This window comes from Sminthopsis crassicaudata, chromosome 5 (genome assembly GCF_048593235.1).
Source record: "Sminthopsis crassicaudata isolate SCR6 chromosome 5, ASM4859323v1, whole genome shotgun sequence".
Taxonomy (NCBI): Eukaryota; Metazoa; Chordata; class Mammalia; order Dasyuromorphia; family Dasyuridae; genus Sminthopsis; species Sminthopsis crassicaudata.
The window spans coordinates 18,843,848-18,968,753 of NC_133621.1; the positions used below are offsets into that span (position 1 = coordinate 18,843,848).

Consider the following 124,906-nt stretch of genomic DNA (forward strand, 5'->3'; position numbering starts at 1 on the left):
TTATGAGATTTCCAATAGCCATTGAGGGGGCATAATTCAGCACGAAGGGGCAGAAACCAGCTCAGCTGAATGGAATAAAGTAAAAGGCAGGAAATTCATCTGTATAAATAGAAAGCTGAAGGTGGGGCCTGGGGCTTTTAAGCAGAAAGAAGTAGGGCTCCTAGAAACTGAAGCTGTTAAAGCAGGTTAGAGTTTGAATGTTAATGTTGGAACAAGAGTTGGTGGAAGATATTTCGATGTTCTCTTGAATCTAGAAGTGGGTGGGCATTCTAGGACCTAGACAAATTCTATAGCTGCAAAATAAGAGTTATTCCTATATAAGAGCAGCTAAGGACTCTTAAAGGTATTTTTTTCCTCTCTGTAAAACCAAAGGCTTTTTCTTGAAGATGTTTCCCTTCCAAAGAAATGAGCTTTTTCTTCAGTGGCAGATTAAAACTTAGAACATGCCTGTCAGTCTTGGACTATTTAGGTGAGAGGAAGGTAGCCATTAGCTTAGTTTCTAAGCCGTCCCTCTTTCTTTGATATCTTTCATACTCCTCTCAATTCTCTCTGGCCAGCAAGTATTTTTAATAAAGTACCAAAAATCTACATTAATGGAATTAGTTTCAATTTTGAATGGGAGAGAAGAGAGAATTATCTAAAATGGGGAATGTTTCTTAAAATCCCATTGAGTCAAACCAATGTATGGGATTAATAGATTTTTTCCCCCTGTTTTCCATGTGATAGTTAAGTCCCAGTTGCTGCAATTAGATTGATATCACATGATATGTTTTGCTCTATTCTACTCTGGTCTGCTCACAGTTGGGGTGTCATATTAAGGAAGGAATTGATAAGCTAGGAAATGCCTAGAGAGGGACAAAAAATGGAGAAAGACCTTGCAAATCATGTTTTTGAAGTAGCCTAGAGATGGAAGGGTATTCTTATGTCAAGTATTTGAAAATGCTGTTGTAAGAGAGAAGGATTAGATTATTTTTCTTGCCCCCACCTCTTAGCATCTTGCAATGGTTGAGCAAATTTAGGTGTTATTATAAGGAAAAGCTTCCTCAGAGTCAGTTTCCTGATACTGGGTTCAGCTTCAATAGAAATCCCTTACTAAAGGCTAGATGGCTGCTTATCTGGGATGCTGGGAGTGTACTGAGATGAGGATTTCTGCATAATTCTGACTCAATTTGTTTTAATTTCTTAAGAGAAATGGCACCACAGAGCTATCCCTTCTCTGATCTTAATTATCCTTTCTAAATGTAGGAATCATTATTTACTTGACTGCTTACTTTCAGAGCTTAAAGTGCTAGGTCCTGAACCATAATAATCAGCAGGAAACAAATGTTTTGGATGAAGGAGGAGATAGACCTACTTTTACAATTTTTTTTCTACTGAGGTAGGTGGATCTGAGGCCAGAAACTTCTCTTTGCTAATCTTGTTCCAATGACAAAGTTCAGCTGTGATGAAATTCACTTGATCTCAATCCCCTAAAATTCCTTCCCTTCTTGAAATGTCCCATGCAGACCAGGAATTCTTCACCTTTTTTGGGTCCTGGACCCTTTTGGAAGTCCAGAAAACCCTAGGGATCCCTCTCAAAAATCATAAAGTACAAAAGATTACAAAGGAAGCCAATTTTGCTGAAATACTGATCAAAATGATTTTTTAAATTAATTCATAAATCCCAACTTAAACTCTGATCTAAAGACCAGCAAACTTTCCTTATTCCTTCCTTCTAATTATTATTGTTGTTGTTTTTTTAATGAGTGGGGAGAAAGGAGGAGGTGACTAAAATAATTATTGCAAGCTAGTGTGATCTGCATTTTAGAATATTTTTTCCCAAGCTTCCAGTTTGGAGCTAAAGTTGCCTTGATTTTGAAGGAATGGTCCTATAGGGTCTGCACCTCTTACCCCATAGAACTGGGGTATGAGCTAGGGTACCCAAATGTTTTGTGTTCTGGAGGTGAGAAGGGGAAAGGAGACTTGAGCTTGGGGAGTCAATCTAATTTGTGCCTCCTAGATTTCAACCACTAGCAAACTCCTTAGCCCTGAATTCCCTGTTGGCAATGGTCTTGTGCTGGCCAGCAAGACCAGCGCAAGATGGAGAAGGAACACCATGTCCTTTAAAAGGAACGTCTCTTCTCCCTCCTCCCCTTAAAAAATGAAGGAGGAAAAGATACACAAATGAAGTGGAGAGTCACAATATAAGAGATGGGTTTTGTATAAGGACAAGTGACTTCATGGGGGATTTTTATTACCAGAGTTGCCCGATTTGAGCTTAAATTTTCTATTTTTTCAAATGGTGAAATGGGTGGGACAAAGGCAGAAGAGAAGCAAAAAAAGAGTCTGAGAGTGATTTACAAAGACTTCTGTAATTATCTAGAAGCAAAGAATAGTCTTCCCTCAGAATTGGAGGATTGCTGTAAAAGACCTCAGACCCTACTGAGTTAGAGCTAGATTGTTTTCTACATTTACTGTTGAGGAGATGGGCTAGACTTCAAACGCTGACCCTATGATATTAATGAGACATTAAATGATTTTTAGTAAGTATAAAAAGCAGAGCCTCTGGACAAATGCTGGATGATTCCTTGTCCAGTATTTTACTGAAGAGACTGGGATTCTGTGATTCTGGCTCCACCATGATCAAGGGCTAGTTTGTATTTTGCTTGAAATGCCCCAAGTGGAAGAGGAGACAAGTAGATTTGGCCTGTCTAGTCTATCTCATTTCACACAGTGAAACTAGGACTAAGAAGTGACTGCTCATTCCAGCCTGTACCAAAGGATGGATTCTTTTGTACTTTTTTCTTCCCAAGACATTAGTGAGTAAAAGGAATGGCCTAACTTTTCACAAGCCTCTTAAAACTGAGATCTTGCAAGTAGTTTAAGGCATTCCCTGAATGAGCCAAATTCACAGTTGATCTCTATGAAGCTACCAAGTAATTTGATTTCCAGTAAAATTTTCTTTTGAGAATCTGAAGAAGTAGCCTTCCTGAAAGACATTTTTGGTGAATTCTAACCCCAGTAAAAACTTGGGATTACTAGGTACTGAAAGGAAAGTCAGGGCAGGTGCCAAGAACACTACATTGTCTTTTTTAAAGTCAAGTTTGTCTGTTTTCAGCTATTTAGCATGTTCAGAATACGACTGAAACCTGGGCATCAGCACTATAGCTGTCTGTCAAGTTTGCCTCCATTAGGATAGCTGATTTTCCTTTTCCCCCCTCATAATTCATCTCTCCCTTGCTTGATTACTTATCTTCCTTCTTCCACACCTGGGTAACTGCTTGAGTTGGCTAAATCACCATTTGTTTCCTTCCAGGTACACTTGCAACTTGATTACTACGTTGTACATCATACAATACGCCAAGAATATCAAACTTACATAAGCTACTGGATTTATCAAAACATCTGGGTTGAATCTTCATGATTCTAAGTATACCTTGTTTGGGGTTTTATGGGTGGGTTTTTTAGTGGTTTTGTTCCTCCTTAATTAATGTGACTTTGAGAAAACTCTGCTGAAAGCTGTAAAGGGAAGAGGCGAAAGCTTTACAGAATTAAATTTCAAGTCACCCAACAAAAAAATGTTGCAAAGCCTCAGCTTACTATGTATAGGCTCAGATTGTTAGTTCATGGCTTTCAGAGGTCACACCCAAATGCTTCATCTGACAGATGAAGAGACTTGGCCATGGTCAATAAGTGATAAAAGCAGAATTTGAACCCAGGCACTCTTACTCTAAATTTGGAATATCCACTATACCATACTACTTTCATATTCTGAAACCTGTCCTTTCTTGAATCCCAGTGAATTAGAGATTATTCTTGAATTTAGCTGTCTTCAAAATAATGGAAATTTATTGATGAGAAGTATAATGGAGAAAAATCTGGTTCATCTATTTGTCTTCATCCTAGACAACAGTAAATCTTCTCATCTGTCATACACAGATGCAATAATGAATGAGGTTGAAATGAACCATCTCCAAACATCCTTTAAATGACTAACCAGAAACTTACATTGGTACCATGATGACAATTCATTGAAACGAGATGTGGTCAACTGTCTACCTTCAAAAAGAAATTCAATTTCTCTCTTATGATAGGAAATATAGTCCTTGCCCTTGGGTGATACTGGAATGTTTGGACAAAGTTTTTAGTCCCACAAATTTGCATTCAATCCTAAAAGATTTTCAGCAGGACTAAGAGATGGGGGTGTCAGAAACAGAATATTAATTATGGAGAGCTCTGAAGAGTTAATAAGAAATTCCTTTCTTGAAGTTATAGTCTATTTTATAAAATAGTCCATTTGATTCCATGTCCTGTTCATTTTTAGCCCCTTAAGCACAGTAATGTCTTATTCTTCCTCCCCCCAACATACACATACTCTCAGCTTATGATCTTGAAGCATAGATACATAGTTTGTAAAGGTCTGATTATGGATTTCACTGGATAGAAATCAATACTTTTTTTTTTTTTTTTAAGAACTGACAATCCAGAAGATAAAGTCCAGTAGGACTCTTAATGTACTTATATTAAAATTTTCCCCCATCATCACTAATGGAGAAATAAATCTAATTTTGCATTTCTTGACTATAGTCTTTTGTTTTACTCCAATGACAGCTCAAAATGTTGATTTCCTCAATCCACATCATCACAAAAATCAAGATTATCTTGATTTAGTGAGAGGCTGTAGGTTCAAATCCCAGTTCTTATTCCTTGAATGAGTAAGTCCCTTTATTCCCTGGATTTCAAGTTTTTCCCCCTCTGTAAACCAACAAATCTGGCTGGATGACCTCAAGAGCCTCTGCCAAAGAACTATCATTCTTTTGAAGTGGCACAGATTTCATCCCAGTTCTAACTTAATGGAAGACTTAAGGCTGGGGGGGGGGGCAGAAATTCCTGATTCTTATTCCTTTTACATTTTAAAAGACTTTTCTTACTACCTCTTTGTGAGGTAAGAAGGACAAGTACTAGTATCCCTTTTTCATAGGTTGGAAATTGAGGTTTGGAGGTTGTGATTTGCCCAAAGTTATATTATTCAAATCTAGACTTTCTGACTAGAGGCTACTATGTTTCCCATTACACAAACTGTCTTTCTGACACTTTTTTCTTCCTCTTTTAAATAATGAATGTAATAATACTTGCCTGTCTGGAATGAAGAGATCATGTAAATGAAAGGGCCTTAGAACTGATCTGCTATGTGGATGCAAACTATTATTAAACACAAATCTCCTTTTTCAGTAATATTAAAATATTTTAATGAGTTAAAAAAAAACACAAATCTCCAGTGAGAAAAATGGATAAAAACTCTTTCATTCTCATTTTAGTTCCGCATCTGACTTACTTCTTTAAATGTTTTTTGTTCTTGTTTTTTTTTTTTTTCTGGTTGTACATATATGTTCATTTTTATATGCATTTCTTTAAGAATCTTTAGAGAAAAATCTAAACAAAAGGGACAACCATGAGAGGGGGAAAATAAAAAGAAAATAGTGAATATAACATGCTGATTTACATTGTCTCCAATCTGACTTTTACATTTTTTTACTGTTTTATACGTTTTTCTCATGGATATCTAATTCATTTATTTAATAGATATTTCATGAGGGCTTTCTATGTGTAGTTTGGTTCCATGCTGATATCTACAGGAACAAAGGGACAGAAGCAAACTGACTTGAGGGTCTATTCAGAGAATGAAAAAAAACTTAGTTTGGCTAGATCTTTGGGTTTGGGGAGGAGGAAATAGGAGAAAGATGGGGTAGGGCCTAGCTATGGAGGTTCTTGACCACCAAGTTAAAGAGTTCAAATACTATTCAATGATCAATGAAGAGCTACTAGAGGAATATCTTGAAATGGAAGATTGTTGTGAGAAGCCGTGTAGAACAGTGGAAATAAAGTGAGATTTGGGAGCTAGAGACCTGGGCTCAAATCCCATCTGTCACTTACTGCCTGTGTCATTACAGGAAAGTCTCTTATTTTTTTCTCTCTCTCTCCTGAAAAAATGAAGTTGCAGCCATTCAGCTCTAGAACCTGCTGTTTCATCAGGCTTGTGTTATAAGAAGCTTACTGTGGCTACTTGTCTAGGCTGAATTCAAGACAGAAGAAATTAGAAACGGGGGAGGATCAGATGGGAGACAATTCTATAGTCCCCAGATAGTATGTCTGCTGGGCAGGAGAGGTGAGAGGGAGAAGACATCAGTGGTCTGAGTCTGGGTGGTACTTGGAAATAAGTCAGGAGAGAATTCATCTTGGCTTCGGCTTTTTGTTTGTTTTTCATCAGAGGAGGGATGAGAAGAAAGGAAGAACTGACAGGACAAAAGGATGGCATCATCAAAAACACAACAACCACAAAAAACTAGGGTGTCTATGCAAAGTTCAACAATTTTTTTCATCTATATGGGGAGAGAAATCAAAGAAATAATCCTGATGCTTAAGGAGAATAATATGATGGGCTATAAATAACATTTCTTAAATGTTTCAGGGGATATAGATTGAACAGCCGGGGCTGCATTGGTTAAATTGTTCAATGCTTTTACAAACTTCTCCCTGAAACAAAATCCATTTTGAACATATTAAATTTATTTCAGTTATGCTATGACAGCTAATCCTAGAATGTCACAATCTCAAAAAGATCAATGTTGTGTGTCATCCAAAGATCAGTGGAGAAACTACTCCAGTGGGTGTGGATAGTCTACAGCTTATTACCAACCAATTGCCCAGAAGCCATGTTAAAAAGTTTCAGAAGAAATGCATGATAGAAAAACGAGGTGGATCTGCCTGTTTTGTCTATGGTAAAACTAGGGAGACCAAGGGATAATTGATGGTCACTCTTTGTACCGAGTTGATACCCAAAGAATGTCAAGAGACCTACAGGAAGGCCCTGTTTAGTGCATAGATTACCTGTAAAGCAGGAGCTCTTTACCTTAGGTGCCTAATTTGTTTGTATGTTTTTTTTGTTGTTATTGTTGTTTTGTGGGTTTTTTTTAAATAATTTGATGACAACATAATTGACTTCCTCCATTTCTTTTATTTTTTTATTTCATGCTTTTAAAACAAAATTCTAAGAAAAAACACATAGATTTCACTAGACTGTCAAGGGAATCCAGGACATGTCTTTTGTTAAAAGTTAACTTCTAGATGAGAGAAGTTAGGAAAGCTTCTGGACACCATGAGGAGATGTGGATCCATAGAGGAGATCATAGAAGGAAATGTTATCAAATTGTTCTACTCTTTAATCATTTAAATTTTTGTACTATTAATGACGTTGTTTTCTTTAATGGGGTAATCTTTCCCCTCTAAAATAACCTTATCAACCTGAGAGAATTGCTTTGACCATTATTTTTGAGTGGGTTTAGAATAAGTGCCTGTCTAGCATTTTTTAGCTTAGTGAAATTTTCTTCATTTATTTAATTTTTAAATAATCATTTCTGTGAAATAGTGTGAAATCAAGTGCTTGGAATTCTTCATTTAACTCTAGCATTTGTTGGAGATGGAGCAGAGTGGAGAAAGGAAGAGTTTATGGACTCATTATTTAAAAAATAGATAAATATTTATATGGAAAGGTATGACTGAAACTTCTGAAATTTCATTTGAAATACTGAAATGGATGTATCCTTTCATTAGAACTATCTAGTGAGTAAAGAATGATTGGAGAATGGAGACAGAGTAGAATAGATCATCAGCAAATTCATAATTCAAACCCAGACTTAGTGTACCCTGCTCTTGGCTACAATCTCCCCAGTAGGAAGGGTCACTAGAATGGGGTGGAGAGAGGAGGGAGCAGATGACTAGAATCTTTTCTCTGCAACTCATCTTAATGTACAGTGGCTCCATCATTAAAATTCTGGGCTCTTTGGATCCTTTTTCAGTCTTGACAATTTTTCAATAACAGTATAATAAGCTTTTAATAGCCTGCACCCAGAAGTTTCATCTCCCTAGTACCTCTCAAGACCCAATCTCCCATGAGCAAGAGGTCATAGATAGTTAACATATAGATTTATCCAAAAGTATGTAAAAGATTAGGGTCTAATATCTTAAACTAGTAGTTAGCAAGACAAAGAAAGATTTATTTTAAAAGTTTATTTATCTTCCGGTTAGTAGCTGCGGAAAACAGCAGTTAAGAATTCCATTGATTATTTTTTCTTCTTTATCAGTCAACATAATAATCTTTTGCCCTGTTTTGTTGGTATAGTATGTTTCCCTGAAACTGGCTGCCCTCCCCTTCAGATGCCTTATTCAAGGGCAACTTGTATGGATTTAAGGTTAACAGCATTTCCCTTATTATGTGTATGTGTGGTGGGAACATCCACAATAGGCAAGTCATGAAATCTGGAGGCGTTTTGCAGTCTTCTGGAATTTTCTTTATTGCCCTGTTTCTTCAGTGAAGAAATCTGTATAGTACTTTTCCATCGAATCCCTCGAGAATATGATTAGGGACTGCAGAGAGCACTGGGGACCAGCTAATTTTTAGACATTGTCTTGCTTTTGATACTCAGAGAAAGATAAGGCTGAAGAGGGCTGTGATTACAGGACTGCTTGGAATAGACCATAGCTGCTGATCTCCCCTGCTCCTCCCTTCTTCCTCTCCCCCCAACTCCAATAGCCAAGTCCTTGCTTTGTGTACTGGGACCTCCAACAATGGCCGTCTCTGCTGAATTCTTCACTTCCTTTGCTCTGTTGTCTGCTAACTTCATCCTAGTTCCTGGCAGTCACTACATTGACATCTTTTTTCTGCAGTCTTCCAGCTTTTGGATTCACCCAATGATTTTTGATCCTTTTCCCAACTTTGGACCAGATGTAAAAGAAAAGACTGCCTTTGAGGGGCTTGTGTAGCTCACAAATCACAAAACTCTTTGGCCCTAAGTACAGCAAAGCAGGTTCTCATCCCTGCCCCTTGAAAGTGGAGGCAGAACCTCTGGGTCGCCCTACATGGTACCAAGGTGAGGATGCTGCCCAAATGCCACTTTCCCCTGTCAAAAATATTTCTCCCAGAATTCTCCAACAGTTCTGCAGTTTCCCATTTCTACAATATCACTGTTTGTGGATTCTGGGTAAAGGCTCCTTGGCCACAGTGGTTACACAGTATTTCCATGATGACACCTCCACACAGGTTAATGGAGCACTACCTTCACAATTCCCTTTGGGTTTCAGAGTATGGGAAAGGGAATCTAAGTACTACAAGGACTTCCTAGAGTAATCTTGGCACAGATCACAGATACTTGGAAAGTTCTTAGAACTTTTATTCTTTTTTATTTTCTGTTGCTAGTTGCCATTTTCACTCCACAAGATTCAATGCAAGCATTCTTTTAATTAAGCATCCCCTACTGCATTTAAGCAGCTGCATGGCTCAGTGGACAAAACACCAGGTCTGGAATCAGCAAGGCCTGAGTTCAAATTCAGCTTCACATACTTGTTATATAGGTCACTTAATGTTTGTTTCAATTTCCTCAAATGTAAAATGGAATAACACCACCCACGTCCCAAGGTTGTTGTGAGAATCAAATGTTCTAGGGCTAAGGACACAGTATTCAGATTTTTATATCCCATTTTTGTTTCTGTTAAATTTAGTGAATTTAAATTAATGTATTTTCAAGAAGGCCAACTTAGAAACTGATTACTTCAAACTATCTGCTTAATAGACATGTTTTGAATTTTGTTAATATTTTGTGTCCTAAAGCTTGAGCTCTTTATAAATCATAATTTGTATAAAGTTATTTGATAGTTTTATTGATTTGTAAATATAAGATTTAAAAAAGATTCAGAGAGCACCAAGGGGCAGCTGAGCTGAGCCTTTAAGTCTTTTTGGTACCCAGAGAACTGGTTGCCTTCTAGCTCTTAAATTTCATGATCATTTTTGACTTGCTAAAAATTTAGTTCTTCCTGGGTCTAATGTCATAACTACTAAATACTCTGAGAATTTAAACAGAAATAAATTAATCTTCTCCAGGTCTTCAGGTATTTTCTAGAGTTTGAGAAGGAGGCATGGGAGAAATATGAATCTAGTATTTTTTAGTAGCTATGACTCTGAGGTCCCCTAGTGGAAAAAAAGCTAATCAAGCATTCCAAAGACAAATCTGTATTCCTAAATAATACTGGTAGGTTGCATGACTCTAGAAGCAGAAATTTTTTAAAAGCTTTTTTCCCCCTATAGTTGAACTAGATTTATTGATCTCCAACATTTATTGGAAAATAATACTATCTTTGGGTAAACCTAGAATTGAATGATGTCCCTTTTTAGAAAGAGACCTAATCTAAAATTCAATCATGCCCATCAGTTGGAGAATGGCTGAATAAATTGTGGCATATGAATATTATGGAATATTATTGTTCTGTAAGAAATGACCAGCAGCAAAAAGTTATCGCACTGTGCATACCCTTTGATCCAGCAGTGCTACTACTGGGCTTATATCCCAAAGAGATCTTACAGAAGGGAAAGGGACCTGTATGTGCAAGAATGTTTGTGGCAGCCGTCTTTGTGGTGGCCAGAAACTGGAAAGGACGTGGATGCCTATCAATTGGACAATGGCTGAATAAATTGCGGTATATGAATGTTATGGAATATTATTGTTCTGTAAGAAATGACCAGCAGGAGGATTTCAGAAAGGCCTGGAGAGACTTACATGAACTGATGCTGAGTGAAATGATCAGGATCACCTATCAGGACAGTGGAAAATATATTTCAGGGCATTTTCAGGAATAGGTTGATGTCAAAAATGTTTTTTGCCAATAATATCACAGACGAGTAGAGGGGACTCATGAAAACCTTTTTTTAATCTAGCTCAGAAACAATCCAATGAATGTTTGTTCCTTATTCAAAGGAGGCGATAAAGATTCCAGGTCTAGAGTGGGCCCATACTGGGATTAAAAAAAAAAAAAAAAAAAAAAAAAAAAAAAAGAGTGGGAGAAGGGTCAGTTAGGTTCATGACTAAGTAAGAGAAGTTGTGAAACTTTCCATGGGGATGACAGATCAGATTATGAGGCCATCTGAAGAAGGTGGAAAGGGAGTAATGAGAGAGAGAAGCCTATCATTGCCAAATCTTAAACTATTATATGAAGCAGTAATCATCAAAAATGCTTTGGTTAAAAAGATCAATTCATAAAAAATCATTAGCTACATAGCATATATAGAAACAAATGAACAAAGCATCATGTTTAATATATCCAAACCCCAATTTCTATGGAGAAGATTCACTATTAGGAAAACTAGCTTTTTGACAAAAATTAGCTCAACATCTCACAACATTCCAGAATCAACTTTAAATATATATATTGTAGACATAAAAAGTGATATAAGTAAATTAGATGAGTAATGGAAGAAATCGTCTCAGATCAAAAGGGTAAGAATTTGATGAAACAAAGGACAGAATTGATGATGATGATAGAAAAAAAAAATTTTTTTTGGAGGCTGGGGTCAAGTGACTTGCCCAGGGTCACACAGCTAGGAAGTGTTAAGTGTCTGAGACCAAATTTGAACTCGGGTCCTCTTGAATTCAAGGCTGGTGCTCTACCCACTGCGCCACCTTGCTGCCCCCATAATAGAAAATTTGTATCATATATAAAGCTCTAAAGTTTTTGTACAAATAAAATTAAAGCTAAAATGAAACAAAAACAAATCATTGGGCATAACTGGCATAGCAAGTCTCCTCTAATAAATACCTCTTATCCAAGTTCATAAGGAACAGATTGAAACAAGAGCCATTTCCCAGTTAATTGAAAGGTCAAAAGATAGAAACAGGCAGTTTTCAAAGGAAGAAATGCAAACTAACAACAACAATCTGGGGGGGGGGGGGTGAGGAGGAAGAGATGGAGTTCCAAATCAGCAATTATGGAAATGCAAGTTAAAACAACTCTGAGCTTTCTTACCCAGTAGACTAGCAAGGATAACAAAAAAAGAAAATAACAAGTGTTGGAGGGACTACAGGAAAACAGGCACACTAATGTAGTCTATAAAGCTAGCACAGTCATTCTGGAAAGCAATTTAGAACTATGTCCAAATAGTTATCAAACTGTTTGATCTTTTGACCAGATGGATATGAGAGTTAAAAGTACATAAATTAAAAATATATTCTTAGGAACTCTGACTATATATGGACTTTGGGATCCATGACTATAAATGGAAGTTTTATATAATATTTATAAGCAGTTCCAAAGTGGAAACTACAGGGATGCTCACCTATTAAAGAATGGCTAACCACATTATGATACATGAACATAATAGGCTAAAGTGCCATAGAAATTATGAAATGAATAGTTTCAGAAGACCTCTCTCTATAAACTGATAGAAAGTGAAGAAAGCAGAATTGCAAAAATGTATACAATATCAAAACATCATAAATTTCTAAAAACTTTAGAATTTTAATCAGCATGACAAACCACAATTTCAGAGGAGTGAAGATGAAACATTTTCTATCTATATACTGCAAGAGAAAGGATAGCCTCTTACCAGTATGCAGGATATGATATACATTTTCCAGTTTGGTCAACCTCAAAATTTTTATTGCACTGTGCCTATTTTTCTGGATTTTTTTTAATTGTTCGGTTTGAGAAGGTAGCAGTGGAAGCAAGTCACAAAGGCTGGTAAAATAAATATTGTTTTTAGTGAAAACCAAAAGTATGCAAAATCTTTTCCACTCTCCCTTCCTAATAATAAAAACTTGAAATTCACAATTTGTGATTGGCAAAATCTAGGAATTCTGTGGTCTCAAACTGGCTAAAGAATTAGAGTATTAATTGATTGACACTAGAATATTTTGTCTTTCACATTAAAGATGACCTATGTAGGTCCAAATAAATAGACATAAGCATTAATGAATATTTTTAATATTTAGCAAACATTCATTAAGTACTGACTCTTCAAAGCAGAGTTTGGGGCTGGATATGGGGTTGGAACAGGAAAGAATCTCAGATCAAGACAGTTTCTTTGCCTTAAGCAATTTCTTCCAGAGAATGTAATTAGATATACACAGTTCATAATTTATATTTTGATTAAATGAATGAGAGCTAAGAAATCAAATGAGGGAAGAACTGATTTAGTTTGGAAGATAGGGAAGGGATTCACAGAAGAAATTACATTTGAACTGGGTCTTAAAAATGGTTTGAAATTTCATGCTGGGTGTTGAGAGAGAGAAAGGAGCATAGAAATAATTTGGATACAGCAATTGTTGGATTTGGTTGGGGACCAAAATGAGGGAGAGGAAATGTGACCAGACCAAGATGTCTCAACTTCAGGAGCCAAGGAAGGAAGAGTCATTCAAGAGAGTGAGGGTAACTAGATACTATAAGCAAATTAGGAGAGCAAGGAATAGTTTACTTTATCAGATCTCTGGAGAAGGGAGGAATTTATGGCCAAAGACATAGAGAACATCATGAAGTGCAAAAGGGACAACTCTGATTACATTAAATTAAAGAAGTTTTGCACAAACAAAACCTATGCAGCCAAGATCAGAAGAGAAGCAGAAAACTGGGGGGGGGGGGGAATTTTAGCCAGTATTTCTGATAAAGGTCTCATTTCTAAAACTATAAAGAACTAGGGCAGCCAGGTACTGGTCTCAGACTCTTCACACTTCCTGGCTGTGTGATGCTGGGCAAGTCACTTAACCCCAATTGTCTCAGAAAAATAAATAAATATAAAATATATAAAGAACTGAATCAAATTTATAAGAATACAAGTCATTCCCCAATTGATAAATGGCCAAAGGTTATAAACAATTTTCAGATGAAGAAATTAAAGCCTTAAATTAATTAAAATAAAATTTAAAATTAAAACACTTTAAATTACTATTGATTACAAATGCAAATTAAAACAACTCTGAAGCATTTCACACCTCTCGGATTAGCTACAATGACAAGAAATGATAATGATAAATGTTGGAGGGGATGTGAGATACTAATCCATTTTTGATAGAATTGTGAAATGATCCAACTGCATTCTGGAGAGCAATTTGGAACTTGCCCAAGAAGCCATAAAACGGTGCTAACCTTTGACCCAGGAGTGCCACTACTGGGTCTGTGTCCCAAAAAGATCATAAAGGAAGGGAAAAGACCCGTATGTACAAAAATGTTTGTACTAGCTTTTTGTGGTGGCAAAGATGGAAAATGAGCAGACTCCCATCAGTTGGGGAACGGCTGAATGAGTTATGGCATATGGATGTAATGGGATATTATTGTTCTACCAAAAAAACAAAACAAAACAAAACAAAAAAACAACCCTGATTTTTAGAAAGGTCTGGAAAGATTGCAGGGGAACTGATGCTGAATCAGAAGTGCACATTCTCGCCGTTACCGTATGCAGGGTGATGATTAACTAGGACAGATCAGGTTCTTCTCACCGGTTGTGATCCAAGGCAACCCCAGTAAACCTGGGATCCATTCTCACCCAGGGAGAGAACATGGAGACTGAATCTAAATCGACACTTGCTATGTTCCCTTTTTCGTTTTTCTTGTTTTTTTTTTCCCTTGTGCTTTTCCCTTTTGTTCTGATTTTTCTCTCCTAACATAACTGATAAGAAAACATGTAAATAAAGAAATGTGTATAACTAAAAAAAAAGGGGGGGTTACCTATAATTGGAGAAAATAAAGAGAAAGTGGGACTAGAAGCGGTTTCATTTTGCTGGTTTTCTTGGAATAGGGTTTGGGAGGCTTGTGGATAGAACGGCCCGGCCCCGCCTGCTCCAGCCCAAGCAGAGACGAGAATGGCCACGAAGGCAGGAGCTGGAATGGGGGCGCCCTCTGCCACAGCTCCAGACCTCTTTGCTAGGGGGCCTGGGGGAGGGGGGCTCCGACGTGGGAGTTCGGCGAGGTGCACTGGGTCAGTGACCCCAGGCTTGGGGAGCAGCCCGGAGAGGCTGTCCAGCAGAGGCTGCCCAGCCTCATGGGTGTGGCTTCGTCCAGCGAGGCTCTGCAACCAGAAGCAGGTCAGGGGGGCGGAGGGCGCATCCTGGCTGGAAGGGCGCTCGGGCAGTGCTAAGGCCTGAAAGATGGGAGACGGTTAAGGTGAGAGCGACTCTGGGAAAGTGGGGAACCGAGCCAGGCCCCGGAGGTCAGTCCCTGGACTTCCCTAGGACTAGCTCAAAAGTCCACTCGGCCTAGTCCTCTGTGTAGCTGCTTAGAGGCCCCGATGGCGCACCCCTGGGGAGGGGGGAGGGGCGGGATGCGGTCCAGGGTGACTCTAAAGCAGTGAGCACAGCACTGACGCAAGGGCTGATGGGGGCTCGAGGGTTCCGACTCCTGGCACCCGGCGCTCAACCAGGTGAGGGGTGCGAGTGTGAACTGGGGCTCCCAGGAAGAGCTTAATAAGTGCTCGTTCGTGGATTGCGGGCCTCACTTGTGCCCAAGGAGAAGTTGCTTGTGGGGTAAGGCATACTGTACGTGCTCGGCAGGGGCGCTGGATTCTCTCAGATGCCTCCCCCTCCCACGTGGGCCTCACTTTTGCTCCGGGGGACACCTGACTGACAGACCTTGCTCCCCTTCCCCCACTTCCCATGCGCCGGCCTCGCTTTCGCCACGGAGGCCTCCAGACTGTGGGGAGCCCCTCTTTGTACCTCCCCCTCCCCGCGAACCTCGCTTTCGCATGGAAAGCCGGCTGACGGGCCTCTCTCCCCGTTCCCCACCCCCACCCTTGCTCGAGCCTCGCTTTGGCACAGGAGACTGTCAGACCCGGGCCTCCACCCTCTCGACCGCTCCCCCCCACTCCCCCCGCCCTTCCTGTGCCGGCCTCGCTTTCGCTTGGGGAAGCCACATGACAGACCTGTCTCCGACTCCCCTCCCCATCCGTGCATGAACCTCACTTAAAAGTTGCCGCTCCTGTCGCTGCTGATAGTCAGGGGCACCGCTGTAGGCTGACGGGAGGGGAAGGGTATTAGGGGGGACGCGGAGGTGGTCCCACGCGTCACTTCCGCTTTCCCACTGCCTCGCCCTTAGCGTGTGAGGAGCACGAGTCGCGCGCGCCCGGGAGCTAGGCCGGCTCGAGGCGTGGCGCGAGGCAGTGGCAGCGGGCGGCCGTAGCCGCGGTGCACGTCGAGGCGGCGGCAGCGGAGGCTGCTTGGGGGCGGGGCGGGTCATGCCGCGGTTGCGGTCGCGGGGCTCGGGGCCCGCGCGGCCTGGCGACGGCGACGACGACGGCGGCGGCAGCGACGAGGCGGAACGGGAGTGGGCGTCGGGCCGCCGCCTGTGCACTCGGGCCTCGGCCTTGTCAGCAGGGCCCTGCCCGGAGTCCGCCTCAGCCAGGCGGGACAGGAGGAGGCGGCGCCGGCGCCGGCGCGCCCGGGAGACTGTGGCGGCAGCCGCCGAAGCGGAGGAGGAGGAGGAGGAGGAGGCGCCGCGGCGAAAGCGCGGCCGCAGGCCCGGCGCCGGGGAGGCCCGGCCGGCCAGCGAGCCGCAGCCGCAGCCTCCGGGGCGCGGGCTGAGCCGGGACCGCAGCCGGGGCCTGAGGGGAGCGGGGCCCTGTGCAGCCGGGGACGAGGCCTCGGGCGAGCAGAGCCTCAGCGACGGGTCGGGAGAGGAGCGGAAACAGCGGAGGCGGCGCAGGCGGAGCCGGAGCCTGGGCCCTCCCTGGGCCCCAGAGCAGCCGCCGGTGCCGGGCCAGGAGGAGCCGGAGCCCAAGGACAGAGGTGGGGCGTACTCGGAACGGGGAGCGGGGTGTGGCCGCATCCCCATCTGTAGATGGGGAAACTGAGGTTAAGAGCTCGGGCCCGGGCCGCAGGCGGGAAGAAGGTAGCGTGTGGGCGTGGGGCCTCGGATCCTGCACCTTAGCCTGCTCCCCGGACTGGCCCAACTGTCTGTTGCAGAGGGAAGGCTTTAAAGTGGTTAGAGGTCAACCTCCTTTTAGTTGAGAAGATGTCCTTACTGAACCCTTTATCTCTAAGTTTTATCTGAGAGCCATCTGAAATACTGATTTTTGGTTTTTTGGTTTTTTTATTTAGCAAAGAAAAAAACTAAAGAAGACTTAAGTGGAAAAGATGAGCTTCCGCCAGCAACTGACTTAAATTTGCTTTGTGATTGTAGCATGAAGGAATCATTAATCAGTTCTGAATCTTTTCAAACAATGGAGTCCAGTGCATTTAAAAGCATGGCTTTAATGCAGACTTTGGGCAAGGAAGACTTAGTACAATGTAATAAAAGAAAAATTAGAATCGCAAAGCCTAAAGGGTTAGAAACCTCCTCTCCCAAAGTAGCTGAAAACAGGGATGTACAGAACACTTTAGCAGAGTTCCAAGATGGGCTGTATAGGGAGAGTTCCAATTATTCTCATAACAGCCTGTCACCTACAGTAGAGATGGGGCCAGTGGTTAAAGGTGACAGTAATTGCCAACCCTTTTTAAAGGATTCTAGTGATGAAAGAAGTCCTGCTTATAAAAGTGGTGAGCATGTGCATGTAGCAGAAATGGCCTTGAAGATAAAGAAAGAGAATGTGGAGAAGAGTGATGTGAATGGTACCCCTCATCTTCTGCTAAAGGAAGAAAATGCAGGAGCGAAAAAATCATTGCTTGAAGGAAACAAAGAAGGATTACACCAGAACAGAAATAATGGCACATTTTCTTGCTTTCAAAGTACAAAAAACAAGCACTCCAAAGAAGTTAAAAGAGGTGTTGGGAGAAAACCCAGGAAAAGGATGAGATTATCCGAAAAAATGGATGAAACAGTTCCTGAGATAAGTTTCCAAAATGTGGATAATAAATCAGATGAGTTGTTGTTGCAAGCAAAGCAGATGTTCGCAGAAAACAAAGATACTTTAGATTTTAAAACAAATTCAATTCTTTTAAGAAAGGGTTCCTCTATAATGGATAATTCTCTTAGTTCTCAGGAAATCACCGAAGAGAAGAATTACAAGAAAATGAGCATAAGACACCATGCAAATGATACATTTGAGAAAACATTTGAATCCGGTGGTAGAAAAGAAAGAAATAAGACTGTTCCAGAGCCCTATGACCATAAAAGCACAAAGTCAGATGAACACCTTAAGTTGGTGAAAAACCCCATAGTGAAACTGTCTCGAGATATATTTGACATTGTTGATTATCATTGTGTTGAAAAGAAAGCTTCAGACGATTTAAAAAGTGAAACTGAAGAATTAAAACTAAGCTGTAGAAGAGCAGTTCCAATGACTGGGAAAAGAATTTGGCCTTATTATTCATGTGCTAGGACATCTGTTTGGTGTCATAAAAAGGGTATCTTAATTGAATCAAATGCCTTTCCTTCTGCACCTCAAGAAAGTCTATGTGAAGATAATTCTGATAGGCTGCTTCTAAGTAATGAACTCTTAGTTGATAATGCTCAATTAATGTTACAGGGTTTTGTTACAGAAGCAAAGAAAACACCTTCAAGTAAAGAAAAAGGGGACATAAAAGGTTTTTTGTCTTCTGTTACTGGGCTAACATCTCCTTTAATGGATATAGAGGAACACGTAAACAGCAATAACAAAAAAGGGAAGTCAGAAGATGTGAGTAGAATTGAATCAGAGGTGATTTCTAATGGCAATGAAAATGCTCATTCAACTAATGTGACCCTACATTTGGCGGTAAATCCAAGAAAAGATAAAGGAATTTCAGCAAAACTTAATCAGTCCTCTTCTCAAGATAATCAGGATGTAAACAATGTTGCAGGCAAAATTATGAGTCGCAAAGCAGCTCTTGCCCAACAGACACTTGCAGTGCCAAATTTAGTGAAAATGCTAAATACTGGGCGGCTGACAAACTTTAAAATCCCTTTACTCAAGAATAAAACAGAACCCAAAAAGGAGGTAAATGTTAAGGCAGAGAAGGAAGCCTATAGTCCCCTGGAGCTCCTTGACAATTTCTCTACAACAGAAATTAGGCAGAATAGGATGAAAGAAATTGGCAGTACAGTAAATTCAAGCCAGCAGTCTCTGTGCATCCCAGCTGGTGTCCCCCTAATGCAAGCAAATCCTGATGAGATCTGCAGTAAAAACTCTAGTACTTTTTCTCAGAGCTTTGTGAAACAAGCTAAAACCAATCCACCTGACTTACTTTCTGAGGCTGTCATAGAAACTATAGTTCCTACCTATGAGAAGAGTGATTTTTCTTCTGATTCTGGTTATATAAAGAAAAGCCCTTTATTAAGCTCACCTTCCAGGGGACCTCACTTGTTTGATTCTTTTATTTCATCTGGAGAAGTTGGTGAGGAAGGATCCAGAAAAAGCTTTGCAGAAATTAAAGTTGCATTTCCAGATATACTTCAAGCTTATGAAGATGATGTCCTTGTAATTGATGTAATTCAAGATGATCCAGACCTCTTTGGAATTGAAGGAGAACCTTTATTCACTTCAGATGATGCTTTTAAAAACCAAGAACCTAATAGTGCTGAAGACTTCCAAGAAATTGATTCGAAGCCTATGAAACTGCAAGAGAAAAGAGACCCAAGCAATGACTCTGGGTATGCCTGTCAGCATGTAAAGAGGTACCTTTTTAGATGCAAAATATTGCAGAAGTTCAGTTTTTGTTTTTTATTTTTACTTTTTTGGTTACAATAATTTTTTTTCAGTTACCAATAAGCTGGATAGTAGGTTTGTTTCTTTAATGTAATTTCAGGTCACAGTATTGAGACAAGGAAATAATGATAAAAGCAAAGTGGAAGTAAAGCTTTACCTAGATCTTAGAAATTAGATTAGGTATAAGTATCAGAGGTACATATATGATAGAAACTTTTTTGCCACTACATTTATACATCAATAGCAAATATTAAAATTTCATATGTAGCTAATGGAAAATATTAAGCAGTAATAACAAATAGGGTTTCCCAATATACTTCAAATTCCTGGTTTGTTTTGTTTTTTTTTTTTTTTAAATATCTTCTGGATTAATACATTGCCTTTCCTGAAAAGTGGCTCCTCTCTGGAAACTTAACTTTTGTGGTTGGTATTTCAAATAGTTGATGTCCAAGAGAGTGGCTTTTCACTGGGGGAAAAACCTTATTTGTTAAGGGAGAGATTCTATCTTCCGTTTTTCTTAAAATCTTTAAATGAATTGAGTTTAATGTTCTGTATTTACATAGATAAAAGTAAAAAACAGATGAAACTATGGAGTTATGTTATAGACTTTATAAGTTTATATAGAATTTATGTATTTGAAGCTTGCACTTATTGTGATGAAATATTTCTCTTTAGTCACTGCACTTACACAAGATTTCCTAGGAGGACAAAATATAACAAATACTCCACTTTAAGTAAATATAATCATGGTCAAATTCTCATTTTCCAGACAGGAGATGTTAAGCCTAACATATGATAGTAAGTAAAAACATAGGAATCTTGTTGGGTATAAATATATCTCATATTATTAACCAAGTACTGACATTGAGGTGGTATAGTGGCTAGAGTTTAGTTTAGAAAACAACCCCTAGATGGCCACCACCATTTTTTACCAAGGATGCATATTTAATTTATATTTGAATTTCATTGAAAACTATAGGTACAGTACAATCCTAAAAGTTTAAGGTTTAAACAACTTTTTTAGCCATTACTTCATTCTAAAATAATGTCCTGAGAATATAGAATTAGAAGGTGACCTTACAAATGACCTAGTGCAAACTCCTGATTTATTCAAAGTCAAATCTTAAGAAGTAGGAAAGTCAAGATTTGAAGGCAGTTCTTTCCTAACTCTGGAGCTTTTTTTTTTACACAATTTTGCCTCAATTCTCAAGGAGCTGTGAGCATGGTGAATTTTAAGATAGTTTTGAGTGAACTGTTTGAAATGCCACAAAATATGGAAATAATCACAAATTGGCTACCTTGCATTTTACTTCATATCTTACCTACACTTCATGTCTTTGAAGATTTCTAAGTTGGACTTCTCCCCCCTTAAAAAAACACCTGATCAACCTGCACTCTTTTCTGTATGTCAAGAGATTAAATTATTTCCATGGTATTTTTAATGGTAATCACAAAACATAATTCCATACATTCAAATGCATTTCCATCACTTATGTAGTTTTCAAACTGGGTAATAAATAAATCTCCTATTTTTTTTGTGAGTGAGGCAAACTGGGATTTAGTGATTTTGTATTGGAAAGGCATTACCTTCTGTCTCTGCACAGAACAGCATATTGTACATTATTTATATTTAGATAATTATATTATAGATGTAAAACTAAGTGTGTGAGCATTATGTTAACCTACCATGAAAAGTTACTTAGAATTCAAGAAGTAGTTTGTTTTTAGTATTCAGAAACTTGATTTCTTAATGCTTTGGAAGTACATTGTTTTATTTCTAATTGCTTTTACATCACTTGGTGCTTCATTTGTTTCCTTCCCAAGCTCTGAAATTTGTATTAGTCTAAAGATAACATTAGTTATGTGAAAATTTTAGCTGGAATACCTTTTATTCTCTTAGAAGGGAAGCTTAAAGTAGATTTTATAAGATAAAGATGATCAGTTTCCATGCTAATTTAGTTCCTTCCAACATGTACAGCTTATTATATTCTTTTTATTGTACAGATTTATATGAATCTTTTTTGTTTTTATTGGGATTTTTAAAATTGTCTAAATTCTTAGATTTAGAACTAAAGGAGAGATGATGTTAATAGTTTTTAAACATCTTTTATTTCAGTTTTTCCCCAACTTTATTTTAGTTTTTCTTCTCAAAAAATGTTTGTATTTTGTAATAATTATGTTATTACTATTGTGTTTGAGGATAAAAAAAAACTGATTTAAGGTATCAAATGTTATGGGTATTGTAGTCATTGCTTAAACATACTTGATTAGTTTTGTAGATTGCTCTTTCCGTCTAGCTTTATGTGCTGTCACTTCAATTGGTTGTAAGATAGTAGCTGGCAGAGTGGATAGAATGCTAGGCCTTGCTAAGTTCAAATTTGACCTCGGACATTTGTTAACTGGGGCAAATCACTTTACCTCAGTTTTCTCATCTGTAAAATGAGCTGGAGAAGAAAATGCAAACTCTCCAGTTTCTCTCACAAAATTTTCCCATATGGTCACAACTGATAATAGTTGGTTGTACTGTCCTAATAGTTGCTTGTTGAGTCCTAACATTTCATCAGAAGTTTGTCCATTTGTTTAAGAGATTTGAAAATATTTGTTTAATGAGAATATCAAATACTTAATTCATCTAACTATCACCCTGTTGGATTCTCATTGTAATTTGCATATTTCTTAATTTAAAGACTGCCTCAATTTTTATTGTTAATATCTGCTCTTTAAAATTACCATCATAACCAAGTCTCACATTTTTATATTATAAGTAGATATTCTTCCTCATTACTGTAATTTATAGTTTTGTTTTGTTTTGTTTTTTTGCCAAGTCTCATGAGAAAGTTAAAGGAGGAAATGCAAGACTGTGCTCTATAAAGAGAGTGGCAGATGTCATCAGGAAGAGCAAACCTTCCTCTGGCTCAAATGAGCATCTTAGTCCTTGCTACTTTATAGACACAGGCAAAGGAGCCTTATTTTTCTGGTAACATATAAAGGCCCTAGATTCAAACTTGAGGTCTGTTTAGAAAGAAACAGAATCGAAATCTGAGATTTGTAAGAGACTCTATAGTCATGTAATCCAACCCTGTGATAAATTATAGGAGTTATCATCTAGTCTTTGCTTGAAGAGCTTCCAGGGTTTGGAACTACCACTTCTCAAGGCAGTCCATTCCATTTTTGAGAAGCTGTAATTGTTACAACTTTTACCCTTTGCTTCTGGTTTTGCTTCCTGGGGCCAAACAGAACAATTCCAATCCCTCTACATAGTAGCCCTTCAGCTACTTAGATAGCTACCATGTCACCCGTGTCTGGGGTCAGTGTACAAGATGGCTTGAAGAAGGGAGACTGAAGGCAACTAAGTTTAAAAGAGTGTTGCTGTGATGTATAGTAAGAGATCAGGGGTCTTTGTGAAATGGAAAAGGAGACAAGAACAGGCAAAGGTTTAAAAAAAAAAAAAAAAAAAAAAGTTTGGAGATTAGGTGACCTAGGTATTTAGTGTCCTTTAACAAAGACAATTAAGAGGAGGGGCAATCATGTAGGCATGATGGCTTTCCTGCCTGAAACAAGAAGTTTCAGTCAAAAAGCATTTTTGCTTAACCATTATGTGCTAGAATAATTAATATGCCACATGCTACAGTTACAAAGGAAAACAAATAGTTTTTGTCCTTGAAGTTCACATTCTAATAGAAGCGGACATGTACGTATAACACAGGACATATCCAGAATAGATTGTTAAAATGAAAATTCTTTGTTCAGGAAAAGAAAGTGTAAAAGGTTAAAGACAAGGCAGAAAGGCATCAGTGGGTTGGCCACTCTGGCTAGCCCGAGATTCAAATGAGAATTGCTTTTATAGATAATCTGCCCAAATAAGAGCAAGATTATTCTGATGGGTACAACTTTCTAAAAAAGGATGGGCCATTGCTACATCATAGGAAATTAAATTAGAGAGAGAAGGACGCACATTCAATAAAATAAGGTCTAGGGAAAGGAGCAGAAGACTTGCTACACACTGTCTGCCGACTCTCTCAACAAAAAAGACCAGCAACACTGGAAACAAAATGGTCACTAGGACTGAGTCTGCAATAGACTTAGATACTAAGTCTTGAAGGAAGCCAGAGCAACTAAGAAGATGGAGGTCGAGGCAGGGCATCGAATGGAAACAGCCAGTGCAAAGGTACACATATGGGAGGTGGAGTAGTGAATGTAGAGACAGCAAATAGGCTAGAACATTCATGGAAGGGAATAAAGTACGAGACTGAAATGGTAAGAAGGGGGAAAGTACTGAATGATTGTGATGAATGAGACACGATCATGACCTTCAGGAAAATTCTATTGACAGCAGAGCAGAGGATGACTTGGAATCAAGAAGACCCATTAGGCTCTTTCAAGAATCCTCAGGAGAGATAATAGGCCTCTCAGAGTGATAGATGGGAATAGAAATAAGGGGTCCTTTGGGAGTGATGTTTTAACAGATTATATATGTAGAATGACTGAAAACAAGGAGTTGAGGATGACGCCCTCAAAAGAGATAAAAAACCAATCCCACAACAGTAATGAGGAAGCACACTTCCTTGGCATTATCATTAGAAATGTAAGCTGAGACCTAGATTCTGCTATCCAGAAGCTTATGATCTAGTAGTAGAGAAAGACAAATCCAAAAGAACTCAGATGAGAATTGTAATTTGCCAACAAGAAATCTTAAACCATGTTGTTTGAGGTGTGGAGGACCAATTGGAGGTAGCACCTAAGCTGGGACTTAAAGGAAAGCAGGCTGAGGATGTTTAGGAGAGATGGCGGTGTTCCAGGTATGCAAAAGTCCAGAGAGGAAAAAAATTAAGACATTTGCAAGTAGCTGTTTTTGTCTGAAACAAAATGATAAGGTGGTTTTGTAATCAGGAACCCCAGAATTCTCCAGCAAGTAGTTTAAAATGAAGTTATCAATTTAGTTTAATCTACAGAGATGGCAACAGTTGAGAATGACTGCAAAGGACTTGGACTCATAAGGAAGATAACTGGGGGGTATGAAGAATGTGGGGAAGATGTCAGGTGAGATTCAAGTGGATTTGCAGAAAGGTAGGAAGGAGGCAGTGGACAGAAAGAGTAGACTTGTTTTGGACTTTGTCTTTTCTTAATCCGTATATATTAAAAAACCTTCTTTCCCCCCATGGAAAACTTTGGGGATAACCTGGATCAGAACAAGGCATTGCAGGCATTGCCTGGGCTGTAGTCTTCATCATCAGAGACGTCCTAGAGCTGTTGGAGTGACTCCCGAATCCTTGTTCCAAAGCCAAGTTCGCTGCCAAGGGCTGGCTTCAAAAAACACTTTGCTGATGTCAAAATGGGAGAAAAGCCACTGTTGTTTTAAACTGTAAAGATAGCTGTGTGTTCACAGCTGCCAACTGTTAGACTCAGTTTAACTCCCTCGCTGGGTTTGTTGCAATGTTCAAATGGGTCACGAGGGCCTATTTGTAAGAGTTCACCTACTTTGCTTATACTTTATGGGATGTAGATCCAGATTGCTTCTATTTTTTATTACTTATAAAGATGCAAGTCATGTTTCTTCTAGTTTACCAAATGTTAATTGGAAAACCACATTCTATCTGTTTCCTACCTGATGATAATTATAGCACATGCTAAAGTTATATGAAAAACATGCTCTTTGCAGTACATGACCAGGGAGTATTTAGTACTAGTCTTGGCATTGGGGGAAAAATTGATTGTTTTGTTGTTGAATGATTTCATAGGAAAAATATTTATGAATTTTACTCAGCCAGCTGTATGTTAGCTCAAACTGAACTTCCCCCAAGTCATTCCTCTTTGCTCACATAGACTCAAACCTTAAGGCCCTCCTTCGAGCATTTATTGTTTTTCAGTTCTCTCCATTTAGGGTTTCCTTGGCAGAGATACTGGAGTAGCTGGCAATTTTCTTCTCCAGCTCATTTTACAGATGAGAAAACTGAGGCAATAAAGAGTGAAGAGACTTAAGCCCAGAGTCACACAGCTAGTTAGTGTCTGAGGTCATGTTTGAACTCACAAAGATGAGTCTTCCTGACTTCAGGCCCATCACTAACCACTGCACCACCTGTGCCAGTTGCAGGGCTAAACCCTAGCATTGTGAAGTTTAATGAGAAAAAAATGGTTTCAAATGCTTGCTTCTCTTTTTGCTGTCTGTAGGACCCCTGATTTGTCTCCACCTCCCCAGGAGGACCTATTTCCTCATTGTCTTCATGTTCTGTAATATCCTTTCTAGCTACAGTGCGATCTTCATTCCCACCTATGGAGATTGAATCCTATCCAATTATCAGCTTCATCGCAATTTTTTTTCCCTCGGTGTAGTTTCTACACTGTATTTTTGCCACTTAGTCTTAGCACCTCATGTTCAGATTAGTCTAATAGTCTTCTAAATGGTCTCTGTGATTCCTTTAATTCATCTAGCATATGAAACATTTTCTATGTGTTGTTTCTCTCATAGTCCTTTAGGAACTTCCCATAGAAAATCTTTGTTGGAAAATGTGTGTGCTTTGTCTTTGCTGCCTTGGATTCTTCTGGGGTTTTGTCCCAAGATCCCTGGGCCTTCTTGTTGTCTAAAGTTGGGAGAGTTAGTCTGTGCCTGGTGCAGGCCTGGGGGTGTAGGCCTGTCATTTTGATGGCTAGTTTGGGGCCTGAGTTTTAGGAAGCCTTTTCAAAGCCCTTTCAGCCAAAACATAGTACAAGCATTTTGTAGTTGCTCTGGAGCTTTGCTAGCTCAGGCCAAGTATGATTCTTCCCTTAATAAAAAAGGGAAATCCAGTATCTTATGAAACCTATTTGGGTTCCATCAGCATCTTATGGTGGCCTTCTCTTCAGCAGAACTCAAGCTCTGCTGTTTTGACTGCTAAAACTGCTTATTTAGCTTTGTTCATTTGTAGAGCAGAAATCACTGCCTTGTTCTGATTTTAACGAATGGGGAAGGTTTTCCAGGAGAATAGCTCTATCTGACATCTTCTTTCTCCTGCTCCTCCTTCACTCTGTTGCTCTGCTCAGGCTTCTTTGTTTCTCTTGCTGTGACTTTGCTCATATTTTCTTGATCTGGAATGCCCCCCCCCATTCTTTTTACCTTCTCAATTCTATTCCAGTTCTAGTTTTCCATAGAAAACCTTTGGATTATTCTAGCTCTGAACTCCTACTAAAGTACTTGTGTTTTACTTCATTTTAAAATTTAAAACAGGCTTACATTTGTAACTAAATGCATTAGTCATAGCCTTCCAATTGGAATCATTAATTCCTTCAGGGCTGGTTGCTTCGTGCTTTTCTATTCCATATCATCCATACAGTGATATGCATGTTGCCTGGAACAAAGTAAAATAATTAAATTTATTTGACATATAAAACTTCTTACTTTTTTCCATTAAAGACTTTTTATATGCAATAAATCCTTTTGCTAAAATAATTTGTTTTATTTGATTTGGCATTGATTTCATAAGATTTTGACACATTCTTTAATCATTTATCATGAAACCACATTTTTATCTCATTAGATGATGTGTATCTTTGATGATCCAAATTTTCAAATCTGGTCTTCCTTATAGCGCATGGGATTTGCAGTGGTGTTTAAATTTGGTGAGTTTAGTTAAATTTAGGTGAATTCAAGTATGCATCTCCCTGTCTTAGATAAATTTCTTAATCTTTCGTTAACATGGGACACGATATAAAGTGATACTGCTGTATTCCATCTCCATTTGAGAATTTCTCTAATTCTCAAACAGTTCTGCCTTTCAAGATAATATTTATCAGAATTCATTACCCCCTCAAAAGGGATAAGACTTTCAGGCTCATTGGAAGTTAGGGAAAAAAATCTCCAAAACATTGGGAATGGTAGTGAATGTTTTATCGGTCTGATGAAGGCATTTTGATCTTAAAGGCTGACCAACCTAGATTTCTAACACATTTTGGTATAACCTTAAGTGAAAATGTTAACTTTGTCAGTTAAAAATTGCATTTGTATTGCTTTGCCCTTGACAAAAGTTCTTTCCAAAATAGCATTTAGTAGCTGTTTGGTCACACACACACACACACACACACACACACACACACACACACACACACACACACACACGTTTGCCTACTATTCTTCTAACCCTGAAAAACCCATACTGTACTACAGATCCATACTGAACTCCTCTAGCTAGCAAATTCCTCTGAACATAACTGAGCAATTTCACTTAATTATTGGTCAGTTCTTGGTTTTTTGTTTTTAGCCATCCTCTGCACTTAAATGTGATTTGATTTAATTTAATTGTGGACTTGAATAAACCTTTAAACACTTGGCTTCCCCATGCCAACAGCTGCCTGAGGATCTCTGAAAGTCCTTGACTTTGACTCTTTAAAGGATACAACTGTGTAACACTTCCTTGGAGTGATTGTCATTGTTAAACAGCATTAAAAAAACAAAAGAACAATGAAACTTCATGGTTTCCTGCACTCAGCAGACATAGATTAGATTTAATGAACGATAGGGAAGTAAGCTCCTCCTATTTGATCTTGTGGAGGTCCAAAATTCTGAGTTAGCCTAGCATGCGTGACCATTGCTTTCTTAAAATGAAATCGTGAGAATCTTTCCTCCCCTCTCCAAGTAATTTGTATTCTGCCATAGCTCAGTGCTAAGAAATTACTGATTTATATAGTACTTTATAATTTTGTAAACTGTTTTACATCCATTATCTCACTTGCACTTTGCAACACTCCAAGAGTGAGGTTGGTTACAATAAGAATTAACTCCATTTTACAGGAGAAGAAACTGAGGTAAAGTATTTCCTTTAAATAACTTTAAATGATGGCTTGCCACTTAATTAAGCTGAGAGGTCATTCTTCTAAGATTGTTTTGTTTTTAAGTGCTTATCACCTAAGATTATTATGGAGTTGAGAGGGACAGTTTTGATAGTTAACAAATGGAAAAAAGTATGATTTCATCTACACTCAGTATTCACCAATTCTTTCTGGAGGTTTGTTTGTTTTTTTTTTTTTCCCTAGTTCTTTCACTTCTCTATAGCTTTTTATAGCCCCTCTTTCTGAGAATACTTACTTCCTTGGCTTTCCAATCCCTGTCCTCAATGTCTTTGGCTTGATCAGAAATTATCATTCATTTCTTCTCTTCCCCCTCCTATATGTAGTTAGTATCCCAAGTCCATCATCTCTTTTCTGTGTACTCTCTCAATGATCTCATTGGCTTCCAGGGATTTCTTTATGCAAATGATTACTTAGATCTCTGTATCCAGCCAGTCTCACTGGCTCTCCTCAGTTTTGAACACCACCTGTCTGTCAAACAATGCCCTGTTGGTATCCCACACGTATCAAACTCACATACTACCATCCTCGAATTGTCCAGCTTCATAATCTTGGAGTCCCTGACTGCCAAATAGAGTGGGAGAGGGTTTGTGTCCACAGAGTTTGTCCATTGTCCTGAAGTTCATCCTCTGGAATTTTATGATTACTAAGTGCTAGTTGTCCTTTATTTTCCCCTCATAGTACATGACAGATCCTTTATATTGAGCAAACATTAGAAACATTCCACAGTACCCTCTGGGCATTCATGATTGATTCTTCAGAAGTGGGGTAGGGGCATTCTAAGGGTTATAACAAGGTACCTAAGAGAATGTTATATTCTTCATTTGATGTTAGTAATCAGAGAGTGTGTGAACAAAGTTGTCTCTCTGATTATTATACCAGGAAATCTCTCTTGAATCTTCAGGCTCTTCCTGTTAGCATTTATATCCAGGCAGGCCCCCAGCCTTGGATCATTCCCATCATTTATTGTGACCTTTGTGTCTACACGGGTGCGTAAATGAAATTGACTGCAAATTGGTGTTGTATATATAGCCTCACCTGGGCCCTCACTTCTTCTAGGCAGTCCCACTATTATTCCTTTATCTTCCTATTCTACTCTCCACAGAGCCTCTACCAAATTTTTCATCCTCCTTCAAATGTCCTGAGGTTTGTGACCATCTCCCCTCTCCCTTTCAGGTGAGAACCTTGTGTTATATTTTACTGGGAAGAAAATAAGGCCATTCACCATAGTCTCTGTATCTTTTCTCCTCCCCTGTCACTTCAGATGTTTTCTTGCCACTTTCTCCTCTTTCAGCCCTGTCTCACATGATGAAATGGCCAGCTATCTGCATTTTCTCTGGATATTTCCCATGCCCAGAAGGATCTTCCTCCTCTGTGCAAACTACTAATCTCCCTGACTTCTTTAAATTTCCACCTAAATTCCACTCTCTGCAAGAATTCTCAGCCTCTCAACTCCAGTGCCTTTCCTATTTTTCCAATGTATTTTGCTTTATATACATTTGTTTGTATTTTCCACATTAGAACATAAAGTCCAGGAGGTTAAGGACTGTCTTTTCCCCTTGTTTGTAAATTTAGGACTTGGCACAATCCCAGGTATAATTGATTAATTCTTAACAACCTTTTCTTCTCCACTTCAAATTTAAATAAAATTAAGCTGTTTTTACTAATTTGGCCCCATTTGTTTTTACTTCTAGGCAAGTTAGGTAAGATTTTTTAAATCTCAGTTTTGAAATAAGCTATAAAGCAGTATTATGAAATATTGAGTTAACGCTGGAGTTGAATAGAAAACATCCTTGATCTTTATGAATTAAAGCTTTGCCATATGCAATCAATATTTTGTAATTTTTTTTCAGAGCACTTTGGGGCATTTATTCCAAGTGTTCTACTTACTCTTGTTAATGCTTTCCTAGGAAAGCCAATGAGTTTAATAGCTCTAAATGGAGGAAATTATTCCTAGAACTTTAAAATCTATTTTAAAATATACATGTTAAAATGCCTTCCCTCTGTCTTTTCCCCTTAGACCTGATTTTAAGGCAAGTATGAAGATCTATTTTTCCCTTTCCTTTCTCTTTAGTAGGCTGCCAAGTATTGAAGTCCTGAACTTATGAAAGGGAGTGGTCAATAAGAGGTAGTTCAAAAGCTATGAGTTGTTTCTCTTCATTCATTGTATAGGTGGCCAAGTCTACAGGTATAATTTCTATCTATGTTGTCAGAAGCAAATGATGTTTTTTGCAAAACTGATTTTTTTTTCTCTCTTTTTTTTTTTTTTAAATCTCTGTTATCTAAGATTAATAATTGGCTCCTGGGTCTGTCAATTTGGGTAACTACATTCTCTTCTTCTCTGTAAAGGGTCTGGAACCAGACCAGGTTAAATCCTGGGGAATGCTGACCTCTAAGGAGAAGCCATTCTAGGCATCATTTCCCCACAATCCTTTGTTCCTTAAACACTAATCATCATTTCTTGGTTATGGTTTACTTATAGCTTAGGTTTTATACTTACATCTAAGATGTCTGCTAAGGGACAGTGGAAGGAGAAAGATACTCAGTATATAAAATGTTTCATATCTAGAACCAGTATTTTATGTTTACACATAAAAGAAGTGTTAAACATAGAAGATTCACAGTACACATTTACAGAATGGCTTAACTAGATTCAGTTAATTTAACTTAAAATTACTGTCACAATCTGTGGGAGTTTTTTTTTTTTTTTTTTTTTTTTTTTTTTTTTTTTTTTCAGACCAAGAATAACCAGGCCAGTCTCTTGGTAGTTTAGCAAAGAGATTAGAATAAAATGAGACAAAACAATACACATTTTAAAATTAAAAAAAAAGAATTAAATGAAACATTTGTTTTTCTAACAGTTAACAAAAGAATTTCTTAGCTATTTGGGGGGAAGGATAGTCCACAAAGCTATTCAATGAAGACAAAACATTGACTCATCTTGAGTTTCTCTGTTGCCCAAGATGGATGGTTGAATCAGGAAGGAGCTAGAACTCTCCTTGTGACTTTTTGGTACTTGGGCAACCAGAAAGCACCAGTAAACCCCCAGGCCTTTAGTCCCCTGAGTCACTTGAGTCCTAGATATGTTTAGTATTTTTTAAGGGAAAAAACTAGCCCAGCTAGTTGCTATTTCAAACTTCAAAAAAAATATTTTCAAAGACATTCCTCCACTGAAATGGAGATTTGAAAAGCCTTGCAGAGAGATAGCTCTGAAGGAGGAAAACCAAACCAGAAACGTAGCAAAACCAGGATACAACAAGCAATGTTGCCCATGAGAGAGTGAATGAATAATGGGGGGAGAGAGCCAGAAATCCCAGGCTCTACTGTCCCCTTTTGGAAAGAGCATGTCTCATATCTAAACTGTGTGCCCTAGGGGGGGTGGGGACTGCCAAATCTTTGTAGATCACCATGGATCCTCAGGTGTCAAGAGGTGGCCAGAAGGAGCTTCTGAAACGACCTGGTTACAGCAAAGATGACATCTGCCTTACAAGGTGTTGGTTACAAGAATCCGCCTTTAAGCAAAGAATTCCTAATCTTTTGTGTATCATGGACCACTGAGTATCTGATGAAGCCTATCGAGCCCTTTTCAGAATAACATTTTAATTGCATTAAATAAAATAAACAGGATTACAAAGAAAGCAAATTCTATTGAAATACACTTGCTGATAGAAGGTTCACAGCCCCTCCTCTCAGCCTTTCCTAAGATCGCTGTCCAATGTCCTCTGACTACTGACTAGTATATTGCTGGCATGGAGGGACCCTGTGACTTGCAGATAGTATTTCAAAATGACTGTACCAAGCTTGCCTTTTGTCACTCCATACTCATGCCCACTTGGTGCTACAGGGCCTGCTTCCCCATAGGCTAGAAGGGAACAAGCAATTATTAAGCACCTACTGTGAGCCAGGCACTGTGCTAAGTCCATTAGGACTCTCTCCAGTGATCCTCACTCTGGAATCAGTGCTGCTGTTTCTTTGCAGTTGAAGAACCTAAGACAGTTTAAATGGTTTGCCCAACTTTTCCGAGCTGTTAACTGTTGGATTTGAACTTCGACTCCTTGATTCCAGGCCCACCTCTAGATTCATATCTCGATGGATACCTTGGCCTACTGCCAGAAAATGAGGCTTTTTTTTTTTTTTTTTTTTTTTTCCTGAGTCTTCCCTGGGAAGAGCTGACAGGGGACTTATGGGATACTGTAGAGGGCTATATACTATATCAGTGCAGAGGAATTTGTGGATTGCATTAAGCAGAGGGATACACTGGGCCAGCCTCTCATTATAGACCCCTTGGGCCTGTGTTGCTGTATTTTGTGATTGGGACTAAGCACTGCTTCTTTTTGCCAGACCTGGCAGTGTCTCAGTGCTGGGGGCTGAGGGCTCTTATTAACATTCTCTTTTTCCCTCCCCCATACTAAGAAGGAAAGAAGGAAGGAAGGGATCTTTTAAGTGCCTGTTATATGCCAGATGCTGTGCTAAGTACTTTATAAAATGATTATTTCTCACAGTACTTCTGGAAGTTAGGTGTGATTACTATTCCCATTTTACAGCGAGAAAAAATTGAGTCACCCAGATCCCTGGGTACTCTTTTGGGACTTGAGTTCCCATCCCCTTTTTACCTGGCCTTCTGGTGACACAGATCATGGTATTAATGCTCAAATGATTCACCATATTAATGAAATAAGGATGCTCCTACATAAAATGTCATAAGTGACTCGAAGGGGTTTGACCAGCCAGGCCAGAGTTGGGTTTCTGGTCCTATTGGTGCTTATCATTGCCAATGAAAAACATTAATCCTACTAATTGCTCCCATTGAAGGACCCTCATTTTGAACTCCAGAGGCTTTTGCTAAGGCTTGGAATGCCCGATCCTTCTCCTGTTCTCAGAGAAAGAGACCCCAAGCGAAAGCAAACCTCAGCCAGAGATCCTCCTAGGCCAGGATATGGCTTCTCTTTAGCTGCCGTGTGCAAGCAAGTTGGGGAGGAAGGCATCTGGGACCCGAACTCCAGAGAGGCCCTCATCTTCCCTTCCATGGAAGTGAAAATGAAGGTGACCATTAGAAAAAAAGAAGTCATCTCTATTTTTCAGCTAAAGTCCACCTGACATAGCATCTTTTTGTCCCCAGAAAGATTTAGGACTCAGGCCGGATAATCAACATTAGCAGTTCAGGTGCCTCCTTGGTACCTTGAGTTCTAATAAAATCCATGTGTTAACAGTTCCCAGGGGCTTCCCAAATGTCACATAAAAAGCCCCAATATTTCCTTCAGCACAGTTTTTCCAAATAGTTCTTACTTCTTTCACACACATCTCATGTCCTAAAAAAGTCTTTCCTTTTAATATAACTTCATAAGGGGGTGTCATCACAGAGATAAATCCCCTAATAGTTGGACAAGTATCAAGTTTTATTTTTTTTCTGCTGGAAGAAAACACTTTACATTCCTCAAATATCCTTTCCTTGCTGTTTCAATTGAGTTATAAGAAATCTTCTAGAACTAGCTTGTTATAAGAAAAAGAGAGGAAACAATCAGCCAAATCAATCAACACATCAGAAGAATCAGAAATTCAGATAAATGGGGGGGGGTCTTATCAAATCAATTTTTTGAGGACCTTGTTCTCTAATTTTGAACATTCACTTTATGTGCTTGTTATTTCCCACTTACACAGAGCATAGGTTCTTTTCTTGGATCTACTTCATTCTTACCAGTTCATGTCTTGCTTCTCAGTATTCAATATTCATTGCTTATTTTCATACAATAATGCTCCATAGTTTGCCATTCTTTAGCCCATGGACATCTAGTTTGTTTGCATCTCTGCCAATGAATGGGCTAAGGTTTTCTTAGAACTTTTCTCTGATGCCATACTTTTTAGTAACAGTATTCACTTGTGATTGTTTTATGGCTCTTTCCACTTACATTTTTTTCAGCTCTTTACTTCATTTTGCATTAATGTGTATGTCTTTTTTTTTTATTATATATATATATATTTTTTATAATATTATCCCTTGTATTCATTTTTCCAAATTACCCCCCCTCCCTCTATTCCCTCCCCCCGACGACAGGCAATCCCATACATTTTACATGTGTTACAATATAGTCTAGGTACAATACATGTGTGTGAATATCATTTTCTTGTTGCACAATAAACATTAGTATCTGAAGGTACATGTAACCTGGGCAGACAGATATTAGTGCTAACAATTTACATTCACTTCCCAGTGTTTCTTCTCTGGGTGTAGCTACCTCTGTCCATCATTGATCAACTGGAAGTGAGTTGGTTTTTCTTTATGTTGAAGATTTCCACTTCCATCAGAATACATCCTCATACAGTATTGTTGTTGAAGTGTACAGTGATCTTCTGGTTCTGCTCATTTCACTCAGCATCAGTTGATTTAAGTCTCTCCAGGCCTCTCTATATTCCTCCTGCTGGTCATTTCTTATCGAGCAATAATATTCCATAACCTTCATATACCACAATTTACCCAACCATTCTCCAACTGATGGACATCCATTCATCTTCCAGTTTCTAGCTAATGTGTATGTCTTAACATGCTTCTCTATATTTATCATATTTGTCATTTGTTATAGCTTGGTCATATTATGTCAGTCTTCTACCGTGGACCTAGCCATTACTCAGTGGACCTCTTCTTTATTTCTTGTTCTTTGCTGCCACAAACTGTGGTGTGATAGACATCGTGGTGTATAGGGGGACTTTCTGTTAAATCTATAAATAGACTTATGAATTTTTTTTGATATTTCCAATTATTACATCTCTCTGGCATATTTGCTTAGTAGGGGATGTGGACATTTTGATCACTTTATTTGCATTCTTCCAAATTATTTTCCGAGGTGGTTTTATTAATTCATAGCTGTCAGCAATGCACTAGTGCGCCTATCTTCCCACAATTTTCTTGACATTGATAAACAAAAGGAAAAGAGCCAGACTGCAAGGCCAGAGATTGTTAGCCATTCTTCCCACCACATTTAAATCTCATTAGAGCATACAGTGGTCTGTAGATCTACTGTTTAGGTTTCTTACATTTCATCTTTGTTCTTTACTGTCCAAACAATTTTTGGTACCTGTCTGCTGTTAAAACTGCCAGGTTTAGGCCAGTGCACAGCTAGTGACTCTGTGTAAAAGCTTCCTTTGCCACCAGTTAGCTTCATTGATTGGACCCAGGAATTGTGGACCTCTTCAATTCACAAAATCTCCTCTGTGTCTCAGTTCATTCATCCTAGGATCAATACTCATTCATCAAAAATCAGGAAAGACTAAACACAAAAAATGGAAAACTTGCCAGAAACCCAAATACAAGTACTCTTAATTGAGTCTCCCTTCACTAGCTGTCACATAGATTAAAATTGCCCTGTTGCTGGACTTGGTTGAAAAGAAGGCAGTCTTTCCACCTGTACTGGAAATCCAGAGTTATGTGATGCCACGTGAGAGATAGAAGGGAGAGGAAGGTCTCTCTTAGGCTTGATAAGTAAGGGGAAAGGAAGAGATATATTCAGAAATGAATAAGACATAAAGGTATCAGGATATGCTGTATGCACAGGAAAACAGATTTGCTAGTCAAGGGCTCTGCATCTGAAGAATTTAGAGACTCCTGCATAAGATCACAGATGGAAAACTGGAAGGATGACTTAGAAGTTGTCTATTTCCGTCTGCTCATTTTACAGATGAAAAAACTAAGATGGGGGAATGGGGCCAATGCTATCTGTCCAGACTCAAATAGATAATGAGAAAATAAATAGCAGGATTTGGATTTGTACCCAGATCACTAACTTGAATTTGTATAAGTTTTATAGTCTTTATAGGCGTTCATATACTTCCATGCATTTTTATTTTAAAAGATCTGTGATTAAGTACAAATAATGGTATATAGAAAAATGTAATTGAAAGGATGTAGAGATATTTCTGTGGACTAAAGTAGTAAGGCTTTATAGAAGATTAGGATTTGAGCTAGGCATACAGCATTATTGTAGTTATTGATAGGTTGTTAATGTTTAATTATAAATTTTGAATTTTCAAATTTAATTTGCTTTATAATAGAGAATTTCCTGCACAGGACCATGGATCGTTGACATCAGAAATCTGTTCCAGCACTTCATTAATAACTGGTAATTTAAATTTCCAAAATTATAATACAAAAAAGGGAATTTTTTTAATCATTTTCAGGCTTGATCAAAAATAAATTCATTTAACTTGGACAAATTCATTTTTAGAATATATTAAGTAGTTGTGATTAGAAGAAGGCTTTTTCAGAGTTTAATTTTCAAGGAAACATTTTCTAGATGTTTGTTAAATTATTTGGGAAGGGGGTTTTGAGTCTTAAAATATCTTGCCATCTTTATTTTTTAATCTAACATTTGCTTTGAAAGACATGGCTTAGTTTTTATTGCTTTGACTATGAGATTTTAAAATTTTGGAAAACTACTTGGATTATAGTAAAATCATATGATCCATTGTTATTGGTGTACCATTGAAATGACTTCTGAATTATATCACTTTACTTGAATGAGTCTGTGCTATCATCAAATATTCTCCCAGATGCTACTAAAATCCAACTATACCTGCCCATCCTTTTCAACTTTTGACTTTGTAATCCTATAACATTTCATAACTGATGTCCTTGAAAAGAGCCTTCTTCCAGTTCTCTTGACATTGCAGAGAGATCAGTGGAACACATTGGTCATGACTCATTTTGTAATTGGTCTTTTTTTTCTTATTAATTTGTCTTCCTATTAATATCCTTTATGCCACTCATCTTGCCCAATTCTTGTTCAGTTTTGCAAGCTGCTCACACTTCTCATGGGCCTCTCCAATATCCTGGGAGCTCTCAAATTTAAATCTTTGCCTACATATAGTATTCCATGATTTATAATCATAGCATCCTTGAGTATTGTTTTTTTAAATGAGCCTTTGTTTCAGGGAGAAACTTGAAGTCATTCAAAGCTCCAGACAACTCTCCAAAGGCTATCCAACCTCCTCTATCTTGTGCTCAATTCTAAACCTATCTCTGGTCCATTTGCTGTGTTTGTCTCAGATACATATGCTGATAAAAGAGTATTGTGGAGATGTTGATCAAGCAACTATAGATTTATCATAGCAAAAATCAATAGCAAATTAGAAGAATAAAAATGAGATAGGAATAGTATACAATAAGCAAAATTGGGGCTGAGTGACATGCCCAGGGTCACAGCTAGGAACTGTTAAGTGTGTGAGGTTCACATTTGAACCCTGGTCCTCCTGATTTCAGGGCTAGTACTCTATACACCTCCTAGCTGCCCCTTGTTCTTGTATAGATAGGCCAAACTCTTGAGCAATTACAGATCTTATCTACGTTTCTGTGGTGTTCTAGGCCTCAGAAGCAGTTAGCACAATAATATCTCAAAAAAGACTTATCCACTGCTCTTTCTTATCAGACTCTCCACTGAACTTCCCCTCAGTAGTGAACATTTCTGGCCAACACATTTCCCTGCTTTACTCTTCTTGATATCACTGGACAGAAGTCCATTAAAAAAAAAAGTTGTAACTTCTGTCTTGCCAAGGGGTCTTGTGATTTTGACACAGACTCAGAAGATACATCGTGAGACTTTAAGGTTCCATTTTACTTTGTTGGATCGAATTCATTTTTTTAGATGGCTGGATGGTGCAAATTTATGACTTTTTTGGTGAAGGGTGTTTCCATGTAATGAGGAAACCCCTTCTACCAGCCCAGTTTAGCATTTTTCTTCAGCATTTTACTAGCTGAAAATGTTGCCCTGGGTACTGAGAGGGCAAGTAGTTTAATCAGAATTATTTAGGGGGTGCTGTTTCAAGGAGGTATATAAAGCATATCTTCTTGGCAATCTTTTTTAAATTATCAAATACCCAATAGCCCAGTTGATCCTATATTTGTTTTCTTCTTTTCCCTCTCCTTTACGTACCCACTTTTAAATTTATTATATTTAACAAGCAGTTATTTTCTCTACATTTCAATTACCACCCTATTGTGAAAAACAAAATCTATAGTGAAGCAAACACATTTTTATACGGCCACTGTCAGAATTTGCTTTATTTTGCCCTTGAGTCCCATTACCTCTTTGTCAGAAGATAAGTAACAGTTTGGAACCACAGTTGGTCATTGCATTGATTAGACTTCTTAAATCTTTCAAAATTGTTAATATTTGTTATTATAGAAATTGTTCTAATTCTGCTCACTACACTTTGTGTTGGTTCTTTCTTTGAAGCCATACTTTTCATCATTTCTTTTTATCACAGTAGTATTCCGTGAGATTCCAAATATTGTTTGCCAATTAATGGGCACCTCCTTAGTTTCCATTTCTTTGCCACTTCAAAAAGAATTGCTGTAAATGTTTTTGGATATGTAGGTTCTTCTTTCTAGCTGTTTGCTCAGATTTATTCCTCTGTGAAGAGTGCTTGTTCATTTCTTTTATCTATGCATGAGTGATTTAACTCTTCAGAGGCATATGCACATCTCTAAATTTTGTAATTTATTTAAAAAAAAAAAAAAGTTACTCATTTGTATTGATGGAAAGAGTTTCCATACCAGGAATTCCTTACCCTGGTAAAATCATAGGTCCAAACCAAGAAGAAACCTATTTTGTTCATTTTCTTTTTTATTCAACTACTGCCAAAGAGAGAACATGTTTGCTGGCTGAGGAAATTCCAGTCCCTTTTGATCTCCTTGTTGTAATGATTGAACTTTTTTAGAAGATAGTGGTAGCTTTTCTATAATCTGTTCTTTTATGTTTCCTCTTAGTTTTTCAATTGATAGTCTGTTTAAATAGGTCAGATTGGATTTTCCTCAAAATTACATTCCCATCTCATTTTTATTCTTCCAATTTGGTATTGACTTTTGCTATGATAAATCTGTAGTTTGGACACAAACATGTATTTGTTTCCTATATGTTAAAATGTAATCAGCTTAATATTTTATAGTTCTATACTGTTTTCAGTTTTATTACCTTTCTGACTTTTTTTTAATTAAAGAAAATATCCATGTTATATAAGCATGAAGTTTTTTTGTAGTGTCTACTTTTACCTCTCTTACTTTAGAACAGTTATAGCACACGATTAATTAACTATATTGATTAATATAGCACACAATTAATTAATGGATTTCTCCAAAAGAATTTTTGTGTAAAAGGAATTTTTTGTTGAATTTGGATATTGTAATATATTTTAAATTATTGATCCCTCAAGTTTTAAACAGTGAGTTTCTTGATTTGTTTGAATAACATTCTTTGTGCCTATAAGTAATTGGGTCTCTGTACCATTGAAGCTTTTACAGTCAAACATTTCATCTTTCCAGTAAATGAGAGCAAGCATGATTCTCCAGTTCTGAATAATTCTTTGGGAAGGATCACTAATGAGGAGGAAAAACCAGAAGAGTTAAATGAGCATAAAAAGGGGCTGGACATGGAGGAAAAGGTATTTGGGGAAAGTTTGGCCTTTCTTCTCTCTAGTTAGGTATAATGCTATGTAAGGAATCTTCTGCATAGATATTACCTCTGTTGACAGGGTTCTGTTTTATTGAGGTATAAAGCTTCACTTTGATGTAAAGCATCACTTTGACACATGAGGCTAGAGCTTTGCCCACAATCTAGGGAAGATTTTGTTGTACTTATACCATGGCAGCTTCAAAAACATGGCTTTGGGAAGACTCGAGTTCAGATCCACCTTTGGACACTGATCTGTGTGACCTTAAACAAGTCACGTTTTGTTTGTCCCAGTTTTCTCAAAGGTAAAATGAAGCTAATCTGGGGGGGTGGGGAGAGATCCAATTAAACAGTAATAGTAAAGTGCTCAGCACAGAGCCTGATGGCAGATCCTATTTTTCTGAATACGAGGTAATTAAGATGTCTTTATGCTATTGTGGCACTGTTTCCTTAAAAAAAAAAAAAAAAAAAAAAAAAAAAAAAAGAGGTTGTAAGTTTATGATGTCATGCACATATATCAAAACTGTTTTGAACCTTACAAACAATTCTTAGTGAAATTTTCTTTAGCTTAAAGTCACTGGCTTTTGACTCAGGTTACATACGCTTTCCATGCATTTTCTTTTTTGATTCTCACAAGTTTCTAAAGATAGCTACCATTATTATTTCAATTTTTTACATAAGGAAACTGAGGTTTAAAGAAGTTAAGAGTCACATTGCTAGTAAATGTCTGAATTGGGGGTTGAACTGGGATCTTCCTGATGCCAAGTCTCACACTTTGGGATATTGTACCATGCTGTACCATGTGTTCAAGGGTGTCTGAATCTGTAGCTGGGCGATATTCTTTGTTTCCTCATTCCATTACCTCTAACTATGACTGGATATTTAACAAAGCTAAGGTCCTTTTAAAAATACTTTCTGCATCCTTGATTCTTTGCTTCTTAGAGACTGTATGGCTTAGAAGTGCTGATTTTTTATGCTGCCTCCATAGAGTAAAATCTGTATTTGACAAAGAAATTGGAACTAAAGAATTTGATATATTTAAGCCAATAGTACCCAGGGTGGTCCGAACTGCCATTGTTTCTCTTGCTGTGTCTAGATGGTTTTTATTAGGAGGGAAGTAAAAAATGACTTTGCTAGAGCTTTCCTTTTTTATTCTTTTATGTCTTGTGGATGGAAAGTGACATCTAAGAGCTATAGTCTCATTCTATTAGGCATATTATATTAGACAGAGTCTTAGGTACCTGGTTTAATCAATCAGTCAAAATGTCTAAATTGTTGACAGTTATTTGAATCAAAATAATCTTACAAATTAAATAATTGTCATAGTATTTTGTTGGGTTTTTTTCCCCCAACTTAAATGTTTTCCATGCTACCTAAGAAATAAGTATTTCTAAGAAATTATAAATTTCACAAGTTTTTGAAGAATGAAAAGTAACAATCTGACTTAGCATTTTGTTTTAAATGTTAGAAATCAAACAACCTGGTTTATCAGAACTTAATAAATTTTGGCATATGTGATCTAGGTTTAAAGTGAAGTTGAGAAATGTATTGCTTCATCTGTGATTATTTACACAATTAGCTGAAGGAAAGGGATAATGTAAAGATGTAGTGAATCTAACTTTTCAGAACTACATATAAATTTGTTTCTTAACTTTGACCAAATTAATTAATTAATAATTGCTTTGAATTAATTTACTGTTAAACATAGTCTTTAGAAATGACATTGGTCATTTAGATATGACATATAGAAATGACATAACAGTGCTTTTCAGCTAAATGTGTTCAACTTTGTTCTCTTCACAGTGTAAATTTTCAGGTAACGTGACAATAAAAGAAGAAAAAGAAAACATTTTTGAACTTGAAAAAAGGTTTGTCAGATTATTTTAAAAGCATCGTAATTTTACATAATATTTTAAAAGGTATTAATACAATTTGTAAGTTAAATAGTGGGCCAAATATGGGACATGAATTGTTTAATGTGTCAGAAAATGAGTGTAATTTTCCACTGTGGTAATTGTTGCTATTTACCAAAAGAGAATTAGAAGGGTTCTTGAGGCCGAGTCAGAAAAGATTGCCATAGAAAGAGGGACTGGGAGAGATGCTAGCTAACATACACTGCAGGGGAAAATGTATGGTTTTCTGAAAGTCATAGAAGCAAGATAAGGATAAAATTGGATGACTTTCTCTGTTGGGCCAGTGTGTTTCCCCAACAGATCTCAAAGAACATGTTTAGAAGAAATAATACAGTTTGAAGCTAATATAAACTTTCCATTTTTTTAGCTCAGTTCACTTATTTTATGAAAAATAAATGCAAAACAGCTAAAAATGAAAGAGACTATTTATTGAATGAAGCTAGGCAAGACTTCAACTGGTACACAATAGTTAAAACTATATAAATTACAGTGTAGGATTATAAAATTTGAACACAAGATGGTATATTAGAGGTCAGTCTGGCCTAACCCTTCCCCCTTTTTTATAGGTGAGAAAAAAGAGGCCCAGAAATGAATGACTTGGCCAAGGTCACATGGTTAATGTGCCATTTCTTTTGCCTACAAATGCAGTATTTTGTCCCCCATACCATGTTTCTCATGACTTATCCAATTGGAAAATCTTAAAAAGGAGAAAAATGACAATATTTTGGGAAAACTGAGCTTAAACCAAAAGTTGTCTTATTTCTTCTATAAAATGTTAAGTCAAGGGGCAGCTAGGTGGCACAGTGGATATAGAGCACCAGCCCTGAAGTCAGGAGGACTTTTTTTAAGGAGTTCAGATCTGGTCTCAGACACTTAACACTTCTTAGCTGTGTGACCCCTGGCAAGTCACTTAACCCCAATTGCCTCAGCAACAACAACAACAAATGTAAGTCAACATGGCTCACTTTTTAATTCTTCCCTAAGAATTATTCATCCTTTTTAAAAAGTCATTTATTTTAGTTAATATTACCATAATTTTATAGTATTGTTTTTATTTGGTAACAGTGAAACAGTTTGCTTCTTATCAGATAATTACTTCAATATTTTAATAGTCTGCAATTTTTCATTTTGTGTGGTTACCCCCTCAAACTCATGAAGTGGTCTTTAGATGCATGCTATGGTGCTCCTGACTGAGTTAGTCCTTGCAACAACCCATTTTGTGACCTTGCCCTTATTTCAAACCTGTGTCACTCAGCAGGACCAGCCAGAGCTTCAGATCTCCTGACACATTGAGAATCTAGAGTTACTTTTGACCATGGTGGGGCATGAGGATAGGTTAAGGTTAAGAAAGGTGGTTAAGTAAGTGTAGAAAATACTCTTTTTAAAGTTCTGAAGACATTTTGCAAAGTGTAGGATATTACAAGTAATCTGATATTTCACTGATTTAACAAGTTTTTGGTTGCAATTTTTCTTTTAATACAGCAAGGATTCTAAATATGCGGAGATTCTTGTGGGTGAACGTCAGTTAACATCCCTGTGTCCTACAACCCCATGTCTGCCAATACCTTCTTTGAATCTCAAAGCTCATCAGGATGGCACGATCCTGAAACCCTGGATGAATGGTATTATTTTATGAACAACAAAAAAAATTTCTATTGTCTTTGTGGCTTGATGCAAAAAAAGTCTATGCTCACAGCTTAGCAAATTACTTCTTTAAGATGCATTTTAAAATCTGAAAGCCTCCATATGGTGACTTGGTACTATTGAAATAGTGAAATCTTGATTAAGTGTAGCAGGATAAAGTCACAAGAATGCACAGGAAGGCAAGTAAAGACCAGACTTGTCTGTATAGTCTATTTTAAAAATAAGTGTGATGTTCTGTTTCTCTAGATTGTCATCGTTCTCTGGGAGCAAGATTTCTTGGGGAGCTTCTGGAGGCAACCTTCCTTTCAGTTCAGTTCAATAATCCCAAAATGCAGCCAGGAGTTAGTCCTTTACTGTCTCTTCCCAAATCTTATCTCCAGATTCTTTATTTTCTCCTTCAAGTCTTGTCTCCTTCACTTGGGGCTAGGCTAGCTTTCTTAGAGGCCTTTCTCTCTCTTTGGTTCCCGAGAGCTCTTATCTGAGTGTCTCCAGCCAGCATGAACATCAAAGTTGGAATGAAATCTTGACTCCTCCTCCCAGAGTGTGGGCTTTTATATGCTCTCTAAAGGTGTGAGTTTAATGTGTGGACCAATGAGCAGAACTCCTTTAAAGGTGTGAACTAAGTGCATAAGTACCTTGTAAGAATCCTAACATCTCCCCTTTTCTTTTGATTTAGAACATAGGATGGTCATGACCTTGAAACAGATATACATAAACCCATCAATATGGGAGGTATTACACATAATTATATAAATTACATAAGCACATAGTAACATAATATATGAGGAACATATCCATAAGTCCTAGAAATAGTCCAAAAAGAATCCATTGTTCATTAGTTCATGTGCCAGCAATCTAATAATTCCTGCAAGTTTTGAAGTCTTGCAATAGTCTCATCTTGTGTTAGGGAATCCCAATGATTCCTGATGGTTTTCAAGGCCTGCAGTAGTCTTTATCATCAGCCATGCTCTTTCAGTGTCAGATGTTTCTTTAGATCTTCTCCTTTGTTTTGAGGTTTTTCTCCTTTTCTCTTCTCCTTTGTTTCCAGATTTTTCTCTTTTTCTGTCTCTCTCCAGGTGCTTGTTGCCACCCATCTGTTTCCTTTTCTGTCTGTAAAAATACAAGCAAACCCTCTCTCCCAGGCAGTTAACCTATCTAATTTCCTTCTGTTTACCACTTTCTAAATCTCTTATCATCTGGCAATTACATTGGAGTTGTTTGCACTGGACACTGCCCTGTTGGTTTAAAAAACCTGTATTCTCCCTAATTGCAATCCATTTCTGCTATCTGATTGCTTTTTGACTGAGTGATCAGATAATCCCCTTCTACCATGTGATTGCTTTTCTGCCAGTTGATCAAATCAGAATCCTGACCTTTTAAAGGTTCCCTGGGTGTAACCTCAGCTGCCATCATGCCCCACCTATCTTTTGATTGATATCTTGCCTCTCATTTCTCTTGGTCAATCTATATTCTGAGGTCCAGTGGAAGCCCTTGTGGCATTTTGGACATGGAGTTTTAGGTCTTCTCTCAGCCTGTCTTCTCACTCTATCTCCATATCTACACTGAGCTCTAATATGTCCAACTTTTCCACATTGAAAGCATCAATGAGTTTCTCTAGAAGTCCCTTGCCAAGAGGGACCCTGTCTTTCCATGTTCAGCATGGTTTGAGTATAATAAGCATTTGTGCCCACTGTAGCATGATGTCTTATGATCTCTAAAGTTTGGAGCATCTTTGTGTAGTCCCCATATAATTCTTTTGCAAACCTCATTAGCATTTCCATAGCCAAATGTCTGGTCATTATTTCTGTAGCTGCATTCTCTCCAATAGTTCTTGTGACAGCAGTTTGCAAACGTCCCACAAAATCTGCAAAAGGTTCATTGGGACCTCGCTCTATTTTTGTGAAAGCTTCCCGTCCATCTTTCCATCTGGAGAGGGAACCCCAAGCTTTTACTGCAGCCTTAGAAATTTGCTCATACACTGTTATGGGATAATAAATCTGTTCTGAATTCTCTCCATACTGACGTTCACCTGCTAGTTGCTTAAAAGTGAATTGTGTGTTAACTCCTGTTTCCCTATTGCATCTGACTTAAATCCTACATAATTCATGATACTCTGAAAGCCACAACAAGTTTTGTCCAGGTTCTAAACATGTCCTTGCTGTGGATTTCCAATCATTCGGGGTTAGGATTTCATAAGACAAATTATCTAGTAACATTTTAACATAAGATGATGTGGCCCCATAAAGAGTGCAACCTTTTTTCAAATCCTTAATTTTATCCAAATCAAAAGGAGTGTATCTTCTCCTTTTTTAACCTGAAGAGTCAACCTCTTCAATCACAGGGTATGCATCATAAAATCACTTACATCCTGTCCCTCTTTCTTAGCTTTAACCAATGCTTTTTCTAATCTTGTCATAGGCTGCTTCACAGGAGATTCTGTTTGTGTCACTGCCTCTCCCCCTCCTACTTCTCCTTCCACCCATGAAGGGTTAATTGAGGGAGGTAAGTCGGGGGATATGGAATGACCTAATTTCTCCTGCTGTGAATTCTTATCTGATTCTGCATCCTTTTCACCTAATTTAGTTGGATCCTCCCCCTCCTATTCTTTCTTCCTTTTCTTTAGTCTAACACTTTTTAAAGCCACTTGAATTAAATTGTACGTATGAAGTTTATCTTTGGAAATTGAGTTTGGATTGGAATTGTAGTGTTCATTAGTTGCTCTCCTACTAATTCCCACTCATCTTCCAGAGAAAAACAAGGACATACGATCTGCACAGTTTTTAAAAGTTCAGTGATGTCCAAAATTATAATCAATCCTTGGTTTTTCATAACCTTGACAATGCTCTCTAAACATTTTCCTTGAACAGAAACAGAAGGCTGTTTTCTAAAAATTTGCCCCATTTCGCCAGATGCGGCCCGCTGAGGACGTTTATTCGGCCTTCTGGGTTATGGCAAATGGGCTGAGTGGCAGAGAGAGAGTGTGAGCTTTTGTTACTATAGTCCGGCCCTCCAACAGTCTGAGGGACAGTGAACTGGCCTCCTATTTAAAAAGTTTGAGGACCACTGCTCTAGATTGTGATCATTCTCCTTCTGTTTTCTCCTTTAAGTCTTGTCTCCTTCACTTGGGGCTAGACTTAGCTTTCTTAGAGGTCTCTCTCTCTTTGGTTCCCGAGAGCTCTTGTCTGAGTGTCTCCAGCCAGCATGAACTTCAAAGTTGGAATGAAATCTTGACTCCTCCTCCCAGATTGTGGGCTTTTATATGCTCTCCAAAGGTGTGAGTCTCATGTGTGGACCAATGAGCGAACTCCTTTAAAGGTGTAAACTCCTTTAAAGGTGTGAACTAAGTGCATAAGTACCCTATAAGAATCTTAACAATAAAGTTGCACAATTTAATTGAAAGGGGGCTATACTAAGTCAAAAGCCTCCAATTCAGACCCTGTCCCCGATTCTTACCAAGCCCATGACCATGGGCAGTCACTGAAGCTCTTTAAACCTCCATTTTATTATTTGTGTTGGTGCTAATGACATTTGCATAAACTGCTTTACAAATCTGATCAAAAGATTAAATGAAAGCATTAACTGCTTCACAAAGCTTCAAGTATTCTACAACTGTGAGCTGGTTGGTATTTTCATCTGGCTTCTTAAATTTCATAATGTTTCAAATAAAGCACACTAACTTAACTCAGGAAGCACCTAGAGCCTGCCTTACTCTTTTCATTCAACCCAATTGTTTCACACTTCTTTCTTTTGAACTCCATAGATTTTATTTGTTATCTTTGGGGGAGAAAAGAGATAATTGTTGGATGAAAAGACCTTTTCAATATTAATGGTTTTTATATCATTGTTTTTTTTCTGCTTAATTCCTTGAAATTGCTAAAATTTTCTGCTGTTCGTTACAGATGCTTATTATGTATGTATACATATATATCAATGTATGTATGCATATTTATATATGTATGCACACAAATATTTATTGCTTGCAAGTTTTGCCACCACCTACCTCACTTGCCTGTTTTCTCTCTCTCTCACACTCACACTCACACACACACACACACACCCCCTCATTCATTCTCAGGTCAGTTTCTTGACAATTCTGAAGGAAAGCGCAGTAGTCAACTTTTAATACATTCCTGCAGGAAGCAAGTGTGAAGCTCAAAATGAACACACATGCATTTTACAGAAACAAGAGTCCCTCCTTCATCTCCCATTGGCTGGCATGATGAAGTTAACATACTTTCGCAATCCTCCTGCAGCATACACTCCTTAATGTATTTTCCCTCCCGCTACATACATTGTATGACCATTAAAATGAGCCTTAGCTGCTCCTGGGGAGGAGAAGTTAATGTTTATGAAGCAATTAAGCATGGGGACTACAGCCAAGCTATGACTTTGTCCTACTTTTTTAGCTACCCAACCAATTCTATCCAATTTTACCCAGTTTCAGCTGGTTTCAGGAGCTCCCCTCCTCTGAACTATTTCCATTTTCAGACATCCGGATTTTCTCACTATGGAAATATAACTGTCATTTCTCATTCATGGACAAGTGGCATCCTCCTGTGACCTTAGCTCTTCACTTCCCTTTAGGCGAGTTTAACATTTATTATCCCAATGCTGTATTAACAAATTCATTATGGATGCCTAAAAAGAGTCTTTATCTTACTAGGTCAATAACACTTTGACTTTCTAGAAAATTTGTACTGTAATGGAATAGATTTAAGTATCCCTGGCTCCTACATATATATATATATATATATATATATATATATATATATATATATATATAAATAGAGAGAGAGAGAGAGAGACTCTCTAAAGTTCCAAATCTTCAGCATATGTAAAAGAAGTTTTGTGAATCTGAAAGAAAAATGATATTAATTAGATTTATGTCTCTTTTTTTCCCAGATTTCAGATTTTCAGGAAAATATCCTCTCCTTATGTTACAGAATCCTGAAAATTGTGAGATATTTAAAAGGGAAAAAAATGCAGGGGTAAGTATCTCAACATGCATAGAAGTACACATACTTAATTGCTTCATATTCTCAGGTGGAGGGAATTCAAGTTGGTTATGAAAAGTTGCTTCTTAGAAATACTGAAAGTAAATTTCCTTCATTTTCACTAATTTTCTGATGATTCTATATCAAATTGTGTCATTCATTTCCTTCCAGTTTTGTGGAGTTTTTTCAATTAAGCAATTATCTAAAATACATGGTAAATAATATGTAACAATCTTAATTAGAAATTGTATTGGGGAAAGTAGAGAAAATTGGTAGGAGTAAATTTCTCTTTTACAAATATAAAATAGAAATTAATTTTCTTATTAAATTAGCCCTGACTAATATTGTTTATTTTTATATATAACATTCCCACCTATTCTTACTGTCTCTTTCCTTCCCTTCCGTTGCCCATACCAATAGTTCCTATATTTTACTAGCTGAAAGCATTTACCCTGCTTTTTTTTTTTTTTCTCCCTTCCTTTAAAAACAATCCTTAGATGTTCCAGAAGCCCCTGGGGTTGATGATGTTACCCCATGGATACTGCAAATTTCACTTTAATACATTACGTGGCTGTGAGCGATCACTGTGTAAATTTACGCACGTTCCTGAACAAGCAGATGAAAAGGTACAGTTTCTAAAGAGTTTGAAGGAGAGATTATTTAGAATAAACAACTAAGAAAAATTAAAGGTTGATTTTTTTTTTTAGCCCATATTTCATTAAAAATGCATAGTTCTAAAATGATGTATTTAAATGTTTTCTCTTGAAAGTTAGTCATTTTTATTAGGCTACAACATATTGTAAAATAGAAGTTGTATAAACAAATGGCCACGTGTAGTAATTACTTTGGCTGCCAGTGAGGTGAATTCTCTAGTTTTTCATTTTGTTTTATTGATTAGCCATTTCTTTATGCTTTTTTCTTATCCTTAGATCAGATAATCTATTCTTTTTCCTTATTTCCTAAAGTATATCCTGATGAGTTCTCAATTTGAAAAAATTTTTATATCTGTAATCATACCTCCTTTCATTTCGACTTACAAGTAATGTGACAAATGAGAATCTCATGCTAACCAGCATAGGATTGAGGAACTGGTCTGAGTCATGCACCAAAATCAGTCCAGATCCAGACGACATTTTTACATTTTCATTCTGATGGCCTCTGTGTAGTAGCCCAGACTTGGTAGGAAAGTCTCAGTACGCTGAACAAATAGGTTTGGAGAAGTTGGTGGGAGCATGGCAGTGGTGGTCTAGGCTCTCCTCATTCATCTTGCCTAGTGTGCAGGCCCCTTGCCACTGTGTCGGACGAGTCCAGAGCTAGTTGTATGTCTTTTTCTACAGTCATGTGTGGTTCATGGTCAGATTCTGTACTGCTGGGGAGCCAGGACAGAAGCACTTCTCAGAGAGCTCTCCTGCAGCGGCAACATGGCTGCAACCTTGAGCTTCAAAACCACATAACTGATTGAATTTCAAGGCAGGATTCGGATGACCATCACTGTGGCCCAGTGATGAGCATCTTTGGATCAGAATATGACAGTGAAGGAAATATTTGTTCTTCTGCAGTTCCTTTCTGATCAAAAGGGAAGTTTTGACCTACTTTTATTCAATTAAGATTATAACAACTGCCCCCATAGTGTCTTAGACACCAGAAAGACAAAAGCATTTTCTTCTACCCTTTTCTAAGGGAAATGATACTTGGTTCACAGTGGAAGGAAAACTCCAGGGATTAATTACATTGAGGAAAACCTAGGTGGCTATATGTCTGTGGAGACGGTGCTGTCTTAAGGGGAGCATAGCCAGCTGTCAGGCTGGGCATTTACAGCCTCACTCTTCCCCAATCCCAGGGAGGTATCTGTCAGAATCTCCTGAGCCAGTCAGAGTGTATGCCCCATTGCTTCAAATGAAACACCTGCAATAGGATCCCAATGGGTTTTGACCCCTTCACATACATAAGTAGCTACATTACACAAAATCCTGGCTCCCCCTGCCACCTTTTAATCTCACATAGTTTTGGGGTGGCTAGATGGCACAGTGGATAGAGCACCAGCCCTGGAGTCAGGAGGACCTGGATTCAAATTCAGCTTCAGACACTTAACATTTGCTAGCTGGGTGACCCTGAACAAGTCACTTAACCCCAATTGCCCCACCCAAAAAATCATATACCTTGCATAGTTCTGTATAGAAAGTTATATTCTATTTGAAAATGTTACCTTCTAAGGCATTGAATTATAAGTAGCAGCTGACTTGAGTTTGGTTTGCAACATTTTTTTGTTTTTGTCTTTGTCTCAGCAGCTGTTACCTCTACTCTGGATTTGTCTGTATGAAAATTATTTTATATGGAAAAAAAAAACTAGAGTCAACCTTTGTGTAATATTGTTTATGCCCCATGATGTGTGAGGATTGCACACTCTCAAGGAAGGAAAAATACTTTTAAAATCTTCAGACTTTCTCTTTGAAATTGATATTAATTTTCCCCCTGATCCTCACAAATTGGTATTTCAACTTCAGTTAAATAACTTTTGATTCTGAGCCTGTTATCATCTAGTCTGCCTATTTCAGTTGCAGTAACCATTCTGAGAAATATCAGAAATCTCACAACATTGAAATGGCTTTCTAACCTTATTTCAATCAAAATGCTGGCAGCTAAATGTTAAAGTGAATAAAATACCAGACTTTTTAAGTCATGAAGATCTGAATTCAAATCCTGCCTCACATACTTATTAGCTGCATGAGTCTCAACTTTTCTCAGTTTGTTTCCTCATTTATAAAATGGAAATAATAATTGTATCTATTTAACAAGGCTACTATGAGGATCAATTGAAATTGTATCTATAAAGTACTTTGCACTACACAAATAGTTTTTGTTTGTTTTGTTTTTTCTGAGGCTGGGGTTAAGTGACTTGCCCAGGGTCACACAGCTAGGAAGTGTTAAGTGTCTGAGACCAGATTTGAACTCGGGTCCTCTTGAATTCAAGGCTGGTGTTCTATCCACTGCGCCACCTAGCTGCCCCCCACTATACAAATAGTTAAAGCATTATGTAAATGCTAGCCACTATTATTAATGTATTTTGTTCTTTGTGTTAAGGGTGGCTTGACTTAGAAAAATAAATGACATGATTTAGCTTACTTTATAGAAGAAAAGACCTAGGAATGTGGAACAGCTAACAAAGAATGTTACCTGTTACTATTAAAAAATGCTTTTTAAAGCAGCTTTTGAGTTTTCATACTCGGATCCATCAGCTTAACAAAGATAATAAAAGATAGAAATATTGTTGGAAGGACTATGGGAAGGGATTACTGGTAGAATTGAATTATATGGCTGGTCTAGAAAAATAACTTGGAATTATTTAAGAAAAGTCAGTATGTAGATATGCTCCAAGGAGGTCAAAGACAGCATGCTTCTTTATAATGCGATATTAATAAATGCACTTTGGTGGTAGCAGAAAGCTAGAAATTAAAGGGGTTCTATTGAAGCATGGTTGGACAAGTCATGGTATATGAACTTGGTGGCGTATTACATTATACTGTAAGCAGTGGCTAATATGAGTAATTCAGATTGGGAAGGTTCATATGAAGAAAACAAAACCAGGAAAGTGTACATGGTGACTACAGTTAAAGAAGTAAAAGGCAGTGAACTTGAATTAAATGCTATGATGGTATCGGAGTATATGTGATAAAACATACTTTGCTTTTTTCTTTAGTTTGGGGATCTGGTGGACTTTAGTTTGGGGATCAGCACAGGCCTCCAGAAAACTGTATCCATCCTCTCTGGATGAGTTGCTGTGTTGACTGGTTTGGCTTAGTTGTAGGGATTGTCTCATTTTATTTGTACCCACATGATCTGGCACAGAGTTGACACTCATATTTGTTATGTAAACAAGTTCTCCTTCCCAAATAGAAGATTTGGGGAGATTTTTTTTTTAAGCTTTTTCTACCCAAGACTATCACAGTGCCTAGCATGTGGAGAACACCCAGTAAATGCTTTTGTTAGGTTGATTCTGCTGGGCCCCAGAATTGGTTGCAGTAAGTAGAAGTTGCAAAAAGTAAATGAAGGATTGAGATAAGAGAAAACATCCTAACAATTAGAGCTGGTCAAAAGCAGGCTGCCTTCTCAAGAGGTGGTGGATTATTTCTTTTTGAAGATGTGCAGAGAAAAGTTAAATTTTATGATCACATTTAAATCAGTCATCAGACATTTATTGAGCACCTCCTTTGGGCACTGTGGTAGGCTCTTGAAATACAAAGATAAAAACAAAAGAGCTCCTTGCCCTCAAAGAGTTTGTTCTGTTTGGAGAGACATAAACATCTGTGATTATACAAAGTCAATACAAGGTTATTTCAAGGAGCAAGAACCTGGAGTTGAGATCAAGAAAAGCTTAATTTGAAGTACAATATTAACATTTTTGAAGAAAAAGAAAAACGGAAGTGAATGCTTTCAAGGTATATAGTGAGATGGTAGTAGTGGTAAATTAAGACAGATTGCAAAATCCCCTCTCCCTCCTCGTCCACCCCAATACAGTAAATGATCAGAGGAAGAAAAAAAAATAAATATGAGAGACATAATGGAGGTAGATTGAACAAGACTTGGTAGCTAGTTGGAAATGGAGAGGGGAGAGTACATAAGAAATCAAGGATAATTGCAAGATTATGAAACTAGATGATTGGAAGAATTTCTAAAGAAATAGAGATATTGGGAGCAGCTAGGTGGTGCAGTGGATGGAGCACTAGCCCTGAAGTCAGGAGGATCTGAGCTCAGATCTGGCCTCAGACAACTTACCACTTCCTAATTGTGTGACTCTGGGCAAGTCACTTAACCCCAATTGCCTCAGCAAAAAAAAATTAGATATATTGAAAAGAAGGGCAAGTGGGAGAAGGGAGGAAGATGAGTTCTTCTGATATATTGAGTTGGAGATACCAGCAGGCATGTCAAAGGAAGGATTCTTTAGTATGTGTGGCACTAGAAAGCCTTTTGAGATACCTTCTAACTCCCTTTCTGTGATTGACCTTAGTATGATTGACAGATCTCCAATAGAGACTAACACTTATCTCTTATGGAAAAACATAGTGGCTTGCTAAAAGATAATCATGACCCTGTAAAGGATTACACCATCAGTGGTATAATACAGTTTTTCTCTACTCAAATTTGTAATGAAAATCCAAAAATGCTGGCCAAGTAGTACAATCTATAATAGTTCTTATTGAAAATTGAAACTGAGAAAAGTCTTATTAGTTTTAGGAATGAAAAGCCAAAGAGAATTATATTTTTCATTTCAATATAAGATTGTCTACTCTACATCTCAAACTTGGTAACTGAATTTCACAAACAAAGAATCTCCCTTTGAAAAAGTCGGTCTCTTTTTAGAAAAGTCAGAAATATCATTATACAGCATAAGAGAGTTCTCTTTGGAAAGCTCTCTAGAGATAGAAAATTCAGTTTAACCGTAGCCTTAACTCTTTTGGCATTGTTAGTGTAAAGCTTTAACATAAATTCCCTTTTTACCTTCTCTAAATTTAAATATTTAAAAGTTTTAGGCACATGTCCATTGAATTAATTCCTGAAGTGATCAGTACATTTTTTTTTAAGAATCATAACTATATACTTTTTAAATGGAGTCCTACATTGCGATGTTTCTTTAAAATTGGCCTTTTTTCTCTCTTGTGTCCCTTTGAATCAAGACCATCTTTTTTATCCCAAATAATTTAAATTTAAGCAAAATGTGGAGCAATCAACAAGATAAAACTACTATTTGTGTAAATTTTGTTTTTATAATCTGTTCAAGAATGAGTCATAACAATTTTTCATGGCTTCTGCAGGTTTGCATGGAAATACTTAAGAAATACATAAATCTTGGTGAGGTGTGTCTGCTTCAACGTGCAGGTATGAGACAAACTGCTGAAATGTTATTCAGTAATGTGTATATTTCAAATGTAAACTTCAGTTGCATATGTTAAACAAATACTGTGTTCTGAGCATTAAAATGGCATGACTTTCTGGAGAAGGTTCTGCTGACCCAAGAAAGTATTGAAATGTAATAGTTTGCTTATTTAAAATGTATCTATAACTGTCTAATCTTGTGTCATTTTTAAGCACCATTTTTTCATTATTTAAGAATTTTCCATACTCAAATTATTGAAAGAGATTTTTCTAAATAATTTGATTTATTTACATATAAAATATTTATGTCCTATGTTATTAAAATTACATATTGATTCTTTTAGATAAACATGCATAAATTGCATTGTGTCTCCCAGTAGTTTATGCAAATTTATTATTTAACTCTTTTGCCTTGGAGAATTTGACACATTTTGGGTTTTTATTTTATGAAAAGGGGACACAGGTGAGATAAAGTAGCCTTCTCAAATCCATGTAAAATACCAAAGAGTACATAACTCATGTTAGGAGACTCAGTTCAAAAGTTGCTCCCACTTTTCACCTGGATTTTTTATTTCTTATATGGCATTCAAAAATTACTGGGTAAAAAAGTGTGTGGGGGGGAAAGATGTCAGTTTTTGATAGTATTCTTTTCTGAAATTTACCATTTGGCTAAATATTGTGATCTTTGAGCAGTGTTCCCCAAGAGATGAATATCCCCACAATTCCCACTCTTCCACCAAAATACTGAGTGTAGCCCAGAGAAAGTGGAGATTAGGGAATGATTGTGGGGACTCCTGCAGATGTCCTGATGCCACAGGTAGTACCTGCGCTCTGACACCAACTCATCTAGACTCTGCTGAACTCCCAGCAATAGTCATGACTTCTAGAATCAGCTTCACTTAAGTTGTTGAGAACTCAGCTGTCCTGAGTACACAAATTGAAGCAGGTTTTAATCCTATTCTGCTGCTATCTTAATATCCTATTGTGTAAGGCTAGAGACCCACAACTTGACAGTACCAATATGTAGACATCTTAAATGTCTCTTTTTTCTGACAGCTAGAAATAAGAGTAACAATTTAAATTGTATCCAGATACTTTCATACTCCCTAGAATGTGTGATTCACATGCCAGTGTTCTATATTAAGAAATGATGCTTGGGGGCAGCTAAGTGGCGCAGTGGATAGAGCACCAGCCCTGAATTCAGGATGACCTGAGTTCAAATGTGATCTCAGACACTTAACACTTCCTAGCTGTGTGACCCTGGGCAAGTCACTTAACCCCAGCCTGGGGGGGGGAAGGAATCATTCTTTCTTCTACAAACTATATAGAATTGATGACCAAAACTGTGTCAATCTTAACAACTAACACAAAACAGATTATCTATTCTTAAACTGCCTGAACATCACCAAATAATATGTCAAGTCATTCTTTATTGTTGTCTTCTGTCATCACTGGCCACAGGTACGTAGTCACAAAATTGAATAGCCAATTATGTACAAAAGCTCACTGTGTATCGAACAAAAAGAAGGCACTTTCATTTGTATATACTTGTGTTATTTATTCCCTGGTAAAGGATTTTAATGTTTTCTACAAATCTATCATATGTAGGCACTGCCATATTATCACAAACATGGGAGGAAGGTAGAGGCCTGAAGTTTGCCTCCTGCAGACCCTCCCAGGATCAGTTATTCTGAATGAAGGAGCAAGTCGCCATCTCTGAAGTTGAAAAATCACATTTTCTTCTTGATAAATGCTTAGTAAATTTAATAATACCTATAAAAAGTCAATAGTATATTCTCTTTTCTGTAATCCTTTTTACATGTGCTAATATTCTTAGGAAATTCTTTAAAGATAAATGAAACTCACTTAATTTGATCGCTCAGAATAATTGGATAGTATGTGACCAAAGAGTTCTCAAAAACTTGACTGTTGATGAAAATAGAAAAGCATAGGCTAAATTGCTAATGAGAAACACACACCAAAACAGCCTTTTGAGGTTCCTTTCATCTCACATCCAGCAAATTGGCAAAAGTGACAAAAGATAATCCTTATTAGAGGTGTTGTAGGAACATTCAGTGTATTGTTGTTAGAGCTGTGAATCTGTAACAGTTGTGGAAAGTAGTTTTAAGACATACAAATACATTAATTTAAATGTTATGGCCTTTGACCCAAAGATTCCACTACTAGGCATATTCCTCAAGGAGGCAAACTGACAAGAAAACCCACCTAGATATCAAATGTTGATAGCAGCACTTTTTGTAGTTGAAAAGAACTGGAAACATAATTACATGCCCATCAATTGAAATGACACTAAACAAATTAGTGTACATGAATAGGAAGGAATGTTACTATGCTGTAAGAAATGATAGCTATGATGAGAAGAGATGCAATGTCTATGTGAATTGCCACAGAGGGAAATCAGCAGAACTGGTAAAACAATATACACAGCCACTATATAATAACATAAATGGAAAAAAACAATCACAAAACAATTGGAAGTGACTTGCAAAATTATAAAAACCAAGCATGGCCTCAAAAAAGAGTTATGAAAAAATACCCTCCATCTCACTCCTTTGCAGAGCTGTAAGCTTCATGATGAGAGTAGAACTTTATATTTTTCTTCTTCCACTTTTTTTTTTCTTTAAGGAAATTATTTGTTATGTGGAGTACCCCTCAGGGAGAGGGAATGCCAGGAGAAATTTTGGCAATGTAAAAACAGTAGTCTCAATTATTTATTAAATAAGATACTACAATAGTCGTCTATCTATAGCGATACAAAATTGTTCACATTTTTAATTTTCCCACTGATGTTAGCCACAAAAAAATTGTCTTATTGATTCTAATCCCTGATGTTTAGTTCAAAACCAATTAACTTTCACATTTGCTATTTAAGATACAAAGCAAAGAGTAAAGCCATTAATGATAGTCATTTCAGAAACCAAAGACCTGAGTTTTGAGAGCAACCAGAGGAAAAATATATGGAGACTCTGGTATTAATGTTCTTGCTGTGTAAAAATAAGCTACATTAAAACTAAAAGGAAGAAAAAGTGGACCACCTAAAGGAAATAGCATTCTCTGTTTTATAAAGCACTACTCTTTAGCAATCTTTGAAACTCTCCTACTATCGATTAAGAGATAGTAGATAGGTTAAGGTCAATTAAATTTTAAAGTAAACAGGAAAGCAAATAGTCTGTTCAGATTTTCTGATGGCTAGTTATATAAATAAAAGAGGTTTGTTTTTCTAATCCTCATATTTCATAAAGCCTGATTTTTACCAAAAATTGGATAAAGACCCGCCTTGACATAAGACAATGATGAATTATGAACCAGGAATTGTTTCCTTTACCTGAGTTCAAAGAAATAAAATGATTGAAAACATCTTCCATTGATATAGTTATCCCTTCCCCAACAACCCACATCTTCAGTAAGAGTTCTTGTCTGTGCTATCCCATGATTTTTCCAAAGAGAATCTTGCTATATGCTTGGTGGCTATGTGGGTTCAGGAAGTTTATTTTTATTTTTTTTTTACATCCTATGTGCAAAGATGATCTGTTAAAAAAATAATTATAAAATGATCCACAAGTGCCCTACCTATACCTTTCTATTTTCACCAAACAATTCTCTTGGTACATGCATAGAGCATTCTCAAAAGGATTTTATAGTTAGGAGATAGTAAGCTTTGGGTCAGTAGTTACTGATGTCTTCTTACACTGTCTTTTTTTTTTTTTTTTTTTTTTTTTTTTTTTTTGGTATTTTCTGTGACGTTTTCCTCCATATTGATATTCTCCTTTTCAGATGACTAGTGAATGAATGAAAAATATCTGTTAAGCAACTATGTGCCCAACGTTAGTAATAAAAATACTGTCCTTGCTCTCAAGTAGTTTACACTCTGCTAGTGAGAGACAACATATGTAGAGGATTGGTCTCCAAGGAGGGATATTTTGGTTTGGGAATTGATTGGGATAATAAATGGAGCAATAGGGGAAGTGATTGACATGGTCTTTCCAGTAGCAGTGGCAACACTGATCTGATTACAATTTTATCTAGAAAACAAAAGTCAGTGGGATATCTATCTGATGGTGGATAAATGGCCAAATCCCAGAGGTCTGGAAGAGTCAGTAGTTGTCAGGATAGATGTGCCATTCCCTACCTCCAAAGCCCCCTTTAAAAACGTGGCTGAGATAGAATGTGAAACATAACTAGGACCAGCTAGATAGAGTGGGCCACTTGACATGTAGGCCTCAGGATAGGAATCCTTAGCAAGGGGTCTCTTCCAGCACAGAGTTCTGTGTGCACTTGTTCCATTCTAGCTGCTTTTTCCCAGTTTCATCTTCTGTACCATTACTTATATGAGTATATTAGGTACTGAGGTGTTAGAATCAAAAAATGATAGTTCCATTGTCATTCAAGCTAAGAATAGAGAGCACTCTATAAAAATCTTTTTTCCAGTGTCCTTTTACAATTCTGAGTTGTAGTTGAGTTTTATCCCAAGCTTTCTATAGATCAGTTTTCACTTTTACTGACTTTTGCTGTTTTCTGAAATGATTAGTGCTCAATCATTTTACATGATCTTGGGGGGGGGGGGAAAGAGTTAGCTCCTCCAGGACAATAGGAAGGCATTAGTGAACTGACCTCGGGTCAACAGTCTATGGTCATGGAGGTTGAGACTTAGGGAAAGTTACTAGGTTTTGTTCTGTTATGATCACTAAAGGATCAGATTAATAAAAAGGAAAATTTCATTATATTGTAATAGTGGAAAGGGATAACCAAAGACAGTTTAAAGTTAGAAGTGTTTGTCAAGTGAAGTTGAGACTATTAGAGGAATTGACTCAAAATTCTGCTTGTGACCCCAAGGGAAATAATATCTCAGAGCAGCACACTGCATCCTTTAGAAGCAGGTTTTTTATTCTTACAGAATTTAGAACCCCTAATAGTGACGAATACCTCTTGGAGAAGTAGGAAATCTCTTCTGCAAAAGATTGTCTATGAGAAGTGGAGCTAACAGACTGCATAGTGGAGAGTATTTCTGGACATCCCCTAAAGATGATCTTCATATCTTTAAACAAGGATGTTCCTATAACATTAAAATTGTGCAAAGAAAGAGAAAGTATATGTAGGGTTTTCCATTGTATTGCCACTTTCTAATGCCCTACGATGAATTATCAGTCTTTCAACTCAAGAAAGAAATTCTTAGCTGAAACTCACACTTTGTTCTCCAGAATATAGTTGCCTAGATGAGGATGGCTCTTCATCATTTTTGACAATTTTTGAGATCTATCTTCATGATGACTTCTTTTAATCCATAGCATGCCATTTTCAATTGTGTTGAGAACATTGAATTGAGAATTATATTTAGATTGTACAACTCAATTGTAGAATTCAGTTTAATTCAAAAAATTTTTCTGATACATTTTAAAATGTTATCTTGAAAGTAGTATTTAAAAAACTATAAAGATAAAAGCAAGAAAATTTTAAGACTATCAGATCAATAGCCAGAAATCCTCCCATTAATATTGGACTTGATACCTGGCAATATAACAGATATTTCAATGATGTCACTAGTGAAGAGAAAGGAAAAAAAAAAAAAAAAAACATTACAAGATGTTTGCATTTAGTAAGTGCCTACTATGTACCAGGCATTGTGCTGGGCGCTGGGGATACAAAGGCAAAAATGAAATAGCCCCTGCCCTCAAGGAGCTTACATTTTATCAGAGAATACAACATATACACATATAAGCATAGACAAAATAAGGTCATTTGGGGGTAGGGTAGGGGATAGATATTGGAGGCTTAGGCAAGGCCTCATACAGGAAATGCCAGTTGGACAGATTTGGGAGGGAAACAAGGAATTCTGAGGTGAGAATTCCAGGCATGGAGAATTCAACAAAGGAGAGAAAACTGTGTTCTGTGTGATGAACAGTAAGGGGAGTTTGAACCATAAAATTCAGGAAGGGGAGCAGTACTTTAAAATACCCATTGATAGTACAATGAGGCTGAAAGAAAGGTTGAAGCTAGTTTGTGAAAGACTAGATGTCAGAGAAGAATTTTTTTGTGGTCCTAGAGATAATAAGAAGTCGCTCACGTGGGAGCAGGTGAGCAACCTGATAAGGCCCTTACTTAAGGATCCACACTTTGACAGCTCTGTAGAGGTGGAGTGCAGAGAAGAGGTCACTCATGGATCCTGGCTAGAGCATTGTGGCTCTGAAGATAGAATAGTTAAGGACAATAAAAATTACTTTTTGTTTCACCCCTTGTTGAAAATCTTTTCCATGTGTATTAGGATATAATTTTCCACTTATCATTCTTCAATATTTAGATTTTCTTGGTATCACAACAGAGATTCAAATTGCAGCCCCTCTGATGTCTTTTCATCAGTGCTTCAACATAAATCTTCCATACAAGACCAAACTGACACGCCTGAGGTCTTTTGTTTTATATATCAAACATAGTAATCTATTGTTCTGTTAACTTGCACCAACTCTGAGCTTTCATTCCCCTCCTTTTGTAGTCCTTCACATCTTAGGGGATGTTTTATGTTCCACTTTTTATATATGTTTTTATCATAACATTTTATTCTCTGCTTATGTCCACCGTGCATCATTCATAGATTTTTTTTAATTTATTTTGTGATTCATGACTAAAAATAGAATCACTAGGAAAATATTGCTAGATATAAAGATGAGTGGTTTTTGAAGAATAAAAGTTTATAGTTATAATTAAAATTAGTATACAGTTTCACAAATATAATTCAGTCTGATCTCTTACAGCTGAAAATTGATCCCATCTTGTCAACATTTGTACATAAGCTTTGCCTGAGATGCATGTAGATGAATTAGTTTGAACACCCCTCTATTCCAGGCTATGTGGGGGTAAAGTTAATTTTTTCATTCCCAGTATAATACTTTCCATTTATCCATATTATGTGTCATTTTTTTTTTTTTTTTAGTATGACTCAGTATCCTGCCGAGGTCTATTTGAATACTAACTCTTTTAGCCAATGTGAGAGTTAAGTTTTCCAGCTTGTCATATGCAAATTTGATAAATCTCTGTCTTTATCCAAGTCAGTCACAGTCACTGGTAAAAATGTTGGAGATTCCAGGGCCAAGCACAGATTCCTTTTCTTCTCTCCTCGAGCCCTCCTGTACTACTTCATTCTCTGAGCAGAGAATTTCAGCTCCTACTTTGCCAAAAGTAGAGGTCAGCTATCCACCATTCTTCTCACATCCCGCTCAGAATCTTCCATCAGTTCCCTGTCTCTTCCTGTGTTCCAGTCTCTCATTGGAAGGGCTGCTTTTCTTTATCAAGACCAACACTACTTATGTCCTCTAGTTGCCTGCAGCAGCTTGGTGCTTCATGCATCCTTCTCTGACCTGAAATCATTCCCTCTCCTGTCTGGTCATTCTCCCCCATTCATTAGGACAGTGGCTCAGCAGTCAAAGCTGCTGATAGAATCACTCACTACTTTATTTGTAGTGGATCTAGGCCAGATTACTTGAAGTCATCAGATTTCTGACTCTTATCACCATTTCTTTGCATGAATGAAGGTCATCAATCTGTCTAGTTCATTCTTCATCTTAGATCCCAGCCCTTAGCACATGGCCAGTGCTCAATAAATGCGGTGGATGGGTTTCATTGTGATGGAGAATATTTGGTGTGGAAGCTCCCTCCAGTTCAAGTCGACAGTCCCACAGTCTTGAGAGATTAAGCAGCATGCCCCAGCCAGCACTCTGTCCTCCAGTCTTCCCACTGTTCCTCAGGCCTTGGCTGGCTCTTGGGAGGTTTCTCTCTGCTGCTGCAAGCCAAACGAGACCTGAGCAGGAGCAGCCCTGTCCTGTTCTGTCCCTGCTATCCTTGATTCCCTTGGCTTCTGGCTCCAGCTCTCTTTTCCTCCAAGGCTGCTTTTTAAAAACAGTTTGCAGTTGTGCTGTATTTGTTCATGCTTCCAGGACTTTTATGTCTTTGGTGCTCAGAGTGCCCGAGTGGAGAGTCAGGAATAACTAAATTCCAGTTTTCTCCAACACCGACTAGCTCTGTAATTTAACCTCTCTGGGACTTGTTTTCCTCATTTATAAATGATATGTACAATATATACCTACAGTGGTGGTAAGACTTAAGCGAAATAATGTATTAAGACGCTTTGCCTTGTAAACACTATAATTATCAGGTGCTATTATTATTAATCATATTGAAATTATTTGATAAGCAATATTATTTGTCATCTCATTCTAAGACATAACATCCGTAATGTAATACAAAGAACATAGACTGTAGAGTTCATTGGCTAAGCTCTTCTACTTGTTATGTGTGTGATTTTGTGGGACCATGAAGTCAGTGTTTGGGGCCTCAATTTCCTTATTATAAATCGAAGAGGATAGACTAGATCATTAAGGTCTCTCCTGGCTATAGCAAGACTTGTTAAACTTTTTCACTCACAACCCCATTTCACCCAAGAAATTTTTACGTGACCCCAGGTACATAGGTATATAAAATAGGTATACAAATCAAACATTTCCTGATAAATCATAATTTTGCATCACCAAATTCAGTTATGAGACCCCGTAATGGGATGGCAAACAGCGATTTAATAAGCTCGGGGCACTAGGCCTCTCATTTTTTTTAAATAAAGCTTAATGAATTGTGTTTAATTTCCAAATGGTAATATCTTAAAATCATATCATCTGAATCTTACATTTTCAGTAAACCTGTTTATGGAGTACTACAGAAAGTTTCCTCCTGGGGTACATTTTGAATCACAAGTGCTAAATGATCTTCTGATTTCTTTACTCAAGCACTGTTTATTGAAAGAAGTGTTTCAGGTAGTGAACATCAGCATAATGGTCAAAATGCTGGTAAGTAATCTAGAAATACCTTTGAAAGTTTTTTCACTAAGTGAATGTTGTTTCATTATGCATTTGTTTGTGTAATTTAGTGGCTTGATGTTTATGTTTATTAAATACCTCCTAGAGAACAAGTGCATTTTCAGCCTGAATTAATTTGAGAAAGCAAAAGTATCCTGAAAGAAGAAATTGTGAAAATGAGTGTGCATCTTTTTTTTGTTTTATCCAGCCTGCTCTAAAAGTATTAATAAAAGTATTTGAGCATGTGGCATCTATGAACTTAAGGAATGCTGTACCAACTCTAATTGATATCTTTTGCAAGGTATGATTTTCCTCTTATACTTTTTTTTAAAATTTAAAACATTTATTAAGCAGCTATTGGTGCTAGTGATAAACACAAAAACATGAAATAGTCCCTGTCTTTATCAGGTTTATCCTTTCTTGTAAGGACACAAAATATATATGGATAAATAAATAAATGTAAGACAGATTATGATGGGAAAGAAGGGCAGAAATGAACATTTATTAAGCACCTACTCCAGGCTAACAAGCATTTCATTGGTCCTCACAGCAACCTTTGAAAAATGTACTGTTAATATCCTCATTTTACAGTTGAGGGATCTCAGGCAAACACATATTATGTGCCTTGCTCCTCAGAGTCACAGAACTAGTGAGTGTCTGAGGATGGATTTGAACTCGGGTCTTTTGGACTCTAGTACCAGTGCTCTGTCCCCTGCTGCCACCTAGTTGCTTAATTCTAGGATAGTGAACTGTACATAGCAGAGCCCTCATGGCTTTCTGTAGGAGGTAGAACCTGAGGACTTCTAAGGTTAGAGGAAGGATTCCAAGCTCTCAAGACAAGAGCTGCGGAAATAAAGCTAGAATGTCAAGTTTAGAGATTGGCTGGAACATTTGGCAGATAATATGAAATGAATCTGGAAAGATGGTTGTGGAGGAGAGCTTCAGTGGTAGGCTGGGAAATTTGAATTTTGCCCTAGAGACATTAGAATAGCCACTGAAAACTTGAATAGAGGAGTGACATATTCATAGCTCCATTTTAGAATTGTTAATTGGACATTTGTATAGAGGAAAGCTGGATGACTTGAGTCTGATTGCAAGCAAACCAATATGATAGCATCTTCAGTAGACCAGGTAAAAGGCAAAGGGTGCTGTAGCTACAAAGTAAAGGATATGGAGAAAGAAGGGAGAAGATATAGAAGATATAATGAGGTAAAATTGAAAAAATGTGACTGACTTATTGAGAACAGCAGGAAGAAAACATAAGAATTCTTCAGGTTGTGGCTCTGAATACCTGGCAGGACAATGGAAACAACAAAAATAGGGAAGTTTAGAAGTGGGATGAGATCAGAAAGAAAATTCATAGAGACAGCTTGGTTGGGGTTTAGGTAGGTTCAGTTCATAGCCAATCATTATCCAGGCCTGGAGTCAAGAGAATAATAATGACTAGTGATAGAAGTTAGTGAGATGTGGGTGGATTTGGAAGTTCAAAATATGAAAGAAAAATCATGAGAGACCATCTAGTTGCCTTTGATGAAATTAGGTCATCTGAACCAAATGAACTGTTTCCTCTTTTTTCTGGAGGGAAACTTGCATCTGATTTTTACAATTGCTCAGTTATTGTCAGTGATTTTTGAAAGATTATTGCAAGAGGGGAGAGAAGACCACGAAAACCTGAAGAATTTTCTACCACAGAAGTGGAGAAGGGAAATAGTGCTAATTTTTTTTAAAAAGGAAAGAGAACTGGAGTGCAAATTATAGGACAGTGAGCTTGACTTTTACTTCCGGAGGGAAATCCTAGATGTGATCGTTTTAAAAAAAAAAAAAAAAAAAAAAAAAAAAAAAATTAGAGCTAGAAAGAAGTGGTGATTACAGAAAAGGTAGCACATCTTAGTGAAAAACATCATGCTAGACTAATTTTATTTCCTTTTTTTAAAAAAAAATAGGGTTACTCATGTACTTTAACATATTTAACATGTATTGGTCTACCTTGGGGAGAGGGGAAAGGAGGGGAAAAGTTGGAATAGAAGGTTTTGCAAGGTTCAGTGCTGAAAAATCACCCATGCATATATCTTGTAAATAAAAAACTATAATAAATAAATAAATACTCAACCATTCTCAAAGGCCTAAAAAAAATATCAAATTACCCAATTGAAGTTATCTATAAGCATATAAAAATGCTCTAAATCATTATTGAATCTTTATTTTTCTTGGGTTTTTTAATCACACCATGACTATATTGAATTGTCTTTTCAAGAATACACACCAAAAAAAAAGAGGGAGAAAATTTGAACTTCGCTTTTCAAAATGATAAAAATTGTGTTTACATGTAATTCAGGAAAAAATATTAAATGAATAAGAATATTTAATAGAGTTACAAAAAAAACACAGGGTTATTACTAAACTAGTACATCAGTCAGCTAAACTCTAGGTAAAACATTTGACACAATATTTCATGCTATTATGCAAAAGATGGAGAAACAGGATTAAACAATAATATAATTAGATAATATGATTAGAGTCAGAATTAATTGAAAAGTTTGATTCAAAGAATCGTGATTATAGATTATTGAAAGAATGAAAGTAAGGAGACAATTTCCTAGAACAGATAGGAAAGAATAGCTTCAAGAATACATGTAGAGGGGCTTGCCTCATCACCTAGAGGTGACCCTTCTTCTTATCAAGGGTGAAGGAAGAGATCTGAGTAGTGTGAGATGAAAGAAGGAGAAGAAAGAACTTTTGGTTAATGTTCTCAGTTTTTTTTAGCTCGTATCCTGAGGGGTCAATAGAGAATAGCTCCTAGGATCTTAAGTGACAAATATGGATAGAATGAACTTCAGAGAAGGAGAATTCATTGAGTTGCTAATAGTAAAGGAAAAGTCTGGAAATGGCAATAAGGAACAAAGAGCATTCTGAGTTAAAGACATACTTGAAAGTATAACTAGGGAGGTTGCGTCATCAGGGGGAAGTCAGGTCTCAGTGAAGGTGAGAAGATAAAACGGAGAGGGGAAGATTATGGAGAGAGCTCTACAGTAGAATCTGGTGATCAGGGTAAGGGGAGAGAGAAGAATGGATGGAAGTCAGCATGAAAAGAAGCTTTGCATCCAGAAATAAGGATACAACACAGTACCCCAGCATCCTCTGCTGCTCTGGAGTGTTCTGAGTTTAAGAAGGACCTTAGTTTGGGTGAAAGCCTCCATGCCAGCTGAGGATCCATTGTTGAAGGAATCGGATCCCAGACAAAACATGATCACTAGGTTTGTGTATTTCAAGGACTGTAGTATGGAAGAGGCATGATTGTTTCTGTTTGAATCTGAAAAGTCGTGGAATCATAATTAACCAGAAGTTAGAAAGGCATCAGATTAGGGTAGAAAAGTATGTGCTCCCTCTGGCAGTCAGGAGTCTCCCATCACCAGGAGTCTTCCAACAGGCCAAATGGCCACTTATTGGATATTTAGTATGAGGAATTCTTGATTCAAAATGGGTTGGACTAAATGGACCCCAAGGTCCCTTCCTGTGCTGAGATCCTGGGAGGAAATGGGAAAGGGAACAAGAGGGATTTGATTGTGACAGGGAAAAGAGAATGCGGAGGCTTGAAGGGAATTGTTTGGTTTTTTTGGGGGGGTTGTTTTGTTTTTTTAATAATGGGAGAGACCTGGACACGTGATGGGGAGCAGGGAAGAAGTGTCTGGAAAAATGCAGCATTGAGGATTAGAAATAGGCAGCAAAGTGTAGGGCTAGCCTTAGATTCAGGAAGATGTGGCTTCAAATCCTACCTTACACTTATGTGTGGCTGTGGACAAGGCACTTCAGCGTCCTCACCTGTGAAAGTAGTGATGCTAGTTCTAGGATCTGCTTCATAAATCTGCTTTTTGTTTTATATTTTTGGCCTGGGCCAACTCCACAGAAGAGAAACTCCTTCCTTGATACAGAACAGCAACTTGTCTAAAGCCCATCATCTTAGAATTGCCTGAAGCACTGAGAGATGGGACAGCCTGCCCAAAGTTAGGTAGCTAGGGTGTGAGTTAAAGGCAGAAGGTGAGCTGAGAGGCTGACCTTCCACGTAGCCCTGCACCAGGCTGCTTTTCCAGAGTGGGAGACTCAGATGAGCGACTGTGGGCAATGCTTTGCAAACGAACTTGAGCATTCTATATGAAGGTACCACCTAGGATGGCTTGGAAGCTTGAGAGTGGGTGGGATGGAGGGAACTGATGTGGGGCTAGGGGTGAAGGTTGACTTTGTCAGAAGAGGGGCCACTTTTTCCGCAGCTCCCAGAGCAAAGGAGAGTTTTACTCCCCAATATAAAATAATTATTTTTTGGAATCAAATGCATCCAATTAATATACTATATGTATTAGTGTATGTGGATAGACACTCTGCTTATACCACTAGGGTCTATGTGGTATACAAGCATACACACACGCATACACACTTAGAATACTTATCATCACATTTTGTTTTCAGAGTGGCTTTGCTCTCTTCAGAAACTTTCTGAGCAGATTTTTTAAACTAGCAACTATTCCCCACTGCCTAAAATAGCACTTTCCTAGTTAAGTATTTTAATTCTTTAGCTAATTCCTTTGTGGTATGGTAGGTTCCATCCTCATTCCTTTTGGCAATAATTAACAGTCTAAGGAAAGCAGAAGAATGGCTGAATGCTTTGTTTTGTTAAATGTTTGCAGTAGAAAGTATTGTCAATATTTTTTCCCTTGCTATTTTGCAGCTCGTAGAAGCTGGGATGATTCTTGACTCTGAACATTTTAACTATCTTATTAAGCTCTTATACCAAGTACAGGCTTCCAAACAAGAAATAAATGCTGTTTTAGAAATGAAATCAAGGTAAGAAAGCTTTAAAAAAAAAAAAAAAAAAAGCTTTATTAAAATACCAAAAATGTTTTTGTTTTTTGTTTTTTTTTTTTCCTTTCCGGCTCCGGAATAAGTTCAGAAATTAAGACACCAACACAGAATTTTACTTGGTTGCAAGTTATTCATGCTGTCATCTAAGACAGTCTTATACTCAAGGTTTGCCCAAATGGCAAATGTCTAAGTTAAAAAATGTCACTCGCACACTGCCTCCCATTTGTCCACCTACCCTACCAGCTGTTTCAGGTGTCAGTCTGCATGTCCTGGGTTGATGATCCTTGATGGTAGCCATCTTGGCCATCCTCTGATCCTCAAGGGTCTTTCATTCCCACCTCCTTTCTTTCCTCTTAGTAGGATTTCACATATGTTTGCCCTTATCTTTTTCTTCTATTTCCCACTGGTTCACAGTGTAGATACTTGTTACTTTTGATCTTCACTCTTTACTTGATGATTATTCTTAAGTCTATGTGAGTACCCTCCAGAATCACTATAATGTTTCTTCTGTTTCCTCATCTATCTCTAATTACGCTAATGTTAGATAATTTTAAAAATGACTATATGTACCAATCAAATAAAACCTTTAATAAGCTTTATAACTCTGCTATTAAGGTGTACCTGTTTTCTGAATAAAATAAAACCTCATGAATTCAGGAGTAGAATTAATGATAATTTAGTTATCCATTTAAGTGTTCAATGTTTTCTGAACATAGTGATGGTGCCTCCATGCTGAATAGCAAAATAGAATGGGTTTCCCAGAACTAGATTTTCAGTAAACTATTGACATTTTACTAGTTTGATAGTTATATTTTCTCAACTTGGATTTTATGAATTTAAAGAAGTGGTTTCTGCCCATCATTTCAGACAATGATTGTATTGATAATGCACACCATTGAAAAAATATCAGTTGCAAAACATATTTCTCCTAAATTGTATTTTCCCACTGGTTTCTATTATATTACTAAAAGAAGAAAATAAAACATAACCCGTTACAAACAACTTTAATTTTTCTAGCAGAATTCTTTCTGAGTTCTCAACAGCTGACTGAAAAAATGAACTTTTAAATTGTAGCCCACTTGTAAGTCAGGAGAGTTCTGAATATTATCCTCATCACCATATACTAGTGATGCAAATATCACCACCACTAGACAGTTCGCACAGTCTGCCTCATCTGAGCCAGTATCACATTTTACACCTTGAAGACAGACTGTCCCAACCCACAGAATCAACAGAATGTTGTCAGCCAGATGTGAAAAATTTTTCCCTTGGAAAATACAAACCATCTAGGTAGCACCAATTATAAAGAGAGATGCTGATTGATGGACAGAAGAGCAACCCCATACTTAGTCAGAGATCTCTTAAAAATATTTGCCATTACAAGCATTTATTCTCTCCCCCTCCTGTTTTCCTTTGAGGGGAAAAAAAAGCAACAGGAAAATAAAACCCATGTGACATTCACAGTCAAGCACAACAAATCCCCTCATTGGCCATGTCCAAAATTAAACATCTTGCTCTGCGTCTTTCTGTCAGGTGGCTTCCCCCAAACTTTCTATTCTGCTATAGTCCTTAATAGCTGCAGACACTTCTTCCTCCCCCATAATAACTGAAAACATTGCTAATTGTTAAAGAAGGATTTGGTTGTACATCGTAAGACTCTAGTTACTAATCACCTTAAAATGATGACTTCCACCTCTTTTTTCCCCTGCAACTTTTTTCCGAACCATTCTATATTAACAAGTGCTATGGTAAATGCTACAATGAATTTTATTTTGAAATTTCCTGATAACTTTTTAGCGGTCGGAAATTTTTATACCATCCTGAAATTTATCTAAGGTGAAAAGCATTTGAACTTCTAAAAATATCCAGCCTTGTAGTCTGGTAAACATAAGAGTAATTAACCTTTTTCCATTGTTAAAGGTTGCGGGTGAGACAGTTTAAAAAGAATTGGCTCTCTGACTTAAATTCAGCAATAACTGAAATAGAGGTAAGTGACCTATCGACTTGGAACTTTTGCTTTTAGACAGATTGCTTATTTTCTATTCATACAATAAAAATCCAAAGAAAATATTTAATTATATCTCCAACATAAAATTTTCAAAGAGGGAAGAATACTCAAATTTTTAGCAAACCAAGATTAAATAACTGATTTAAAACACATTTCCTCATGACACTCTTAACACTAATTTCTTTATCTTGTAAGTTTATTAAACTTGAGAAAACAATTTATTTTAACTAGAAAACATTCCATTAAAGGGAATAGTTAGTGGTCAATTTTAAGCTTCAGGATCTACTTTTTTTTTCATTCTGATGACCTAGTCATGGATTTAGTAGTAGAGTAAGCAAGCCAAATTGATGTTACTTACACAGTTGTAGTTTGATCATAGTCATAAACCATCTAGTATGATTTCTACAAAAATGGTATATTAAATGAAACATCACAGTTATTCCATGGAAATGGTATTGTAAACAATTTTAAGTGAATGATCAAATGAATGGTGTTAAAGTAGGGGGTTTGTAATTGTTCAGTTATTTTAAGTCATAACCAACTGGTTTTGACCCTGTTTGGGGGTTTTCTTGGCAAAGGTATCAAATTAGTTTGTCCATTTCTTTTCTGACTTAAGAAACTAAGGCAAACGAGGTTGTGACTTGCCCCAGGTCACCGAGCTAGCAAGTGTCAGAGACTGGATTAGAATTCAAGTGTTCTTGACTCCTAGACTGGAATCTGTCCAGTCTAAACACTATTCGCTATACCATCTAGCTGCTCTAACATAGGATTATGTGGGCACACCTATATCATTAAGTATGTCAACTCAGATCTTTAAAGTATATAACACAGGAATTGTGACCTTCAATGCAGTTTTTGGTACAGAATGTATAGCAAACTAATATTTTATCATTAAGCATTCATCCATTCACTTTTCAGTCATGTCCAACTTTTTGTGACCCCATTTGGGGTTTTCTTGGCAAAGATACTGGAATGGTTTACCATTCCCTTCACAAGCTCATTTTATAGGTAAGAAAACTAAGACAAACAGGGGAGTGGCACAACTAATAAGTGTGTGATACCTAAAAAAAATTTTTTTAAAAAGTGTGAGATATCCAATTTGAACTCAGGAAGAGGAGAATCCCTAATTCTAGGCCTGGTACTCTAGCTACTAAGCTATATAATTGCCCCATCATTAAATATACTCCTCTCTTTAAAAAAAAATTACCTTTAAAGATGAAATAAATACCATAGGTATTTTTAGTGAAGAGTATATCACTAAGCATAAGCTCCTCTTAAAATACTTAATTGTACTTAACATATGTTTTAGCAACCAATCTTACAAAGGTATATCATCAATACAGTCTTTTTCTTTTTGAATTAGTGAGCAGAAAAGTTTTTTTCATTCATAAAATCCAAGTTATAGGAAAACAATTATTTGAAACTAGTAAAATTTCAACAGTTTACAGATCTGAAAACCTAATTTTGTGAAACCCATTGCATCTTGCCATTCAGTTTGCAAGATACTTCATGGAATTAAATGGAAATTGAAGACAAATTGTGAAATCTTATATAATTCCTGAATTCATAAGATTTTATAGTCAGAAAAGAGAGGTGTACCTCAGCATAGAATTGTAATGTCTGTTTAAAGGTTTTTATTTGATTTAGCATAAGTAATCTTTTTTCTATCATCTTCAATAGCATTGTAAAGAAAAAGGTGACTGGACCAGTTTGGGAAATTTGTACATTAATGTAAAAATGGGCTGTGAAAAATTTGCAGATCTTCAGAGATTTTCAGCTTTTATTGCTGAAGCATTAACCAAAGATTACAAAGAAGAAAGACAAGGAATTCCTTTTTGTGAATTTGCTGATGCAGGTAAAAGTTAATGTTATTGTCACAAAGTGACAACAGAAGTTGACTCCTAGCTTGCTCTTGACCCTAGAAAAGCTGGGGGGTGAGGGTGGGGAAGGGACTCTTTTTATGATATAAAATTAAAAGGAAGCGGGCATGAAACAACCTACTCCTACATGCTTATTATGCTTCTTTCAATGATGCATTAACTACAAAAGAATTTTTATAAACTAAATTACATGTGGATTACATGAATAGTAGCATTCAAATCCAGGATTCTGGAGTTCTAATCTCCATTGTTTCATAAGCTTTATTTTTTTTTTTCAATTGAAGTAGCAATAAGGGTGCTAGCAAATTAGAAAGAACATTCCAAGTTTTTTAGTTCTTACCACTGAGAGCAAATCTCATAATTTCTTCCTAATTTAATTCCTCAATAAGTGGAGTAAAATTTGAGGTCTTGCCTGATTTGAAATTATTTGAGATAATATATTTATTACTATAAAGTATAAAAATGTTGGTTTTAAATTTTTACTTTAATCTATCATTTAAAATAATCTATACAGGTTAAAGTTGCTATTTCACACTCTGTTACATTGTAACTATTTACTTTTCAGTCTGCAAAGATCCCCAAAACGGTGAAATTGATAAAACTTTATTGGGAAGAATTGGGATCAGTGCAATCTACTTTTATCATAAACTTCTACAGTGGTCAAAGGTATTTCATGGTGGGGGGAGAAGGATTATTTTGTTTGGGGAATGAAATGTGCCAAGTTTAAATATTGAGATAATTAATCACTTCCATGATCAAGCTCTATACCAGTGGTCTTCAAACTTTTTAAATAGGGACCCAGTTCACTGTCCCTCAGACTGTTGGAGGCCAGACTATAGTAAAAGCAAAAACTCACACTCTGTCTTCGCCCCCTGGCCCATTTGTCATAACCCGGTGGGCACATAAACGTCCTCAGTGGGCAGCATCTGGCCTATGGGCCGTAGTTTGAGAACCCCTGCTCTAGATACTTTTTATGGGAGACAAAAATGATGTGCATGCAGATGGCTGATGAGTTGGAGAGGACATAGGATGTAGGAAAGCCTGAAGAAACAGTGCCTGACTCACAGCTGTTTTAAATTCCCCTCTGTTCAGCATTAGAATATTAACCCCAAGTATGGGGACATATACATTTTATTTTATTTTATTTTATTTTATTTTATTTTATTTTATTTTTTTGAGGCTGGGGTTAAGTGACTTGCCCACGGTCACACAGCTAGGAAGTGTTAAGTGTCTGAGACCAGATTTGAACTTGGGTCCTCCTGAATTCAAGGCTGGTCTCTATCCACTGCGCCACCTAGCTGCCCCCAACATATACATTTTATAAAGTCATTTTTTATATATTATCTTTCTTGTGAGGTAATGCCAGAGATAGTTGGGCTTAATCCAGGGGACTAAAGGACAGTTGTATATTCCCTTAAAACCCACTCAACATGTATTTTGGTGTTAAGAGATGGACTTCTGCCATCAAAACCTGAGGCCACTTTTCAGTGCTAGGCTTATACTTTGGTCACCAGTCTCCCTAAATCCTTGAGAAGGACAAGTCCACCCACTGGGATAAAAAGATCCTCAATAGTCTTTGCATAGAGGGGTCCATGGAACACAGAAGGGAGGGGGAACCAAGGCCTATGGAGTAAGGTGCCACCAGTGTCTTAAATCCTTGCCCTCCCTCATAAGGCTATTCTATGCAGTGTAATTAGAGTCACCAGACACAGTGGTGAGCCTGAACTCAGACTACCATAATTTAGCAGTTATGGGATTGCTTAAACTCTCCCTGTTTCTGTTATTATCTATAAAATGAGAAGAAGAAGAAAGGGTACTAACACCTTCTTTGAAAGGTTATTGTGAGGACCAAAAAAAAAAAAAAAAAAAAAAAGAATACACATAAAGCACTTTACAGACCTTACAATACAGAAATGCTGGTTATTAAACATACTCATAGTCACACTTCTTTCATAGGAAATAAAGCCAAACTTAGCATATTCCTGATGTTACTCAAGGATTGCTTCAATTCCCACTGATTTCCTTTTAGAACTAAAATTCTGACTACTTCAAATCTAGGAACATTTTAATAGTTTAAAAATTTCTGTTAAGAATATTTTAATGTAACTTTACATAGGCTCCTTAAAATGGTTAAATCCCTTGTTTATTTATCTTGAAACTTGATTGTTGATTAAGATATATCCCTGTTTCCTGACTTTCTTCAAGTCTTAGCTAAAAATCTTATCATCTATAGAAAGATTTTTCCAATTTCCCTTGATTCTATTCCCCTGCCTGGTGATTGTTCCAGTTCATTCTGTAGTTTGTTTGCTCTCTTCCCCATTAGACTCTGGACCTTCAAGGGCAGGAACCTTCATGCATGCTCTGATGCATGTCACCTTCAGTGATTGGTCTTGCAGTTACCCAATGGAGTACAATTCTGTGGGTCAGTCCTCTGGTGATCCCAAAGATCATTGTGTGTCACAATACTATCTGGCTTTCCATAGATAACTTGTTCTACTTTGTGGCTTTTAGGGATTTCTGCATAGCCAAAAGTGTTCCATGTCCTTCATGTTAATCCCCAACCATCTTTGAGATTTCTTTGTTTAAGAGCTAGTAATATATTAAATGACTCTTTAGAATTTATGTGCCTCCATACTAGAAAGAAAGACATTTTTAAAATAGCTTAATTCAGCAATATTCCTAATTCTCTGGTGAGGGAAATGCAGATTTTTTTGTTGTTGTTGTTATTATCCATACTAAAAAGAGTGATGAAGAATAAATTAGAACCATAGATAATCTCAAAGTCTGGTTCACTTCTGATAAGACCTGTATCTCTGTATCTGAATTAATAAGAAAAAGCAAATTTTGGTAAAACTCGGTTATTTTGGCTTTTTTTGTTATTTGAGTAGCTAAATTTACCCCTAGATTAATTATTGAAATGCCTTAAAGGTTGTCCATAGTTAAAGATAGTAAGGTCCTAGATAATTCAAAAAATTGAATAATTGTACCAATAATAAGTGAATAACTCTTTATTACTCTAAATATCTGAAGTAATATAATCAAGTTAGTTGGTTTTCTTTGTTTTTGCTACAGGGAAGGAAGGTACTTGACAAACTGCATGAACTGCAAATCCATTTCACAAGTTTAAAAGGACTTAATGGCCCTGAGAAGTTAGCATCACGGTGCCAGATTGTTAATGTGGCAGCAGAAATTTTTCTTAAAAGTGGGAGTATGGATGGTGCCATTTGGGTATTGAGGGGTAAGTTATATTTATATACTTCAGATATAAAGGATTTGAGATCGTATTTTGTTCTGTATTTAAACTGATCTTTTCCTTGTAATGACTAGTAGTAATGTTGAGCGGATTATTGTTCCTGAGTACAGTAGAAATGAGTAGATTGGGGATTTGCACTTGGTGGCAGGGCAGATGTCAAGATGTTGAGCAGCCCAGGCCCTAGTGGCTGGTAGTAGGTTGAATGAAATGGTTAGGGCAGTCGGGTTTAGAAGGCCAAGGCAAAAGTTCAACCAAAGTTGAATAAATTCAATTTTATCTAAGATTGGAAATCAGATTGTCTCCTGAATGAGACAAACAAATCACACCTAATCTAAACTGGACTAATTTCAGTATAATTTTCTCCTGAAGTCCATACTTGTTGAAAATGTCATCCACTTGTAGAACAGTCTGGTTTGGCCCAGGGAGCCTTCCAAGGTCCCGTCCTTTGGCATTGTGAGCCTTTTACACAGGAGTAGTTTCCTTTCTGGGGTTAAAATCAGATAAAGCTTTGTGGCCTGTGGTGAGCACCTGTGAAATCCAGATCAGATGGCACCAATTAGGAGTGCCAAAGCAGAGAGAACACAAGCTGAAGATTAGCAAGATCCGAGGAAGACAGCGGACCACTAGAGGGAGACCTACATGTTTGTGGTGTTGATTCAGATGAAGAAGCAGGGACAAGGACAGACTCTCACTGTTAGCTAGGTGCTCTAGTAGCCAGATGCTCCAGGAGAGAGCTAGTAACAGAATTTTAACCCAATATTTGCCACATTCAGCATCTGCTTTGCTGGAAAGCCTCTTACAGAGCTTGCATGTTGATCACAGAAGCATACACTTAAAAGATGGAAGACTCTTAAAAGATAGAATGATGCTACTTTTTGAGAGCTACCTACCTATTTCTCAGAGTAGGAAAGCTGTAAGGGACCTCAGTGGACATCTAGTTTGACATGGACATCTGGTCTTATATGTACATGAAAAGCCTCCTCTCTATAACAACCTGAGTGATTGTTCAGCTTCTTTTTTCCTGACAGAGACCACCAGGACTTACACTTTGAAAATTATTTTCAGTTCTTTTCACTCTCACATAACTAGAGTTCTGCTGATTCTCCATAATATTTCAGGAATAGATACTTTTCTTTTGTTTCTGAATTGCCATATGTCACTACCTGCTTGCTGTGTGACAACATCCTCCTGATCAATTTATCTGCCTCCAATCTTTATCTCTTCCTGTAATCATCTACTGTAGACTTATTAAGCACCAATTGTGTACTAAATAGTATGCACCCGAGCACTAGAGATACAAAGAAAGATATTAAACAATACAGAGAGTTTGCCTTTGAGGAGCTTACAACTTTATGTTGAAGATAACATGGCCATATAAGCTACAGACAGGATAACCGGAAGTCATCAGCAAAAGGAAGGTGCTAGAATGAACGGAATTGAGAAAGACTTTCCATAGAAGGAGGGATTTTAGCTGAGACTTGAAGGAAGCCAGGAGATGTAGATGAGGAAGAAGAGTATTACAGGCGTGGGGGACAGCCACAGAGAATGGCCTGAGTAGGAAAATGGAGTGTCTTGTTCAAGGAACAAGTAAGCCAATGTCAGTGCATTACAAAGAACTCGGTGAGGGAAAAATTGGAAAGAAAGAGAGGGGAGGTTATGAAGGGCTTTAAATGCCAGAGGAATTTATATTTGATCATAGAAGTGACAGAATATCAACTGGAATTTATTTGGGGGACAGTAAGGGACGTGGTCATATTTGCACTTGAGGAAGATCTCTACCAGTCGAGTAGAAAATGGAGTAGAGTTGGAAGAAACTTGAGGCAAGCAGAGCCTCTAGTAGTCTAGTGCAGTGATCCATGCTTGAGGATATCAGGGCCTATACTAGAGAGGTAACAGTGTCAGAGCAGAAAAGGTTATGAAGACAAATTTTATGGAGGTAAAATCAACAGATTAGACAAGGGGGTGGTGCCTTTGACAATAGTAGGGAAGTCTGGAGGGGAATAGAAGATGGGAGGAAAAAAAAACAAGTTCCATTTTAGATCTGTTGAGTTTAAGATATCTACAGGATGATTCTGGGGAGAATATTTGAGCAAACCAACTTGAGATTGACCAGATTTCCAGGACACCAGCGTTTTTCCTGATATAATCCAACCTTTGAAAGTAATCCAACCATGTACTTAGACTATAATGTCTTAGACTATATCATCACACTCATTGTCCCTACTCTCTCCAGAAAGGATACTCAGAATAGAAGAGGTCTACTAGTATGAAACTCAGAACATCCTTCAACAGATGTTGGGGGATATATATATATATATATATATTTTTTTGCTGAGGCAATTGGAGTTAAGTGACTTGCCCAGAGTCACACAGCTAGGAAGTATTAAGTATCTGAGGTCAGATTTGAACTCAGGTCCTCCTGACTTCAGGGCTGGGGCTCTATCCACTGTGCCACCCAGCTCCTCTCATAGACTACTTTTAAAGAAAAAGATTATATATTTAGAATAGTGGCCACTACATATAGTACTACAATATAAATTGTTTCTTAGTAATTTTAAGCCTCTTTCAATTAACCACCAATTAAAATTTTGCTATTTTCTCCAAGAAGAAATTCATAAAATATTTGCAAAAATTGTCAAGACTATGGATAATTGAATTTTAATAGCCTTAATTTACATAGATGAAATATTCATAATAAAATACTTTTTTTCTTCACTTAAGAGTCAGAATGGATAATAAATACACCACTATGGCCCTGTGATAGGATGGATGTTCTCAACAGACATAACTTGCTCTGTACAATTGCACATGAGATCTTGGCCAAGAGCCTTTACCGACAAACATTTGAAGTTCTCCAGAATTTACCCGGTTTCCAAAATTCTCAAGGTATGTTTGGAAAAATTGGTATCCATTTTCTTCCCTTTAGATCTGTTCTTATATTCTTGACTAACAGCATGGTTATATCTGTCTCACCTTACAAGTATCCCTTCACTTTATTTAATAACTGATTGATTTTTCACTTTCTTGTATAAATTAAATGTCCTTAGTCATTCATCTTCAGGATGTCCTTTGGGCTTCCAGGGCCAGACAAAGACCACACCTTAGGAAAGAAGTAAACTTATTAAGGAAATTTTACATTTTGTTAAGGATTTGGGGGGGATAGAAGGAAGAGGCATAGGAATTTGGCAACAGTGCTCAATACCAAGGGCTTATCAATGGGGTAACAAGGCACCACTATTTAATAGGTACATAGAAGATAGTTATGGCACAGTGGATAAGTGAATGCTGAGATGGTACAATCGGTAAGTGCTGTGGAAATTAAGGTGACATCACTATGGCCTGAAGGAGCAAAAGTGTGCTTGGAAAGTGGGAATGTGGGTAGGATTTGAAGGCTGATTTTGGTTACCCAAGGGAGAAAAGTTTGAGAACATCTAAATCAGATCAGTTTAGTAAATTTAATATCCTTTCTTTGTTTCAGAAACTGTGGAGGTCTCGCAGTATAGTCTTCTTTTTAACAAGCTTCTAGATGCTTGTATAGAGAGCAATAGTCTGGGTGTGTCATCCTCCGTTGCAGAATTCATGTTTTCAAAGAACATCCCTATTGATTTTTCTTTTCTCAGAAGGTTGATTACTGCTTTAGGGAGAAGTTGTTTATGGCCAAAAGCCAGAGCTCATTACAAAAGTAAGTTACAGTTGAAATCCATATGAATCTTAAAATCTTAGATATATTATTTATATGTTTAATGGTTTTTTTAAACTACTATATTTTAAGATACATTTGTGAATTTTGAAAATAAATTTTTATTTATCATGAAAGATATCATTTAAATGCAGTTTTAAATTATATAAACCATACCAGCCTGGAAGAGTTCTATGAATTTATAAAAGACAATTAAGCTTTAGGGCATCAGTAGCCTTTTTACAGAGAAATGTTTGCTGCTTTGTTTTACATTTAAAAATGTATAGTTTGTCTTTTAAGGAAGAATCACTTAAAATAGGCTTTCATAAAATACTTTTGGAGAGAATGACATTTTATAATGCAAATAACTTATCCCAATATATTTTAGAAGTTTGGATTTTTATATTCTTATGCATATATATGTGTATGCATATTCATATATTTTTGTGATATTTGTCCTATAATTAATGTATTATTTAACTTTTAGGTGCTCTGTCACTGGGCTGTTATCCACCATTGGAGGGAAATTTGTACCGAAAACTTCTGCTAATTCCTTCCTACCTGTCTGAGATTGAAATGCTTTTAGCTATTGAAATTTTTCTAGTATCTAATGCTAGTAGTATTCAGAGTCCTGGTGCTTCTTCACAGACACTACAAATAGTACTGAAAAGGTTTGTAGATCTTATTTTATATTACATTGTAAACAGACAGTGAAGAGACTTGACTGAATGGAGACCATAGAAGCATAGATAAGATGGTGACTGAAAGCCACTGGTCAAATGAAAACCCTCCATACCTCCCTTACTGTTTTGTGTGACCTTGCACAAATCATTGCGTCTCTGGCTCAGTGCATAAATATTTAAAGGGAAGCATATAAGCTGCAATAATTATCATCTGTTATTTTCAAATCAGTACACAATTAGCAAGTACCTATCATGTACAGACTAATAAAAGGGCTATTTTAAAGATGCCAAATTTAGAGGGCCCTTGTATTCCTTTAGAAACAAACAATAGAATTTAGTGTCTGGTTGGCAAGAATAATTAATCAAAATTGAACACTCTGCGATAATTTTGCATATATTCCTCTTTTTCCTTGATAGATTTCTGCAGGTCTCTGTCTCCTTCCCTACCTCTCCTCTGCCTTGTCTTAACTGGGGACATTTTTTTTTTGGCATCTTGACCTTAATGCAAAAATACCTAATTATAGCTATGAGACCATGGATATACAAAAATAAAAATATAACAATCCATGGAAGAGGGCAGATAAAATATTTGCTATTAAATAACATTTTAGTCAAAGTTTCTAAACTTTGAACTATCTTTCCCAGAATCCATAAGATTCAAATATCATTCCTGTAGCTCTCATATTCTAGTATATTATAATGGGAAATTCCCCAAAGATTTTTGCTTATGATCCTCTTTGAATAAAACAAAAGAGACTGTGCCCTTAGTGTTCATATTTCAGTTTTCTTTTATCTAATTTGAATAAATTTTCATCTCTATACAGCTTACAAATTTCTCTAGAATTGCTGATTTAAGTATTTCATACTTTACATATTAAGGTAGCCCTAGTGGAGTCAAGAAACATAATACAAAGAAGTCACCAAATTTTCCATCAGGAAACAAAATAATTACTTTTCTTCCCTCTCATATTAGATGTTATAACTTTAGGAAACTATTTCTCATGAATATGTGAAAATTATAGGCTATTCCTTAAAAGATAACAAAAAATAACTGTCAACAACTCTGATTATTATCAAGCAAGATTAAAAATAAGAGCATGCATATTCTCCCAAAGTATTTGCTACTGTCATGATATATCTCTAGCAACAAACACATGGAAAAGGGAATCCCTGTGGATGGTGAGACTCTCCAGATACTCATATTTGCAGGTAACAATTTGATTGCTTTATGCCTTGGAATATTGAAGTGTCTTTATGAGATCCATAATAACTCAAGAATTAAGCCTAATTAGTTATACAGGGAAAACCAAGTGATTGAAGAAGGCTTCATCCAACTATGCAGTTCCTTCAGTAGAGCTGTTCCAGTAGAATGTATATCTTGGGCAAATATTGGTCAGTGAGCTGGGTCCAGAATACTTCAGTTTTCTTTTATCTAATTTGAATAAATTTTCATCACTATACAGCTTACAAATTTCTATAGAATTGTTGATTTAAGCAATTTTTAACCATTCCAAGTTTTCCCTGAAATAGGTCCATTTTCTCAACAACAGCATTCTTAAGGTGAAGCTTTATGGCCTTGAGTCTTGGAACACCACAGGGCCACCCACAAGGCAGTGGAGGGGTTAAACCGTTCACACAAGGCAGTCTGTTCCTAGCAAAGAAGTGCACAAGAGAAGTGTACTGTTTTGACAGACAGACAGAAAGAGGAGAATAAGGGAAAACAGGAATGATGTGCTGCTCCATCCTCTCAAGCCAGCCAGAAAAAGCCCATTTGGTAGAAGCCCTGTGAAGGATTTCTTGCAGGACATAACTCTCCACCAGTGGATAGAACCCCTGATGTCAGGAAAGTGATCTAAGGAACTTAGGAAAAGCATTGTTCTGTTTCATGGGATGCGATAACTCCCCATTTTCTTTTCATGACATGCTCTCTAATTACAAGCATCTCTTTCCTGCTTCCTATCCTGTACTCTAACCAAGAGGCTTCCTATGCCTCACTTGTGCTTAGCCCAGCCTTGTGATTGTATTCGTTATTATATCAGGGTTTCTGCCAAGGTAACCCTACTCTTCTTTGGCCTCTGAATCTGCCCCTTCTCGATTGTCCTCAGCCGTGTCATCATCCGTCTGCCTCTTCTATTTGTTGATCATGTTTCCTTTTTCCATTTGTTTTGTGCCTTGGACTTCTGTGGCTATCTCTGAGCCTTAGAAAATTGGACCAGGACTACTTTGTATATAGCTCTTGGGTATATGCTGACTATGCATGTACTTTGAAGACTTTTCTTACTTTACCCTCCCAAATCAACCATTTTTGACAGCATCATAGACTAATATGTTCCCATCATTTTACAGTTTAAGAAACTGAAATCCATAAGACATAAGATCTTGCCTGATTTAGTAACAGTAATATTTAACTCCTTGTCCTTTGTTCTTTCCTATCATTGTACCCATTACTTCCCATTTTTAATAGGAATCTGATGCTCAAATAATCTCTTGGGTCTCCTGGAAAAATTGTCTGCTTCTCTCCTAACCATTCATGCTTTGAGGATTGTCTGGTTTCTCTCCAGGCAATAAGATTGACTTCTCTCAGAAGAAAAGTAATTTCTTTCATTTTCTTGCCTCTGCTTGGAATTTTCTATTATCCTAGGAAAGATAGAACTCAAATTTGTCCAAGCTGCCCTACTGGGCCAAAGGAAAACCAGTCAAGAGACCAACAGTTGTCAAGAAAACAAAGTACTAAACTCTATCTCACAGTCATTACTTTGTAGGAGGAAGGAAACCCACTATCAAGTATCCAAATAAGTGATGTAGTCACACTTTATAGCTTTGGTGTCTGTTCCCTTTTGTTCAGTAGGTCCAAACAAACTAGAAACTTAATGTTTCACTTGTCTAGCCAACAGTTCTATGACTTTTTAATTTAAACATTCCTTTAAAACTGAAAGTAGTGAAAGCATAAGCTGGAGAAAGAAGAGACTAGAAGTAGAGTGACAAGTTAAAAGCTCTGTAGCAGTCACTGATTATCTCAGAGTGGGAAGGGACTTGAGAGACTACCCTCTCCATACTGCCCAGCAAGGCTTCAAGCAGACACTGTGAGAAGACTTCTCTTCAGGGGGAACCATCAAGTTCCTCAGGGAATTAATTCCTCTTTGCAATAACTCTAATTCTTAGGAAGTCTTTCCATTCTTTCATCACAAAGTTGTCTCTTTATAATGTCTGCTCATTGTTTGCTGTTCTTCTTTCTTCAACTACTTGACATACAATCTCATTCTCCTCTGAGCTTTTTAAATCCCTGGTTCTGTCCATTGATCCTGCGGTTTTTCTCTGGCTGTTTTCAATGGCCTCCTGGTCAGGCATTCTCACTTCCCTTGTCCTGGACCTTCTGCCTCTCTAAATGTAGTCCAATTGGTTAGCAGTCATTGAGAATTTAAGAAGCATTTGTTCACTATCTGCCAGGTACTGTTTGTCTAAGATCATCACCGGTGTTTTGGCCTCCACATAAATCAATCTTACACGAGTTTGTCTTTAAAAGATCTGAGGGCTTTAGTGGATTTCTAAAGTACAATGAATTACAATGAAATCCACTAAAGCCCTCAGCTCTTTTAAAGACAAACTCCTGTAAGATTGATTTTTTTTAAGCCCAAGTGTAAGATTTACCTTTCTCCCTATTAAATTTCATCGTATTCTATCCAGTGTTTTAGCCTGTAAGGATCTGTTGAATCCCGACTTTCATCCAAAGTGTTAGCTAGCTCTTTTTCCTCCACCTTTATATTCATCTGCAAATTTGAAAAACATGTTATCTAAGGTATTAATGAAAATGTTAAACAGCACATATCCTTGGGAAATTCACTGGAAGTTTTATTTCATGTTTAGTTGCAAAATGTTCATCAATACATAAATGACTACTTGTTGAGAAATGTTAAGGGCTAGAACTAGTGAGTGAAACAATGGAAGAGATCCAAGAGACATGGTGAGGTAGAATTTTATCTACAAGCACCTAGAAAAGTATTATATTTCTTACTTTTGCAATGCAGCAAGTATTAATATGCACTTACCAAATGTGAAACAGTCCTAGATTTTTAATAGTGACTAATAACATTCATTTTTCACATTATAGTGTACAAAACACTTTCACATTCATTATCTCAAATGAGCATCACCTCCAGACTATCAAATAGGGAAGATAGCACCCTCCCCTTCGTTGAATAGATAGAATGCTGGGTTTGATAAAGCCCAGCTCTTCCATGTCTAGGTGTGTGTGTGTGGCTCTGCCTTCACTTTACAGATGAGGAAGCAGCTGCCGTGAGATGGAGTAACTTGTCCTGGTCCAGGGCTTTTTCCTGCTTGAAAGTTGTGTGATCTTAACTCTAGGTTGGTTGTGGCACCATATGAAGGAAACAAACTTTATATTGCTTCCCTCAATTTTTTGTGCTTGATGCAATGGTCCTTTTACAGGTGTGAAGAAGACAAAGGCCGGAGTAAAGATGACTATCGAACAGCAGTGGAAAGATTGATCATGGCTGCTCGCATATCGGACCCAAAGCTTTTCATTAAGCATATGACAGTAAATATTACTATGGAGCAAGTTTATAGTTTGGAACATTGTTCTGCCCTGAAATGGTTGAAAGAGAATATGAAATGGGCTGGGAAAGTTTGGCTTTTTCAGTAAGTATTAGGTTATAAAGACTTTTTTTTTTTTTTCAAGTTCCAGCAATCATTGTTGAAAATGAATGGTAATAAAGGCAGTTCTCACTGTGTCTGGACTCAGTGTTTTATATGTATAGTACTTTTAGCTACAGTATCTTACACAATTTTGAATGCTACCATACCTTTGAGTATGTGATTTCACTAATGTGAGGACCTCCTGGGCATGGAAACCATAATCCTATAGAAGAACAAATAAACATTGCTATTGTCCTATGAAATTAAATTGGTTCACTTATGAACCAATCTCTTACCGCAATGCCCACTTTCTGCTTTTTTAAAATTTTTATTATTATTATAGCTTTTTATTTACAAAACATATGCATGGGTAATTTTTCAACATTGACTTTTGCAAAACCTTCTGTTCCAACTTTTACCCTCCTTTCCCCCATCTCTCTCCTAGATGGCAGGTAGTCTAATACATGTTAAATATGTTAAAGTGTATGTTAAATACTATATATATATATATATATATATATACTCATACATATTTATACAGTTATTTTGCTGCTCAAGAAAGATCAGATCTAGAAAGAAGGTAAAAAAAAAAACCTGAGAAGGAAAACAAAAATGCAAGCAAACAATAACAGAAAAGAGTGAAAATGCTATGTTGTGGTCCCCACTCATTTCCCACAGTTCTCTCTCTGGGTGTAGCTGACGCTCTTCATTACTGAATAATTGGAACTGGTTTGAATCACCTCATTGTTGAAGAGATCCACATCCATCAGAGTTGATCATCGTATAATCTTGTTGTATAATGATCTCCTGGTTCTGCTCATTTCACTTAGCATTAGTTCATCACATGAACTATTAATGAGCCACTGCTTCCCTATCCTGTGGTTTGTATGGCTTTTCTTTTTTTTTAAACTTCAGGACTTTGAATTTTTTCTAATTTCTTTACTGTTATCTTTGGATCATCTCTTAAGTTTGTTGAGATCTTTTGGATGCAGGGTTTTTTTGGGGGTTTTTTGGATGCAGTTTTTAAATCCATAATGTTGCTTTCAGATTTAGGTTAGCCACAAATTTGATAAGTATGCCATCTGTGACTTCATGTCAAATATTGCAGAAACTTCTAGAAAGAAAAACTATGATACTTTCAAAAATAATTTATAAACACCAAAAGAACACAACTGCCAGATGATTAGAATACACACAAATGCACGAACACATTATGCCTGATTTAAAATACAGTAACTTAACATGAGAGTTCAGAGGGTGAATACTCTTCCCCCACTGTGGAGGTCACACCTTCCATCCTTTCTTGTGCTGTGTGATTCTTGTTCATGTTCTCCATAAAGTCCTCTACAAAGTCTATCCCTGATATTCTAGAAATCTGCTTTCCTTATAGCATTCCTGATGGTCTTTTGTTATCTCTCCCCACACAAGTAAACAGCTTCCAATTCCAAACTTCATCTCCTGTGAAGTACCTTATATCTTACATAAACTTGTCACATTGGTGTTTTGTTTTAAATTCTTGTGCAGCTAAGCAGTGGTTATATTGAGTATACAGATAGTTGATATATAACAGTGGTTATATTGATTATACAGATAGTTATAATTTCTGCCTTATGAATTCTGCAAAGGCTGTATGTATCCTTGTCATCAGAGGCCAGGTGTCTTACAAATGAAGTCTTCTGTTTCCATTCAAGCACCTTGTGCTAAATGGTATTGGGAGCACAGCATGGCTGACCATACAAGACTTCACTCCAGTGTGAACTATTCCAAGCTTAATTTAGTTTGAGCTGCAAGAATCTTTAATATGATCTTCAGGCATTTAATCACTCATCTTAAGTCATTCTGTTATGTTACTTCTTTACCTGACTCTCATTTTCCATATCATGTTTTAAATTGGAGAAGTGAAAAGCGTGCCTTCTGCATCTTTCCACCATTTCCTAGAGATTTTTCTTAAGAGTGTTCCCCTTTGGATTAGGAAGCTGCCTCAGCAGCTTGAGCCCTAATACTCTGGATGAACCAAGTTTTTAAAAAACAGCCAAGGCTACATGGCAGAAACTGGTAGATATTGCTACTACGGAATCATGACTCTGTGCCTAAATGCCCTATTTCTTCTTTCTGACCAGGTAGCTTGTGTTATATAATGACAATATTTTTTTCTCATTATTAAATGTTATCACCCATACTTCTCCCACTTTCTCCTGAATTTCCTCACATGATCATATTACACAATGTTTTTCACCTTCCACTTCCTTTGACTCATCCTGTTTCTCCTTAATAAAACAAATCCTTTTAGAACCACATTACTGGCATAAATATCATCCCAGCTATGAAGTTGAATTTGTCCTCTTCTTTTAGGAGTGCCCAACTTTTCTTGTCTAAACTTTGAATTTGAAACCAAGAGTGGTTTGCCTTGGATTTTTGTCCTGTAAACTATGTCAGAGTACTCCCAAGTACTATTCTAACTTCATAGTAACTGCTTTATAGATGAGGGGATGTGCATAAGCAGTTTTCTCCATGCCCCATACTTTTTCTGTGACTGGATCTGAAAAAAGACCGGAGTCAACTAAAGATATGAGAAATGTTTGGAGAAAAACAAGCGTGAGAGGCCAAGACGGAGAGGTTGTGGTCAGTAGTGTCAGGTGATAGAGACACCAAGGAAGAGGAGGGTGTAAAGGAGCACTGGGTTTGCTGATTAGGGAGTCAAGAAATGAACACTGTGGCCTTTCCCATGTTGGTGTCAGCAGAGGGGCCAGTGGAGAAGAAGGGAGGCAGTAGCAAGGCAGTGGAAACATTTGTCAGGGCACAAAGTCTTTGCTATGGTGGCAGTGATACCCATCAAAATCACCAGTTCATCTCCATACCAACCCAACCCACCCCAAGGACCTTTGTCTTCTTGAGTTGCATCTAAGCTTCCATGTGGTGTGCATTGTGGGGCAGAGGGAAAGTCAGGAGGCAAAAGGGGAGTGGGTACCAAGCTTCAGTAAGAGAGTATGAGATGTGAGGCTCTTTTCCAACAATACCATGCACATCTGCCTTAGCCCCTTGAACACCAGCTGATAGTGTTAGGTAGGTGGAAAATAGGACTAAGAGTCTCCAACCCAAAGTCTCAGATCCCAGGCAGTCCAAGCCTAAGAGAGGAATCACCCTTTTCCAGAAGCAGCGGCAGCTTAGAAGGCTGAGCCAACCGCACTGGACAAGTGGTTTCTGAGGCGAGCAACAGTTGTGGGAGGCTGGAGTGCAAACAATGACTTAGATGAAGACAGAGCTTCATGGAGAGGTATTCCAGCCACAGCTCCGGCTGGGAGGAATGAGTTTCTGTAGTAGCATGATGTAATTACCCATTGTAAATGGGGGAGTTTGTGAGAGCTTGCTTTCGTTGTTTATAGAGCCTAATAATCTTGCTGCTTGCTCTCCCCTTCTAGATGTTGCTATTTTTACTAAGTCAGGAGTTCTTAACTTTTGTATTATGGACTCTGGTGATCTGGTGACATCTAAGGACCCCTTCTCAGAGTAATGTTTTTAAGTGCATAAAATAAAACATAAAGGATTGCAAAGGAAATTAGTCACATTAAAATAAATGCAGTCTTTTTTTTTCCTTTTTTTTAAGGTTACAAACCTGTAGCGTTGAAACTGTATTAAATGCTTTGCTATTTGTAGCTCCTGCCTGGTATGTGAATAGAGGCTTGAGCCGGCTCTGTTTTAAATAAAGACCATGAATGTGATTACAGCTGAGTGGAAAATTTGTAGCCAGAACATTTTTTACAAATCTGGTCCTTTAAAGGTAAGAGATGGAAATTGAACAAAAATAAGCAAAGAAAGCAAAGCTATTTTTGTACTTGAGATGATGGCATAGTTCGAGAACTCTGGAAAATAAAGTAAAACTCACTTCAGAAATAAATCCACTTAAGTCACCAACCAATATATAACCAACAAAGTCCAGCAGGAGAATCAAGATTAAGAAGCGGTGGAATATCTTGGAGTGTACCCAGGATTTATTTAGGGATTACATGAATCTACGTGTGAAGCACTTTTCACAACTAAAGAGCAGTAAATAATTGGAGAAACGTTGTTTAATGGGCAAGGCGGGTGAATGTTTAAAGATAAATTTATGTGTTCAGCATTGTACAACAATGCACAGTCTAGGAAAGAATCATCTCGGAAACTCATGGGGAGGAACAAAAGGCTCTCGTGGGTCTCGGTACTGCACGTACACAGCAGCAGCATTCCAATGGTCGACAGCGGCACGGGTTGGCTGGCGATGGCGCGGTGCCGGGCAGACCCATGACGGGAAGGGGGAGTGGGGACCACAGCCGGAGTAGGGCCGTGGCCCGAGGAGACTCGGATCTAACCCCCGTTTTGTAGAGAGGGAAGCCGAGGCACGCCACGCAGCCGAGACTGGCCCAGTGTCACTGCTCCGGAGCATCAATCAAGTTACAGCACGCGCTCAGTGGGGAGGGTCGCCACTGCGCAGGCGCCAAAACAGCTGGCTCTCGAAGCTTCCGCAGGCTTGAGGTCAATCAACCAATCGGAAGAAAAGAACCTAGGTCGGCTTGAGAGCGCATGCGCAAGAGCTACGCTGTTGTTGCTGCTGCTGCTGCTGCTCCTCCTCCTCCTCCTACCCCCAAACTCTTACCACCTGCAGCTCAAGCCCCGCCCCCCGCCCCCGCGCGCGGGACTGTGCGGCGTGTCCCTGTCTCCCTTCCCTGCCCGCGGGCTCACTCTCCCTTAAACCAGACGGCGGGAGTGGGCGAAGCTCTCCCGGGACAGGCTGGTAAGGGAACCGGGCAGGGGCAGGCCGAGGGCTTGGGGCAGCACCAGGGCCTCCTCTAGGGAGAAGGGTTGGGGGAAAAGCACATTGAGCTTCCACCAGAATTGGTGGCTGGGGAAAGACTAGTTGAGGAGGAAGGGCTAATGGAAGCAGCTTTAACGGGTCTCAGGCTGCGCGCGCCGCGGAGCGAGGCCTGGCGCAGCTCAGCCAATCGGCGCACGGCTCTCGCAACCGCGCCCTCCCCGAGCCTTACGTAGCCAAGCCAATGAGCGCGCAGAGGGGCGGATTCCCACGCTAACCAACTTGTCCTGCTAAACCCAGGAGCGATCCGAGGCGGGGCCTCGAGGAGCTTAGCCAATGGAAGGGCAGAGGAAGTCCCTTTTCCCCTGCCCTCCCCAGCCGCTTTGACCTCACGGACTCTAGTCTGGCACTAGTCAGCCAATAGGCGTGTGCCTTGGGGCCGCTCCCCTTCCCTAAAGCTGCACTCCCGTATCTTGGCACCTTTTCTTCCTCTCCAGACCCAGAGACACTGCAGAATGGGGAGGGGCCAGGAAGCGGGGCGTGGCGGGGAGCAGCCAATGGCCGTGCGGCCCAGCGGCTCCTCCCCGACGTCCTCGCGGCCTCGCGGGACCCTGGAGCTGGGCTGGGGGCGAAGGCCAAATGGACTGGCCGGAACCGTGGCCCTGCGTGGGCGGCCCTCCGCGCGTGAATTGGGCCCCAGCCGTGCCTCCTCGGGGGAGGGAAGGTGTAATCGTGCGAGCCGCGCCGGCCGCGGGTCCGGGCGTCCGGCCCAGGTGAGCCCCAGCCGGCGGGGCTGTGGGAGGAAGGGTCACTACCCTGACCTTGATTTTGACCCCGCCCCCCTCTGCGCGGCCGGGCCCTGTGGACTTCTACTCCAGACAGCGGAGGAAACAGGGCCCGCCTCCCCCGGGTCCCCAGGTGTTCGTGGGGGGCGTGCGAGCTCGGGGTCACCCTTGGTCCTCGGAATCCCGAAACCCACGGGCAGTGCCCGGACACCGTCTTTAAGCCGCTTTCTCCTGCCCACGGCCCCGCTTGTGGCTGCCCCCCAGTCCCCGCTGTGTGCTTCCCCGAGTCACTTGTGTTTGCGGCCCCGGTGGTCATTCAGGAGTTGCCCGCTCGGTGCAGGCCCGGGTTGAGCCCGGAGTGCCGTGCCCGCCCTCCTCGACTGACGTTGGGAGACCCCGAGGAAAATGAGGGGGGCCGGCCTTCAGGCAGAGGGAGGCCTGGGGAAGTGAACCAGCGCAGGGCCGGCCACAAGGGGGAGGGGGCTTTTGCCGGGCCCTGGGCCGAGACCGTAGAGAAACTTCCTGCCCACAGAGGGGAAGGGTAGCAGGACACTGAGAACCCCCTTCTCCCCCCCCATTCAGATCCTGTCTCCCTCACTGGCCAGGCCCTTGTCCTAATGTGCATCTAGAAAGCGCCAAAGGCCCCACCCCCGAGTGTTTTCATGGTTTGCTGTGATTTCTTAGGAAATTTTAATTACTCCCCTTTTTTTATTCTTTCCTTTTCCTTTTCCTTCTATATGTTCCATTCTTTTACTGACACTCAGCACCTACTATGCGCTAATGCGGATCTAGGATATGGAAGATGACGGAGCATTTTAGATGCCTCCAGATCTCAAGGACTATTAATCACATTATTAGGTAAATGAAAAGTATATGAATTATTCGTAATACCGCACATTTCCTTAGCATTTACTGTGAGGTGAATACTTTGAAGATTAGACCCATTTTACAGATGAGTAAACTATAAAGTTCAGATAAATTAGACAAGTGACAAAGCTGGGACTTAAGTCTTCTGACCCTTGTTCTTTCTCTTGTGTCTGAAATTAGGTAGTTTAGTTTATATCTCCCTGAAATTACTGTGCTGATTTTAAATGATACTTATAAACTAAGGCATGTTCTAGAAGCTTTATTTGACAACATTTGATTAGTGATTTTTTTTTTTTTTTAATCGAATTGAACATCACAGGGCCCAAAAATATTGACTAGCTTTCAGGGCGATGAAAGAACTAACAAGTGGGACTGGAAAAAGCAATTGTGAATGGAAACCTCTGGAGAATAAGGCCAGAGAAAGGCAGATGTATTGATTTGTACAAGGAAGGAATTTGGTGAAGATTACTGGCAAAAATTTCATAAGATTATTAAAGGGATGGATTGTGAAAATTTCGTAAACTAATCACAAAGTTAATGGGCCTTCATCAAGATCCCTTGTGGGTTCATGACCCACAGTTTAAGAACCCAGGGGCTGGATGGTAGTACAGTTAAGTAGATCCAGAACTGGATGAGAGTTAGCTTTTCAGGAGCTTTCTACTGGAGGGCTGCAAGGAACTCTACTTTTAACATTTTTATCAGCATCTGGGAGGTGGGTATGGACATGCTTATCAAATTTGCAGTAATATAGAGTTGGAAAAGCAAGCGCTGAATAATAGAGCCAGGATTTGGAAATAGTTGATAGCTTAAAATTGGGAGTAAATCTTGATTCGATTCCATCTAGGGTCATTTTAAAGTCTTAGACTTGGGTTCAGTTAACAAGTAGAGGACTGGGAGTAGAAGTACAAAAAGTGAAACAATCCCAACTTACAAAGAGGGAGACAATAGGTACAAACTAACTCTACACACCACCAAGGGAAATAATATACAAAGTAGTCAAATGCAAGATTGTTTGATAGGGAGGGCAAGATAAAGGCTTCATAAGGAAAGCAGTACCTGGGGTGAGGAGGAAAGGACTCTCAGAGGATGTCCAGTCCATTTTTCTGGATCAACAAGTAGGAAAAAAAAAAAGTCACTCTCTCAAGGCAGGAAGGGTAAGTAAGTGCAAAAGGGAGCCACCTGAGTTGGTTGAGGAGGGGGTCAGATAGCCAGAACCAATATGTCTTTGGCTGCCTGGTAGAGGATTCAGAGGACCAGTGGAAAATGAGGCAGGGAGACCAGTTAGGAGGCTGTCTCAGTAATCCAGTGAGAGGTAATGAGAGTCTGAATCAAGAAAGGGTTGTGGAGAAAGATGTGAGAATCTGCAGTGTAGATACAGCAAGATTTGGCAACTGATAAGACGTGGGATAAAGGAGAATAAGGAGGCCAGAACAATTGAGTATCACAACTCTTACCTGCCATCTAGGGAAGGGGGTGGTGGGAAGGAGGGAAAAATTTGGAATTAAGTTTTGCAGGGGTCAATGGTGAAAATTATCCATGCATATGTTTTGTAAATAAAAAGCTTTAATAATAAAAAAAGACAAAAAAAATCACAAATCTGAGGCACTGCCTTCAACATAAACAGGAAAATTTGGGGGATAGAAAAGACATTAAGGAGGAAAGGTAAAAAGTTCAGTGTGAGACATGTCAAGTTTAAGGTTTCTCTGGGACATCCAGTTTGAAATGTCCTCTAGACAGTTAGCTTTGCAGGAGTAAGGAATGTTCAGAGAAGAGATTGGGGCAGGAATCATCTACACAGAATTGGTGGCCACTGGGGGAGAAGACAAAGGATCCTGGACAAGTTGGAGGAATATGAGCCCCGACATGGTCAGATGGAAGGAAGAGAAAGTATCCAGGAGAATGTAAACAGTGTCAGGACTGAGGAATGACCTTCAGATTTGGGGATGAAAACTCTGGTCAGTGGAGAGAGCCAGATTAGAAAGAACTAAATGAATAAAAGGAGAGAAAATGAAGGCAGCTTTTTCAAGGAGTTTGGCAAAGAAAGGGAGGATAGATAGAGGATAGATTACTCAAGATGTATAGTGAAATAAAGGTGTATTTTTTGTTTGTTTTGTTTTTTTAAACAGAATGGAGGAAACTTGAGCATATATGAAGTCAGAAGGGAAGGAACCAATTCACAAGGATAGATTTTTTTCACAGCTCCTAAGTTAGGGAAGATAAGACTAGAAAGTTTATCTGAAAAAAATCTGGAGGGTCTTAGTGGTCTATAAGATAAATAGGAGTTAAAAAATGCATTGGATGGAGTTGTGAGTATTCTCTCCAGAGATGCAGTTCAGAGCCTTCTGCAGTGACCTTTGTCCAGGCTGTCCTATAAATAAATAAATAGCCATTGAGGAGCTCACCCACTGTTTGTCCTGGCTTTTTTCAGCAAAGCCCAGGATGGGTCCGGTCCATTCCTCCCTCTGGCCATATGACCAGCTCTCTTTCTCTGCTGGCCTCCCATCTCTCTCATGATCATCTCTTAGGCCACTTCTCTCACACAGTCCTTGAAAGTAATGTATCGATTATGTTTCTGCCACCTCGTGCCAGCCCTTCAGATGACCCCACAATTTTAAATCTTCAGAGATGGTTGTGTTGCGTGATTCATAGCCCTGCAGCTTCAGAGGGAAATTTTGGCTGCTGGAAAATGGGCCTTTGTTTCTTGGTAGACTGTGAAACAGTGTGGGAACATCCGTGACAGTTCACTGAATGTGAACCTGCATTAAAAGAGGAAATGTCTGGGGACCAGCGAGGTGAATGGGCTTTCATTAGTCTTCTTATTTGAAAACATTCTCATGGTTTGGTTCATCCAACTATAAATCAGTTCCACTTGAGGCCAAAGTGTTTGGGCAGAAATCTTTTGTTCTTCTTTTCAAATGAATACCCTCACTTAGAGGGATGCCCAGGGAGAGCAGAGCTGAGAATTTGTCTCAACTTTGAACTAGTCTGGAAGCTTCCTGAGGGCAAGGACTATGGCTTATTGTTCTTTGTGTCTTCTGACTTGGTTTCTTGTTCTATGAATATCTATGAATAAATTAGTTATACTTACTTGTTGGAATTGATATTTGGAAGTTATGGGGTTATCAGAATTTAGTGTGATTCCAGAATTTTAATAAAGAACTGGCATTAAGGTTATTCAGATAATGTAAAAAAAACTACAGCCATTTGCTGTACAAAAGAAGTTGATTGCCTGAAATAAAGTCAGTGCCAGTAGTAGTTCTATATTAAGTATGATGGTTTTCACTTTACTTAATAATCTTGTCTGGAGGATAAAATATAAACTCCCTTTATTTGGCTCTTGACAACCTTCTCAGAGTTGCCATGCTCTAACTGTCCTCCCTTTGTGTCCCTACAGGCTCTGTGGATTGGTGAGCCCATCCTGGAACATCATTTCACCAACCTTAATCCCCACCTTAATCCCCACTCCCCACTAGCTTCTCCCTGTCCTTTTCATTGGTTTTTGCTTCTGTGTGTATTCCTGGCCCTGAGCCTAAGGTCTTTCACATAGGAAACCTATGTCTGTGTACTCCCTGGGCTCCATCTATCCCTCAGGCTGCATGATTCAGCCATACTCATCTCTCTGCTTCTCCCTGTGAGACTCCCGTTCCTGGCTTGAGTTGGCTCTTCCACCATGTTGCAAAGGCACTTCTTGACCTTCTAGAGGCTGTCTTCTTCCAGACTGAGCCTAAGTGCACCCTTTTGTGCCATCTGCTCCAGCTGCTAGATTTGTTCTCTAGCTGTTGTCTCCCCCTTCAAATGGAGCTGCCTCAGGAGCAGAGACGAATTAATCCTCTGTGTCCTCAGGGCTAGCACAGTGCCTGGCTCAGGCCTGTCTTAAGGCTGTGGATTGATTGGTTAGTAGAATAAGAACTGCTCTGATCTGTACCAGTCACCTTAACGTTCTGCAGAGAACTTTGTGCATGCCCTCATTCACATAAGCCTCTCGGCCACCCTATAACTTGAGTATGGCAAACCTTGGTCCCCATATTACAGATAGGGCAGCCAGGATTCAGAAAGATAAAGGGAGTCCACAGGGAGAAAGTGCCAGGGGCTCTTAGACATCGGCTGCCAATGCAGACCACCCTCCTTCTCTGCAGCTACAGGTCTAGCTCTGCTGCAGGTACCAAGAGATTAAGGGACATCTGCAAAGTCACATTGCCACTCAACCCAAAGCTTCCTGTCTCTCTGCTCTACCACACAAAACCTGGTGTAACAGAAAACACATGGAGGAGGGGATTACTTGCTAGAGAAGCTTGATACCTTCTCTCAGAGAAAAGACAGGCTGTGATGGACGGCTCCTCTTCCCTTCCTCTCATTCACTTCTAAACTCTTCCTAGTCTGGCTTCCGGTTTTATCACTTAGTTCAACCAAACCTGCCCTCTCTGAGCTCAGTCCGATAACTTTTTCTCAGGGCTCACCCTCTTTGAGCTCCCCGCACCTTTGAACATTCAGTCATACACTTCCCCTCGATGCCATCTTCTCTGTAAGGTTTGATGATGATGCTCTTGCTTGGTTCTCCTCCTACCTCTCTGACCGCTTCTTTGGTCTCCTTTGCAGAATCTGCATCAAGGTCATGTCCGTTAGCCATCAGTGCACCTCAGGATTCCGTCCTGAAGCCTTCTCTCTTCTCCCTCTCTACAATTTTACTTGGTAATCTCACTAGAGAATTACTGTCTGTGCAAATGATTCTCAAATCTGCCTGTTGGATATTTGGAACTGCATGCCTCATGACAGTTAAACTCGGTGTGAGTTTATGGAACTCGGAGTCAGAATCTGTAAACATTTAAGTACCTACTATGTGCCAAGTACTGTGCTAAGTACTTGGAATACCAAAAAAGGCCTAAGTTGATCCCCGCCCTCAAGGAGCTCACAGCCTCACTAGGTAGACAGCACATACAAGGGAGCTGAAAAGGATGGGGATGGAGGAGGGTGGCGTTGAGGGATGATAAAGTCATTTATGGAGCTGGGCTGGGAAATGAGGGGAGGAAGGGAGAGTTTTAGAAGCAATTCATCTTTGGCAATCATGAAGAGCAGCAAAGGAGCCAGATGGGAAAGGATTGCCTTATCTTTCCTCACTGTACTCTCCCTCTTCCTAACTCCCTGTCATTGTCAGGGCACCAGCATCCTCCCAATCATCCAGGCCTTTACCTCGATGGTGCCCTCAGTGCTTCATTCTCTGGTTCTTCCACTATCCAGTCAGTTGCTAATTTTGTAGTTTCTTCCTTTTATGCTCCCTTCTCTCCTCTGACACTGCTGTTTCCTCCCTCATCACCTCCCTCCTGAACTGTTGCAGAGTACACCACAGGCCATCATCCACTTGGGCGTTAATAGATCTCCTTAAGCCCAGGGCTAACCTTGTCTCACTCATTCTATCAACTCCAGGGGCTCCCTATCACCTCTAGACCAAATGTAAACTCTTGTGTTTGGTTTTTAAAGCCTCTCACAAACCATTCCCTTCCTCCTTTTCCAATCTGCTTCCGTCTCATTCCCTTCCACATATTCCCAGTCCCATAATGTTGGCCACCTGGCCCTCCCGTCTCCCAGCTCTTAGTGTTTGCTTGGGCTTTCCCCATGCTTCCTACTCTCTGCTTCCTGGCTTATCTGGCTCTCTGAAGTCTTCCTTTTACGAGACACTCTTCCTAGGCCTGCTACATCCCAGTGCCTTCCATTGGAAATTATCTGTTTTGTCTTGTATCTCTCTTATTTGTACAAAGCATGTTGTTTCCTTGTAGACTTTGAACTCCTTGAGAAAGGACTGGTTTTTGCCCTTTTTTGTATCCCAGGTCTTATTCCAATGAGTAGGATATAGTAGTAACTGAATTAATGCCTGTTGATTTGATTTTTTTAAAATCACCTAAAGATGCCTTTAAAAATTGTCAGTTTTCCTGTTACCCTTAAATGTTGTTCTGCGTACCAGCCCCAAAGTCAGGAGGACCTGAATTCAAATCCAGCCTTAGACACTTAGCACTTATTATTTGTATATCCCTGGGCAAGTCACTTAACCCCAATTTCCTCATCAAAAATAAAAAAATTATTCATCCTTCATTTTCAAAGAAATAATAAATGACATCATGGGTAATGTTTTAACTTGCACTTGAGCAAAGCAGAGTTACATAAAATCAGCCTCACTCTCTCTGCCTAAGTCATCAGTTGTGAAGACCCTTAATTGGGATTTCATGAGCATGAACATAAATGTCGCATAAGGAAGTCTGCAGTGTGACATTAATTTTGAATGATAAGATAATTATGAATTCAAATCTGAATGAACAAACAGGCTCCAGGAACATATTACATGAATTTTTAAAATCACAATATCTTTTTTTTTTTTTTAAGTCACTGTGGTGAAATGTTTCAGTGAACTGGAATATTTAAAAGGTTATCCTAATAATGAATCAAAGTTCTGAGGGGATTTTCTTTAGAGCAATTTAATATTGTTGTCATTAGATATTATAGTATTACTCTTAGGCAATATTATTTTAAGAAAATTTCCACTTCCTTTGTAAAAGATGAAAAAGTTCGTGTACTCTGTTTTTAATGTTGTTCTCTTCCTATTATGTTTCATTCTTGTAGTGATTAATGGATTCCAGGAAGTTGCTTTGCAGCAGCATATAGAGATGTTTTTCCACTTGAGACCTATAAGGAGGTAAGATTGGCTGTCAAATTTGTCTTAATATTTAAAATAAATTTCATTATGTTAGCTAACTTACAATTGTTTTTCAAATTTCAAATCATTGAGGGGAAAGCAAGCCAAAGCAAAAAGGCATCTAAGACTGGCCAAGTCTTTGGAAATCCCTCCAGAGACTTAGAAGGAAAAAACATACTGACACTTAAAACGCTTGGTTATGAAAAGCATACAGGGAAAAAGTACTTTGTGAAACAAACATCACTTATAATCATCTAGACTGATGACAGATGATGCGTTTGTTAAGCATCGGGGTGCGGTAGTGGACAGAGAACTGAACACTAACCCTGTTAATCAAACCTGGCTTCAGACCCCTACTCCCTGTGTAACCTGAGCAAGTCATTTAAACCTGTCTGCCTCAGTTTGCTCATCTGTCAAATGGAATTTCCTCCTAAATAACAAATCACTCCACTGTCTTTGTCAAGAAAACCTCAGATGGGGTCACAAAGAGTCAGACATGACAAAGACCCTGCCTTCTAATGGAGGAGACAACGAGTAAAGGGAACCAGAAACCAGGAAGGAATCAGACATATGGGTTCCTCAGACCTGGGGCCTTGGTGAAATGGGAGCCAAGAGAGAAGCTAGAGGTGGAGTGGCTGGTGAGGAGATGGAGTCACCCCAAGGGGAGTCAAGCTTGCAGTAGGGTCGAGGGAGGAGGGGCCACGGCCCTCATGAAGGTTGTGTGCCCCAGACTTGCCATTCAGAAAAACGGGCCTTGCCACCATCATATTTTAATAGATGAGCTTGAAATGGAAGCCAATGTTGCCTTTAGTGTTCCATTTGAGAAGTGAGATTTTTTTTAATGGAATGAATCAATCACGAAGCATTAATTAAGCACCAGCTATGTACTAAGCACTGCTTTGGCAAGTATTGTATCAGGGGGTACAAAGATAAAAATGATTTAGTCCCTGCCATCAAGGAAATTCCTCCTGTTCCTACTTAGTGACAAGGTTGCCCATTTGTGGTTGAAGCAGTTTTTGGGCTCTTTTGGACATCTTGTAGCAACATTTGGACACCTTATATCCATTTTGCTCATCTAAGAAATGGTGATAATCCAAATCAGCATCTGTAGCTTTATTTTCCTTTTTTGTTTGTTTGTTTTTTTTCTGTCATCTGTTTACACCTTATAATAACTCACATTGTAGTAGTTGTAATTATTTGTAGTGGTTTCTCATTTTTTAAAACTCTTTCCATTTGATTCTAATTTTGACCTTCAGTATGATGACAACGTGACCATATAAACAGCTGATTCCAAAATAATTTTTGTGCTGTTACAATATAGTCTTTTTCAGTGATGTTGTTCAGTACTTGCTACGTCCAATGCCTTTCACCTTTCTTTTTTGAAGAAAGGGATGGTAGACTGGTTTGAGTCTTCTGGGTAATGTACCAGGCTTTGGTCTCTCATTTCTTAGTCCCACACCATATTTTCCAATCTTATTTTATGCTTTCCTCCTCATACCATTGATGTCTTTGGGCCTCAAGGGGAACGTCAACTCAGTTTGGAGGATCTTGTCAAGCTTACCATAGATTTCAGAAAAGAATATTCTTTACTTGGACTTCTCTTAGAAGTTATATTACCCAGAAATAGTGTTCTATTTTAATCATATCTATTTGAATCATTTTGTACCTTTACTTTTATTCTTCTTTATGCCTTAATGGATAACAAAACCTTTTTTATATACCTATAAGGTTATGTCTAGAGAAAATATTACCCCTCTGGCTTCTTCACTCGAGAACTCTCTCAGGAGCTGAGGCCGTAAATGCTCTGAGACCTTTCTATTTTGCAGTGCACCCAGATTTCTTTGGACAGCATCCCAGAGAGAGGGTGAGCATTTGTCCTTGTACTTTGGTCCCCTTGGTGTTTGTTGGGTGTGACCAGGCCTAGTGAAATGTGCTGTGGAAGGGGGGTCGGTTTGGGTTTGTCCATTGGGCTGGGATAATTCTTTTGTACCTAATTGAAAGCGTATGATGATGAAATTTTAAATTGTAATAAACTAATTCGAATTTTACTTACAATTACATTTTGTGTATTGATTTTTAGAAGAAAAATGGAGAATTTTGAAAATCTCTCAGATTGGTGTTCCTGAGTGCAGGTGTCCCAAAAGTCTCAGTGCAGCTGGAAGTTTTTATCCGCCTCAAGCAGCACTAAGACTTTTGGGACACTCTGTCAAGTCCATTCTTGATGATGCCTGTGGGGGCCGTCGTTTTGTGTGTCGTCAGTGCACGGTTTTTAACAAATATCTCAAGATGTCTTCCCCTTTGTCATAGAACCCGCATACCCGTGGCAAGGTAGCATGTCATAGTGCAGAGAATTAGAGAGATCTGGATTCCAATCCCACCCTGGACCCTGGGGTGGGCCTCCTACCTCCTCTAAGCCTTCTTTCTTATATGTGAAGATGGCCTAAGGTGGGTGAGGACCAGAGGAGAGAAGGTCTAGAAGTGCTTTAAGACATTCTTCTGGGACTCCTTTACCCTTCTTAACTGGTCTCTCCTGAGGGCCCCATCCCCATCCCAGAGGCACCAAGGTATTTGTAGACTCCACGTGCTGGAAGCATCTCCATCTCCACGTGGCCCAGCAGAACCGATTCTCTTTTCCCAGACCCTTGCTGATTTCCCACTTGCTGCTGTCACATCATCCTCCTTAAACTCACCTGTTCTCAGCCTTGATGGTCCCTCTCAACTCCATGCTCCTCCATCTCACACATGGTCACCAGATCCCATCCTATCCATCTTCAGAACTCAGACACACACAGCCCATCAGCCACCCTCACCACCTCTCCTGGCAGTGACCCTTTTGTCTCCTTGCCTCCAGTCTTTCCACACCAGGCCATGCTCCACGGGCCACCAGAAATTGTCCTGGACCTCCCCTGTCTAATATAAAAAGCTCTAAGTCTCCTCTGCAGAGATCCCGCCTGTGACTTCCCTCCATTTACACTGCAGTCTGGCCCTGTGGACTTTTGGATGTTCTGTACACAAGAGATTTCATCTCCCTCTTTGTAGTTTGGTCCCTGGAGGGCTCTCCTTCTTCCCCTCTGCCTTTCTGATCTCTGAACTTGCTTTTGATCTCCACAGCTGCTACTGCCAGTCCTCCCCAAATTACATTGTATTCATTTTGTGTGTACTCTGCAAATAATGAAATGTGTACATGTTGTCTCCCCCAGTCGAATGGAGTTCTTTGAGGATTAAGGACTATTCCACTTTTGTCTCTGTACCCCCAGCTCGCCTGGCACATAGGAGTTGCATAATACACGCTTGCCGATTGACTGAGGATCACTGAGAGTGACTGACTGTGAAAGAGCAAATTTGCTTCTTTTAAAACTCTGTTGAAAATCTAAACTGTCATTAGCTAAAGAGAAAAAATACAATTCCCAGTTAAAAATAAATCAGTGCCAATGCTTTGAGTGTGGTTTTTGACACTGTTATTTTAAAACAAATCACGGTTAATTGATTGACAAATTTATTACCCATAGCTCATCTCTCAGATGTGACAATAAATAATTTGTTCTCTTGGAAATGTTTTACTATTTTTTTATTAGATCATAAAAACAGCGAGAAACTTGGAACCCATAAGTGAGTGACTGCCCCACCAGCCTCATGCCCTAGCCCATGCTTGCTTTTTTAAATGGACTTGAGATCTTGATGACATCTTCTCTAAAGAGATTTTCCACCCTTCCAGGATCTTACATGTTCACTCTTAGACTGAGCCAAGGGAAGCAGCAGATGCATCAAGCTCCCCAGTTGAAATCTTCTTCCCCATCCTCCCAAGGAAAGGAATACAGCGAGCCAGACCCAGACCGCCTGCCTTGTTTGTCTTTAAGAGAATAAAGCATCCCAGATTGCCGCCAGTCTCTTTAGAACTCAGAATCTAGAGCTTGCCCTTGGTGCATATATGACTTACATGCATATTATTAGAAGTGCTAGCCTGGGTTTGATTTCATCCTTTACGTACTCTGGGCTGGCCTCACTGACTGCATAAGATGTAGGAGGAAAGGTCCATCCAGTCCAGCACCTTGGACAGCAGATGTTGGACTGCCCAGTAAAAGAGAACCAGGTACACACAGTGTACTTCCAGGTCTGTGCCTTTGCCACTGGCTGTGCTGCCAGCCCCAGAAGTCAGAGAATTACACTGAAATGCAAAGAAACACATGAAAAGAGGAAAAGTCAGTTTTAATAAGCCCCTCAATTCGTTTTCAGATTTTAGTACCCTATTACATAGATAGTAAATTTTTAAAATTATTTACAGCCTCACCTAATGTTTACAAATAGCAGTGTCTTATTGTTTCACATCATTGTATATGTGACTACTTTTTTTTGTCCGCCAGGAAATCAACGAAAATTCTCTTAAGAAATTAAGTGCCTACTTGGAAAACCTCCAGAAACCGGGCTTCAAATCTTTGAAACCAACTCAGCTTACTTTTTATGTGAGAGAAACTGAGCAGACATCCTCGGATGGCCACGAATCATTGAATGTTCTAGGTGCCTTGTCTGTTTGTATGATGCTTCCGACACGGTTCACCCTCCTTGTATAGAGTAGTCATAAATGTGTGGGGAGGAATCTTTGAAAAGAGCCTCTGTCCTAGGAAAGTAAGGTGGCTCACCGAGCCCAGTGGCCACTAGCTTTGGAATCCCCAGAGCAGGATTCTCTGCCGACTTTAGAGGTGGCCACCTGTCTAGAATATGGAAGATTAGACCACATGCTTCAGGGGTTTTGAAGATTTTCTGTTTGCTAGAATGCAGGACAGTTTTCCTTTTATATCTTAGATGCATGATGTCAGTCATTCTGATGTTTAAGAAAGGATTGGAGAATATGAACAGAGAATTTGAATTGTGCTTTACTACTATGACTAGGCTAGAAAAAAAAGAGGGATGTGGTCAGACTTGTGGCTGCCCTTGCCCTGGCACTGGCCCAGCCTAGCTAGGTCAGGGTCACCACAGAGAAAATGTAATCATCTTTAAAAGAACCCTGATTTTTGCCCATCACCAACTGTTATATATGCAGGTTTCTCTTAAGAAAAGTGCTGTGTAAGTTGATGGAGAGTGACATTTATTTTTAATTTTAATAGTTTTGTTATTTCCAAAGCCCAATTCTTCTCTTTTAGGCAGAATTCACATAACTATGCATATGGAGGCATGGGAAGAGGATAACACAGGTTTCTAAGAGATTGTAGGCAGATTTCTCTAGTTCCTTCACATTCTCCATTCCAGGGCCATTGTCTGTCCCCACGACCTCTCTCCCCTCCTTAAAATCTTCAAGATAAAAACCATCAAAGTCACAGAAAGGGAACGTCATGCCTTTGATTGGACAAGACTTAACCCATCTTCTCTTGAATATTTCTTTTTGTTTTTCAAGGCAATTGGGATTAAGTGACTTGCCTAGGGTCTAAGGCTGGATTTGAACTCCAGTCTTCCTGACTTCAGGGTCGGTGCTCTGTCCACTGCACTATCCAGCTGCCCTATTCTCCTGGATGTTTCAAGGAATCTTTAAGACCTTCCACCAAGATCCAGAGAAATAAAAATTGGATTTAGATAATGAGGAATCGAAAGCCTCAGGATATTAGTAATGCCAAATATAATTTTCAGATGTTAATGGAATAAAGCAGCTCTAAAGTAGAGGGAAAAATAACATTTTATGTGCCTTAATTGTGTCCCTTGGAGTCCCAAGCTATATCCTGCATTTGTTTTACCACTGAGGATTTGAGGGATCCATGTATTTTTCTATAGACATACTCTAGAAAATAAGCTTCTTATTAATCATTTAATAACTGCAGACTTAAAATCAATGACTGGCTCAAGAAGATGATGACTAATCATGTCTTCAGATTCAAAAATCATGATAATCAATCAGACATAGATACAGCAGACCCTGGCCCTGTGGGAAAGCAAGTATGAGGTCAGAGGGAATGTTGTCCCACTACACAAAGAAAACTTAGTTTCCCATGCTAAGTGTGCCCCCACATAATTTCTCTGAAATTCTTTCTAAAAGAGAGAGGCTGGCTTTTGTTCTTCAGACTGCCAGGATTCATGGCCCCTGAGAAGGTCTTCCGTGAAATTCTAATTCATAGGACAATTTTCCTGTGACTGGGGCTATGGAGACTGACCCTAAACTTGATCCACTGACTGGGGTTGGTAACCCTTAATTTCTAAGGTGTCATGTTCTTCTACTGCCCTTTACTATAAAGGATGTACCAACCCTCAATTTTGCATAGTAGCGACGAAACTAAAAGAGAGGTTGAAGGGAGTACACAGACAGGCATATTGAGAGTGGAGGGGTGAAAGGTTTTGTTTTTTCACTAATATTTTGCCATTATAAAAATTTAATTTTAAAGTAATTAAGGATAATTTTTCATTACACACTTAGATCTTCTGAACTGTATAGAACATATATATTCGTTTTAATATGTTTTGAATGGGAAAGATTACCTTGGTGATATTAAACTGAACCCAAAATTAATTGTCATGGGATTCCATTTTTTAGGGTTCCGAGCTGTCACTTTGACTTTGCATAGTAGAGATCTCCTGAGCACCGTCTTAAATATCCTCAACTCCTGTAGCTTATCGACTAAGCACATCCGAAGCTTGAGTGCTAATGTGGCTTCCGAAGCCCCCAAGGGGGCAAAAAGGACATTTGACAGACCTATTAAATGGGACAAGACTTACTACTCCTTTACTGGATTCAAGGACCCTGAAGAAGAACTGGAAAAAGTCCAAAGAATGGAAACTTCTCTCATGTATGTAAATGCTTTTACTTAATTAAGCTGCCATTGTAGCACATATCTCAAAATCTTTTTTTTATAGAAAACTACTAAAAATAGGCTCAAACTAATTTCTTCATCCAGTAACACTATTTTTGAAATGATATATAATTCAAAGCCTCATCAGTCTCCATCTTTCATAACTTATTCTTCTTCAAATTGCAAGAATCATTTAGGGAATATTTCCTGAACATTAATTATTTTTGGAAATTGACTTCGCTTGGCTCTTTTGAAAAGCTTATGTTTATAAGACACATGACACATCTACCAGAAGGATAGCAGTTAAATAACAACAAAAAAGTTTAGTATTATAACCTTTTTTATTATTATTTGACAACTTTGATAAGTCAAATTAAAGTGGGTTTTTTTTTAATAGTTCTGATAATGTCAAATACACAAAAAGGTAAGAATTTCTTTTCCAAGAGAGTTTCTTAAAAGTTTCTAGGAAAGGATTCTGCCAACTTTTTGAAATCTGCCTCTTTAATGAAAGAAAAAAATAATACCAGTTTTCACCTTGGCAGTCTTTAAGTTGACTATTGCTGGAGCAAATTATTTTTGGAACTGATCAGTGGCACACAATCAAAAGTATCACTCTTGGTATCCGGTATAAAGAGATTCCCTGTAATATTCTTTGGCATCCACGTTCTAACAGAAATACTGAAGGCAATGCTTTACAACCCGCCAACAGATCAGCTGTTTTTCAAATTCTTTTTGCTCATCTGCTCCTCACAGATCCCAGCTTACCAAGAGTAAGACTGAATTAAGAAGGGGACTATTAAGAGGAGGGAAGGAGAGAGGAAGGGAGGACTCGTGAGCATTTATTAAGCACTTACTATTTGCTAAGAGCTGTAGTAAGCACTTTAAAAATATTCTCTCACTTTATTCATCCAACAAAACTGGAAGGTGTATATTATCTCCATCTCATAGTTGAGGAAACTGAGGCTGGCAAAGATTAAGAGGCTTGGCCAAAGTCACGTAGTTAGGAAGTCTCAGAGACTGGATTGGAATCCAGATGTTCCTAATTCTGTCTTCTGTATTTCCCAGACTTCCAACCATTCTGCCTCTTGGATTAGATTCATAAAAATGTAAATGCACAGGTGTGGCTGCCATGAAATTCCCTGGTTCCTCATGATGTTGGGCATAATTGCATGATTTTCTGCCACAAACAAAATCATTCTAAGATTTTTGGGGAAGATGTGGGTACTGAAATGTGAATTTAATGATGGTCAAGGAGTTAACTGGCAGTCAGCAGAGCTACAGAGAAGAAGGGTAGAAAAAAGGCATGGCTGGAGATATAGGACCAGGGGTCATGAGATAGGGATGGGAAGCAGAGCTACTTACATGAGGGAATGCAAAACCTCCCATGGGTATCCATGAGACTCTCTGATGTTGAGCTCAAAGGCCCATAGGTCAGGAGGAATGAGTCAGGCTAAAATGTAGAACAGATTTTCTGATGGAAACTGACCCAAGGTGAGCTGCCCAAGAAGAGCGTTGTTGGATAACATCAGGAGTCTGCCATTTTGATCCAGAGTTTGAACTGGAGACCAGTAAGAAAGAACTCAGTGACCCCACGCACAAAGGCTGAGGAAGAAACATCAGCATTGTTTAATCTGGCATGTCATGTATTCGGCTGCCTTCTTGATGCCCTTCTGAAGTTTATTTTCCCTTAAGATTTCTTACCTCGTACTAGAATTTGTACACAGAATGGCTAACCAAGCGGGCAGCAGTCTCTTGAAGGTGATGATCTTCCCAAGGTGGAGGTCTGCAGAGGCTGGCAGCGACCACGGCACAGGATAGCAACAAGCTTCCTCAGGAACAGTTTCTTTATAAAGTTTTTAATTTGCTATAAAAAAAAATGACCCTCAGGAAATGTGGGGTATCCCAAAAGTCCTTGGGAGATTTTAAAAGCTCAGGCTGCTCTGAGACTTTGAGGACACCCCGTGACTTGACACCAGAACGTTTTGCATGTTTCTACTTGTCTACCCAGATGTCTCATTTCTGCAAAGGTTCCTTTCCTGTTTCAAACACAAGTTAATTCTTGAGGGCGATCATGTCATTTAGAAGGTTAAATATGTCATCCCCCTTCCCCAACACGTCCTGGAAGGTGACCCTGCACTTCATCTCTGCCCGCCACAGGAATGCCAGGTCTTGTTAAAGAGAGTTTCCTCTGGGAGAGATGCCTGTACAGACAGCATCCAACTCCAGGAAGCCATCTGCTAATTCAATCGATCATGAGCTTGACATCCGAACCTTTGCTAATTATTACACATTAACCAATTTCCGGGCAGCTCCTAGCAGACACTTGGATTGTGAAGAAGGATTGGTCGTTTCATTCCTTATCTTGGGACAGGTAGTCGTACTCCCTAAGGTGGGACAGCAGTGAGCCAGTTCCTCCCATCAAGGGGAAAGGAGAGGCCATCTGGACACATCTCAGTGGGGTGACAAGGCCATGAGGAGGTTGTTTTCAGGCGGGAGTGGGGGGGGAGAAAGAGGGAACCCCCAGACAAATCTGATGGGGAAGACTTCAGCCTTGAAGAGACAAGAGAAGCAGGAGTTCGGCCTCGAGGAGGCTAGCTGGGCAAAGATCCTGAAATGGAACACAAAGCTCCATGTGGGAGGAAGGCTGGTTTCCTGTTCTACATGAGCCCAGGTAGTCTCTGCTTCATTCCTTTGTACAAAGGACTGTTAGAGCCCGTTGGTCCGCCATTTGATGCAAGACCAGAAAGGTTTCCTGGTCCAAAGTGTGGACAATTTGAGGCTTTTTGAGGTGAAAATGCCTCCTTTTCCACTCTGAGACCACCTTTGTGATCACTCGTTCCTTTTAGTTTGGCCTGAATTATGGTTGAGACTTTGAAGTTAATGCACCATTTATTTTATCTGTGGCTGGGAGGGGCCAGAGGGATCTGATGGCAGCTCTGAAGGGTCTCTGTGTTTGATAAAATGCATCATTTTAAACTGCCTACTGTGGGTGAGATGGACAGATTAGAAAGTGGAAGTGTCTGAAGAGCCTGATCTCTCTGGAGAGTGAGAAAAGGCATAAATACAAATAACTGTTCAAGAGAGGCTCAGAGGAAAAGGACAAAGGTCAGGTTTAGAATAAGGTTGGAGGGTAACCCCAAACAGACAGAAGATAAGGATGAATGAGTGCTGAGCCGAGACAGTGTATTGTACATCTCTTTGGGAAGTTTTACAACTTCATTTAGGCCGGCTAGGCCCTTTTTACAGTGCAGGCCCCTTTGAGGGGGGTTAATTAATTCTGTTGGTCACGTAGTAGGACCTTAGTCACATAGTAGGACATAGCACTTTAATTGGGCAATCAGTTCTCAGGGAATTTGGGTTGAGGTAGGAAGAAAATGGCCAAGTAAGGTACCGGAGACAAGCAGAGGACCACATTGGGCCGGGGACACTGAGAGCCAGCCAGGGCAAAGGAGAAGAGTCAGAGGAAGTGAGTGGTCGCTGGCTATGGTTGTCGGCTTGTGTGCTGCTGTAACACTTTCTTGACGTTGCTGGTGCCCAATTGAGCGATCGGGTTGAGCTTAGAAGGGTGTAAAGTCCAGCATCTCGGTCCCAGGCCAGTAGCTCTCTGCAGACCTCACCCTTCTGTGCCAATAGGAAGGAGAGAAAAAAGGGAAGAGAGGAGGAGAGAGAAGTATCTAGGAGGGTTACCTGTCCTTCCATGTCTTTTCTCTATGAAGCCCACAGTATGGATGGGCTTTCTTCTCTGAAGGTCTAAGACTTTTCTTCCCTCTCTCTCCCAGAAAGCTGAAAAATTAGTGTAGAGTGAATGGGATCGATGTACATTTGGTGCAGTTCAGCTCCTTGGCTGGTAATCCAGTGCTGTGCACTGGGCAGGCACCATGTGCCACTGGAGCCCCATGCCAATGGTACCCATTCAGGGCAATACTTGGAAACAAAACCCTGAAACTCCCAAGGAAGGTCTGTCCTTTTTCTCAGGGTGGGGCCACTATTTCCAGGAGGGCACATTCTGTTCTCTTCTTAGATGTGTAGTGAGAACCACAGTTCCATTTTTCATTTAGAGTTTGATCAACTACTCAGATAATTTAATCATGCTGCTTAGGATAAAATGCTGGCCCACTGCCACAGTAACAGCTTCTTCCAAAGAGTATTTGGCTATAACACATAACACATTTTCTTGTGCCCAGACACTTATTAGCAGTGTGACTCTGGACAAGTCACCTCACCCTATTTTCTCATTGTCAAATGAGCTGGAAAAGGAAATGGCCACCCACCTCAGCATCTTTGCCAAGAAAACTCTCATGGAAAGTGATGGAAGAATAACTAATCGGCTACCACCATGCCATAAGTGACCATGGTAGAGTGGGTGGTGAGGAATGACTGGCATCAGTGATTCTGGAGCCCTGTCACCTTGTGCATGGTCTGAGTCTTAACATTTCTATCATTTCAGTTTCATGTAGCTTGGTTCTGACCACCTATCTTCTCATATTGGAGTGTAACGGGATTCCTGCTGATGTTTTATTAGCTAAGAGCTAATGAAAATCTTCAGCTTGGTTGGATGTTGCCATTCTTCCATTTCCCAGACTTTTAGCATCTAAGCACCCAGCCTTACTCAGTCAGATAAATTAAGGGAGGAGTCAGTTCACTCTCCAAGCAGGCATTGGGCCATGATGGGCATTTTCATTTTTTAAAGTCCTACAGTAGTAGGAACAAGAGGATACTGTTTATTTAGTTTATGCTCAGAAAGTAAATTGTTTTATCTAGACCAAAAAAAAATGCTTCCTATTTATTTAACATAACATAGACAATAAAAGTTAATGTTTCTGTTTAGATTTTTTTCTCAATTTAAATGCCACTGTGCTTTGCACATAATAGTGTTCAAAATGAATTTGAATTTGTTGTTCTTTAGAAGCCTTTCTTCTAAGGAAGGCCTTCTTCCAGCAATTTGAGGGTAGGTTTTGGGAATCCTCAGGCTGTTCTGGTATAGGAATCATGGATCATCATGGCCTAAGGGCTATTTGACATCCTGAGGGGTTTTAGAGGAGCATGGACTGGAGAAGGACAGTGGGGTTAATGAGGAGCTTCTAGGTCTCCAGAGCTGTGATTAGACCAGAACCCTTGCTGTGCATTTGTGACAGCTCAAGACAAATTAAGTAAGGCATTCCTTCTAGCTGGCTGCATCATTCAGCCTTCAGCTTATATGCTTCTAATATGTGTATTTTGTGCCCAGCACAAAAGAATCAAAATTGAAAATAAGTTAAACAGCACACAGCCAGATAAGGTGAAGAGCCGGACCAAGAGAAAGCAGCCCGGATACCCGAGTGAAGGTTCACTTCTCTCTGGAAGTCACATGGCTTATCAGCATTGTGGCATGGACATATTTTCAGAAAAAAAGTTTCTTAACAAAGGCTTTTTTTTCCCCAAACTTCTTAAGCTGTGACAGCCATTCTTTTATAAAAGTGATTATTTTACCTAGGGAGGTCGAGCTGCAATAGTCTGCATTGATCAGGGAGAAGAATGCAAACCCATGGGAGTATCTGAAGCACAGGAGGAAAGACTTGGCAGGAAATTTGAAAAGTGCTGAAAACTCAAATGATAATGTGGAAAGATAGGAGTTTGGTGATTTTTTTTTAATAACATGATCTTAATAGAAATTTGAATATATTCACCAAAGTTTGATTTAACTGAGACTGCTTTTAACTCTACAATCCCAAATTTTTTTTTTAAACAATTAGGAGTTTTACAACTCTGAGGTACCACCTCACTCCTATCAGATTGACTAATATGACAAGAAAGTAAATTGGTAAATGTTGGTTGGAGTTGTGAGAAAACTAGGATATTAATGTATTGGTGGAGTTGTAAACTAATTAACCATTCTGGGAAGCAATTTGGAACCATGGCTAGAGACTGTAAAACTATACATGCCCTTTGATACAGAAATACCACTGTTGGGACAAAATAGTCAATAATTATAGCAATCTAGTGTTTGACAAACCCAAAGACCGTAGCTTTTGGGATAAAAATTCACTATTTGATAAAAAACTGCTGGGAGACAAGGAACACTGGGAATTGAATGTAAAATATTAGTATTACTGTCTATCTACCCAGGTCACTTATACCTTTGGAATCCAATACTTAACGTGCAATAAGAAAATTGGATTTATACACATATATTATATCTAGGTTATACTGTAACACATGTAAAATGTATGAGATTGCCTGTCATCTAGAGGAGGGAGTAGAAGGAGGAAGGGGAAAATCTGGAAAAATGAATACAAGGGATAATGTTGTAAAAAAATTGCTCATGCATATATACTATCAAAAAATGTATAATTATAAAATTAATTTTAAAAAACTGCTGGGAAAATTGGAAACCAGTATGGCAGAAACTAGGCATTGACCCACACTTAACATTGTATACTAAGATAAGGTCAAAAATGGATTCATGATGTAGGCATAAAGAACGAGATCATAAATAAATTAGAAGAACATAGGATAGTTTACCTCTCAAACCTGTGGAAGAAGAAGGAATTTATGACCAAAGAAGAACTAGAGATCATTATTGATCACAAAATAGATTATTTTGATTATATTAAATTAAAAAGGTTTTGTACAAACAAAACTAATGCAGATAAGATTAGAAGAGAAGCAATAAACTGGGAAAACATTTTTACACTCAAAGGTTCTGATAAATGCCTCATTTCCAAAATAAAGAGAGAATTGACTCTAATTTATAAGAAATTCAGCCATTCTCTAATTGATAAATGGTCAAAGGATATGAACAGACAATTCTCAGATGAAGAAATTGAAACTATTTCTAGCCATATGAAAAGATGCTCCAAGTCATTATTAATCAGAGAAATGCATATTAAGACAACTCTGAGATTGGCTAAAATGACAGGGAAAGATAATGCGGAATGTTGAAGGGGATGTGAGAAAACTGGGACGCTGATGCATTGTTGGTGGAATTGTGAATACATCCAGCCATTCTGGAGAGCGATTTGGAACTATGCTCAAAAAGTTACCAGACTGTGCATACCCTTTGATCCAGCAGTGTTACTACTGGACTTATATCCCAAAAAGATCTTAAAGAAGGGAAAGGGACCTGTATGTGCAAGAATGTTTTTGGCAGCCCTCTTTATAGTGGCTAGAAACTGGAAACTGAGTGGATGCCCATCAACTGGAGAATGGCTGAATAAGTTATAATATATGAATATTTTGGAATATTATTGTTCTGTAAGAAATGACCAGCAGGATGATTTCAGAGAGGCCTAGAGAGACTTACATGAACTGATGCTGAGTGAAATGAGCAGGACCAGGAGATCGTTGTACACTTCAGCAACAATACTATACAATGATCAATTCTGATGGATGTGGCTCTGTTCAACAATGAGATGAACCAAATCAGTTCCATTTATTCAATAATGAAGAGAATCAGCTACACCCAGAGAGAGAACTGTGGGAAATAAGTGTGGACCATAACAGTATTTCCATCATTCTGTTATTGTTTGCTTGCATTTTTGTTTTCCTTCTCAGGTTTTTTTACCTTCTTTCTAGATCTGATCTTTCTTGAGCAGCAAGATAACTGTATAAATATGTGTGTATGTATATATATATAGTATTTAACATACACTTTAACATATTTAACATGTATTGGACTACCTGCCATCTAGGGGAGAGGTGGGGGGAAGGAGGGGAAAAGTTGGAACAGAAGGTTTTGCAAGGGTCAGTGTTGAAAAACTACCCATCCGTATGTTTTGTAAATAAAAAACTATAATAAAAAATAAAATAAATAAATTCAGCGGGGGAAAAGGAAATACCACTGTTGAAAACGGGGGAATGGGAGGAAAGGAGAAAGAGAGAGGAGGAAGGGAGTGATCAAAAAAAGTGAAATGGACCTATTTGTACAAAAACATGACATCTTCTTGTGGTAGTTAAAAATTAGAAATTAAGGGGATGAAACTGAACAAGTTTTGGTATATGATTATGATGGAACATTATTGTGCTATAAGAAGTGACAAGGCAGGGTGATTTCAGAACAAATCTGGAAAGACATGAACTGATGCATAGTGAAGCGAGCAGAACCAGGAGAACGTTGTGTACAACAGCAATCTTGTTCTGTGAAGAACTGTGAATGAGTGCTATTGTTAGCAGTACAATGATCCAAGCAACCCCAAAAGACTCATGGTGAAACAGCATGTCTGCCTCCAGAGAAAGCACTGCTGTTGTCTAATTACAGACTGAAGCCTGCCATTCATTTTTTTCTCCCATTCTTTTGTTCTAGACTTCTTGTAGAAAATGACTCATGGAAATGTTTTACGTGATTGCATGTGAATGGTCTATACCAGATTATAAGTAAGCCATATCAGATGGCTTACTATGTGGAAGAGGGATAGTTTAAACTCAAAACTTTAGGAAAAAAAGTTAGAAATCATTTTAATATGCAATTGGGTGGGGGGGAATAAAATAATTTTTCAAATAATAGGAGTTTTAGTTTTGCATTCTGTGGGAGTAAATGGGCAATTCCAATGGTTACTTCCCTCTTTTTCTTTCTAGGTCCTGGTTAAATACTAATGAAAAAAGTGCCATTAAAAAGCTGGCCAATAGTTTGCCACTGAGAGAGGAACTAAACCGTTTAAAAGAAGAACTATCTCGTCAACTCCTGCTCGCAGATATCAGGTAATGCTGCAAAAACCAAACTGAGCATGTGCTGCCCCCTCACCTGGCTTTCTTCCATTGAAGTGTTTTCGTCATTTTAGAGCTGAAGGAGGGACAGAAAGAAGGACTGTCTCTCTTAGCTCCCTTTTGTATATGCAGAAGTAGGGGTCCCAGGACCACCCAGGTACTAAAGTCTGGGTTCAAACTCAGCCCCTCTGACGCCAAGGTTAGGCTGTAACCATTGGGCCATAAAGCCTCTCCATGGAGGGCAAATTATTTTATTCAGCATTCCTATGTAACCAGGACCAGGAGTATTATTGTCTCCATTTTATGTATTGGAAAAGGGGGGCTTAAAGACTTTCCCGGGTCCTCAGCAGGATTTGAACCCAAATCTCTTTCAACTCTTCCATGTTGTCTTCTGTAAAACTTGTGACCTGTCCCATAAGACTAAAGTTCTAGGCTTCCATAGCGGATTCCATCTTGGAGGCTACTCAAATAACTGAGCTCTTTAGCTCATTCCTGCATACATGGTTTGCCTGGAAGCATCACTGTTTGACTCTACAACCAGAAGACAAAGGCCCTCAGCTTCCTAGCAAGCACCCAGCTGGCAATGCACTGAATATAGGGAGAACATTAGGTTGTCCAGTGCAGATGCCATAGATAGCCAGGATAGTTCTCTTCCCTTCTCCACTATTGTTCCACTTCTCTGAGGACTTAGAAAGTCATAGGGGAAGGGGTCTCAGTGGCATTTTAACCCCTTCCTTACATACTGAAAAGGTTTTCTAGCCTTGTTACTGCCCTAGGATTGGAAGAAAGGATGTTATTCTTCCTTCCAAAGAGCTCCCCCAATCCTCCAGATTTGTTGCTCTCTCCTAGTTTGGTTCTGCCTCCTTGCAAAGTAGAAATATCCTATCGTCACTGCCAACATGTCCAGTGCACAGAACTCACATGGTCTTGGAAAGACAGGGCCCAGGTTTACTGCTCAACCGTTCAACTCACATGCCCACTTGGACTAAAAACTCGGTGTGCTCCAGGACCCCCTTTACTGCTCTCCCGCTGCTTCTCCATTTCAGCCATCTCTAGGACCAATAGGTTCCCTGGGAAGCACCAAGAATATTAATCTCTGTCCCACAACCATTCAGGGCCCAGACCATGATCTGAGTGTAGCACCAGGAGGAAGAAAGGGAAGAAGAACATATGAAGCACGTTTGTGGTGTTAGTGAAGTTGTTCAGTCATCTCCAGCTCTTCATTACAGCCTGGGCCCATAGCATACTTCCCAAGTGTATGCTCTTGTTCATTCCTTCCATGACACGCTTTATCCACTTCATTCTCTGCCGTCCCCTTTTCCTTTTGCCTTCAAATTTTACAGTTTCAGGATCTTTGTCAGTGAGTCCTGTCTTCTCATATGTGCCCAAATATTTAAACTTTAGCTTCAATATTTGACTTTCTTAATTTCTTTTAATATTGACTTGCTGTCTAAAGAACTAACCAAAGTCTCCAGCACTACTATTTAAAAGCATCAAATCTGTCACACTCAGCTCTCTTTCAGGCCAACTCTCACAGCCAGATATGACCACTGGAACAAACCAGAGGAACAAATACAGATCTTTGTCGCCAAGGGTGATGTCTGCTTTTTAATCTGCTGTCCAGATTGGCCATCACTTTCCTTCCAAGGAGCAAGCGTCTTTAATTTCATGGCTGCAGTCGCCATCTGCAGTGCCCAAGAGTACAAAAATCAGACCCTGCTTCCATTCGCCTTCTGATCGCTAGGATCGATGGGGCCAAGATCTTTGCATTTTGATATTAAGCTTCGGGGGAGTTTTTACACTCTCCTCTTTCAATCTCTTCAAGAGGCTTCTTAATTCTCCATTTTCTGCCATCAGAGAAGCTTCATTTGCATATCTGAGACTGTTGATATTTCTCCCAACAACCTTCATTCTGGCTTCTGATTCATCCAGATGTACTCTGCTTATAAGTTAAAGAAGATCATAATATGTAGCCTTGTCACCCTCCTTTTCCAATCCTAAACCAATCAGTTCTTCTGCATTCGCTTCTAATTATTTCTTCTTGGCCAATAGATTTCTCAGGAGACGAAAATCTATACCCCCATTTCTTTGAGAATTTGCCACATTTTGTTGTGATCTACACAGTCAAAGGCTTTGGTGTAGTCAATGAAACAGAAGAAGTTTTTCTCCAAAACTCCTTTGTTTTTTTTCCATAATCTTGCAATTGTTGGCTTTTTGGTCTCTCATTTCTCCTTTGAAAACTGGTCTGTTCCTCTGATCTTTCTCAGTTCACATGTGGCTGAAGCTCAGCTTGCAGCATCTTAAACTGGTGTGTGAAGTGAGTGCAGGTATTTGTTTGCTGGGATCACCTGAGTTTGGGAACTCTGAGGGGGAAGGCAGAAGTTAAGCCCAATACCAATATGGTGGATCCCCAGGAGAGCCTCTGGACCAGGTTGGAAATGAAGCCAGCTAAGACACCCATGCCCTCCACCAGCAGAATTAGGCCTCAGAGTAGTGGCTGCTCTTGCACTGGGACAAAAAACAGGGAGACCTCATCCTTAAAAAACAAACAAACAAACAAACAAAAAAAACATCTCTGCCTTGGACATTACCAGGTTCCCCACAGTCGATTCAGAAAATCAACCAAGTCCGTAACTTTCTCCTTGGTTGCTTTCTTAAAGGCTCTTGACAGTGTTGATGTGGAGATAGTCCCATGGTACACACACCTCCCAAGGGGGCTCTAGGCAACTCTAGCAAGGCATCACCATCTCCTGCCTGCCCCAACCCCCAAATATGCTGGTGACATTCTCTCTATGCCCTTTGTGCAGGTGGCAGAGGAGCTGGGGAATGGCTCACTGCTGCAGAGGTGTATCTGATAATTGTATCCCAACCCTGAGTAATTGTCAACAAGCCGGTCTTAGAGTCAAGAAAACCCAAGTTCAAATCCAACTGACCTGAAAGCAATATTAGCTTGAGGAGAATAGCAGTTAACGATTTACTCATAACAACAATAAATTGGCCTAAGCTACGTTTACAAATGAGAAAGTTGTTAACTGATATTCTCCTATGACTTCTGTGGTGTAAGGAACTCCCAGTCAGAGCCTTCCCTTCACCCATGCACATGATGAATTCACCACGATTTATGATCAGAGAGAATTGTCTGGAGAGTGGAAGTTAAGTGGTTTATCTAGAGTTGCACCGCCATTGTGTCAGAAACAGCTTGGGCCAGGGCTTCCTGACTGTTGAAGCTGTGTCTTTACAATATTAAGTTACCAGCATTCAAGCAGAAAACAAATGCCATCCAAAGTGTTTTCTGAGTGATTTTTGTCATTGGATAGGAGGGCGGAAATAACATCACAATCTTTCATTATGGTTAAAAAGAACTAACAATGTTGTAAGTAGACATTTAATTCAAGTCAAAACTTATGAACATCAGATTTAATTTTCCCTCTAAATTTTGAAAAACATTTTAAATATTTTTAAAAGCCAGATCATTATACTAATCTCAATATAGAAAATCCTGGTATATGAAACCACATACCTTTAAAATCATAAATAATGTCTCTGAATGAAATACACAGTTTAAAAAAAATCAGTTGTAGACCACAAACATACAGATTTGGGGAAAAAGTGCAGCTTGTATTTGGACTAAAATAATACATGGTATACATAAAAATGATTTTCTATATCAAAAACTCATTTCTATTAGCTAAGATTTTTTTTTAATGATGTTTGCCAGGGATTTTTAGGAAAATGAAATGATTGTACTAAAAAAAAAACAAGGAAATGTTTTATTATAATTTTCAATTGAGAAGAGACTGGATCTATAACATGCCCTCCTGGAAGTTACTATTACCAGTCTGTCCTACGCCCAACAGAGTACCTCTGACCACTGACCTTTGCAGTATCAACTCTACCCAGCTCTCCTCCTCTTGAGGCCTTCAAAGGTCTCTGGCCATGATTTCTTGAATCTATAGTTTAATAAACGGTAGCGCACTCAAGAACAGCCACATGTAATCTTAAAAGCCTTTATTATACATACTCGTATAATGCCCTGACGTGTTAACTCCCTAGTGAACACCTGGTCTGAAGACCCACGTGTTCACTACCAAACTCCTTACCTCTCTGGGCTTACCTCTCATCAGCTTGGCTCAGCTACCCCAGGCTAGGGAGCCAGGTTAAAGAGAGTGACTGCTGTCTGCAGTGGGCTTATAAAGTGCAGGTCTGTTTGTGCTTTGTGCTTTGCCACTTCTCACCTAAGATAGCTCCTGTCAGATGGTTTGCCCAAGACCATACAACCAGTCTTTGTCATGGGCACAGTGAGCCCAGGGGTGAGCAGCTCTTGGCTGATGCTCTCAGCCCTGAAAAAGCGTGTCAGATTTGTAATACTTTTCTTCCTTGCTTTAGACACCTCTGTTATAAGTTTGCTTATTCATGATCATTCAACCTAGCCACCTTCTCGATTCAGGAAGTTGGCCAAGTCCGTGACTTTCGCCTTGGTTGCTTTCTCAAAGGCTCATGACAGTGATGATGGGGAGATAGTCCCCAGTCATATACCTCTCAAGGGGTCTCTTGGCAACTCTGGCAAGGCGTCGCCATCTCCTACACACCCTGACCCCTCAAATGTGCTGGTGACGTTCTCTCTGTGCCCTTTTGTGCAGGTGGCAGAGGAGCTGGGGGATAGCTCACCGCTGTAGCCAGCTGCACAGCCTGGGCCGCTTAGCCCAGCACAACTTGGAAGTCCTACAGAATGTTAAAGGTGTGTCTGCGGGCATCTCCTGCTCACAGGGAGGAGGGGGGCATGTTTGTGTGGGCGTCTCCCATTCCTGGGGGCTTGTGTGGGTGTCTTAACATAGTCTGCCAGTCTCTGCTGGAAAAGCTCAAAGCAAGAGCCTTTGCGCTCGACCACAGGTCATGTAACGTCCTCTTGCTGCCTAAGGTTACTGTGAGGGGGAGAGTGCACCCAAGGACTCAGGGCACAGCCTCAGGTGAGCTAAAGGGTTTCTGGTTTTGTCGGCAGGTTGCACAGTCGTGTTCACGGACCGTTCAGGCATGAGTGCCTCGGGCCACATCATGCTCGGAACTATGGACGTTCATCACCACTGGACAAAAGTAAGGAAAACCCGAAAGCAAAAGGAGAGCACTGCCCTTAAAACCGTTAGAAACAATTGGCTTGCATCCGCTACCCAAACTTCCTGATCAGGTTTGACATCTTCCAAATAGAAGACCTGAACTGAACCGGATGGCTAGAAGGACTTTCCTCATGAGAATATAAACATTACCCTTCAGGAATGGCCTAAATCAGATTAGATTAGAAAACAGCAGAATGATTTATTTAACAAAAAAATCCAAGATTTGGCAAGTAATTTATAGGCAGAAGCTAGGGTAGTTATAGGGGGAAACTAGGGGGCACCACATTTCCCAGAGCATTAAATCTGGAATCAAGCTCCTCTTCCTGAGTTCAAATCCAGCCTCAGACACTTCCTGGTTGTTTGACCTAGGACAAGTCTCTGCACCCTGTCTGCCTCAGTTTCCTCATCTGTAAAATGAGGTGGAAAAGCAAAGGCAAAACCCCTCCCATATCTCTGCCAAAAAAGCCCCAAATGGGGTCACAGAATTGACACCCCAAAATACCCCAACCGCAGCAAAGTAGTTAGGGGTTCTCTCTCTCTCTTTTTTTTTTTTTTTTTTTTTGGCAGTTGCTACTAGCCTTTTGACCAGGACAGATTTTTCTCCTCATCACTTCCTCAGGGAAGATCAGTCAGAAAGATGAGGGTGTGAATCCAGATTCTCTTTCCTGTGACCTTTTCCCCATTTTCAGCCTCCTGAGCTAAATCACATTTCAGCAAGTCACAATTACTCAGGCACAGGCCCACCAGCCCGGCTCTGCCTCTCTGGGGCTCGGATCCAAAGGTCCTCACAATGGCTACTGTCATGGACTGGCTGCTGGCCAGTTCCCTGCATTCTGTTTTTTAAACCATTAATTAAACCGTGTTTTTAAACAAATGGTTTTATTTTATTGTTTTTACACGTCTTGGTTGCCTTTGATGAAAAGCTCTCTTTCTCCTCTTTGGGCCACAGCTCTTTGAAAGGTTGCCCAGTTACTTTGCCCTGCAGAGGAAGCTGGTGCTTTTGGAGGACCAGATCAGCTACCTGCTAGGTGGCATCCAGGTGGTCTACCTGGAAGAGCTGCAGCCAGCCCTGACCATTGAGGAGTACTACGCTCTCCTCGATGGCTTCTGTTCCCGGCTTCTGAAGAGCCGGCTGCCTTTCCACCCTCGCAGTCTCCGCGGCCTGCAGATGATCCTGGACAGGTGAGCCTTGCGTTTCCTCAGCTCATGCTCAGGAAGGAAGAGAGTGCCATGTTCCAATTGCTGGGGCAGCTGAGAGGACATGGGATCAGGGCGCTGCTCAGGGGGACGATTCTGTGCCCGCTGGCCAGATGTGGCACAGGCGCTGGGGCTGTGCATGGGAGCCGGAGCATGTCTGAAAGGCCTTTGGTCTCCATTTCCCTGCAGTGATAGGTACGCTCCCAGCCTGCATGAGCTCGGCCACTTCAACATCCCAGCACTGTGCGACCCCGTGTCCCTCCAATGGTTCATTTTCACCAAAGCGGCCCAAGCCAGAGAAAACATGAAAAAGAAGGAGGAGTAAGTATTTGTCAGCTCTGCTCTGTACCGCCGGCAGCTGCTTGGTCAGCCCCAAAGCCTGCATGGTGGGTCTCTCCCCCCCCCCCCCGCCTCTCAAGATTAGAGGGGACTTCAGGCCTCCAGGGAGCCGGCCCTTTGGCCTGTGGAGGCCGATAGAGCCCACCCTCCATCTCAGAAGTGAGACTGAGGCCCTCTGCCTGAGGCCCAAAGACATGCTTTCCCAGATGTTCCCTAGGACACAGGGGCCTTCCCTACCTCTTGGAGCCTCCACTTGCTCAGAGAGAACCAGCTAGATCCTCCAGAGCACAGCACCCTGTATACAGCTGACACTTAACCAATGTTTATTTGAATGGAATCAAACAAAGGGGTAACAGCTTCACTCTGTATTTTCAAGTCAGTGGGTACATTACTGATCCTCTGACCAATGCCACTTCCTTACCATATTCCAAGCAGACCGTTAAGTGGCGGGACCTGGGTTTGATTCCAGACCGTGTGGCTTTTGCCAGGTCACATGCTCTTGATGCCCTTTCCCAGCCCCCAGGGACGGGCCTGTGATCCTTCCCAAGCCACCCTCACTTACACTCTGAGGGGCTTCATTACTTTCATAAGCTCTGAAAGCTTTCTCATTCCCATCTCAGGTTAAAGATGATTGAAAATGAATTGATCCATTCTTCAATTAAGAAATTTTCTCTGAAAAAGTTGTACAAGGAGCCCAGCGTTTCAAGTGCCCAGATGATCGACTGCCTGAAGCGACTCCTCGATCAGTCACTGCCGTATCTGCAGGGGATGCACGTGTGCGTTTCACATTTTTATTCTGTTATGCAAGATGGAGACCTGTGTATTCCTTGGAATTGGAAGCGTTGAGGAACCGCCTCACGGGACAAAAAAACCTATGGTTTTTTGTTTGCTTTTTTTTTTGTAAGAGGTCACCAAGAAATAAATTTTAGACTTAACTTATTTAAATCTACATTTTGCTACAACAGTATTGTTATACCTCTTGCCGGAGGGTAACCCTTCATTGCTGCTTTGAAAGTAGAAGTTCTGGTACACTTGGTAAAGACTTTGTGTATTTCCAGTTCTCATCCCTCGCCTTCCATGGTTTCCAAAACAATAGATCAGTCTAACTTAGAGGTAGTGGAATGAAAGAGGCCATTTATATTTTTAATAGTGAGCAAAAGACACTTTTAAATGAAGCAAGAATTCTACAAAAGAAACATTTCTATTTTTATATGCACGGCTGTTGGGGTCGGGGTAGGGCCCAGGAAAGGAATAGACACAGAATGAAGTAGAGAGAACCGAGTCTCCTTCCTGCAAGCACTTGGTCCAGTGCCCTGTATGTAAGAGGCGCTTACTCAGTGTTTGTTGAATTGAAACTTCTCGCCTTTCTTTATTGTCAAACCTCATACCTACATGTTTTGTCACCAGAGGTGAACAGTTGGTATTAGCCAAAGAGGGTGATTTCTAGGAAGCAAAAATTAATTCTCCATTTTGATTCGGAAGATCAGAATTATGAAAAGTTGTGTATATAGACTATATGATGTCCCTTTGATGTTTTTATAAGCTATTTGGGGCCAATATATTTTCAATGGTATCTTCCACTCTTGTTGCTGGAGAATCTGGTTTTTAGATGATTGCTCCCATAATTGAGGGTTTCCTGTCAGGATTTGGCTGCAGGTGAGTCAAGGGGCCGACTTTTCCACATGATAAATTGTTCTCAGGAAGACTCTGGCTGTAGGCTACAGGCAGCTGTTGCCTAGAGCAGGGTCGAGGTCAGGGGTCACTTGAATCCTTCCTAGCCTCCTCGGGTTCCTGCTGCCATGTCCCTGAGGAGCCCATGAAAGACCCAGGGCCTGCTCATCCTAGAGCTGAGTGTTCTGTCTAGGGTATCTTCATGGGTTACGCAGCTCCTGCCTGCCCAGAGTCTCTCCCCAGAACACTGAGGGCCAGCAAAAAGGAGGACAGGCAGTGGTCTGGCTCAGCTTCGCTGGGCACCACTGGGGCAGCATGGAAAGTGCCCGTTTTCAGTGTGGGCTGTTAGACGTTGGAAGAGATTAGGGCAGATTTAAGTTCATCTGAAACCTAGATTCAAAAATCATCATCTCATTCAATTCAAAAAATGCAAACAAAAATTTAAAAGTAATTCTGGATTCAAAAAAAAGTGTTCATTTGAACTGTTAATAATGTTTGTAGATGCAAACATTGTCCTTTTTACCTCCTCTTTTAGAATATCTTCTGTCTTTTAGAATGAATGTCTGCTGCCTCGGAACATTTGACCAAACCTGCAAAGAACCCTAAAACTGCCATCTATTGTCAGTAATTTTTAAATGAAAAAAATTTAGAACTAGATTATCCCCTTTGTAAGATTAACTAAAATGTAATTTCCAATAGTATGTTTTGAACTGGATTTTGCCTCTAAGAACTAATTGTTACACAATAAAGATAATCTGTATTAACCATATAAATATCTTCCTTACTATTTTGTTATTAACAAATTGTTTTCTATTCATTGGGAAGAAAAGATGCTTTTATTAGACAAATGCCTTGCCCATGAGTGATCTGCCCACCCCACAAGTAGCGAGTCGGTGCTAAGTTAGTGACTGGGGTCTGCATGGATGCATATGGGATAAACGGAGGAGCTTTTCACGCCCCACTGGACTTCTCTGTGGGTGTCTGACTTTTCTGCCTCTCCTCCTCCTCTTGCTTTGGATGCACAGTGCAATAGGAAACAGTAAGAACATGTGCGCTTAGGGCTCAAAACCTTTGAGATATACATTACAAGTCTGATTATCTGCACTTTATAGATGAAGAAACAGAGTCCGAAGGGACGATGGCAATTTTTTTTTTTTAACATGGAGAGGTTAAAGGATCCTCACAAGTGGTGAATTCTTCAACCTGGTTCAAACCTGGGTCTCCTGACTTCAGCTCTCCCCCAGCCCTTTTTCATGAGCCTCCTACTTACAGGTGCAGGGAGGAGTGTACCCATCTCACAGATCCCAGAAAGCACTCTGGTCCAGCCTCATCTTTTACCTACTCCCCATTTGGGGATTCAGTTAACTTCAGTTCAAGTCATCAAGCATTCATTAAGAACTTGCTATGTATAAGTAACTTACTCGAAATTGTGCTCAGATACAAAGATAAAAACTAAACAATCCACACCCTCCTATATTCTACTGCAAAAAGCTGCAGAATACAAGTGGACCAAAAGCAATATTCCTTGAGTCTTAAGTTCAGAGCCTGACTTAGCATCGGTGATGGTTACTTTATGAATTAATGTTTTTGGAATGCCTATTCATTAGAGAACAGATGAACAAATTATGGTATATGAGTGTTCATTGAAGACTGTGATTTTCCAAGAAGTGATGAGGGATAGAGGAAATCCAGAAACAAAATAGTGTAGTTCAAATTAAAAGAGAATCAGATAAGGAAGATCTTTGCAGCATCTTTATCTGATAAAGATTCTTTTTCTAAAAGATACAGAAAATTGATTTACATAAGAATAAATCATTCCCCAAATGATGAATTATATAATAAAAAGTTTTCAGAGAAAGAAATCCAAGCCATATCTATATATCTATCTCTATATATATATATATATTTAAAAAGAGAAATGTAAATTAAAATAACTCAAAAATTCTGCCTCATAAATTAATAAGGATGGCAAAAAATAATAATAATGTGCTTAAGAAATTGTGAGAAAACAGATATATTGATGTAGTTATTCTTAATGAAGCTGCAAACTGGTCCAGCCATTCTGAAAAGATATTTGGAACTATAGCCAAAAAGCTATTAAATGGTGTATACCCCAACTATACCACCAATGGGTCTGTATTCCACAGACATAAAGAGGATAAAGACTCAAAAGTATTTATGGCAAAACACTTGCCACAAAAATAAAGTCAGATTTAAATAATTGGAAAAACATCCAGTGCTCATGGATAGGCCGAGTGAATATAATAAAGATGACAATACTCCCCAAACTAATCTATTTGTTTAGTGCTATACCAATCAGACTCCCAAGACACTATTTTAATGACCTAGAAAAAATAACAAAATTCATATGAAAGAATAAAAGGTAGAGAATTTCAAGGGAATTAATGATAAAAAAAAAAGTCAGATGAAGATGGTCTAGGTGTACCTGATCTAAAGCTATATTATATAGCAGCAGTCACCAAAACTATTTGCTTTTGGCTAAGAAATAGACTAGTTGATCAGTGGAACAGATTAGGTACACAAGACAAAATAGGGTACAACTAGAGCAATCTAGTGTTTGACAAACCCAAAGATACCAACATTTGGGATAAGAATTCATTATTTGAAAAAAACTGTTGGGAAAACTGGAAATTAGTATGGCAGAAATTAGATATGGATCCACATTTAACACCATATACCAAGATAAGATCAAAATGGGTCCATGATTTCAGCATAAAGAATGAGATCATAAATAGATTAGAAGAACAGAGGATAATCTACCTCTCAGACCTGTGGAGGAGGAAGGAATTTATGATTAGAGAAGAACTAGAGATCATTATTGATCACAAAATAGAAGATTTTGATTACATCAAACTAAAAAGCTTCTGTACAAACAATACTAATGCAAACAAGATTAGAAGGGAAGTAACAAATTGGGAAAATATTTTTACAGTTAAAGATTCTGATAAAGGTCTCATTTCCAAAATATATAGAGAACTGACCCTAATTTATATGAAATCAAACCATTCTCCAATTGATAAATGGTCAAAGGACATGAACAGACAATTCTCAGATGATGAAATTGAAACTATATCCACTCATATGAAAGAGTGTTCCAAATCACTACTGATCAGAGAAATGCAAATTAAGACCACTCTGAGATACCACTACACACCTGTCAGATTGGCCAAGATGACAGGAACAAATAATGATGAATGTTGGCGGGGCTGTGGGAAAACTGGGACACTGATACATTGTTGGTGGAGTTGTGAAAGAATCCAGCCATTCTGGAGAGCAATCTGGAATTATGCCCAAAAAGTTATCAAACTGTGCATACCCTTTGACCCAGCCGTACTACTACTGGGCTTATATCCCAAAGAAATACTAAAGAGCGGAAAGGGACCTGTATGTGCCAAAATGTTTGTGGCAGCTCTTTTTGTTGTAGCTAGAAACTGGAAAATGAGTGGATGTCCATCCGTTGGAGAATGGTTGGGTAAATTATGGTATATGAAGGTTATGGAATATTATTGCTGTGTAAGAAATGACCAGCAGGAGGAATACAGAGAGGCCTGGAGAGACTTAAATCAACTGATGCTGAATGAAATGAGCAGAACTAGGAGATCCCTATACACTTCAGCAATGATACTGTATGAGGATGTATTCTGATGGAAGTGGAAATCTTCAACATAAAGAAGATCCAACTCACTTCCAGCTGATCAATGATGGACAGAAACAACTACACCCAGAGAAGGAACACTGGGAATTAAATGTAAAATATTAGCACTACTGTCTATCTACCCAGGTTACTTATACCTTCAGAATCCAATTCTTAACGTGCAACAAGAAAATTGGATTTACACACATATATTGTATCTAGGTTATACTGTAACACATTTAATATGTATGGGATAGACTGTCATCTAGGGGAGGGAGTAGAGGGAGGGAGGGGAAAATTTAGAAAAATGAATACAAGGGATAATGTTATTTTAAAAAAATTTTTCCTGCATATGTACTGTCAAAAAAAATTTATAATTATAAAATTAATTTTTAAAAAAGTGTTTAT

The 124,906-nt window shown here is 38.9% G+C and overlaps 2 protein-coding genes across 10 annotated transcripts; both read left to right on the forward strand.

The window, feature by feature from the left end:
- The first annotated feature begins 15,172 nt into the window (after positions 1–15,172).
- Positions 15,173–84,029, forward strand: TOPAZ1 (testis and ovary specific TOPAZ 1). Its single transcript, XM_074267099.1, has 21 exons — positions 15,173–15,214; positions 16,887–19,380; positions 36,272–36,339; positions 39,537–39,655; positions 41,467–41,531; positions 43,059–43,198; positions 45,639–45,722; positions 48,123–48,208; positions 48,712–48,840; positions 54,025–54,088; positions 62,783–62,934; positions 63,152–63,244; positions 67,664–67,779; positions 69,718–69,784; positions 71,486–71,660; positions 72,251–72,351; positions 74,758–74,923; positions 77,660–77,824; positions 78,417–78,620; positions 79,105–79,288; positions 83,747–84,029. Exons 2-21 carry the CDS (start codon positions 16,970–16,972, stop codon positions 83,958–83,960), a joined length of 4,803 nt encoding a protein of 1,600 aa, XP_074123200.1. The 5' UTR covers positions 15,173–15,214; positions 16,887–16,969; the 3' UTR covers positions 83,961–84,029.
- Positions 84,030–88,506: 4,477 nt separating this feature from the next.
- TCAIM (T cell activation inhibitor, mitochondrial) lies at positions 88,507–121,616 on the forward strand. 9 transcript variants are annotated; one of them, XM_074267110.1, is made up of 13 exons: positions 89,306–89,512; positions 90,289–90,382; positions 94,988–95,080; positions 97,001–97,073; positions 98,802–98,937; positions 101,435–101,588; positions 103,588–103,840; positions 112,397–112,519; positions 117,166–117,263; positions 117,525–117,616; positions 118,586–118,818; positions 119,023–119,154; positions 119,793–121,616. In XM_074267110.1, exons 4-13 carry the CDS (start codon positions 97,045–97,047, stop codon positions 120,016–120,018), a joined length of 1,476 nt encoding a protein of 491 aa, XP_074123211.1. In that variant the 5' UTR covers positions 89,306–89,512; positions 90,289–90,382; positions 94,988–95,080; positions 97,001–97,044; the 3' UTR covers positions 120,019–121,616. The 9 variants fall into 9 exon arrangements, with proteins under 9 accessions (XP_074123205.1, XP_074123213.1, XP_074123204.1 ...); XM_074267103.1 differs by lacking the exons at positions 89,306–89,512; positions 90,289–90,382 and adding an exon at positions 88,529–88,721; XM_074267108.1 differs by lacking the exons at positions 89,306–89,512; positions 94,988–95,080 and adding an exon at positions 88,618–88,721.
- The last annotated feature ends 3,290 nt before the right edge of the window (positions 121,617–124,906 follow it).

Bases quoted from the DNA above. Each gene is read 5' to 3' on its own strand.
- TOPAZ1 (XM_074267099.1), top strand. From the start codon at position 16,970: ATGAAGGAATCATTAATCAGTTCTGAATCTTTTCAAACAATGGAGTCC. The intron at 45,723-48,122 runs GTAAGTCGGGGG...TTTTTTTCCCAG, and splicing joins TGAAGGGTTAATTGAGGGAG to ATTTCAGATTTTCAGGAAAA. The intron at 78,621-79,104 runs GTAAGTTACAGT...TTTAACTTTTAG, and splicing joins AGCCAGAGCTCATTACAAAA to GTGCTCTGTCACTGGGCTGT.
- TCAIM (XM_074267104.1), top strand. From the start codon at position 88,511: ATGCGCAAGAGCTACGCTGTTGTTGCTGCTGCTGCTGCTGCTCCTCCT. The intron at 117,264-117,524 runs GTGTGTCTGCGG...TTTTGTCGGCAG, and splicing joins AGTCCTACAGAATGTTAAAG to GTTGCACAGTCGTGTTCACG. The intron at 117,617-118,585 runs GTAAGGAAAACC...TTTGGGCCACAG, and splicing joins TTCATCACCACTGGACAAAA to CTCTTTGAAAGGTTGCCCAG.